Here is a 110,255-nt window from a genome sequence, read left to right on the forward strand (position 1 = left end):
TGGGAGAGTTTTTATATAGCTACTATTTGAAATGGAAAACGTGGTGTCTGATGGGAAAACAGGCAAATCTTCTGCCTGGCAACGATGGATGTCCTGGGTTTCAGTGCTGGAAACCACACAAACACCTTCCTGCTGTCCCTGTGAGTCTCATCTGTTACAGTAAGGAACTGGAGGTAATGTGGGAGCCAGAGTTGCTATCTCTCCAAAATACTTTATTATATAAGCTCAGATAACCATCAGAAGAGTGGAAACAAGCCTCTAATAGCATGGCATGTGTTCAAATTTTCATTTTTGCCCCTGACAACATGCATGGCTATTTTTAGCTCTGAAACTTTGGGTTCAACTATTTTTCAGAGTGAGGGCTCTTTATCTGTAGGCATTCATGAATGGATGGTGGTATGTTTATTATATCAGATGGAACCATAAAGCAACTTAAAAAATCAGAGAAACGATTTCAATACCAGTGGAGGTTGGCATGGACAATGTCATTATGTGCCACTGTTACCTAGTACAGTGCTCAAAAGCAAATGAAAAAAAAAGTGAAAAAATAGCTGGGCATATACAAAAACGTACCCTGCATCCAGAGTAAAAATAAACACTTTATTCATACTAATCATAAAGAAATTTCATCAGACTGCATTTCTTTAGGTTGCTGTATGGCTTAATAGGTAGCCAGTCTCCAAAGAGAGGCCAAGAGGTAAAAATGTGCATTAGAATACAGAGTCATAAGTGTTATGCTGAAAAACTTGAAGAGCCATGTTTATGTTTCTCAGAGAGGAAAACTCTTACTCCATGAGACCATGTATAGTGGCAGCCAGAAGGATTTCCAGGAAAATTGTTGTATATATGCCCATTTTTCAAGTCTTTTAAAAAAAATATCGAAAATACTCTTTTCAAAGCTTGTTTCTATGAAATTTAAATTTCAAGTAAAATGGCTTTGGGAACACTAAGTTTCTGCAGAATTACACAGGCAAGTTGGGAAACGGTCTAGGTAGCACTGTAGTTCAGATCTGTAGTGTGTATGTCAACATATGTGCAACCTCACCTACACACACGTAGGTATGTACGTATACATACGTATACATACGTATACATACGTATTATGCCCTTCAGTGCTGATCTGGAAATGCGAATCAATCAGAAAGCATCTTGGGACTGAGAAGTGGGGAGCTGGAACACACAGTGTTACAGTGGTGGCAAGTGGGCCAGTTGGTCAGCCAAGAAGGTGTAGAAAGGACATCAAGACTCAGGCTGCCCCAGAAAGACCCCACACAGATACCCTGGGGTCTTCCAACACTTAGAGAAAACTACTGAGAGATGTAGGAAGCAACAGCTACTTCCTAGCAGAGCTGAGCCACTGCCTTTTGATTATCTAATAGTGCTATTTCCATCAGATGATGTGCCATGCTTCAATAATACAGCCACCTCCAATACACACGATGAAGTGTTGTCATGAGCCCTTCTTAAGGCACAGATTTGGGGGGTGAGCATATGGACAGTGCGAGTACTTGCACACAGTACAAACAGTTCTCCTCAGAGCTGCTCCTAAAACAAAACCACAGCTCTAGATAATCTGTGTTTTGTCTGATAATCTCATTAGTATTTATGGGAATTGCTGTGTAAAGTTACACATGGTGTTCCTTGCCAAAGGATCAATTTAACGTTCTGCCCTTAAGGTGCATCAGTTGTCTGAATAGTTTCCTCTTTATAGATTTGGGCAATATGAAACTGCATTTTCAGATATTCCTGGCTGGGATCCAGTCCAAGATTCACAAATACATTGATTCAGAGAAGGAAATGAAGGAGATGTGGAGGAACAGGGGGAAGTACGAACCTGATCGTCTGTGTCAGATAGATTGAATCAGCCTTATGTTAGCTGCATTGGAGGGAATATATCAATCCAAGATATGCTTAAGAGATGGTTCTGAATCGCTGAGCTCTGTTTCTAAGTAACCAGGAAGCTTATGTTGCTGTGATGTTTATCAACCTTTTAAAATTCTTCTTTAGAAGTATGCTTATGATTGTGTCTACTACTCACCAGATTGGCACCTGTCAAAATGAATCTATCTTGGGTGTCGAAGAAGGCTCCATTCTTCTCCACATCTCATCATCTCCAAGCACCAGTTTCATTCCCTAATATTTCAGATGAATTAACATACTCAGTGACTCTTCCTCCGAATCCTGAGTGCCATTTTTCACAATTTCCCTACCTGAAGTGGAATCACATTTAAGAATGGTGCCCAGCTTACATGTCCCCACTGAAGCTAACTTAGCATCCTCAGTTTTCCCCTGTAAGTCTTTATCTCAGCTAAGGCAGGGAAAAGCCTGATATTCAGCATTATTTCCTTCACTTGCACAGTGCCCACAAAGGTAAAACAAGAACAAGAAAATTGACAAATTAACAAGAGAAGGAGAAACACTGACACCTGCAAGATATTTGCAGGCAAGGAAGACGGTCATGAGCCATTAGACTGTAACAAGTCCAGCTACATCTGCTCAGAAACAGATATGTTTTTGTCAGATTTGATGATTCTTTCAGATATAAATCTTTGCTGTAGATTATATGATTTCAGTGGAATTTGTAGATGAATTCTGCTAGAAACCTGTCTGTTTTCTGCTGTTCTTCTGCCCAGCTCTGGGGTCACCCTCCTTGTTGATGGACACTGGGAGAACGGAAATGCCTGTTTCTCAGCAACCCAAGATCCAGAGTGACCTTTATGTCCATGACTCTGGGGTTTTCTTTCATAAAAGAAGACACATCATTTCGTGAAGAGATATTGTTGATGTTCATCTCTGCACAGGATGATCCCAGATTTCACCATAACCCAGCTCCAGATCAGATGCAAAATTAATTATCTCGGCTCAGCTCTCCATTGTGTCTCATGTTTAGGTCTTCAAAATGGGCTTTAAAAGCAGAATTTGGTCCTTAACTGCTTAGAAAGTTGCAAGTGCACAGTCAACCCACTCAAGAACTTTGTATTAGTAAGGGAGTAAGAAAAAAAGATTTAAAAAGCCAGCTGTTGCTAAATGGTATGTGGAAAAATCAAATCTTTAAGATATGTTTGTGTGATACAACTGAGCTGTCTACAATATATACCACATGCTGCCTGACATGGTGCCAAGGTTTTAAAGAATCCTCTGAATACTAATCCTTTTCTTGCTCATATTTCATAGTGGATCAGGTAAAAAGGTTTTCTACCATCTTAATGAATATTAGTGGTGAAGGACTAATACAATGTCTTGTCCAAACACCTAACATGTTTGGTATTTATACTTGTAAAGGTAAATTGTATTCCAGATATTTTCTTTCTCCATAAGTATTTGCTCCCTTACATCTGTATTGATGTTGTCTCGCTAAAAAAAGCTATCTTGCAGATGAACACATGCGTCTTTGTCCTCTGACTAATTGTTGTTGCCACCAGAGCTGCATATCCACCCTCTGCTGGAAACTAAACCATTTCCACCTTCTGGAAACCAAACTGTAATTAGACTTAATCTTGTGGCACTTCATCCACACTGCGGCTCCTGGAAGGAAAGAAATTGCTGTGGGATGGAAAGGGCAGGACAATGATAAACAGAAATATTTAGAAGCTCAAGGTCTGTCTTCAGCCAGATGAGCTCTAAGTAGAAAATAACAGTGTTCTTCTAGAAAATACATTACAACATTGTCTCTCTGGTCACAAAATGGCATGAGCGCTGTTGTTAGATGTATCTGTAGTCAACTGGAATTAGCAGAATGGGAAGAGCTACTTAAATGCTGTGTACTGATTCCACAGCACTCCCGAACCCACTGGAAAAGCGGGTGGCGGGGGCCGAGGAGAGAAAAAGTGTGTGTGGGAAGGTGGCAAACCAGAAAGAGAACTAGAAAAGCTAATTTTTATCAAAAATGCTCTCGTCCATTGTTGGGGGTTACATTTCTGGCCTCTCGTTATTGACTTTCATGAATGTACATGTGTATTTTCACGTGTTGCTGGAGGAGTCTGTCCTGCCTGTCAGTCTGAAGGAACTTGCTGCTTTGATGACAATGGGTAGAGAGCAACCTCTCATGGAGATGACAATTGTATCTGTGGTAATTTCTCCATGTAGTAACAAGCTCAGCCCAAGACATTTGAAACCTCTCTCTAAAACTGACAAAAATTTAGTACTTCACTAAATTGGCCACATTACCAATGAGAGGTTCATCCTCTACAACATCTGAAAATGTTCTTAGGGTGAACAAGCACTCAGGTTGTCAATGTTGCCTTCAACTAGCAGCACTACTGCATGCAGAAATGCTTTCTGGGCTGTTTTCCTACTCCCAGCCATCTGTTACAAAGGCATCCAGGCAGCTCAGAAATTGATGTATATGTGCCAGTGCAATAATAATGATAATAATTAGAATAATGGTGATGATTATGATAATAACAATAATAATAATAGAAGAAGAAGAAGAAGTTGACATGGGCAGGCTATCATAATCCTGCAAGGGCCATTTTTCCTATTGGAAGTCTAAAGGAAAAGACTGCCAACCACCTGCCTTATTTCCCTGTAAGACACTTTCGTGCCATGGTGATAAATGCACAGAGAGGATCAAACATTGCTTTGCTATGAGATGAGAAATCAGAATCCTTTCAAGCAAGGGGAAAAAAAGGTCCATATCATTAAAACACTTTAAAAGTGCAAGCATGTCTTTTCATTGCACAGTCTGACTGTGAAGTCCATTTACTATTATTTCTTGTTTTATTTGCCAGGATAACTTCCATAAAACCTATAGCTGCATTAAAAAAAATAATAATCATTAAAATGCTGGTCTGCAATGGCAGCATATCAAGAACAATGGTCACAGGAAGAGCATTTAATAAAAGATCAGACAAATATCTTTGGTCTAGTCAGGCTTTTTAGCAGTTTCTCCAGGAAGACAGGCATCCTGGTGGAAGGAAAGATCTGTCTCTAATGAGATTTGCCTTTCAGCTCATATTAGTGCCCTCTGGCAGCAAATACAAGCCATCGGGAAAGAGAACCTTCGAGGACAGGAAGAAGAAGGGGTGGTAGTGGGTTTATTACTGGAAACAAACACCTGGGTTTGTGGCAGCTGAGAGCACAGTATGGCAACTTGCTTGCTAAGCACCAAAGTAGTGAAGGCTGGTGCCTAGGAAGGGTGCAAGAATGAGCCAGGAGGTGTGTAGGTATGCTGGTACCAGCAGTAGGGAAGAGTAGGAAGATAAGATCTAGTATAAGGTCTGGCTGTTAAGAATGAGACTAAAGCCCAAGACCTCTGTCCTGACTTTTCCTGAATGCTTCTAGTTTCCTGGGAAAGATCCCGGGGGCAGGTAGAGGTCTTGAGTGCCAGTGCGTGGGTAGAAAAGAGGGATTCACACCTGTTAAGACCAGGAGACACGAGTAACCTGTAAAGGATGGGTGGGCGATACCTTAACAGAAACAGATCTAGTTTGCTGGTGCAGGAAATCAGGACTGAGTGAGCTGATGGGCATGGAAAATTCTCTTTTTATAGCTGACACACTCCTCAGAAGGGACATGGTTAATGCTCATTAGGCCTCTGAAAAGGCCAGAAGGAAAATAAAAAGCATAATCACAATGAACACAATAAAATCAAGCTGCCTACAATGCCAATACTGAGAAACAGAGCAGGGCAGTACTCGCAAATGCACTTACATCAACACTAGAAGTCTAAAAATGGCAAGGGGAGCCAGAATGCTTGGCACCAAATGGCAATCCTGATCAAACTGGCACCTTGGGGATGTAGTGGGAGGAAGATGTTTAATGGAAGCTCTGCCACACTACTCACTGTACAGGAATGATAGGGTGGGACACAGGGGTGGGGGAGTAACACTGCACATGAAGGACTGTATGAGCTGTAATAGCAGAAATGCATCATAAGAAGAAGAGTCATTGTAGGATGCTCATGGATTAAAATACTGTGGTGGTACTAACACCATGATCAGGATGATGATTACATTTAGGAAATGCTATTTCAGATCAGAAAACCTGAGAATTTATGACAGGCAACTGTAAAAGTCTTAAGCTACCTCTATACAAAGTGAATAAATGCAACATCAGGATGAGACACTGAATAAATAGTTTCAGGAAACACTTTAAGAACTTTTTTCCTAGACTTCACCAGGGGTGTGCAACCTAGTTCATGACATATTAGTTAAACGATTGCTCTGCAATAGTACCCATAGTGCTACTAGGTTTAACACTACAGTGGGAAAGAACAAGCGAAATAGAGTCAAGCTGTAGCTATTCAATTGCAAATAAGAGAGCTATGTAAAAATAAGGGAATTCATCAAACCTATAAAGACCAATCTAAATTAGTCTGGAGACTGTCCAAAGATATTATACTATATCAGAAACCCAAGTAAATGGTATAGCACAAGTGAAAAAGAGAACAATAAATACCCTGGACAGAAGCAGAAAATAGAAGAAAATAGGAAATAGAAAATACTCAATAGAAGAGTCAGGTAGGTTACCATTGGAGAAGGGAAGTCAATACTTAAAAATGGAAATGCTCAAATAAGAATGGCCATAAAGCAAGTCAGGTCAAATGTAAACAGGAAATTAAGAGGGATAGAAAAGAACTTGAAAAGAACCTTGGAAAGGATGCTTATGCTGACAGCAAAAAAGTTATGTAGATAAGCAAAGGCAGGAAGCACTAGGAATTGTAAGATGTTTGTATGATCAAGGTGTAAAAAGGACATTCAGCAATGAAAAAGCCATGGCAGAGAAGTTCAGTTAATACTTTGCTTTTCTGTTTGCTGACGAAGATGTTGGGAAGATGCCCACTCCCAGCCTGCCTCTGTATAGCAGATAGGTGAGCGAACCTAGCTCGATATTAGGTAAACCAACAGTAAGCATTAGATGAAACGAGTGAGTTTATGTTAACAAGTCACCAGGACCAGTTGGTGCTCAACTGGGAGTTCAGACCCCACACCTTGGCCAGCAATGCTGAACTGGCATTGCATGTGGTCTGCCAGGGTAAGTCCCACCTACAAATACAGCCCGGAGGAGGTTCTGGGAACCAGGGACTTGTGAGGCTCCCCCTCACCCCTGCTAAGAGAGACCCTGCCTTAGAAAATAAGATCTCAGAGCACTGGATGAACACAACCAGCTGGGCAAGAGCCAGCATGGCTTCTGTAATGGGAAACCTCTGCACCAGCCTGCTAGGCCTCTGTGGGGGTGTCAATAAGCACGTGGACAAAGGAGAACCAGTCAGCCTCAAACTCTTGGATTTTCAAAAAGTCTTTTACAAGATGCCACATTGAAGCTGTTTAAAGATGCAGAGCTGCCTTGAAAGAAAGCTCCTTCTGTGGATTTAAAGGATAGAAAGCAAAAGTTTGGCACAATGGTGCCTTCTTAGGATGGGCTACTGAAGGGCTCACCTAAGAACCAGTGTTGGGATCAGTTCTTTTCAAAGTTTTCATCAGTTGTCTGGAAAAGGAACACTGAAATTTCCAAAATAATGAGAATGTTTCAAGTAGCTAAATGCCAGCCTGATGGTGAGGACCTTATAAATTGTGTGTGTGGGATGGGAGTGGGGACAGATGAGCTTCAGGGTAGATAAATATATGCTAAGGACCTAGGTTGGAAATAATCTAATCCACATGCACATGATGCTGAACTTGAAACGTGCAGTTACAACTTCAGGAAAATCCTGGAGTTACCACTGACAGTTCTCTGAAGCTGGCTTTCACTGGCTACTGCACATTTAGCCAACAATATGTGGGGAATCATCATGAAGGAGCAAGACACAAGGTCTACTTTTAGCCCTAAAAAAGATTTTGCACAACCACAACCATCTTAAGTACTGCATGCAATCTTGTTTGCTGCATCTCAAGAAAGGGCATAGTAGAGTTGGAGAAAGTTTCGTGAAAATGAAGGGAATAAGGACCTGCCTTTGTAAGAAGACATTAACAGAGGCTGAGCCTTCACTTTGGAGATGAGGAAGTCACTCACAGAGAACCTCTGAAATGCCCACAGGCAGTGGTTGGAGGCCCACTGTACCAGCAGGCCCAAAGACCAACTCATGGACCATGAAGAGATACTAAAGGGAATAAACAGCGATGGCTTTTCAACACTGCTACAAAAAAAAAGTATAACTGCTGAGGAAATATGAGGAGAATGGATCATTGAAATGACCAGGCCCATAGACTTTTGCTAAACAGTGTTGCCTATTGCCTCTGCTGGAGACAGTGTTTGGTTGGATGGGCCATTGGTCTGAGGAGACCTTCCACAACATTATGGCTGCTACTAGAAACAGGATACTAGACTAAATGGACTTTTGATCTCATCCAGTACAGATGTTTTTATGTTCCTAGAGAGCCCAAAAATTGAAAAAAAAAAAAACAAAACCAAAAACAAAAATACAAACAATAACCAAAACCCACACAACATGCAAAAGCCCTTGTCCAGGTAGGACAGATCTGAACAAACCAAACTATTTCTTACTGGGGACGACCAGAAAGAAGCTCTGTGACTTGCTGCTCTGAAGAGATGAGCAACTGAAGAAAAGCTCAGAAGAGGTGAAAGTGCCCTGCATTTGTGAGACTCTTGATCTACAGCCAACTTCCCTGAGCACGGCCAGGTCAGAGGGCTGAGCCAAAAAAACAGAGCAGCAGATGAAAACTATTGCCTCAGTGTCATGAAGGACCCTGAGAAGAGTCAGACTCAACTTCACCAGAGTCAGACAAGGGGACACCTGAGTCATTTGCTTATAAGACCCTCATCACTATTCAACTGCTTCTAAGACAGACATTGGACACTGATGTAAAGGACTAGGGAGGGAGAAACCAGACTTACGGGTCTCTGATCTGCATTACAAGATGTGAACAAAAAGACAGCCCTTGCCTTAATGAGCAGGAGTCTCAACCAGAAGACAACAGGGAACAATACAGATGTGAAGGAATATAAGAAAACAGTAATCTAAGACAAGAGTTGTCCTTAGAAACCTACACTTAGAAAACTTCAAACAATAGATCTGTTTTCGTGGCCTTACGTCATTGGAGATGGGAATTGAAAGTGCTTGTAGGACAGAGCCTATAGTTCTGGGATGGGGGAAGGGAAGCCTGTGGTGAGCAGGTTCAGGGGAACCCTCTTTCTTGAAAAGGTGGCAAGAAAAGCATATGAAGGAAATACACTAATACAATTAAGAAACTGAGGCCAAAGATGAATGGAGCCTAGTGATAGTCCAGGCATGCACGACATGAGGGTAGGAAGGCTGGCCAGAGTCTGGCAAGGTCAGCTTTAGCTGAATTGTCTATTCTCAGCCTCAGCTGGGAACAACAGAAAGGGAACCAAAACATTTATAGGAAGCTACATATATTTTAATACCTCTAACCTTTTCCCAATACAGGCATTTGACCACCATCTTCCCATCATCATGACAAGTATTGACAACATGAATAACAACGTGCAACTTGGTATGTTGAGTAGGCTTGGAAGAAGCTAAACTTACTGCCCCACTCAATCAACAGGGTACCTCCAGGATTTAACCTGTTTACTCAGCAGTTGTCAAATAGATTTGGAGGAAGAACTGATGTAAAGGAGAACTGTACAGCTGGTGCAGGAAAGGAAATTATCTTAAGTGCAATTGCAGCAGTAGAGTAGTTGTACAAGTTCAGAGGCAGGTGAGGAGCCTGTGTGAGATGCTCATTTTGGAACAGGGTAAGCACACAAGTAGGAGACCTAAGGAGGAAAAGAGAACCAAGGTTATATACAAAGCTTATGTGCTGCTTATACAAACTGTCCCTCAGGCTTTTTCCTGTACTCATGGAGCAGTGCTGCCAAAGTTTAAAGTCTTGAGGGTTTTAAAAGGTTTCCCATTAATTCTGTTCTGTCCTTCAGCGTCTTGTGGAGTCTGGCCTTGTCTCAGAGATGATTACCATTTCCAGTTATAAACTTGAGGACTTAGGAGGAAAGCTGGCAAATCAATGTTACAGATTTTTGGGGGGTGTAGGGAGGGAAAAGAATGGGGGTTCCTTCTGAAGATTCATGACTGCCTCAACTCCGGGGAGAGCCTCAGTGGCTTTGGGGTGGGGGGAGAGAGGGACAGTTTATAAAAGCTCTTGCTCCTTTCTTTCCAGAGAAGCTTGGAAATAATACAATCCATATGCGTCCTAGAGGTCCCTACCGGAGGAATGAGCGTCGGATTTGCCTCCTTTTGCTGCAGGGGAGGGTTTGGTATTCCAGACAGTGGAGAATGAGATGCATGATTCTTAAGAAAATCTGCTTCTGTGACACTGGGGCCTCCTTTGCTTTTCATGGCTTTTTTCAGTGCCATGTAAAAAGAAAGAAGTTAATCCAGCTTTGCATGGAAACATTTTTAAAGGGTTCTTGCAACTTTTCTGCCACATTTCCCTTTTGTCCCAATTTAAAAATTGAAAAAAAGGATTTAGAGAGTGGAGAAGGTGGTATAGAGCCGCTATTGCCACCATGCACCTAGAACCAACCACTGTGAAGAGAGGGAACAGCACCAGGTACATCACTGGTCTGTGAAATGTCAGCTTTTATTAGTCTCTACAGTAATCTGAGAAAGATGAAAGCAATCTTTTGTAGTCTATCTTCTGAAAGGACTGACCCTTTTCCAGTGCTACAGGTATGTATTTTAAAGAATATCAAGTTCAACGGGACAGATCAGTCCATTAAGACAAGAGCAGGGAGTTCGTCCCATTTAACAGGAAAACAATCAAAATCTGAAGTTTGGACTGATCACTCAAGCTTCAGTACCAATGCTCTTTAAGGTAGACTGTAGTGACAAAATTAGCATTCCCTTGCCTTGGCACTCCTTCAATTGTATATTAAGCCTATGGGCTTGCAAAGAACAGATTTTCCACATAAAAATACATCACATGTAATTCAGTATGTGAGGCCAATTCTTCTGATTAACATATTAACTTTAGTTCTGTTGCTCAATGATCACGTCTCTTGCTGTTCTGCATTATCTGTCACTTTCCCAGGGATGTTTTCTTGTCAAAATCATCCACCAGAAAGCAAAATGTTGCTAAAAGCTGCAAAATGTCTTGGGCTTTTGTTCTTGACTCCAGCCCAGATCTCAAAAGATAAGACCTCTCAGTGGGCTTGAGGGGATTTCCTGTAGATGCTAAGGATAACTAGGTCCCAGGCTGGATGGAGCCATTTCTCCAGTATTTCTTGGATTCCCCTCCCTGAAAGTCTTACACTTCTAGAAAAGATGCACAGGAAAAGCCAAGGTAGTGAACAAAGCTCTACTGCTGAGTATGGAGCCTGTTTATCTGCCCAGATGATGGAAGATGCTGTGAACAATTGTAAGTACAGCACATATGAAATGGCACTGGTAAAAGGGAACACCTAGTCACCAAGGCTACAACATTGTGCCTATTATGATAAAGTATTTACCACAATTCCCATTCACAAATAATGCATGCTGATCAGCTGCATCAGTGTCACTCTTGATGTTGTACATGCTGTTCGTCCTCTACTCAGTCATTAACTGCTTCAAGCTAGTTTAACCATGCTAATAATATGCAAAAAAAAGCTTTTAGTTACATGGTTATCGTCTTAATATGAACATTTTCAAGTTCATTATCACTTCCAGAATGTGGTTCCAAGTGAGATAAAAACTTCAGCTCATGAACATGGTTAATAAAGCTCTGTATGCTGATGAGCTGGGCTTCTGCATTTAGAAGCCAAATAAAAAGCAAGCCTAGGTGAATCAGCATATGCTGCACTACTGAGCTATCTAGATCTCATACAGTGACACTATTGACTCCTATTTAATCATCCAAGATGACAGTACTGAAAGGACATAAAAAGCAAAAAAGGGCATTTGTGAGCAGGCTACAAATCTAAAAGCTGCCGCAGTTGAGCTGGGAGGCTGGGGAAGGTGTGCTGGGCAGAGAGGCTATATCATTTCCTTTAAGATTACACAGGGTTTATGACTACTGGATTTGGACCGCCAACTCCAGTTGGTTATTTCTCCGATCTTGCACATGAGTCTGTTTGAAATGCAAAGACTAACCCTTGTTTTCTCTTGGCTGAAACTCCTAGGAGGCTGACATTTGGCCAAAGTCTAAATGTGGTTGTGGACAAGCCATAGGAGCAGAGTGGGGCAGATGGATACATGAAACCAGGATGAGATGGGAGGAGGCAGCAGCGGAGGGCGCAGCCACGCGGGTTCAGCCACGTTGCGGGACCCTTTGTCACAGGGGTGGGTGCCAGAGGCAGCGCATGAGCCACCGACTCACTGCGTTCCCCCGGCTCCCTGCAGGAAGCCTCAGCGCTTCCCACCCATATGGCGCCCGAGCTAACATTAGAAGCATTCGGCTCGCGGGAAGTGCCAGCTCAGGGAGACGGAACAAGCCTGCTCCTGACAAATGTGAAACTCTTCATCCACTTGCCCCCGCATGCCAGCTGCACAGTTCATCACCCATACGAGGCCAAGCTGGAAGTGGTGGTGAACAGCCCAGTGAGATCAGAGAGAGCAGAGGGGAGACTCTGTCCCCAAGGGTCCTGCTGGCATCATGACTGGTGTCAGTGTTTTCTGAAACACTTGTCTCAATACTATTTATTGAATATCAGCTTTCTGTCATGGTGGCAAACCATTTGGTCTGTCAGATGAGTGCTCCTATGTCCAGAGTAACATCAACATCTCAGCTGAAATGGGCAGTGTGACTGGCCACATCTCTTTGCTAGGCAGAAATGCAATCATGTGGGTCGAACTAAGGTGAGGTGATCTTTATCAGACCTGCTTTTTTCCCAGTCATGGGTCTTTCACATTTTGCCCCATTACCTCTTTTTACCTGCTTACCTCAGGGATCTCTGGGCAAATTCTCCCTTGTCAAAACATTTGCCCATAACTCAGTGTTGTTTTCAAGCACAGCTTCAGGAAAGTCAGATCTTTTACTTTCTGCTTTCAGCACTAAGAACTGAGACCCAAGACCCAAGATATCCAGCAGCAGGCAGTAGCCTCCCTGGATTCTGCCACCACGTGTGCAATGCAGGTGCCTGGGTTGGAAGCAGAGGTGGGATTTCCTATGCAAGCCCATTAACTTCAGAGAGTGCATCAGAGCATTTTCCCTCTCATGCAGACACTGCAGCATAACAGGCTGTGATGGAAGCTGTCAAGGTACAAGAAGGTAACAAGCACAGAAGCTCTGACACTCCCGGTAAGCCAGGCTGAGCTGCTTCCAGTCGGGTGGTTGTGGTTCACTTTGTGGTGGTTGACTTCTGGAGACAACTTATCCCTGCAACAGAAATGATTTTGCTTTCTAATAGCTGTAGTAGAGATCACTGTACCACAAAGAGTAATAGTCTGCCCTGTCCTCTTGTTCCTGTTGTGGGTTATATTTGACTCCAAGGCAGGCTGTGCGTTTGCTGTTGGTTGTGGACAGAAGCTGGTGTTTTCTGTGAGGTTGGTGAACTGTCTCTAAAGTTTTTCACCTCTGAGCAAAACTAACAAGTTTTTAGATGTAACAAAGCAGTTCTGTCTCCAGATGAGGCACTGTACTGAAATACATATGAAGCAAGCAATGGTTTGTCTCTCTTGAAGCCATTTTGGATGTACTGTGTCCTTGCAAAGATGAGTGTCTTCCGTAACTGAACAGACAGGCTACACTGCTAGAAGTAAGCTTAGAGATTGCTGGCCCAAGGGACTGATCTGACAACAGAATCAGCAGGGTTTCTCTTATTTTAAAGTCTTCAAATACAGGAGTTACGCAGACCACAGACAGTGGGAAGAAGAAAGCAATCAGGTGATAGCATGTCTCATGTTAACCAAAGGTACCAAGCAACTAAAATCCTGTTTGTAAATAATGCAAATTATGCTATGCCAGCCTCAAAGATCTGCTGGAGTTGGAGCCCTTCCAAAAAGCTAAGCTTTTGAGAAGAACCCTCCCAGTGTTGTGTGGCCCTCCAAGCTGTGGAAGAGACCTTGGTCCCTACTGCAGGATTTATTTTTCCTTCTCTCTGGATACATTTACATCTTTCTTGTTGTAACCTTGGATCTGTAGCTGCACTTCAGGTAGGACATGTCAGATGGGAAAATGAACAGGCATGCAAATGATGAAGCTTTTTGCAATATCATCAGCTTGTTCAAAGAGGAAGACAGCCTTTCAAAACCTGCTGGATACTTGTTCATAAATTGATGCTGTTGTACTAATGAAGGAATTCCAGTCCAGTCTTCAATGGCTCCATAAAACAGCTATGCGTAGCACAATATAAAGAAACCAAAAACCTTGTGTACGTGGTGACTAAGAAATAAGAGAAGCAAAGGAGTTAAAAAGGAACTAAATCAAATAAATTGCCTCTTCCTGAGAACCAGTCACCAATTCCATAGCCGGAAAATGCTGAAGTGACCACTGTTCCTATTTTTCTGAAGCATTTTAGTTTATAGGAATAGCTCACCTGCTTCTTCAACGGAGTTAACATTAAGCAACGACTCTGTAAATAGTATCCTCCAAAGATCCACTGGGACTCTTTTCCTGCAGGTTGCAAGCCTTTACACATTCAGCATACAGGGGGCTTGAACTGCACAAAATCTCTTCCTCTTACCATACTACTTTTTTCTTTTCCTCCAAACCTTTTAAGCTGCGCTGCAGATTTCTTTTTTGTTTGTTTTTCCTCTGATAACCTTGAGAGGTGCTGTTAGGCAACTAATGAATTAAAACAGGGAAGATAAAGACGTGTGTATTCCTGAAAATATTCTCAAGAGAGTCCCTTTGAGATAGTAGCCCAGAAGAATGAATGCCTTTGCCATGCAGACCTCAGGAGCATCCCGGATGTAACTGGTACACAATAAAACCCTGAGGAACAAGGATTTATTAAAGGGGCAAGGTCTTAGCAAGGATGGAATGCTAATGGGGGAGGAAAGCACATCAACTACTCTTGTAGTGTTGCTTTTAGACAAAAACACAGAATGAGATCTAATCAAATATATCAAGGGAACCATTGCTGGTTTATCTTATGATATTGTTTTGTGAGATGATTTGAAAAACCTATGGGAAAATGGTCCATGAGAGCTACTGACCATGTGGGCACGTGGGGCACAGTTGGGCTGCATGTTCCTGATGTGATCTAATGCATTTGTGTGATCCTCAGTCCTAGGCATGGCGACTTCTTGCACTTGCCCCTGGACATCAAGCAACCTAGCCCATCAAAATGGGATTATTTCCTCACAATCAATGAGCCAGTAAAATACCATACGGAATACCAGGGGATTTATTTATTCTCTCTCCTTGAATGATTTGGTGTTAACAGCTGCAGCTGTCACAAGTAGGAATATAAATGGCCTTGGAAGTTAAAAAGCCTGCATGCTGGAACACCTCACTAAAGTGGGCACGGGAAAAGGCGAGAGGTGATCCAGTCCTGCTGACACAAACTGCAGGAAAAAAAAAACATGTAAAAAAGTATTTTTCTATTAGATTTCCTCTGGTTGTCAACTGGAGTTATCAAAGGGCTTCTCTTACTTTACTTGGAGTTTGATCTCCTAACAGGGCTGGTGTCAGGGAACAAAGCACAGATTTGGGGCTATTCTACTGAGTTCTAGGAGCTTGATATGCCCTAGAAACGAGGTGACAAGGGCAGCAGCAAAGCAAGTGCACAGTGCAAGGGTATCTAACTGTCGGTAAGAACAGGTGGATTTCCACACTACTCAATGCTTGGTCTGCTTGGTGACCTCCTAAGTCCAGGTGATCTTGCCATTGAGCCATGATAAATGTTTTAGGTGGGCTGATTGCAGTTTCTGGCACTAATTTCCTGCGCACATGACCCTGAGTAACTTAGGTACGCACCTACAGCTTTGGCTGCAATCCCACCCAAAGTACCTCAGCTATTCTTAATGGCTGTGCTGGGATCACTTATTGGAGCTACGCCACAGTACAGAAAAAGACGGATGATTCATGGGGCCGAAAGATCGAGTCATTGAAAATAAACCCTCAAAGGCATCTGGCTGATTTCTATATTTAACTGCCTAGTAACAAAGAATTTGAACAACCAGCATATTAATTAAGAGATAGGTACCTTCCTGCAAGCACTTAAATGTTCAAATCAGTTCTGGTCAGTTATCTGAAAAGCACCTGCTCTCAGGAGAGGGCTTTGCTTTGGATTTCAGCTGAAGGCAGGTACCCAGACCCTCGGGCAAGGTGAGACATTGCATTAGATCCTGTTGATTAGTTCTTGGTAGCTCTTTGCTAGAGAATTGTATGGCCTCAGCTGAGCCACCTGATCTTCTCTTTGTGCTCTGTAAATGGCTACAGGACTAAGCCATGATTGTACTGCTCCTACCCCTGCTATAAAATGCTATTTTTCTGTCAGGAACTGTGTTGCAGAAAGAACCACAGTGACTCAGGTGTTGGCAAAGTTGGGGAGACACTTAAGCTCGAGATGCTCTCTCATGTAGCTATGGCAGGCATGGTTGAGCGAAGCAGAAAATAAGCAAACAAAAATAGACTACACAATGAACTGCAGGGCTTCTACCAACACCGGTTGGCCAATCTCTAAACCATTTGAGGATGATGGACAGACCTCTGCACCTTCCAGGTCACTCTTCCCTTCTCTGTGGGACAATGAACCTTCTGCTGGTGGGAAAGCAGATGCAGCTGGCAAATGTCTTAGATTAAAGATGAAGAAAGATGACACCACTCTACTAGGCACTTGGGTGCCACATCAACTTAACATATATCATAGTACGGGTTTATCCTTGGTCTGTGGCCAGTTTAAGGTATTGGTTAATGCTTAGTGGAAAAAAACCAAAAACTTCAAAATAATTCTTCATCTGTTGTATTTTGAAAGTATGCACTTCATCAGTATAGTTTTGTTAAAACACAGCAGCTTGTGTCACAGGATTTATTGAAATACCATGATTGTAAGGAATTAAGGAAGCTGGGTATCACTGCACCTACGAAAGATGCCAGAAAACATCAGCATTTTGAAGCACTTCAGTGAATATTTCATGAAGATTTTCAGTGCATGTCATAAGCAAACACATAGTTGCCCTACCTGTTAATGGTTGTTAATGTAGCAGAACTGTGCAAGACCAAAGGCAGAACTTGCCCAGGAAAGCCACACTGCTTTCATGTCTGCAAAGACTGGAAATTTAAGAATGGAAAGCCACCCAGACCAGAAAAAAAAAACAGAAAAAGCCAACATATCTACAGATGACTGTACAAACCTTGCCAAGCCATTAACAGGCATGGGAAGGGATAAGAAACATGAAATTTTGTGTGGTGGGATTTGGTTGAGGTGGAGAAACGTAGGACAAATCAGCCTTGAGGTTTACAAGCAAAACCTCTTTTCTACTTTAAAAGAACCACAAATAACAGAGGAAACCATGAGAAGAACACCGCATTTGGGCCTCAGCAGGTATTTAGGGCTGCACCTGCACGTGTTGCAGAGCCTGACTTTAGTGTGCTGCAGAGCCTGAGATGCCCCCAGAGCACTGCAGCCCACGTGCCACAGGGTGTGTGCTCAGGAAGGCTCCTTTTTCCTTCCCAGCTTGCTGGAAAATGTCCCCAGGGCTGAGTGCTGGCCTGTCCTGCAGCACTTACACAATGTTTGAGGTGCTTGGCTCATACATTTGTTGTAGAAATGCAACTTCTATTGGTCTGATGATTATTTACAAAACCAAGTGGCTCAATAAACTTCTAGCAGGATCTTCCAGACATACTTTAATTATTAATTAAAAAAAAGAAAGGTCTCCTTGAGCTGGAAGAATAAAGAAAGGAGCACTCCAATGATAAATGTATCTTGCTACAAATTTCATTTTGTAAAATATTAGGTTATTCTTTACATTTCTTACAAGCTCTAGAGACCATAAAGGTTTTCTTACCCCTCCTTAATGAAAGCATTTGCTGCTGCTAATTCAGGCTATTAAGTAATATTCAGACTACTTACTAATTCCCACCCAGACTTGTTTCCTGAGGATCCTTCAAGAAAGGAATTTTAAGGTATGAAGTCATCTGATTATGTGAATATGAACTTCTGGGTCCTGGTACATGCTCACTTTTGTTCCTCCTGCACAATGCAGGAGGAACAAACCTCTTACTTCCATACCCATGGTTCTTGAATTTACCACTGTAGATTCTCAGCAAAGATAAGGTTGAAAAAAAGAAAACAAACCTTTAAAGTTGGAAGCAAATAAGACTTCAACACAAGTGTAATGAACAATAGAAAATGTCTTAACATTAGACAACCCTTTTTCTTGCATCAGAGAACTCTACAAAGACATCATTGAAAAACCTCTTTAATGATCCCTTTTTGCTTTTGGGAAGAGTCACATAACTTTACACTGGGAAGCACTGATGACTTTTAGAGAAGCATGATTCTGACTTGCTTCCTGCCTCAACTAGCACTTATTACTCTGCTTTCAGTAACCAGCAGCATTCAAAGCTTTTAAGATATATTTTTAATTTTCAATCAGATGTGCCCTAAAGCTTATCTCTAACCTCTCACCTGTTACAGATCATGATACTGAGCAGATGAGGCCCACTAGCACAGGATGCCTCAGTTTTAACAGATCAAAAATAACTCTCAAAAATGGTAGCAAAGAACCTCATTCAGATGCTCCTCAAGCATCAGATATTACCTGAGCAATAGTCTGACTCCATCACATTTCAGGCCCTCTACCTTGTGGAAACTGATTAGGGATCAATAATACATTCCTAAAGGGAGCACTCATCTTTACTTGTTGACTTGGAAATCTGCCGTAATAAGCTGTTAAAATGTTTTATGTATCTGACTTTGCTCTGTGTCTCTGCTACTCTATGAGCTGTGTGCTTCTCTTTCTTTCCCAGCCCATCCCTTCCCAATAATGGGTCCAGGTTTTTCCCTCTAGTACCACTTGGGTTGCTTTTCAACAGCGTAAGTGCACAAAACAGAACTACTTCCAAAAGGGGATGGCAGATGTACTCTTATCAGCTTTGCCAATTCTTTCATTCTGCTGATTCATTCTGCAACGCCTGACGCAGCATCAGGACCATTTCAACATCCAGGTATTACTGGATTGATGGGCAGGCGGAACGCCACCCTTATCCAAAACGGGAGACCTTCTCTCTGCTTCTTCACAGCCTTTCCTACTATGGATGCAGCAGCTTGAGAAGGGATCAGCTCCTCCTCCAGGAAAAGCACATCCACTGAATTACAACCACACCAGGAAATTCTTGCCCCAGAGTACTCACTATATCCAGACACTGTCTCAAATCTACATGGTTCTCTCTAGACTTTACTTTCTTCTCATTCTGATTGTAAGAGGCAGAAAACACAAGGTCAGAGCAGGGCAACACAAGCACAAGCCTAGGTCATAGCTGGAAACACAGCTCCTTGATGGGAACCATCTTAATTTGGAATTCCTTTAGGAAATGAAAAACTGCCCTCAGCTATCCTTTGTACAGTCTTCAGGTTGAAGAGGAAAAGACTAAACTATAACACTATGAATCATGTTTAATAATGACACTCTCAGATGCTTTGACACAGCTGGAGTTAACTCCAAGCTGTGCAGACTGTAGCACTGTTGCTGAACACTCTAGAGACAACCTGCATATTTGTCCCAGCCACCCTTTGCTAGCACTGCTCTCCCCATACCTGCAGAAAGATATTAATAGCACTTCATCTCACAGAAGTCTAGTGTTAATCTTAACTCATATTAGTGGTGAGCTTTGTGTTCTCACCCTACCAGTATTCTGTATGAATGTATTCTTACTAGATTTCATTTATTCTCATAGTAAACATAATTCTGGGAAAAGCTTTCTTATGCCCTCTGCTGGTTTTCCAAGGCACTCAGTTTCAGCCTAGAGTTAAAACTTGTCCTTTAAAATAGTAGTAGGCTTCCATACCTCTCCATTTTCTTCTGGCTGAACTGCAGTAAGAAGTTCAGGACAGACTCATAGGTGCACACTACACAAATGGCCTCCTTCAGCTTCCTTGTGGCTCCCCAAGTAACTACCAATTTTCATTTTTTTTACTTGCATTTATTTCTGAATTAGACAGTCCAGGAAATTCAGGCAATCTCCATCTTTTCATAAGCAGCTGGCTTCTTTGAGTAAGTCTGCACAGGCAACAGTAATTTTCTTCAGTCACCCTTTGACGTTGAAGAGCACAGCAAACTCCATGCACCTTCAGCCTGAACCTTACAGACTCTAAGTTATTTGTCACTGGATCAATTATCTCTTTGTATTTCTGCCTTCACTGCCAAGACTAACCTACCTGCCTTAACACCTGCCTCTAAGACTTTGGCAACTATACCTGATTATGCCTAAGACTTTTCCAGGATAATTGTCTTGTCTTTAAGGTAAGTTTCAAACATTCCGTGACCATTTTCTCAAAGCTACAGGCTGAACATTGCTCTGATTCTCACTGCTAATACTGGTTTACAAAGCCAGTTCAACAGGCTTCAAGCTAATACTGTAGTTAAGAAGTCTAACTCTTCCACTTCTACATTTTGTGGCATTTCATTTTGCTCTGTGTGTAAAGACAATGTAAGTCGCCCACAAGTGGAAGACCCTTTTATAATAATCTCTAACTTAAAAGATATAAACAGTTCCCAAGGGCCACATGCTGAGGACTGACAAATACAAGCAGGCCATACCCTCAGTGCTAGGAATCCATACCGTAACTGCAACTTGGGCCAGGTTATGAGTGTAATAAAGGATATGATGTCTTAAGATTCACATAGCTTGAGTCATACAGCTGATAGGAGATCTCTTACTTCCAACTTTGAGAGTAAAGCCCAATAACCCAGAGCAAACCCTCCAGAACAAATTCACACATAGGCTAGATGCAGCTATGGATACACAAGAGCAGTAACTCTGCCCTGTCAGGAAAAAGGAGGTACTCATTCACCAACCCAACTTTAGTTTAAGATTTTGGATGTGAACACAGCCTTTTTTTTAAAAAAATTCTCTCTGCTTCAGTTTTCCCTTTGCTCAAATCTACCTTTTTAAGGTATTAGTCACCTCATTTAGAACACTGTGTCAAATCTATAGCCTGCATTACCGATCAAGTTCTGTCTTCTCAGTAAAAGTAGGAACAACAAAAAAACTTCCAAGGCAGAACTTACTAAAAAATAAAACCCACCAAACAGAAAAGCAAAACACCACAGACAATCCACACAAGAATACACAGCATGCACCTCCATTGTAAAATGATCACTTTCCTAGGAGTTCTATAAATATGTCACTCCTTTAGAAATGCTGATATGTCAACAGCACTACTTTTTCTGAACTTACATCTTAAGAGAGGCTTCAGCAGATTATTTTAAGCAGTCAAAACACAGCAATAATTGACAAACTTTCACTCCCAGTGACACTACGTACACACCATTCACAGGAGAGGAAGAAAACATTAAAATGGTGCCAATGAAAGCTACTACTAAGGAATCCAGAGTAATCCTAAAACACACAAGTGCAACTTGACTGCACCCAGCTGCAGTTGCCTTCACAAAGAACACACAGGGAGTGATTTTCCCATGGTGTACGCTCAGTGCTCAGCACAGTACAGCTCGGGGCTTCAAGAGCCAGCCCACACCTTTCTCTGGAACTGCTCACCTCCTTACATGAAGGTCAGAAGAACTGGTGAGGTCATGGAAGTGTTTAACATCTGCAATACCAGGACCAACACCAGAGCTGCTGCCTCAGCTCTTTAACAGGCAAGTTTTCTCTCCAACTGCCTGTAACATTTCACTCCACACATCTCCACTTCAGCCAACACATCTTGGGTCACTTTCCTTCAGCAAGATCAGATGAAACACCAGTACTCAATGGGAACAACAAAAGCTGACATCAACAGTAACTTCAGGGTTTTAATCACGAAATCTTTAACAGATCATCAGAAATTTGTATTGACATTTATCTAAAAGTTACGGTAATTTTGAACAGTTTTTAGATTATGAAAATTCATTAAATTCAACATAAAACAATTACACTGTAAGTTACTAATCCAGCCCTGAGCTGGAGCATAAAGCAAGCAGTCATCTTCTGAGGACAACATTAATCCCGGAATTACGTTTTCCATCAGTGTGTTTCTTCAAACAATTCCCACTTAACCTTCCCGGAATCTCTCATCCCACATTTTCACCTCAATAGTGCCAGCCAGAAGTCCTAAATACCCAGTGAACTTACATCTGGCACCACAAGTGAACACCTTCCGTACAATCCATCTCAGGCTCTCAGATCCAGCATCCCCTCTTGGCCTCAACCATTTTGCAGAACTGCCCCACAAAAACGGATTGCATAAAGATGGGCAGCAAGACTATGCATGCATCTTTGTTCATAGCCATGACTACTTTGCCACATATTCCATTTAAGATATTTAAGTTAAGTCAATCATCATTTCACTGGAAGAGACAAACTCCCTGCTCTTCTTCTCACAGACAGGAAGGCACACCAGCATACACATCCTCATTTGGTAGGTCCATTTTAATAACAGAACCCTTGACTCAGAAACCATTAAATCCCCCTTCCCAACACCAGTTGCATGCAGCAATCTTGGGAACTCAAAATCTGACTTGGGCCCGGAAATGCATCTGCTTTGTAGCATTGTTACTCATTCCTGTCTTGAGCATCCACTTTGACTTCATCCTCTGCAGGTATTGCATATCGCGCTTCTGAGCAAAGACCGCCCCTTCAAGGAGAGAGGAGGAAGAGAAAGAGGGATAAATGTCTGTAAGATAACTTACTGCTTAAATGAAAACCAGCTAAACTGTCCACTTAAATCAGCAGTTAGCTGTATGTTTTCCTTCCCATACCGCCACACTTCTTTTTGCTTTTCTCTTGGGAAAGGCCAGTTCCCTCTATAGACACCCACGACTGTGATCAAGGGAAAAGGTTGTTTTACATTACAGTGTGTGATTCTTTGATTTCGAAAGCAGGTATTAAGCACACCGCTGCTCCCCAACTGAAAAAGCATGATTTCTGTTACATTATTAAATAGCAAAAGCAGTGGTTTTGGCAGGCAGAGAAAGGATAATAACTCTAGAAACCAACAAGTCTCAGGAAGTCACCAAATATTACAAACATGAATGAACTGAAGGGCTGGCACAGAAGCTGCCGTGGATTTTAGACACAAACAGCTTCCTATAACTTATTCTGCTTGGCTCTCAGGAATGAAAGGGAACTGAAAGACAAACCGCTGCACAAAACCCCACAAATGTGAAACAAATTCAACCCATCTAATTGCAGTGATGACATTCTAGAACCTCCTCCTCTGCAAAAATCTCACATTGTCACTTACCTGTCTGACTTGTCCAGCCCAGAGCTCTGTACTGCTGCAACACCCGACCCACTGCTTTCTTATTTTTCGCAACAGCCACCGTTCTTGACAGACCAAAGCGTTGCTTGTAGTATCTCATTAAAGAACGATGACCCACTCTTGCACCTGTTCAGAGAAGGGGTTATCTATTATACATAACAAAGCAGTTTCTGAAATGCAGTAGTCAAGCATATTGTGAAAACGGCAGAAAATCCCTGTGCATAGACATACTATTAAAAGGCCCAGAACCTGAAAAACTTTAGGACTATTACAAACCCAATGTAATTCCTGTAAGAGGTACTGTGCTGCACTCTACCTTGCTTTTTTTCTTCAAAGAGTGCTGTTGCTCCAGGGAACCGCAGCTCAGATAACAAAGGGGCAGTTATCAGAAAAGTTTAATTAGAAGAACGAGCAGAGAGGCAATGTTGTTTCAAGTAACAAGGGTAACTTGCTGACATTCAGGAAATCTTCTGTAACCACACAGTTGGCAGCACTTTTCAGAATGAAAAGGTTGGAGTCCCCTCATGCAAAAACACCAAAACAAAAAATTGCAAGCAAGGGTGTCAAATGCTACATGGGGCAAGAGTAAAGTTGTTTAAATAAATTAATTTTACTGAACTAGTTTACTAAATTAGTTGCAAACTACCAATCTGAAAAAAAACTGCAGTAGATTACCCAAGTTATAGCCTCTTCAAGTTACATAAAAACAAGACATGGAAACTCTTGGAATATACCATGTGAGTCACAGGTTAAGAAAGATGTAAAGTGGGCAAAAGAATCCCCTGCCCCAGTCTACCTATACATTAATGCTGAAGAAGTTGAATTTAGAAAACAACAACGAGTTCCCAGATTGCCTAACTACTTAAGTGTTTTGTATAAAATGACAGACGGGTCTTCAGACTTGGTAGAGAAAATAATGGAAGGTGAGGACAAAACCCCAAAGACACTTAGATGTAAAATAACTTTCTCCCTTCCCAAACAAAAACACTTACCATGATACCCTGTGCTTCAGATAACAGCTGCAGCAACGAGAAATACAGAGTAAGTCCATTGTAACACAAACCCTACACCTACCCGAAGGAAGGATCAGCTCCATGGTGTCATCATCATAATCCAACTCTCTCTCTGCTGAGCGCTCTCCAGGTACCTCCACATCTTCCCCATCCTTGTGATCAGGGTAACTGCTCCTGTGGAAGAGTAGCAGGACGTGGTTTATACACAGCTACCCAGACCCACTGCACAAAAGAACTGCCATGCACAGCTACAGCAAGCCACAATCACTGTCATGTTTCACCTGCCTTGGTTTGAGAGTTCTTCCCAGTAGCAGCCTGCCCTGAACAGAGGCTGAAGATCACCCTTCCTCCACCCAGTTCTATAACCCACCACGGTTCTGCAGTGATTATGGTGAAAAGCCACCACCATGTAGCCCACCAGCTCTGCACAGCTACCAAACAAGCACTCTCAGAAGCTCCACTAAATCCAATTATCACCGTAACAGAATAGGATGTATTTCTGACCAAAACAAACACAATTTAGGATAAATTACAGGAAGTTCATCAAGTGGCCTCTAAATCACAGCAGTCCTTTTTAACTCCAGCTACTTTTAAAAAATCCACAGTAGGTATTAAGCCTACAATCTGCCTAAAAGGTAATGAAGAGATAGTTATGCCCTTTTATGATCTTTGCTGGTGCACTGAAATCTATACTTGGTAACAGCAAACATACCAAACAGATTTCAATACATTTTCATGTAGGACTGGTATGAGTGGCCACAGGAGAAGAAAACCAATCATGTTAGGTTTACCTAGAAAAGTGGTAAAACAGCTACACAAAATAAGCATCAGAACCAGAAACAGGACTAAATTTTAAGAATGAATAATAGTTTCTGATGTAATGTTCAACTGTCCTTTTTTTGTCTCCATCTGCGCTCCATTCAAAGGAAAGCATCCTCACCTGAAATCATAGAAGTCTGCAAATTCCAGAGCAGCATCTCCGTCTGTGAAGAGTTTGCAGTGGCTTTTGTCATTCATGTGAGCCTGTACTGCTTCTGTAGAGTAGAAGGATTTCCCTTTTTCATTGCACCAGATACAGATTTTCCCAACACCAACTTTCTCTCCTGCAGAAAACATTGACATTTACATTGGTTTGAACAGAGCCTCCCAGTCAATAATTAACAATTCTGTGATGTAGCCTTCCCAGCTTGAAGGCAGCGAGACCAAGGAAGAGCCTTGAGCCCCTCATTTCCAGAAAAGCCCTGCTGCTCCTATGCCTTGACCACATGGCTCTATCAGGGACAAGACTGTGCATTTAAAGATTGCATAGGACAAGGTATGGATCACTATGTATTCTCAAAAAATGTCATACTTATGACACAGTTTTCTGTCCAATACTCCAAAATTATTTAATTCCCATCATTAGTTGTACACTTCAAGGAAGTTACATTTTTTTCTAGCTTTTATCTCTCTCACAAGTACTGCAAACCAATGACACAAACACATGACTCATTAGTAGGATAAGACAGTTCATATGCACATATCAGTAACAGAGTTTTGTCCTAAATTTCATGTTAGCTGAACAACTTTCTCAAAATTAGAAAACTATGTGAAACCTACAGAGTCTATGCCCACATGTTTGCACAGTGGGTTTTCTCTCTCTCTCTTTCTCTCTCTGGAAAGCCTATGGTCATGTCCATGATCAAAATGCTGAACTAGACAGCAAACATATTTTACACACACACACAAACACGCCCCCAAAACCCAACAAAACACCAACACCTTTTAAGTCATATATAAGTGAAAACAAGCAGTAAGAGCATATAATTATCTTGATTTAAAAAAAAAAAAAAAAGAGAGAATAATTACAGGCATACCCAGGTATGCAATTAGTCCTCTGAGATCTACAAGGTACTCTATGTCTGGAATGAAGAAACTGTGAACTTTCGTCATATGGGCCACATTTTTTGTGAGAGATCTTGAATGGTGAAGACAGAACAAGCAGTCCGTGACTGGTATGGCCCCAACAGCAGGAGTGCTTTCAGCTTCTGCCTGCTCCTCCTCTTCTTCTCCCACACTTTCCATCTCTTCTTCAGAGCCCATGTCTTCATCAGAATCCATATCTTCCCAGTCTTTCAAAGGAGGTTTAAAAAAAAAAGAATTGTACAATTACTTTTCCCAAGCAAAACAAGTCCCAATTAAGTTAGAAATTTTCTATTCTCAGAGCTAAGTGCCACACAGTCATTTCCAGGTGCAAGAATATATCATTGCCAGTAAAACATGTTTCTTTGTATTATGCACAGCAAAGCTCAAGTCTGCTCATAAAAAAAGTTGGCAGATTCAATATCCGCCCCCCCTCCTCCATTTTTCTTAACTATTAACATTTTATTGCTGTCTTGAAGCCTTAAACTTAATTCACCACAGGAACAGTTACATGGCTCATTAAAAACAATTCAACTCTGTCAGAATCATGAAAATATTCATTTGCAGCAGTGAGGGAAAACACACTCCTGTTCACACATCCATCTTTAACAATAGAGGACAACAAAGCCAGCTGTCACAAATATACTATGTTATATGTTAGTATATACCAAGATATACTAACACTTTTACACATTTGCAAGATTACTGCAGAGCTCATTAATGGACCAGTAATCTGATTATACTGCTAGAGGGGTCCAGAAATCTTTTTTAAGGAGTTCAGATCTGGGCTGCGAGCATCTCCCAGTCCTCTACTCCTGCTGGTCCCCTTCCAACTGCAATGCCCACAGAGTGTGAGAGAACAGGGAACATGGTGCTCCCCAGTGCTGCAGGCTGCTCATTCAAGATCTTTGCTGTAGGATGTAGTTGAATAATTTTAACAGTCTGACACTGAACTAACAGAACACGTGCAAAACATTCCTGGGCAAACACTTAAAAGGAAAATTAACATTCAGAAACCTATCAAGATTTTGGCATTACAGTTTATGACTAACACATTAATACAAAACAGGTGCAAGCTTGTTCGTTCTTTAGATGTTAAGATGCATGTTCAGAGGTATATGTTTCTTCTACTGTAGAAGAGATTCCCTGCACTGCAACTGACATTTCTCTAGCATAAAACTGCTGTAACAGATGTAATAATGGTTTCAGTAATGAAGCTGGCACAGTAGGTCCCACTTCATCCACACCTGCCCCCTTGCTGCAGTTTAACTACCCTATTCAACTGCTTCAACAGATGCGTTTGAAGCTGCACTGTAAACTACAGAACTGAAAGCATCAAAGTTAAAAATAAGCCTTTTGCAGGAATTCTGAAGCTCTGGTCTTTTCAGAGGATTTGATACGTTATGTGTATAAAATATGTTGTTAATTTACTAATGTAACTCCAGTGCCAAGAAAGGCTGACCTCCAACAAGGACCTCCATGCACACGAGTGGTGAGGGTGAAGCAGCAGGAACGGGCAGTTGGGGTGGCAACTCTTAAGCCAATTTTACTATAGAGGCCAATATGATGAGAAGCTGTGCCACAGAGTGTCAGCCTATGGAGGAAACTTTCTCCTCTGCTCCTGATGGGCAGAAAAAAACAAAAACAAACCACTCCCACCTCCCATCAGAGCAGTAAAGTGATTCATGGGACAACAGCAAAAGATCATGATTGGATTTTTGTTCATCTATTTTTCAGAAGCAGTTTCAGCGTAACCTGTTATGTTGGCTTCCCTTAAAGGAAACTTCTCCTGGAATTTTATGTGGGAAATAGTGCTCATATTAGTAACTGTAGCGGCAACCTTCACATGCATTAGTATTTTGCACAGCTGGTAGTTCAGACACTAACACAGAGACCTTGACTGCAAGTTTAACTCCTTTGTTAAGCTGCAAATTTAATCAACAGGAAGACCTTTAATGATGGAAAATGCTGTACTACTACAGAAACAGAAGGAGGCTTTTAGATAAAACCAACTACTACATAGCTTGCCCCAAGCTGTCTCTTCTCAGTATGCTTACTGCCTTACCTTCTTCCATATCCTCTTCTTCCTCCGCCCGTTCTTTGGCCAACTTCTTTGCTTGCTGTTCAAACCACTGCAGCCGTGGAGGTTTTTCCCATCGTTCTCTACTCTGTGGTAAGCTGGCGCTTCCCATAGAAGCTGGAGAGCTACTTGCATCACTAGGAGGTAAAGGTGTCTTCTTTGGTGAGGAAGATGGCTGAGCTCTGATGGCTTGCTGAATAGCTGCATTCATTTCATCTTTGTTTACGCTCTCTGGGGCCAGCCCCTTTTCCAGGTTCTTTTCATTTAATATTTTCACCTTCTTGCTGACAGCTTGGACAGCTTTCTTCTCCAGCTCCAGGTGCTTCTTGGACTTCAAGTGATTCTCATAGGCATTGAAGGTGGAGAATCTCTTGCTGCAAACCGTGCAGTAAGTGGCAGTGACTTTGTTCTGCTCCTCTGCTACTGCTCTCTGCGCTAGGACTCTCTCTTGGAAATTCTCAGCAGTGACAGGAGGCATGTCAGCAACCTTACGCTTCAGGTTGTATCTATGCCAGTCAGTTTTGTAATGGGCACGCTGAATGTCAGCATCCTTGAAAGCCACACGGCAAGTAATACAAGTGTAGGTTGCCATTCCTAGAAAGCGGAAAAAAAAAAAAAAATCATGCTGACAAAGATAAGTAACAGCCACAAAAAAACTCCAAATACACCAACCTGACTGAAGCCACGTAAGGCAGCATAAGACATAGAGTTCTTGTACAGAATTAAGTTCAGTAAACACCAGCATTAGCAAACAGCACTAGAAGGAGCAAAATAAGAGAATATAAAAGACTTTGATTCTGTTATCAGAGATCACTCATACTACAGCAGCCTCTGAGCACCCTAGCTCTGGACCCAGCACCCACCGTGCTTGTCATGGCTCAGACACATGACAAGAGGGTTCCCAGCTGTAGCAGTGGTGCTTCCAAAGCTCAGCACTTTTTACTGAAGATCAGAAACTAAAAATTCTTATCAAACTCATGTTCTGCCAACTACAGGCTTTTGAAGAGACTAGTGATTGCTCCAAAATAAGGGTAAAAGGGAAATCGTGCTTTCACGCTTATTTTCCATTTTCCGCAGCCTTATCAGATGAGGAAAAAAAGTTACTGCATTTAAGAGTAAACCCCTCTCAGCTATTTTATAGAAGTGCATGTACTGTCAGCAACACTTTCTCTCACAGAACTGTTAGTCTGGAGATGCAGTCAGTCATGCCCAGAACTAGCACTTGAAGGCACTGTTGTCCCCAGTCTTCGTCCACTTCCCACCATCCAGCTGAGCTGTGTTACTGGGGCTGTCACAGGACAACTGGAGGGCAGTGACCTATCACTGATGCTGTCCTTTCCAAAGTCACACATTTCCTTTCTTTTCCGTGCTCAATGAAACTTAACTTTTTTTTAAACAAAGCTGACGGACTCTCTTGAACACTCCAAAAGCAAAGAGCAAAAAAGCATGTTCTAAACGGAGACCACTGAAGCCACCTCTGTCTTTTAACTAATTTAGAAAAAATACAGTTTAATCTGGAAAAAAATAAAGAAATAATACATGAGGAGGAGGCGGTCTGAAAGCAGGTAAACAGCAGCCTCTCCCAGAAGCTACCAATTGGGAGAAGCAGTGGTGAAAGACACAAATATATAGGCAAAGAGTTGAAAGGTCCTTTATGAAACACTCATTCCCTGGTAGAACCAGGCTCCTAAGTCCTGGTGCTATCTGTATCTCTATAGTGTCAAAAAATACATTAAGAGAAAATGATGGCCATACCATTTTATTTGAAATACTACAGGCAACCATTCAGTGTAAGAGATGCTTATTGTTTCAGAGCAAAATGTATTCTCTGCCCACTGAAAGATCTCAATTGATCTCTGAAGCGTTTCCCTCCCACCTGCAGATCTCCCTAACCCTCTTCTGGCTCAAACACGTATTTTACTGCCATAAACCAATTGATACAAAGTCCCATTTGTTGTAAGCCATTAAAACCTCACAGAAACCTCAGGACAGAACAGTTTGATCCAGCCTATTAGAGGTAGGCAGTAACTACACACTAGATTACCCTGGGGGTGATTAAAAAAGAAGGCCCAAAAAACAGATAAAAAGAGGTAGAAAACTGAGAGGATCAAAACCCATAAACCTTCATAGCTGACTAGTGAGTAGAGAAATAATATCTACAATTCAAGGTCCGCAAAGCCGAAGAAGCACCTGCAGAATCCCGCGTGGTGATGCCAACACCTCTCATTGCGCTTTCCCCCACCATTCGAACCCACAGCAAACCCCAGACACTCACGGGCCTTTGGCCCAAGACACGGCCGAGTCCTTCCAGAAAAACGTAGTTCTCCCCACAGGGTCTTGATTATGGTTGATTATACCTACTTGTATTTGAACTTAAATTGAGCCGATCCCCACGAGGCTGAGACAAGACAGAAAGGCCTCACTGAGAGGCAGGTGCTTATTACAGGGGCACCAGATGTGACAGCACAACTTAAATCCAGGAAACAACATAAAATAAAGCACAGGCCGTGGCGCAGGCGGAAGCCGCGAGCCCTCGGGCCTGTGACTCAGACCGGGCTCACAGAGAGACCAACGGGCACCCCGGGCCCCGCAGCCCACCCGCCGCGGCCTCGTCCTCCCGCCGCCCCCGGGGGAGCACAGCCGTGCCGTGCCGTCCCGCCCCGAGCAGCGCGCTGCCCGCCCCGCCGCCAGGCCCCGGCGGACACGCACCCACCGCCCGTGAGGCGAAGGTTCTCCCGGAACCGCTGCCGGCGAGGCCCGACCAGGAAGACGCCGCTCAGCACCAGGCGGGAAGGGAGCGGCCGCTTTTTCCGGCAAGGAGGGCCCGCCCCCTGGCGGCCCGGAGGCCCCGCGGAGCGCCCCGGGCGCCCCGCCCCCACCGTAAGGCGGCACCTCCCGCCGCTCCGCCGGGACTGGGGCGTCTGTTCGGTGCCAATTCACGTCGGGGTGAGAATGGGAGTCATAGAATCATAGAATAGTTTGGGTTGGAAGGGACCTTCAAAGGTCACCTAGTCCAACCTCCCTGCAATGAACAGGGACATCTTCAACTCGATCAGGTTGCTCAGAGCCCCGTCCAGCCTGGCCTGGAATGTCTGCAGGGATGGGGCATCTACCGCCTCTCTGGGCAACCTGGGACAGTGTTTCACCACCTGCATTGTAAAAATTTTCTTCCTCATATCCAGCCTGAATCTCCCCTCCTTTAGTTTAAAACCATTACCTCTTGTCCTATTGTAACAGGCCCTGATAAAAAGTCTGTGCCCATCTTTATTATGGGTCTCTTTTAAGCACTGAAAGGCCCCAATAAGGTCTCCCTGGAGCCTTCTCTTCTTCAGGCTGAACAACCCCAACTCTCTCAGCCTGTCCTCACAGCAGAGCTGTTCCAGCCCTCTGATCATTTTTGTAGCTTCCTCTGCCCCCTCTCCAACAGGTCCACGTCTTTCCTGTACCGAGGGCTCCAGAGCTGGACACAGGACTCCAGGTGGGGTCTCGCCAGAGCAGAGGGGCAGAGTCACCTCCCTTGACCTGCTGGCCACGCTCCTTTTGATGCAGCCCAAGACACGATTGGCCTCTGGGCTGCAAGTGCACATTGCTGGCTCATGTCCAATCTCTCATCGCCCAGCACCCCCAAGTCCTTCTCCTTCTCATCAATGAAGAGGGTTTTTTTGTTGTTGTGGGTTTATTTTTCCCTATTTTGGGAACAAATTACCATTAGATACGGTGAAAGGTAAAAACTAACACGTATTTATTAAATGGTTTTACAAACAATCAATATAATAATTCCATGTTTACAAAATAGTAATCAGGCTCGGTAAAGTGCTGCAAAATATTTTAAATAAAGACATTTTGTAATTTTCCAGTTTCTGGTTACCCGGACAGGTGGTGGTTACAGACTGTTACGCTGCTCGTGTGCTGAGAACAGACATGGAGACTACAGAGAGTTTGTTCAGAAGGCTGAAACAGTCTGGAAAAAGTGCAAAACGAACAAAAAAACAAGTAAAACAAGTATTTCTTCAAAACCTATTACTTTGGGTTAAAATTATTTCCCCTCCTCTGCATAGAATGTTTTGTTTTTTTCCACAAACAAACTGAAGAATGGCATGTAGATATGTGGTACATACACATGAAAAGCCCTGCGTGCTAAAAATGGGAGCTTTTACACTGGATTTGGCACACCTAAGGCCACTGATCAAACGGCCATCACTTCTGTCACTAAGAGAAGGGGCAATTTTCAGAGTGCAAAGGACAGAACTGCATCCCACAGGCCCTGTCCTACCACACGCTGCTTTCTTCCAGCGGGGGTGTGTGAAGCAGCCCCTGCGAGGCGTGGGATGGCGAGCGTTTCAACCGCGCTACTGCAAAAACACATGGCATCCTCCATTTCCTACCAGGTAAGAGCGCACGAGATAACGCCAGCAGCATTGATCCCATGGCAAGATCACACCCCGTGTTACCCCATGGGCACTTTCTCATGTGTCCACACTCCACTGACGCCCTCCACACTGTCCATACCGCCTTAGACTGGACACGGCATGCAAACAGGCTTTCCACGGAACAAATGCTCATTGCAAAGCTACGTGCTGCCTCATACTCGCTCTTCTTCTCTCTGCATATGCAGATTGGGAAGATGGGAAGGTGACAACAGTGCTTGGTAGGAAATACGCTGCGTTGTGACAGGAATTTTTAAGTAACTGTTCTTTTGTGGCTGCTGTTAAATACAGTGTAATGAAGATTTCTCGAGGGATTTCCAACTGAAGGCAGTGTGGGAGTGATCTCACAAAGGAGAGAAATGTTTTCTTTGTGTTTTGCTGTCAAACTGCTGGCAGTGGAATGTATGGTGTCCGAGCAAAGTGTTTCTTACATGCATTTGTCTGGGAGGGAAGAGGTAATTTCCTGAAGAGAACTAAGCATCTTTCCACTACCTGAGGAAGAATATTAAATGTTACAGAATTACCTTCTTCCCATGACACAGTATTTAAGGGCTTGAATGTAATCGACTACCATGAGAACAGAAAAATAAAATTCTAAAGACACTCAGATAAACCATTATGCCCCTAAACTTTAGTGATTTGCTTGTTCAAGTTTTGCTTTGTTTTTCTTGCTGGGAAAAAAAAAAAAAAATTGCTGGAGAAAAATCAATCAGTTTTTCTATCTCGAAACCAGAAAATGGATCATGTACAAAAAGTCAAAGAAACTCCTCCAGCTCCTTTTCTTGCTTGATCTAATCTATTATTCTAGAAGAGCTCCCCTGCGTTACGTACTCTTATAGCCACAAGTACTCTTCATAAAACAACAATAAAGTGCACGCTGTTATAATGCCACCACCGACAGCCAGCTCGTCTGTCCCATCAACCCGCTGCTGAGAAGCCCGTGAAGGATGGACGGCGCCCTCCCGCCTCTCCCCACCCCATAGCCCTGTTCCCCCCCTGGCACCAGTGCTCCTGTACAAGGGAGCACACAGGTGTTTGGGTGTCCTAACAAGTTTCATCAGCAACCTGGAAGTTGTTCTCTTCTAACTGTATAGATTGTCCTAAACACGCAGCAAGGAAACAAGGCTTTTCACTCATCAGAGAAATTTAAGTGCCCTTTAAACTTAATGATTTCCCAGCAAAAGCATCTTTTATATTTGTCCGTGGGTTTTGTGGTGGTTTTGGGTTTGGGTTTTTGGTTTTTGTTTGTTTGTTTGTTTTCCAAATGCAAAGGACAGGCTGGCAGAAGCTAAAAAGGAAACTTAGATACCAATGCTGTAGGAGTGATACGGCCATGTTTTTTTAATCATTTCCAGAAACTCGCTTTTAATGTTAAGATGTTGTAATTTCAAAAGCTGCATCTTGTGGGATCTATAACCATCATCCACTTACTTCGTAATGGATTTGATAATGAAGGCACAGGCTCACTTTTTTACCAGTAAAGGACAGCAAACACAGTCAATAATGCATTACTGACACAAAAGCACAAGCAACAATAAAGCTAGTGTTAAAAATTCTCCCCATCTTTTCTTTCGCTACATTGGTTTTGGCCATTTGCCTATTTTTTTCACCTCAAAAGCAAAAAAAAAAAAAAAGAGAGTTAACTTTAAACACAGATTTACCTACACATATATGTTGGTGAGAGATTTTTATAATCTGTTGCTGTATTTTGTGAGGGTCCTAGATGACAGTATTCACCTCTTCAAATGCCAGCAAATGGAAAATCACTTGAGTAGTAGTAGTAGCAGCTGACATGGTCCCTCAACTTTGCTAACGGTTTACATCACATTTAAAAAAACCCTAGCGTTACTTCTTCCTATTTCTTTGATTACTATTGCTTGGTATTGCAATTTGGTTTTGTGAGCAAAAAAGCCCTAGAAAAAATTAAATAAGTTACCTGACCCCAAGGCACAGACTCAGCACGTGTGGAGTTTAAACTGGCAAATAATTGAAACAAGCTCTTTTCTGTTTGTTTTAAATTACATGCCAAGAAGAAGATTCTGAGCGTCTTCTGTAGCATATGACCTCATCGAATACTTTAAAGTACCTTAAAATATTCAGCTTGCAACACAACTTTTGTTGCAAGTCATGGCAGCTGTCCTGGGGGAAAATAAAACAAAACCCACAGAATCTTGAATTAAGGAAGTGGCACCTAAAAAAGGCCTTTTTTTTACCTTTTTTTTTTTAAAAAACCTCTAACCTCTATTCCAAACAATAACTACCCTCCCCTGCTCCCAAAAAGATTGTTCGGTTTACATGATATTAACTCTTAAATATAAGAAATGTGTTGGCTGACTTCACATAGGCAATACTGCCCAGGACCAGACTCTATCGAGGACCGCAGCAGGTGGTCAGTCAAACAGCATGCCACTTTACAACTCTACAAGCCTAAAACAGCAAAAAAACTTGGAAATGCATCACCATATCCAAAACAATTCAAAGGTTTTAAGTATGAAATCAAGTCCTTCGATAGTGTTGCACACATTTTTAAACTAGATTTGTGCTGGTTAATGTGTTTCATATACAGTAGATGCACTACACATAATGCTAACTGCAGGGATTCATACTTCTCGGTATGATTGAAGGAGGTGAGATTTAGTTAATCTCATTGCAGTCCTCTCATAACTTGCTCTTGCCATGTGAATCGTTAATTGTATTACATGGTTGGCAACCAGGAGTAAATAAACTGCCGATGTTGAATATTTGGCTCAGGACCTCAAAATACATGGTTGGCAAAAAGATTAAAGAAACCCTCCCCTCATCTCTTTTGAACAAGTGACCTTCAACACTCATCTGCAACCAAACAGTGGATAGATAATTCATTTCCATGCTATTACACTGAGGTATAACTACCAGAAACATTAAGCTATCAGTATCAGCTGATATTTATCCAGTTAATTCACTCTGCATAAAGGAAATTATTACAACACATCTAAAGTGATAGTTAAAGCTTACAGCTCAGAATTTTCCTTTTTTTTTTTTTTTTTTTTTCCTTTTTTGCATTTGATTTTTTTGTGTGTGTTTTATTTCTTTTATGTTACCAGCTGCAATTTCCAGGTTAATGACTTCCAAGCAGATTTGAAAGGAAGCCTGAAGATTTCTTCTTTTCCTGGGATTCTGCCTCTTGGCCTTGTGAAAGTCCCAATTCTTTCTCAATCTGCTCAAGCTCAGACTGGTCAAGCAGTTCAAAATCATCAGCTTCCTCCGTGTCTGTCTCCTCGCTCAAACTAGGCGCTGCATGTGAGGGAGCTTGCTGTGCTGACTGCAACTGGTCTTTGATGGCCGCAGACACCGCAGCTGCGATGACATCCCCAGCAATCCCGCTCATTAAATTAAAGGTTTGGTCACTGGTCAAAGGCAAGGAGAGCCCTGCAGTGGACGGTCTCTCTTTGCTCTGTCTGGAAGGATGATCCACCTGGAAATACGGTTGTTCGTTTTTTCGCTTTTGCTGGATGGGCACACCAATGCTTGAGTCATCATCATCGTTTGTTCCGGCACCGTTTTCTAAAGAGGGAAATTCTGAAAGATCTCTAGCGAAAGCTTCTTCATGATCGCTAGGTCGGTCTAAATCTGTTGCAGGACGAACAGAAGGAAACAGCGTTAGCAAACACAAAACTCTTCCCCAATACAGCAGCCAAATGTAAAAATGCAATTAGTAGGCTTTTCTTCAAATACATTTACTAATCCAGAGTCTAGGAGGTCTTCCATAGTCTTAATGCAGAGGAGCTTTGTCTCACGTCTAAAATAAAATGGGTTTGAGGTCATGAACCTACTACCACAAGTCACCTACTATCACAACCTAACTCAGAAAATTATTTGAGGACAATGTCTTTTTAAAATGGTATCCAGCTGTGAATGAAACAGATGCAAATCTTCAGCACAGCCAGTTCTAAATATGCCAGCCACATGAAGTCATAAAATGTATAATGTCACAACAGGTCTTTAAACATTTTTCTTCACAATATATGTAAATTAAAAACATGTAAGTGTGTATAAAACTATAACAAGCTTTTACAACACTTGTAGAATAAAAAAATAATGTTTAAATAAAAATATAAAACCAAAGTAAAGACATAGTTGATAACTTTTTCCTTTCTTGGTCAATGTTTATTTTAAATAGGAAACAGAAAATGGAAATTCTACAGATGACTAGGACAGTTTCACATCTTCAGGAAGATAAAAAGCAGAATGTAAATGAATAAAAATTAGATTTTAATGACTGCATTAATGGCATGATATTTGTTATTATAAATGTGTAAAATATACTGACCATACTACATGACATGTGGAAGAGGCCTAAATGAGCCTAAGGAAATATTTTGATCTAGTATTTGAATGGGAAGGTAAAAAATCATCAGTTAGAACTTACTTCATATGAAAAAGAGCAATAGAAGCATTCATAAGGGACAAGGAAATGAATCCTAAAAATGTCTGGTACACCATTTTCACCATTTTCTTTAAGAAAAACAGGCTGGGGAGGTAAGGAGGTATGAGGAGGTTGTGCTGTATGCAGAGTGGTGGCTCAAATGGACAGAGCTTTGAGAGGAGATGAGCCAGTCCTTGGACGCATCCCATCTGGTGTTGCGCTTGTGTGTATGTCCCATTTGCCGAAATGCTCCGCAGGGGGAGAGGAGTGGATGTTGTTTACTTTTCACTTGGCAAGGCCTCTAAGGCAGTTTCCCACATCTCCCTTACAGCCAAGTCGGTGAGTGAATTGGGTAAGTGAACTGTAAGGTGAGTGGAAAATTGGCTGGACTGCCAGGGTCCAAGGGCTGTGGTCAGTGATACAAGGTCCAACTGGAGGCTGGTTATTAGTGGTGTCTCTCAAAGGTACTGAAGCCAAGACTGTTCAATGTTTTTATAAATGACTTGGATGACAGGATGGAGCGCATTCTCAGCAAGTTCAAGGGCAGAAGGGAACTGTTCTGGGGCAGGTATATTTGATATTCTGGAGGGCAGGGTGCCCTTGGAGAGACCAAAAGGCTGGAGAAGTGAACAGGCTGAAAAGGAACATTATGAAATTCAACAAAAGCAAATGTGAAGTCTTGCATCTGGGATGGAATAACCTGTGCAGCAGTACAGACTGGAGGCAGTGAGACAGAAAGCAGCTTTCAAGAAGAAGACCTGTGGACAGCAGGTCAATGGTATGCCCTTGCAGCAAAGGCGGCCAACCATATACTGAGCTGTACTAGCAAGAGCGAAGACAGAAAGTCAATGGAAGGGATTCTCCCCCTCTATTCAGCACCTAAAAGTGCACATACTTTATTCAGTTTTGACCTCTCCAGTACAAGAAAGATAATGAAAGACCGGAATGAGTTCCCTGGAGAGTCAGCATGGTTATTAGGAGTCTGGAGAACATGACATATGAGGAGATGCTGAGAGAATTGGTTTTGCTCAGCCTTAAGAGAAGGTGGCAAAGGGAGGAATCACATCGTTGTCTTTACCTAATGCAAAGGCATAGAGAAGATAGGGCCTCACTCTTCTTAAAGGTGCACAGTGGAGGGATAGGAGTAAATTGACACAAGCTGGAACATGGGAAATTTTGACTCACTGTAAGAAGAAACTTTTTTATCATGAGGGTGATCAAATATTGAAAAAGGCTGTCCAGGGAGCTTTCTGAATCTCTACCAGTGAAGAAGCTCAAAATTCAAGTGGTCACAGCCCTGAGCAACTTGAGCCAAGTTGAATATGCTTTGAATAGGAGGTTAGATTAGATGAATGACAATGGCTCATTCCAATTTACAATCCTGTGATTGTACAATGCTGTCTAGTTATAACTTGAAATATTAACCAAATAATTTAAGTCATTAATTTGGCCTGTATGATGTTATTAAGTAATATCACCCTAGTAGTCATTTACAGATAACTCTTCATAGAAGAGGAGAAATGCAAGATGACCAGAACAACAAATCCACAGCTGAGATTACACCACATTACTGTTGCCCTTAATCTTTCTCAGGTGAAGTGAAAGCTTGGTCTGTGAAAAGTAAGAAGTTAAAGATCTGGCCAAGATCAAGACAAGTGCTGGCGAATCTTTTCCTAGTCATAGTCTTCATGTCTCACTTAGGGCCACTGCTGGATGTCTTCATCAGCATTCTAGTAACCAAAACCTAATACTACTTTCTGTAGTTGGCTGTTTAGCAATTGAAAGTATTCACTTTGTCTTCCTCAACTTTTATTTGTATAGCTTACCCACAAAAGAACTGGTACTATCTTAAATGGTTTACTTGCTTTAAAGTTTTGGTGGAAGAGTGCGCTCAATCTGGCACTTACTGAATATGTTGGTTTTACCCACCATTATGTATTTATTTAGACACTTACTGATGTACTTTATTATTTCCAAGATGAGGACAGCCCTTACACAAGATGTATCCAAAATGATACAAAACACTGGAATTAATTTTGAATTCATTGTAAGGGTGGGGTGGGGGAAACATCCCAAAAAACTTATGTCCTCAAATGCTTTAATAATTTTCAGGTAGCTTACATGACTGCAATTCGTTGATGAAATAAGTGAGACCATTACATACCATCAGATGTGTCTGTCTGTGGAGAATACCCCTCGGATAAGTTAAAGGTCCCATTATCGGTCCAAGATACTTCTGATACATCTGTGTCAGACACTGACAGCTCTTTGGCAACAACTGCAGGACTAACCTAAATAGAAAAAAGTCCCATACATGGTATTCTTATGCTGAAAAAATTCACATGACAAGAAGCCGATGCTTATATACTGAGAAAGCAGCCTCTTACAGGTCACAGCAATATAAATCATCTCCTATTTAAGCTTTAATTCTAGAAATATGAAAATAGGCATATACAATACTTAGAAGGGAAGCATCACTCTTTGTAATAACTGAAAGCTGTATTATACTAAAGCAGCACAGAAAATTCTGATTTTTCATTCTGAAAATTATATCCTGCTGTAATGAAAGCAGAATGAGCCTGCAAACACAAAATATGCATAAATGTAAAGAAATGCATAAACTTGGATCAAAAAACCCTCACCCATTATCTATCAGACAGTCAAAAAATAGCTAAATAAAAATTCTGTTATTCTTAATGAATTTACACAACAATTTAAATTATGTCAGCTACAATTTTTTATTCCATGGGATATAATTTTTTTTTTCAGAACACAAAACCATTTTCAAAGCTATCACTGTCAAAGTCAGGCTTTATACACTGCTGATCAAATACTGCATAAGAATTCACCTAAAACTGATTTTTTTATATGAACTAGTGTTATTACTATAATGGAAAATTACTAAGAATATTAAGAGAGAAAGAAGGTACTAGAGTGTTCTCATACATGATTAGAAAGGTATTTACAGATAATATACTGATTTGCACTATCATTGAGAATGATCAGACAAGTGATTACAAAAGTATCTGACAAATTGTGTAGGTTTTCTATGAACGTTTCCCTTTTATATTTTAATTCGATACAGACTAACTGCAATCTCACAGTTGCAAATAAAACAGATGCCTTTGCTATTCAATTCTAGTTTAATCACTCCCGAGCCAATAAAAATAAACACATTCTTAGTTTAGTAGGTCAAAGAAAACATTACCTTGAAGGCCTGCAGTTGCAAATGCAGTATAAGTTAATTAGTATAACCCTAAAGATGGAGATTATGAATCACTTTTAAAGCACACTGCCTAGTTCAGGAACACAGCCTCCTGGGCAGATTGAAGTCTTCCACGGAAAACAGAGACAGTAGTCTAGATATTCTCTGTTATCTCTACAGATTTTAAAAGCAAGAGAGGGCCAACTGAAAAAAAGTCACCTTAGGACACAGGGCTGATATGTCTAATTCACTGTCATCTTCTGTGGGTTTTGTTTTTGCTGTTTCTGAAAGAAAAGAAAATATCTTTTATCCTGCTCATGACAACAGACTTTGAGGTTCAGTGTGCGCTCTCAGTCACGCAGCTTGTGTAATGCAGTGAACTCTCACCTGTTGACACCACACCGTGTACGTAATATGCTACTAAGGTGAAGGGAAAAGGCTGATTGAAAGGCAGATATTTATCAAAATATATTGTGCAGCAGCTAAAGCAGGAGAGGGATTATTGCTCTGGAAGATATTCCCACACATTTATTTGCTTAGTTTCAGAAGTCTCTGTTGCTCACCGTAATATAATGTTCCCTGGCAATACATATCTATCTTTTAAACTGCACTGCTGGTACAATGCACCGTTGTAACATACTCTTAAAGCAGGCAGCATAGCCATCCCAGCACTTTACTTTTACATGAAAACGTGCAGTTTTCTGGATAATTGCATGTAATCTTCATTCACAAAAGCTTTCTTCTTTGCACCCATTCCCTCTGCATTCACAACATTTCCGTGCCAATACGCATACAAAGCATCCTCTGAAGTCTGGTAGAACATTGCTTCTTACAGATGAACAGAGACACAAATTTTGCGTCCTCTCTCTGTCTGAGAAGAGCCTCGTGAATATTTTAAACCAACATAAGCTGAAAAACACAGTCATATTATTCTTGGTTGCCTATTTTTGCAACTTGCTATTTCCTCTCTTGTACCAGTATGAGGGTTTATGAACCATGTGGGGAACCCAAATGGCGAAGCAAGGTAGGGAACTTGTCTGAGTTACATTAAACTGGAGGGTCAGAGGCAGGAAAGAACAAATCTAACCTCAACCATCTTCCCAGTGCTGGTTTATGAAATGATCTCTCTGCCAGTTTCACTTAAAAGTAGAACGAGGTAGAATAATACTTGAAAGAAAATTTTCAATGCATTATTCCTGTTTTCAACAACATCATATGTAAGAGAAAGGGAAAATGCAGATGGTTCCTCTCATTGTGACTAGGAACGGAACATTGTATGATGGGCTTTTATAAGAAATGCATGTTTTAAAGCAGATATGAATCTTACTGATGTAATACTAAGTAAAAAGGGCAGGCTACCTGCAAATCATGTGGCTACACCACAAAGGTTTAATTACCAAAACTGTAGCACACACAAAAAGCAAACTAAGCGTATAAATATTTTTCTTGAAAAGCTTTATTACTGAAAATCTATAGTTTTCCAGTGCTATAAATATTTTCAGGTGAGATGGCAAAATTTTGTTCTAAACTGATTTCTCTCCTTTCTAACAAAAAACTTTGATTAATTTGTTGCTATAATCCTACTGCAGTTCTTAAATGCTTATTGAGTATTTGGGGAAGAAAAGAAATTATTGTTGCTGTTGGGAGTGAAAAGAAGGCGGATTTAGGTGCTGGAACAGAGCTCAGTCTCTTACTGAAAACTGTATTATGTACTCAATTTTTGTTCTTGAATGAGTCTCTCTCCTGGATAAGCTTGCCTTATCTAACAAGAGATAAGCAATGCATATTTTACAGTGAGTAGATTTTTCTGAAAACCTACAGGCAGTACATCTAATAAAGTATGAAGAGAACCATCAGTCTCACCTTGTCTTCCATGATTTTATTTTTTTTTTACCATACTCAGACATCTGACATACATTAGCACTCCTTATGAAGCTACGAAAGGCTCAAAGCAAGAAATACCTTTACACGGCTTCACAGGACAAACCAAACTGTCTGCAAGGTGAATAACATTTTCTCTGCATTCCGAAATTCATTACTTGGGACTACACTTAATTACTCACCAGATCTCTCTTTTTTCTTCTGGTTGATATATTCCACTATTCCAAAATCTAGTTTCATCAGAAGAGTCTTAATTTTGTTGCACAATTTCTGTCCAAATTCATTGCACTTAAGGAAGGGACATAAAAAGGCACACAATACTGTGATAAAAATGAAGACAGAGAGAGAAATCATATTGAAAAATTGCTTTATAAGAAGCTACTCAATAAAGACTAAACAATGCATTAGTGTAATATAACTATTAATTTTACATAATGCAATGACTTTTACATAAAAAAGCACTCTGAAATGCCCATGTCAGACAAACTGTTAATGTCAAATTCAGTTTCTAGGAGCCATTCCCACTTGTTTTGGAAAATACCACTCTATTAATATCAGCTGACACTTTTTTTACTTCCAGTAAGGCACAACTGATGATCACTATATCATCTATCATTGTCTTGATTTAGTCTGATTTTGATATCTCTACCTGAGAAACATGACTGTGCAACATTGTGACAGAATCAAGATGAAAAAACCTGTAAGCTGACTTCCATATGACACAAAACGCTTGTCAGAACCTATATATATAGAAGTGTATACATATGTGTGTGTCTATAAATAAAGAAATACTCTCTATACAGAAACCACATACATAAATCAAGATTGAAAAAGAGATTATACTTACGCAGGACATAGGAGAGGACAACTCCAGGAATGTAACTTCCCAAGACAGTGAAAAATGTACATACACTGCAAACTAGCAGGCAAAACTGGCAAAAACATCAAAATTGGCCATTAATACTTCCACTGTTTAAATATTTAGATCGTTTTGCAAAAGAAAAACGTCGCATGCTAAACGAAATCTAGAATGTAGTGGAAAACGGAAGTTGTTTTTGTTAAATTAGGAAATACTTTAACACATCTGGTGCAAATAAGCATCAAACAGTCCATTTTGGCTAATTAGGGCGTACACCCTCTTATATTATAAAGATATTCTACTTTTATGCATTTACTGTAAAGGTTTAACGAGCTCATGGTTATTGCTAGAAGTACTAGAAATTAATTCAACTTCATTACACAAAAAAAGGCTAAACAGTTGATATGCAGGAAAAAATGCAGATTACTAACTGAAATACTGCAATGCACACTTGATGCACGTTTGCAAAAGCAAAATATCCTTCTGAGTAACAGTTCCCTCCCCTGCTGTGTTGCTTCATGAAACCATTTTCTTTCACATGCTGGCAAGCATTCTCTTCACACTTGTAGGCTACTCCAGTATCCCCGTAACAAAAAGATTGAGCTGAATTTTCAATATAAAGCTTGAGATTTGTTCTTTGCTGTGACCGAGACATATAGTGCATCCTTCACAACTGCACAATGCTGAATACAGAACTGATCTGTTGAAAGTGTACAGAAAGAACGCATTTGCTTTTGAATTGCAATAAAATGGTTAATTCAAAGAAATTTCACACACAGCATTAGTGCCTAATTTGCTTGTAATCACAGCAGTAAAATAATGACATGGCTTAGAGAATGATATCGGGAAAAGAAAGGAAAATGTCCTCTCAAAATTAGCTTTTCTACATCAGTATTAGATATATAATATCTTAACACACAGTTAGTGTGTCACATTACTCCATGACAAAATTATGTGATTGTGTATACTGACACGGTATTTCCTTACCTCATTATACACCTACTTCTTTTAAATATAACTCTTAATATCCTAAACATGCAACTTATTTTTGTATAATTTATTCATCTTTGAAATGCATTTTGTCTAGATGCTCATCTGTATTTTCAGTCTAAACTAAAAATGAGTATGGTACTGAATACTTCCAATTTGCTAATTCTGAAGGTCCTCTTTGCATTGAAGATTTTGTAGAAAGTTAACTGAGATCAAGAGGGGAAAAAACCTCCCAATGTGTGTAATTAGCGATACACATATAGAAATTAAATCTACTATTGCCATGATATACTTCTGCATTATTTATATTTTTTATTTGGAAAAAAAAAGCTGCTTCACTTTCTGCGGGAACTACATAATAATCTTTTCCCTATTAGGAAAGCAGGAACATTACTCTTGCTTGCCTCTTCATGAACTGGGTTCTCCAGCTCAGTCTTTCCAGTAAAAAAAACCCGCAAACAACTGTATCTGTATAAAAGTAGCACAATAAAACACAAAGGATTCTCTTCTATCATTGAATACTTGTGCAGCTGTTTCTGAAAAGTACAATTACTTGGAAAAATGTGTATGTTTAAGAACTGTGTACTTTTCCATTTTTTTCAAGTTTGTATTGAATTGTGATGTTTTAAATTTCCTTTCCACAGAACGACTGGAGAGGTTCCAGCAGCTGTAGGGGGAGAAACTGTACTGATACAAACTTTACTGGGAGCAGCCTTGCTGCAGCCTTGAACCTGTGTTCTGCACACGAAAAAGCAGAAAGTCATGTCTGAATGTATCATAATATGTATTCTCTTTTTTTCCCCCTCTTAAAAAAAAAATAAATAAATAAAAAGAATCTATCTCACCTTTTTATTAAACAATATCAAACTGTTAAGCTTACTTGGGAGTGCTTACCTTGCCAGGGTTTTGTTCCTTGAAGTGGGACATTTCTTGAAGAAATACAAATAAATTCGTCAGTGCTTCTGAAATGCACTGATTTATTCTGGGTCTGTAGTCTTGCCTGGAACTGATGACTTTCCAGCTGAGTAAAACAAACAAAAATACCCAACAACTTTGGTTGTAGCTCATATGAAAGTTGAAACTGTTTGAAAACATCATGTTGTAAAGCTACAGCCTCCAGTGACCCAATGGCTGCTGTTATGCTACAGAAACCTATGTTTCCACATATTTTATATTGGGCTAATTTTATCTTTCTAATTAAAAAAAAAATAAAAATCATAGAATCATAGAATAGTTTGGGTCAGAAGGGACCTTCAAAGCTCATCTCATCCAGCCCCCTGCAATGAGCAGGGACATCTTCAACTAGATCAGGTTGTTCAGAGCCCCGTCCAGCCTGGCCTGGAATGTCTGCAGGGAGGGGGCATCTACCACCTCTCTGGACAACCTGGGCCAGTGTTTCCCCACATGCTCAGTAATAGCAATTCTCAGTCCATACAACCAATTACAAAATAAATTACTGCTTATTTACTCTGGCCATAAGAAAACACTGAGTTCAAGGCATGGCTGCCACATAAATTAAGCAAGCCTAAACTTGTTTCTTATTTTTTCCTAGAAATTACACCACAGTACTTTTCATTTCCACAGGATGGCCATACATATCTATACATTTAATTTCAGGCATATAATCCTTGCGCTTTTTCTTTTCTATTTTTTGTCTTGTTCTGCAAAGTCTGATGATCTGTAAGAGATTGTTATCCAGCTTAGAAAAAAAGAAATTACTTTTGCAGTCAATGTTAACATTTGTTTCCTTACTGAATTTTTATTTTTCTATTATATTGAAACGACTGTTCCTAAAGCTTAGCTTATGACAGTACCAAAGAATTTGCTGAAAAACATGAAAACACATATGTATCTAATTCGGGGCTGATCAGTTTAGACAAGATACTGTTTAAATGACCATATCATATACCTTTTGGGAGTAGACAAAACATGTACAACAAAGATGTTTTATGAAAAAAAACAAATTAAAGGAAAAACATACACATGCCAGTCAAAGTCAAATCAAACTGGTACAAAGTATGGATGTACCATGATGTAAATATTCAGAAGATGACTTTTACAGAGCTATCTTTCGCATAATTCAGTGCTAGGTACATACACTTTTGATCACAGTGAATGCAAGTAAGCCATAAACAATCTCATAGTCACTTGGATACATAATCCATTAAATGTCCAATACATCACTGCAATAATAGTAACATTTTGTCACAGTTGGATCAAATTAAATCAAAACCTACCCTATGATAAAAAGGGAATGTACAAGGGTCAGTGTACAGCAATAAGAATATAGACTGTCAGATCAAACTGCCAACTCATATTTCCAAATAATTACTCCTTTACTTATCTACTAAAACACCACAAGGCCCTATTAGCAGTTCTTTATATTCAGAATGCAAGTGCCCACTGATAGTTCCCTGAGACAACTTGAATTTTAGCAAATATCAGTGACTGATGAGATTTTTGCTGTTTAAACTTTACCCTGTATGAACTTAGTGTGCAAAGTAATACTGAAACATTTGCCATAATATTAAGAATAACTTTTTTTTTTTTGCAGTGAACAAAAGACAAAAAAAACAATATAATCACTTGTAAAAATACCTGTCGCAATTATAGCTTCCATGTTAATATTATCCTTGTTCAACAACTGATTGCCTAGTCATTTTAATCGGCACATATTGTAAAAGTTGAAAGCCATCACGAGCGCTGAGATTTCTCTCAGTTGAGAGCTGGTTAGTAGTTGCTTTTGTCTGTCTTCTCTACTGAGGACACACACATAACCTACCTTTGCTGTACTGTATTTTGTTAGCTATGACTTAATGTTCATTCTTACTAATAAGGCACCATTATGTTTTAGGGTATGAAGTTGTTTATGTCTCTTATGTCCTGATACAAGGAGAGCCATGAAGATCTTAAATTTTTGAATGTATGTTTGTATTTTTGTGAACCATTAGCAATACCGATGCACGCATACAACAGCCCTGACGTCCACAAGCTATCAAGACTCCTGGCTGAGGTGTTACTTTGGAGGCTTCTTCTCATGACAGACAAAATGGTGCACATTTAAAATAAGAGTACTGCTTTTAATTTCCTTAATACCTAACATTTTTCAAAACAAATGTGGATTCCTATACAGCAAATTTAATCCTGCCAAAACAGGCTTATTTTTCTTCACAAATATTTTGTAGATTCCTTTGAATTAGTTCACAAACTTTCAGGAACCCACAAACCAGAAGCTGTGTTTTTTTAAAAGTGCTTTTAAAAAAATTGCTTTCTCATGTTATTTTTTACTGATGTGTTTAAATGACCATGAGTTCACATTCCACTTGCAACAAGAATGGCAATGCAGATCTTTCTAACAGGAGCAACTGGTTTACTTACACAGCCCAAGGAGATAATGGTTGAAGGAAAATGGATTTGACTTCTGGAAATGATTTACACGTACATCTGCACTGGACTACAAGAGATACATTGATTTTTCCTAAAAAGATACACTTCTGACTTGCTTCTCTTTGCAGAGCTGGGGCTACATGCTGATACTGCACTCAAAGCGAACTGATCTCTCACATGGCAGCAAGCAAGATATAGTGACATAGCACTGGTGGGATGGTTATTAAAAGGGTCAAGTGGCTTAAATTAGGCAGAAGATTTGATCTCTGAATCATGACAGCAAGTAAAACAATGTAGTCTGCACTGCTTATTACATTATAGCATCAAATGAAAAGTTGGAGATCACATTATCACCTCAGATTTCTGGTCACATATTAATAACAAAACTAGGCAAATGATAGGTAACTATATATATTAATGTCTATTTAATTTTGTTTTCTAACTAAAAAAAAATCTCCATTTATAACTTTTCAGTTGTATAACCCAAAAGATATGTCACTTCTATTGTACAAATGATGATAAAAAGGGAAAGTGAACTCGGAATTTCAAATCCAATGTCTCAGGAAAAAGAACACTATACTTAAGTTTTCTTTAAAATCTTTACCTTGCATTTCAGCCAAACCTCTGACAGCATGTTTGACATACAATTCAGCAAGGTCTAAAGCCCCTTTTTCTTACAATTACAAATTCTTGCTCTGACAGGATAAGAGGATTTGAGGCTTATGCTGAATTGTAGACGTTGGTCCAAGTGCTGCCCACATTTAAATTTGTGAATTTTTACGTACTTACACCTAAGCCAGGAATAAGTCTTTTCCTCCCACATATGTTATCCATTTTCATTCTACAGGGGAATGTTACACACCATTTTCTTCTGTTGTACTGCAGACACATGGATTACTTGGAACCAGCTTTCCTAACATAATGGGGGTTAACCATCTCCTGTTTTCAGACATACAGTCTGAGCAGCTTCGCTTTTGTGAAAAAGTCGGGAATAATTTAGTCTAAAACGTCTAGTGAAACACACATGGAGAAACTTGATCTTTCTCTAGACCTATATTCAACTACTGTACGGCAACTTCACCACGAGGTGGTGACACAGCAACATCAGTATCAGAGCAAGGTCTGGGAGCCACATCGTACAGAACACAAAGAGCATACAGATGCATCGTGGAGCGCAGAACAGCACTTTAAAAACCCCTAGTATTTCACCCAGAGTGTAAAACTGCTTAAAGTTCAAAACTCAAATTATTGCCCTACTCCTGACTTTATTACAGTATTTAGAATACTGTAGTAGTGTCATTTCCTCTTACATTACAGCTTTTGTAAACCATTCTGCAGCGTTAATAATATGTATTTTAAGAACAGCTTCTTTATTCTAGGGTTGAAAACTACTATTATGACAGCATTCTGAATTACAACATCATTTTATAGACTGTACTCCCATTCTTTATTTAAAATTTTTGACAATCACTGTGGAATTTCGTGGAAGCACAAAGAGATAAAATGGATAGGCCTCAGGCCTACTATCAAAATAGAGCGTTGAAATACATAGGACAATTGTAGATATTTGGTTTACTAACTTCAAGTTAATTGCAAAAATGGAGGGGGAGGGAGCAGATGAAAGCATAAACTACAATAATAATGCAAACTATTTTCATATTGGTAACCACCAACAGAAAGACAATATGGCTTAAAGAGAAGGAGATACAATAAGGCACACCAGGATAACTATGAACAATTCAAAACAAGCATGCAAATTACACAGAAAAATTGCACAGTGGCAGGAAAAGTTCTCTGGAGTTGCTTATCTCGGTTGTTAATAATGCTTTCTTTTGCCAACTTTAAAATATGTTGAAAGTATGAGCTGCAGTGCAGATAAAATGTATTGTGAAATGCTTTGGTGCTGTGGTCCACATGTGGTGCATTGACAAACAGCCAAGCAAGAAGAGTGGATTGCAAGTTTGCTTCAGAACACTACAAACTCCCTATTGTTTGTTCTGCGAAAGAATACTTGGCAGTTTCTTGTAGGCCACAAGAAAACATGAGACACCTTTGTCACTTCTACTACAGCCACACTTTTCTATTTTACCAGGAACACCAGGGACTATTTTGAAATCTTATTCTGATATTGGATAACTAGTGGTGTAAGAAAGTCATCTTGCTGATCTTGCACACGCTGCCTCCTCTTGTTCACACCTCCCAACAATTGCTAGCCCCGGTAATATCTGTCCCTTGTCCCCAGAGCCACTCCGAGGCCAGAGAGTTGGAACTGGGGGACAGCAACAGAGACCCTGGTGAAGGGGGAGTGAGAATGAAAGGGAGTGCAATGTGTATTTGTACATATGCAAAGATAGAGAGGTTATGTTATGCCCTTGTAGAAACAGAGATAAACTTTAAGCTTGCATTAGATAAGAAGCTGACAGACACATAATGCACATTCCAGATGGATTTATTTTTCCATGATCACATTTAGAGACAAAAAGGGAAAAAAAAACAATACATGAAGTGATGCAGATGATGAACGTGGAGTGCATCATATCAGTTGACCAAGAAAATAAACTATTTCAGCATAATATTAGTGAAGTTACTTACAGTACCTTAATAAATTACTTAAATATGAACTCTATACTTCCTGCCAAAACAGCTTTTTGAACTCCTGTCCAGGTGCTTCTTTGATGATATAACAGCCAGCTCTCTCTGAACACCCTCAAAGGGTTTTATGCACAATTTAGAAAGAATAAAATTCTACGCTCCCATCACTTATACTGAGTTTGATGTAAAGTACTACACCTCTGTTCTAGAACTACTGTCAATAAGGCTGAAGGTGTTCAGAGAGAAAATTAATTATTCATATCCTTCTGACTACCTATAGCATCGTTTCTAAAACTGGCCAAATGTTAGTAGCTGAAAAAAAACCAAAACCAAAACCAAAAAAACCCCACACCCCAAAACAAAGAAAAAGCAAACAAGCCAAACAAAAACAAAACAAAACAAAAAACAAAACAAAACCCCCCCAAACCAGCAAACAGCAAACACAAACCAACTAACCACAACACCCTCCTGGCCCAGATGCTTCAACCCATCACAGTCACAAACTCTGGCCAGAAGAGTCAGTGGCATTACATTCTCTAAAAATGACTGATGGTGTCATGCTCTCATTTTGTATCTAGACATCTGTTCAAGCAAAGCCCCGTCACATTTCTCTCGTAAAGGTCAGTAGCTCTCATGTTACTGGTTTAAAGATCTCTTCGTGATGTGCTGGATTTTTTAAATAATGTGTACACAGTTTTATATGTATCTTCACGTAGATACGCTACTCAGAACTGCAGCAGTGACAAAGTACACCATGATGTGGTGGATTCTGAAGGATTGCACCTACATAAACAAAGAGTTAGTAATTACAGAGCTTCTAAACCTTCTCCATTTCCCAACTGCAACCACACACGCTTGAAACCTGTGCAGACTCTGTAATTTTAAGGGTAACTTAGAACTTATTAGTTAAGGTGGAAGAGCTGAAAGTTATACTCCCAAAGATATGTAAATCAAAATATAGGTAATGTGGCTATTTTGTAGTCTTTTTAAAAAGTAATATTTAGAGTTTATAGAATGATACAGCTGTACAAGGTATGGATATCTAAGGACAAACCTCATAGGCAACCAGGAAGTTAAGCATGAAACTTGACTAAATAAAATCAAGTGTGTAAACTGTTAGCAAAACCCAAACAGCAGAGATTTCACAGGTCTCTTCTGTGAGGAGAGCAATCACCACAGTGCAGAAGGGAGTGAATATAATGATTCAGTTACCATTCCTTGAAACAAATATTTTTTTATATCTGAAGACCTATGCAAAATATATATTTTTTAATTTGTCTTCTAAGTTATTCAGGTAGGGAGAGAACAGATACAAAATAGTATTTAGGAAAAAAAAGTTCATGAAAAACACTTTTTTTTTTCTTTTTACATTTAAATTTTAGGTGACCACACACTCAAAATGATAGTAACCATCCTTCTTTCTCTCCAAAATATAAAGTAGTATAAAAAGCACATTTTGCAGATAAGTATATTGAAGTCCCAATAGCAAAACCTCTAAAATCTATCACTGAACTGCGCAGTAGAAAACAACACAATATTGATTAGACTTATTGTAACACAATGTAACAAACTTGTGTATGTTATGTGCACTACGTGGAAAGATGCAATAGCAAGCACCACTGAACTCAGAGCATAGCATCTTAATGACCTTTGTGGCTAATTTAAAAGGTGATTATGTAGAATTGTGCTTTATCCTGTGCTACTTTTGGATGCTATGCAATCATTAAGTATACTAAAATAATTATATTTGTGTCATGTGGTTATGACCAAGTCAACAAGACTTGCAATTTAAATGAATCACTGGGGCACCATGTAAAATCCTGCTTGCTTCAGAGCCCCATGGGAGGATGCTGCATCATTGAAAGGACAAGGAACACAGGAAGCATCCACAAATACACTCTGTTCTCAAACTTGAGGGACAATCTTAATCTACAACCACTTTGCTACAAACTCTACAAAGCTTTTCTGATAGAAATCTCTCCAGCCTATAGACATCCATATGCAATTTATTTCCCTTTGCTAATCTGTAGGTGCTGCACAGGTTTATGCTTTCACCACCACATAATATTGTGGCAAACATTCTTTAACAAATCACATTTGACATGCCTTCAATGTCAAGCCTTGGGCACAACTGGAATCTCTAAGATTTACAAAGTTAGATAGATTTTATTTTTAAATTGTAGCTGGAGAATGTAGTTATCAACCTTAAAGAGTAACTTACAACATTTCCCAATCCAAACATGTCCTTTAATTATCATCTCTCCTGTAGTTCAAATACATCATTTCTAAGAACTAAATGAATTCTGTTAATACCATGCAACATTGCTTTTCAAGCTTTTAAAGTGTTTTCTTTCTTACCTCATCTATCTTCATCTGATACTTGAATTTTGTGCTTTTTATTAACAGTGAGTCATTCCAATTTGCTGTTACTGTTTCTTTCAGGGGAAGGTGTGCAATAAAAAGCTGGGAAATCAGATGTTTTTTTCAGCTTTTTATTGAACTCTAACCCTAACCCCAAATCCTAACTCCTAACCCTAACTGTGATGATTTAAACATATTACTTGTACAGTAATATTACTGAAAAATATTATTGGTCAAGAAATAAAAGGGGTATTTGATGAAGCTGGATGTGTTTTTTCCTCAGTGGATTGTACGGCAAACTGGTCGGGACACACAACTTCCAACAAAACATAATATGATCAACCTTTCATCCCTGAGTCTATACGCTTCTTGCACAGTGTGTTAAACTAAAGTCATAGTGGTATTTCCTTCTCTTCAACTCATATGGGAACATTTTACCACTGGTGTTTCTGCTAAACAATATCAATCCCATAAATGAAGGTATTTGTTTCTTGTATTACTAGTCAAGGATCAACTTCTGAAAATGAAAGCAACTCTGTTGTTATAAAAATACACTGCAGTGTTTTGCAAAGGGATAGCGGAACTCATCTGGTCCTATGGGTTGCTTAAAAAAGCCTGAACAAAAGAAACCAACCCATTAGTACCAGGATTTTATTTTGGAGGAATGTGTTCATTTCCTCTACTCAAATATAACATCAGTCATCTTATAAAGGCTTAATATGGAGCTGTATTGTCTTTCTTTAGCTCATCAGATACAAACTGGTTAACTCCCAACTTTTTGGAGATGATTCCAGTACAAAAGTTCCCCGACACAGCAGAACATTCTAAAGGTTGTTGCTTTTTGCTCAAAGTCCTGCTAAAATAAACAAAATATACTCCAACTAATTTTGAGGCATTTCATTGTCCAGCTCTTCCAGACAGACTCTTCTAAGCAAACTGACAGGGCAGCTCCCAGGGGAAACCCCTTCTCTGACCCGGCTGCTCTTGTCCAGCGCCCCTGAGGAGAACACCAGCTGCTGCTGTTCGAGGTCATTCAAAACGCGAAATGTGATCTGATAGTCAAGTGCTATTAGTCCAAAGTCATGACTTAGTCAATAAGCGTATGTTTCTTAAATGTCGCTTTGCATGAAAATTGAGTGTTTCAGCACCACATAAATACTATTACAGATTTGCTTTCTGTTTAGCAAAGACTATAATGCTATTACTATGTGCTGTTGTCTTTTTACCGAGACAGAACAAAAGGCCGGGATCTTCCAAGCCAGCTTCCCATTTGTAACAAAAACTTGTGATACAAAAGAGACATGTATATTACAATATTTTTGTTCAGAAAGATAAGGAAGTCCTGTTTCTACCAACAGGAGCATGAAGTTCTGTTTACAGAACTTTAAACAGCTCTGCCCAGCTGTTGGAAGCAATTCTTTCACATTTATTTTGCTCCTGCAAAGACAATACTTTTAACCCTTTCTCACAAACTGAATTAATTTTCCTCCTTCAGTCTCCCCATTCTTCAGCTGGGATACTCCTGGTTCAAGGCCTCTCAAAGTCAAACACCTGGGAAGCATGAGCTGAGCATTCCTGAGTCAGAGCAGCTGCACAGAAAAGGAAAATTGGATTTTCAAGTGCCAGACAACACTTTCAACCCACATAAACATGTAAATGACTTTTTGTGTAACAGTGTAAGGTGGCTTTAAATCTGTCTGTGCAAAACTCCATCCTGACTCTTTTCAATGGGTTTTAATGTATTTAGTATGGGCAGGGGATCACTTCCTTTGATGCATTACTGAGAGTTCCTGGCATGAGCTAACCACTCATCGCCTACATTTGTGCATTGAATTCAATCATAAAAGGAAATCAAATATGTTCCACTTTATTAACTAATACTGCTTGAAGAAACAAATATTTGTATATAATTACAAATCAATGTGCTTTGAGTAATTAAATAACACACAGATTTGACTTTAAACTGGATCTCCATTTTTCTAAGTCCAAGCACATACTGATGAAGGTCATGCAGTGCAAGACTGTATTTAAAAAAAACCTAGTTCAAAATAATGTAGCTTTCTCTACCATTTTTATTCAAGTCATAAAAGGTTCCTGCCTAACAGTTTAGTGCACCATCCTTTTCAATAATAAGCAGGTGACAACAATTAGAACAACATTGTTCTGATAGAGGAAGTTACACGTCGGTATCTCTTTGAAGCACCTACAGCCAGATGCTTCCACCACTTCGGGACCGATTATTCACAGTATCTTTTATACATTCTTGACCATCATTAGGTTCCTCATGAGCTGCCAATTTTTTAATTTTTTTTTTTTAATAAATGATACCATCTTACACCAAAACTATAGGGGACCTGATGATAAAGAATTACTAGGGGAAAATATTTTCCTTGTGCTAAACTGTTTTCAATCCTTGACCTTTGACCACATCTTTCCTCACTGTTCTTGATCTGCTACTGCTCAGGATCATATGACAAAACAAAACACAAGATATGAGCGGGTACCTAATCTTCACAACTCTTAGCTTTTTTACCCACCTTACTAAGAAGTATTTGTGCACCTGATCATTTACTTATCATATATTTAAATTCACAGAATGACTAACAGACTATTGACCAATGCCACAACTTTAACCATGATGTTATAAACTCCATGAAATACACTTGTGATGCAATATTACGTATTTTCTGAAGTAGGACATGAACTCAAGAAGGGAGAGGATCTAAGAGCTATTTGTTTGCATCTGAGAAGGAGCTATAAGAAGCACAGTGTGCTTTGACCAGTCAGTGAACAAATAAGAAGCACAGTGTGCTTAGACCAGGCAGTGAAGAAATGTCATTCTACAGCTTCTACAAAAATACCACTGCCCTGCTTTTTTATTATATATATAAACAGCTTTGACTCAGTGTACGCTCAAAATTGCCTCATTATCTGTGCATGCACATTACTATCTCTTCTTCTGCAATTCTAAAATGCATTGCTCCAGTACAGTTCCCATATTACTCCAGTATAGCTCACATAGCTTCCCCTTCTACTCACTCCTGTTTAACTTGGATGAAAACATTCTGATGCTTTTTCATTTATTACTATGCCTTTTCAGGCTACTGCTTTAGAAACATTGATCCTTTTTGTTTAAAAACCAAACAAATGACTTGGATTCATAAACAAGAGAGGGCTTGGAATTTTAGGCCTAGTTATTACTGCCAAAGCTCGCTACAAGCCTTTATAGAGGAAGAACTGTGAACAAAGGAACTTAGCTATCACAGATCTTGTATTTTTTGCATTCTTTTATACTGCTGCTTTTTTATTCCCCAAATCTGAATTTTGACCTTTTTTTTTTCCCCCAAATTATTTTTCTTCTCAGCTGGTAGAATTTTCTCCCATCTTGATTAAAAAAACAAAACAAAACTAAACAAACACATTTCCAAGGAAGGATATAACCTTTATAAAAGTGATTCAAAAGAAAGAAAAAGTCATTATGATCTTAAACCTTATGATCTTGATGGCTAGTAGTAATGAGTCAGCATTTCTTTAAAAGAAAAAATTTAAAAAAAGAAAAAATGCTACCTCCTAGTACTACTAATCTGTGTCACACATAGGGCACAACTTAGATCCCTGCAAAAGGAAATGCGTAGATGACCCCACCCTTGCAGAGACCCAATTATGCCACCTGGGGACCCACTCACCCACAGTCACTCCAACAAGGTGACCATACCTGAATATTCTGATCTACAATAGACAACCTGAAATGTCTTTGTATTTCATCTACCTTATACCACCACATTGACACGCATATTTGAAAAAATCCACATAAATGTTCAAATTTAAATCTAACTAGAAGAAAAACCAAATCCCAACCCATAATGAAATGCCCGCTTCTGATTCTTGTAATTTCTTAAATTTGCCTCTATATTCTGTCATCTTGTTAACTAACTTCAAAAAGAAGAAATTCTATTTCCACACACATGATTTTTTTCCATATCAAATATTTTATAATCAGCATTTTAGAGCCAACGTTTTGATTAGCATCAAGACAGTAAAAATCACAATTATGGAAAGACCATGTGGACTTGAGGAAATGTAAATTATAAACTCTGTCATAACCAAATATCAATAACATCTACTTTTAAGAAAAAAATCTGTCTAGTTATCTAAATTTAAATTAGTGCATTTATTTCACAAGAATGTGCTGGATCATATTTGAGAAAACAGTATTTCTTCAATTGTTATTTAGATCCAACTGCTTGCTTAGTGTGCTGACCATAGGTTTTGTAAGCTACTTAAGATAAAAGTTGAACTTCAGAAAGACAGGCATACCTCAAAGGGACACAGTGCCCTATCTCACAGTAATGAGTTATGGTTCTGTCAGTAACGTGGCTCCGACTAAACTATGTGTCTCTCTGACATTTTCAGGCTTGTAAGTTGTCCCACAGCCGGGAAAAGTGACCAGGTAGAAACCACCCAGTATTTTTTCCCCCTTCAGCTTTAGCTTAAGAAACACCTCAGAGATGTACTATTTAACCTCTATGCAGACATTAAGATTTAATACTTCTCTCCCAAGAAGCCTTAGGTTAACATTACAGGCAAACCCCTCAGGAATTAGATGATCTGTTATAACACAGAGCAAACTGATTTTAGGCTGAGAACTCAGGAGCACACACAGATTAATCACACAAAGCCTCAGTCCGTCCCGCGCTGCAGAAGCCCATCAGAATCAACGTACAGTACCTTTCATCTTGTCCCAGATCTTCACTGTCTGGCATTTCAGATGGAAAAGGGAATTTTCTTTCTCTCTCTACCAATCTGGATAATCCAGGCAACGATCTTCTATCTGTTTTGTGTTTTGGAAGCGACCACCTGGGTCACTGTCCTGTTCGCCGCAGAGAAGAGCGCTCCTTGCTCGGAGAGCAAATGTTTACAGGACATCCTAAGTGCCCGCTGGTCTTGAATGAAGTTCAGAGCGTTTGGCTTTGATTGGCCGAGGCTATAAATAAACAGGTCGTGACTCACCTCACACACTATGACAGGGTGTTTGGTAGCACAGCCAAAAGCAAAACAGTTCTGCGTTGGCTTGGTTTTTTTCCTCTAGTCATGTGAGGGAGATTCACCACCAGTTAGTACATTTTATTTTTCTGCTTCCACTGGCAGTCTTTCTCAATGTCTCCCATTTTCCTCAGGTCTAAGTGAGCAGCAGCCAAAATGATAGGAAGCCAAATGACACAAACTGTGAAGTAACACACTTAAAAATAAAAGAGCAAAGAGCTTACTGCAACTGTAAAAATATCCTTTTTTTACCTCCCCACAAAGTGTCAGTCACGAACTGTCAGAAAAGCAAAAGTCTTCACCATTGACTAAATTCAGACATAAAAACTTAGCAATTCTTTTCAAATAAGGAATAGGAAAACAAGTTTTCAATGAAGATTAATGCACTTTAAGTTCCAATTCCAAGCTTGCCTGCCACCAGCAGTCTCAGCTGTCATTGGGGTATCAGCAAATTCTACTGAAGCAGTCCTCAAAATGAAAGTATGCCAACAGCAGGAGGTTTTCTGCCAAAACTCTTCTAATGCCTCTGTGAACAACCTGAAGTGAATTGACAAATTCACTTTCCTCATACTGCTTTTTGCTGTGTGCATGACAAGGATTCTGTCACTCCAGCCACAGCAGCTACATCTCTATTAATTTTCAACACCCCAGCAACCTTATCTGTGCTGATGAAACTCTGTTGCACAGCCCAAGACTCCCAGGATGACACATGTAGGTTGCTCAGCACCGCTCCTTCATGTCGTTTCCTTCTTCCATTAAACAGCTTGACCTATTGTTCCTAATGTCTTTTCAAACTAATATTACATCCAGAGATCTTCACATAGTAATCTTTTTTTTTTTCTAAGAGAGAAACCAGCAAGATTTAGACGTGCCTCTCCTGAATGAGATAGTAGGAATTGTCCTGGGGATGTCACATCTTTAAAAAATAAATTAAAAATAATTTAAAAAAAAAGTAAATCTGGAACAAAAGGACAAAAGGTATGCCAGATTAGAAACCAAGCATCTCATACCTTTAATTTGGTAAGATGTATTTGGTGCATTGTGGGTAATGCATCATTCACTGGAAAGCTGCTTAACTTTCAAAACTACAAAGGATTCCATCTTCCTATTTTAATATAAAGTGCTTCAACATTACTAGTAAGATCTAGATAAAAATTGCATGATTTATATTTACTGTGCGAGTACCTGAATTAACAAAATGATCTCAGGAAATGGTGAGAAAACAAAACAAAACAAGAACGTTGGCTACCTGTGAATGGCTGGTTCCTTAACTCTTGTCCCAACATTCCAATTAGTTCCTTTTTCCTTTTCTTAAACTCATCTAATCTTCTGTATTCATTCAATTTCTCAATCTTTCACAAGATGTGAGGCAGTTTAACCATACTGGACTTTTAAAAGGAAGGAGGGAGAAGAAAAAAAGGAATAAAGTCCTACGTCTAAGTTATGCAAGGCAATATATATATTAATAAATGTCCTGCCCCACTCAAGAGGGACATTCCATGGTCACCTACACCTGCATATTCCAATAGCATCCTCGCTTCTTTCTTCTTTTCTTTCTCTACTTCTGATAGTTATAGCTGAAATAATTGGAGCTGAATTTCCATCAAGCTTACCCTAAAACAACAGCACTGTTAAATTCAAAATTCTTAATGAATAAAATGGTTTCGTGTGACAGCTTCATTTTCAGATTAAAATTCTGAAGTCTTTTGATAAGGAAAAGAATCCAAAGAAATATTGGAAAACTGCAAACACACAAAAGCATTAAATGTAGCATCAAAAATGAAAGCACACCAAACAAAACCCTTGTGCAACCTCAGTTGCTTTTGTTTGTACACATGCATTGCAATATAGTCTTACGTAGCTATGTGAATTTATTACGTAAAATGCCTTTTTAGAAAAAAAAAATACTCCTTTTTAATGCATTTGACGATCACACTCAGCAGCTGAAAAGCTTTCAGAACCGTGAACATTCCTGTATTTCAGTCTTGGAACTCTGTGTACTCCAAACTCTTCAAGTTATGACTTTGAACTGTTCATTTCTTTGTCTCTGTACATAGTTCTCACCTCTACAGTAGAAACTGGTTCATTGTTTAGTTTTACAATTCCTTAGAACTCTTCCCCAGGTGAGGTAAGGAGAATAATATCACCTTATTTACTTACTGATAAGCAATTCCTGGAAAGATTAGGTTCAAAAGTGTCTACTAAATGAGTACTTATCTGAAATGTCAAGGACCTGTTAACTCGGAAGTAGAGCATTTATAAAACACTTCAGTACTCAAAGACTAGTTTCTCGCTGGTATCCACTGCTCATCAGTTTTGCAAAACAGACTTCAGAACAGCATGAGCGCATAATTAGCACAACCGCAATCACACTAAAGCATTTTGCTTAGTATCACAAAGACAACTACCTAGAAAAATAATTGCAATTTTTTGAGCAGTCTGAATTCTCTGTACGTGAGAGAATTAGAGCTTGTGTTGGCCAACCGGGAGGTTTCCTGCAGGTCTGGCTGCAGACTATTTCATAGCTGCACAAGACGTAATGACCTTTTCGACTACATTGGGTGGAACAGCAGCAGGTGAGCAGAAGTACTGTACTGAACCAGGCCAAAGGGCTTCTGGCATCTCTTACTGTGTCCAAAAGCACAGCCTAGGGAAAAACGTACTGCTGACTTCTCCAAATAGGCTTCTACACTCCAACTTGTGGCTCAAGGGTTTCCCAAACCAGCAGTGATGTCTATATTTTTAGCTCTGAGTGGACTTCCATCCTGTAATAGCATCTGTAACATCTTGTTGCAAGGAGTTCTGCAGCTTAAAAAAAACACCAAAACAACCAAACACCCAATTTTTGTTTGCTCTGGTCCAGCCACTAAACTGGTCTCTAAGAAGCCTTATAATGGAACAGGCAGATAAGAGTTCTCTCTCTCCAGCTTTTCAAAGTTATCTAACATTTTTACAGTCCATTATCATATTCTTTTTGATGAGCCTGCAGAATTGAAAGGTGGACCTGCCTAGAAAAAAAGCTCACCGGGAATTAGAATTGCTAAAAATCAGTTTTAAACTTTTTCAACATGGAAAACTCAAAGCAACTAGAAATGACAGAACTGCAGAAGGAAAAGTTCATATACCCTACCCATGTATTTCTTCCGGGAAGTTCTCTCTTCCTTGCTTAGTTGCAGCTAATGTTACGTCTTTCTGAATGGCAATGGGCTTTGGTCAGTCCTCTATGGTCCTTGTATGTTCCCTTCTTGCCATCTCCAAGGCCTCACCTCATATAACTAATTCTGCTTTTCTCAGCAAACTCTTCGCTTGACCTGCCATCTCTCAGCCTTGCTGTATCTCTCTTACTTCTTGCATCCAGCACTTTCTGAAATTTTGCTTCTCCTTGGCTCCGTTGGTTCCGCAACACAAGGAACAACCCCTGGCCCCATTACTTCTGGAAGGAATGTAAAAACACTTGACTTTGTACTCAAAAGGAAGAAGTTACTATTGATCATGTTCTGCTCTTTGTCAGCTCATTGAGCTTTGAAAGTCCTATTTTGCTCACTTGTTTCACGCACATAAGCTGTTGCACACCCTGAAACATCCTTGCTGTTCTTTTTGAAGGTGGGCGAGACTAGAAATGTACACCATTATTTCTAGTGAGGGCTTACTATTGATTTAAACATTTTGACCCTTTTTGTGAATTGCTCCACATGCTGTGTTGGCCCTCATTACCATGGTTTTAAACATAGCTTTCCAGAGTACATGGTCTTTATTTTATTTAGGTAACTTTAAGAATCAATCCTTGTTACTTATGTTCATCTCCACTATGCTGTTCTTCAACTACAGAGACCTTTTCTAGACCTTTCCCAAAACTTCCTTGATAGCTGGTTAGTAACGGCTCTCTTTACTGTCAGGTATTCAGATACCCCAAAAGATGTGCCGGCACACAGATCAGATGCCTGACATTGCTTGATTGGGGAATCTTACCAGTTTTGCTCTTGCTGAGTAGAGATATGGACTGAGCATATATCATAATTATCAATTAAATGGCCTTTCCCCTAAACAGTATAGACATCTGTGTGAAATTTTCATTACACAGGCAGGTACCTAAGACCTCAGAGGAAGTCATCAGCAAGGGAAGAAAAATGAAAGCTACATTCTTTCCAGAGACGAGGATGTAGCCTTACGGAGTAGCTACCGAGATGATCAGAAATCGTGTTGGCTGCACTGTTTTACATACTCAGCAAAGATGCTCAAGAGCTTTAGCTGGCGGGTGAAAGGCAGTGTGCTGAACATGTGGAGTGCGAGGGGGATGGTCTGGCATTGTGTGGGAGACAGCGTCCCCCATCCAGTCTGCAAGCTTACAGAGATTTTAATTAGCCTGTGGTGTGCATTAGCTGGTCGACCAGCTCCAGAACTAGTCACAATCACTGCCACCTACATCTCTCCTCATCTAAAGGGAGAGTAAGATTCTGCTTTCAACATATGACTCTTTTCTAATTATTCAGCTACAAATGAGACTCACTTCTAATAAAGCAAATGGAAAATATAATAAACACCATAGTGTACACTTAAAGACATCCCAAAAAACCTCAACTGACTCATAGCAAAAAAACCCCACCATCGCACTCCAAATAGGAAGTCTAGTTTAGTTCATGCTTCCAGAAGGAATGGAAAGGCTAGCATTTTATTTTTTGTAGCTGGTTTATGCTGATATCATTTTCAGCAAAAGTATGTGTTTAAAAAATACCATCATTGTCACTGGCATGTTTAGGATTAAAACTAATTTGAAATGAATGTTTCTGCTACTGAAAAAAATCGTATTAGTAACATGCATGTAGTTCCCTGAAATGGAATACCCCCTCCTCCTCTTTTTCGATATAGAAAAGTGAATATACTGGTCACATTAGTGTGTGTGTGAAGGCATCTGTATGTTTATGTATTTATAAGCACACATACATGAAAGTATACATTTTAATGTATTTCATCAATTTCAAAAATGCACACCCAATTTTCCCATATTTTCAACATCCAAATTTGTTGAGTTACAGCTGTCCCAATTCTTTCTGATTTGAAACTGCAAATAGCTATTGTATTAACTTTGAGATCTCTCCATACACTATAACATATACACAGGAGGCTTGTTTTAGAATAGAGGAAGCCTTTTATACAAGTGTAAATGAAAAATCATCAAGATACACCTGCTGAACATGCTCAGTTCTTTGCTGGAGTATTACAGCAGGTATAACCTCAACCTGGTAGCAGTGTGCTGAAAAAAGCTTAAGACACCTATTACACATAAAACTTAGTTCTGTATTTATCTGTACCTAGGACTATGAATGGCAAAAAAATAAATTAATACCAAAAAAAAAAAAAAAAAAAAGAAACTTTCAACAGCTGAAGACCAGCAAAAGCAAACAAAATAAGTACTATGGAAAATTTTTCTTACTTCGTGGAATCCTGCATATTATGCAGGACTGTTCTCTGTACCTGGATGAAATAACTAATTGTTAAAATATGTTTAAATCACAAGGTGCATATTCAAGGAGAAAAACAAAATCAAACACAAACAAACACCCTCCCCCCCCAAATGCAGAATTCAGGTCTGACATTAAAAAAAGTTATGCAACATTCAAAAAGCTGAACTAGATATTACATTCAGCAGAACAAAACACAAGAATTTGTATTTTTAAAGAATCATAAAAAATTGAGTATGAAAGCAACAGGACTATCAACAGACACCAAAACATGATCTGTATCAGGTATGAACTGACACTGTGAGGTATTAAGTGTTTTATCATAAAGCACGTGTAATAATGTGCCACAGTGCATGGGAGTATTTCAAAGTTTTCAAGCAGGAGCAGAAAGAAGAGTTAAAAGAAGTAAGAGATACTTCAACTGCAGTTTAGAAAGCAAATGAGTACATTTTAGTCACATGAAGACAGCAAATCTTCCTCTGGTACAAATATGATGGATCATGCTGGATTTGTGCTACAAACGGAGAAGAGCTGGAGACAGAGCAGCAGGAGATCTTACTGCTAAAAGTAAAAATCTCAACTGCACTGAGACTTTTTGGCCATGGGAACTTGTTAAACAGCTATAAAAGAAAGAGATTTTGGAGGGGAGAAAATACATAATTCAACACCTAGTAATGATCTGAGCCATTTCAGTTATAACTGTGTTTTTTTCCAAATTTTTCAAGGGACTCTTTACATACCGTTTCATAAAATTACTATATACTATGTTATTTGCTATACTACATTTTCTGTTTACCCTAAGATCTACAAAGGTACCTATGTAGCCATTCATCTGTAATCATGATCTGTAAGTCAGTAAAGTCACATTAAAATGCATTTTTTTTTTTCTTCCTAAGCACACACGCTACTCAAGATTTGGAAACCTACCCTCTACTTGTCTCTTTTGCTTTGTAGCAATCTGAATCTGTTTCTTCAAAGGATTGGTTTCTTCCCCCATTGAAAAGAGATTAACTATATGCAAGGCAGACCAAATAGCAAAACCCCTATGCAGTAAAATCATATTGTATTGAACAAGTTGATAAAAAGATAAAAAAAAAAAATTTGAAAATATTTTTCAGAAGTGTTGATACAAAGAGTTAAAGTACAAACCTGACAATTTTGTTGTGTTTTATAAAATAAGTGTTAAACACAGCACAAAACAACACAAGAAAAACAGATTGCCAGCAAGCTACCAAGAAAAGGAGAATATTTAGAAGACAACTCTATGTATCATTCCATTAAGAACATTAGAAGTCACTCAGTTACATAGAATCTCTACGATTATTAGGACACTCAGAGCCAGGTACTGACAATTTCTATGTCTAAAAGATTTTGCTGGTATGCTCACAGTGTGCTAAGACAACCCACCACCTCTTAGATGCTGCTATCATCCTCTGAAGAGGAGGATATGAGCCAGTTTTCCATCAGTTTTCCATTTCTGCAATGTAAGAAAATCTCACCAGAGAATGGTCAGTGCAATTGCAAGTCACATCTAGATCAAAGTCCAGGTCACCAGTCCTGAATTAGGCCTTACAGGCTTTGGGATGAATAACTGCAGGACTTCAAATACATTAAAATGGAAGCACAGCACATAGTCATACATTATTAATAATCTTCATTGACATCAGCTCTATTCTTATGTCCCAGCTCAGAGAGTCAAAGTTCTTAATTAATATTCAGGATTGCTAGCCAAACATTCTCATACTAAACATAACTTCATCTTGCTTTCTTCAGGGCCACAGCCCTTTTCAATGCCTATATAATGAAAGTGAGACAGATTACCAAATTATACTGTCAACTTTTCTCATCAACTTACTCTCTAGTTGTTGGTTTACTGTGCGACAAGATAGAATGTTTCTAGTGTTTAGTATGTATGATGGTAAAATTTCAACAATATTCTGCTCCTTTTAAAAAGGGCTTTTTTTGTTAGAATTATTTTTATTCAATCTCATTGTAGTAGATTGCGCAACTGTGACATAAATATTAGATTGTCACTAATGCGACTCAGTTTCAAGGCCATATTTTTATCTGATGTAGCAATGGGTAACTTGTATGCTGTCACTACTTTGCAACTTCAACACATGTAACAGCATACTAGCAAATATTAGCAAATCTCATACATTATGATGAAAGCAATGAAATGTAAATTTATATAAGTAAAGTTTAAAGTGTTTACAAACTAAAAGAGATCAGGGAAAATAATGCCAGAGTGCATGCCATTTTATAAGGCACATACTTGTGTATGCAGATCAACCAGCTTGTTAAAAAAAAAAAAAGAGGGGGAGCAAAACTACAGGAATATCTCACCACAGTTCATGTTAGCATTTAATCTCATATTATACCTCTACCAGCTGTGAGGAGAAACCAGACATATAACCTTGTTAAATGCTAACATCAAAACTTAGAGAAAATACTCCTGCATAATATCACAGGCAACAACATACAAGGGTAAGATCAGCAATGAGAAAAAGGAGCACAAAATCCATTACGCAAAGCAATGGCATGCTTCATACAATAAACATTCACAGACATACACAATTGCAGCTGGAAGGTACAGTTTATTCTGAGATGCACTGATGAAAACAAAAACTTCATCCTGGAGTGTCCAATTTCTTATCAGAGTTTCTCCAAAGTAAATACTTATCAAACCGCAATCACTCTGCACTTTTAAAATCCATCCCTCTGTGAAATAACTGCAAATTTAAAGCTATGGAGGCCAATGGAACTCCACAGAGATCCACAGGAAAGCCAATGGGGTAGCCAAGACTGCAAAAAAAGAACTCAACTCTCTCCCGCAGTCACACCTACCCCCTAAAACCCTACAGCATTGAATGGCTCTTGGGCTAATACAGGTCAAGAAAGGTTCAGACAAGGAATGATGATCAATGAAGACCTGCAGCTTAACCTGTTTGTCATCAAGGGCACAGGAAGATTTGTGTTTTAGAGGAAACCCCTGAAGCAGCTGGGCAAGTGCTGCCAGAACACTCAGCCAGAAGTGCTGAGCACCCGATAACCTTCGCTCTGCCATGAGGAGATGATAATACACATGACATTTTGCTGAGAGGCTGACAGCGCGACTGGGAAGCTGAATTAACTTCAGTTCTCTAGACTTTTGCCTCAAAGTATAAAAGACATAAATTTTCCTTTCCCTTTACTAATAATCTGTATTTAAATTTCATGAGGTCATTTAGAACACATGTATAGAACATCTTGTTTTGCACAGCATAATAGCAGCTCCTGTCACTGTTGAAACTTTTTCTCTCATTTATTTTATGGATTTGTAAAGATTTTTCAATAAATCTTTTTGTTAAGCTGTAGAAAATACATTTCAATAGTACATTTTTGTGCCATAAGATTGAAAAATTAGGCTTCCAATTTAGAAGTTACTTATCTATACATGTATTCTATCTATATAAATCCGTAAAATGCATATTTTGTCCCAGCTTTTGCTGTTTCCTTCAGAATCTTGATCTCTGAGATACCTATTAGAAAGCATCCTTCACTTTGAACAAACCTTCTCAGCTCACATACAAATCATAAAATCGTAGAGTATCTCAAGTTGGAAGGGACTCATAAGAATAACTAAGTCCAGCTCCCTGGATGTTCCTACAGAGGATGGAAGGAGAAGGGTAAAAAAAATAACACTCTACTCAGACTTTTACTTTTGTTCAGTGAGGTGAGTTTTTATTAGAAAAAAATAAAAAAAAAAAAAAAGAAGGAAAAATAATTTATTTAGAAAATATTCAGTGCACTTTAAACACATAATCTTTCAACTGCTTTTCAAGTGTCCTGTATTTCTCTCCACTTCTTTTCAGTGACTGGCAAAGAAAGCCCCAGAAGACTAATTCCCATATGCTAAAGTTATACTTCTCAAAAAAAAAGCCTCTTCAGTATGTTTTTGATTACTGAATGATGAAGAAAATATTTTCCAAAGTACATCTGGAAGGGTTTTGAGCAAAGAGTTTGAAGGATTAACAAAAAATTCTGTTTATGTGTCCCTTTCAGAAACTTCTTTATATTTCATTTATCATCAGATTAAAGAGTTTTTAGCTGAATTGCCACATTTTGAGACTTTGATAATAACACAAAATATCTAATTTAGCTAACAAGTTAGGACAGAACTTGCGAAGCTGTGCATTCTAGAAGAATTGTCTGCTTATGGTGAACTCACAACAGGACCAGTTCTGTTCCTGTACAGCCCTTACACAAGGACTTCATACAGTAATTGCTCAAACACGTTTGGAGTCTTTGCTATTGATACGCAAGACAACAGTCTTACATGCTTTTGTCTGTTTGTCTTCTAAGAAAACATATACTTGCACTTGGCTAAAAGTTCTTTAAAAATTACTGTTCTGAATATTTTTAAGATCAGATGTGTAAACCTCAGATATTACTGCTCTGATTGATTTTATTACTCTGATGTCATTCCTAAGTGCATAAAAGCAAGTTCTGAAGGTACACATTGACCTTGCAACTTCCATGGAATGCGGTGGTAGCAACAGACAGTCTAAAATTGGGCAACAGCGATCTCATGTGACCTTGTGGGATGTCTCACACTTTAATATTTATATACAATTCATTGATAACATATACAAGTGCAGAAATAAATAGAAGTATTTATTTAAGTCTTACTATGTCACTTAACTGAATAAAAAGTCAATGCTTGTAACGCTTTTAACAAGAACAGCTATCCTGGGTTGGGCAAAGGCTCACTGAACCCTGTGCCCTGTCTTCAACAGTTGCCAAAACTGAATACCTGGGGACACCTAAGCAACTGAGCAGGAACACGTGAAAATATGTCATGATACCTCCCATAAAATACAATACAGCCTCCAAAAATCTGCAACTCTGGGACTTGCAAAGCCAGAGGTGGTGATTTTTTCAAATAACTGTCCTGTAACTTATATTTTTAATCCATATACAGTTCTAACGTCCACAACAATCCTGTGTCAAGGACTTCTAAAGCTTAATTACATATTTTTATTTTTCCTCAGCCTACTGCCTGCTGTTTTGATGCCTCCTCATTCCAATAGCATGAGACAGAAGGCATGTTCCTCATGGTATCTTAGAGACCTCTATTATATTTCCCCTTAATTACTCCTTTTCTCTTTTGAAATGTCCTACCACATTTACTTGATCTTTACACGAAAATAGTTTCAAATAATCGCTCTAGTTTGTTGCTTTACTCTGGATTTTTTTCTCCTGTATCTTTTTTTCTGGGAGGTAGCAGATCAGAACCACACACACTATTCAAGATGTAGACATACAAAAAGACTGTAAGAGTGGCATGTGGCTGTGCTTACTTTTCCCTGTATGTCTTTTTTTACTGACACATAACAGGAGATTTAGTCTGTTGATCAATGCTAGTTTTGTGAGACCACATCTTATTAATGAGTTGTTACAGTCACCTTTTAACATTACTATTTTATACGTGAATTTAGGACTGGTATTCCCGCGTAACTTTGTACAGTTACCTACACTGAATTTCATGTGCTATTTTACTGTGAAAGAATCCTGTAAGGATCTTCTGAAATTCTTCACAGTTGGTCCTTGTCTCCATTTCTTTGAATAATTTGGTACTGTCAACAGGCCTGGCCACTCCACTATTCACTGCCTTTTCAGGATCAGTTAGAACCATAGAATCATTTCAGTTGGAAGAGACCCTCAGGATCATCAAGTCCAACCTAACCTTACCTAACTCTAAGCACTAAACCATGTCCCTAAGAACCTCATCTAAAAGCCTTTTAAACACCTCCAGGGATGGTGACTCCACCACTTCCCTGGGCAGCCTGTTCCAATGCCCGAAAGCACTTTCCTTGAAGGATTTTTCGCTAATATCCAATCTGAACTTCCCCTGGCACAACTTGAGGCCATTTCCTCTTGTCCTATCACTTGCTATTTGGGAGAAGAGACCAACACCCTCCAATGCAGGTATGAGTACATTTCTCAGAACGGTTCCAGCACACACTGCTGCAGGACTCATTCTCCAACCTTCGATTAACAGGAAGGCTAGCGATTTATTCTCACCACTGTTCCCTATGTTCCATATGTTTTTTTTATTCATGGGTGGATCTTCTCTCATATTCCAGAATTACTTATTTGCTTTTAGCTAATGCCTTTTAGAAACTCAGCTGGGCTACATCAATCTCTACTCAGCATTCTGTCAGAGTCTTCTTGTCTGAAATGTTCAAGATATATATTTTTAAAGAATGCTAGTGTTTTACTTTTAAAGTATTTACAAATAGATTTCTATTATTTTCATACTGGGTATTCTCTTAAGCAATTCTCTTTAAGCATTACCTCATACTATGAACTGGCCTACAGTAACATCAATGGCCACTGCTATGTCAGTGATCTACTGATTGTACTACCAATCCAAGCACTTGGTAAAGAAATGCTGAACTTTTACAAAATAATTAAGTCATTAAGTATATTTCACAAAACATCTCTTCTGCCAGTAAGAAAAATTAAAAAGAAAAAAGAGGAGAGAGACTCATGAAATGAATAGTATATGTTTGTTTCAAAACAGTTGAGCTGTTTTACTCAACTCTGTGTCGAAACACCCAAAAGAATATAATATGTTATGCTGCTGATAGGCTCACATGCTTCAACAGAACTGTGTGCCAGGACATTCCTTACTAAATTAGTGACTAATCAGATGTTGCGCTGGGAAACACACCCTCACGTGTTACAACAACCCAGGCGTCTGCAACATGAAAAAAAAAAATAAAAGGGGAACTACGACTACAGGTTCTCATGCCTCCTGTAAATAATTTCCATCCTGCGTTTTGTAATCTAATACTTGTATTTGGCAAACCAGACGCAATTAAAGGTCAAAACCCGGGTACTATATAAACTCTACTTACTCTGATCTTCCTCCTGACTATCACCGTTCTAAAGATTCCAAGCAAAGACGTCCTCTTCCTTACACAGCAATAACTAGTTGTTGTTCTTGTTGAGATACGACAGTAAAAAATATTATTTAAATAATAACAGACAGCAATCAATGACCTGTGTCTCAGGTTCTGGAAACCTTGGTATTGTCTAAGGAATAACCCAAAAGCTGGTCTCATGATGCTGAAATCAATGCTAAGGGGCAACTGGCCCCAGAACCATTTCTGTACATTATGTATATATATTCTCACAACCAGATTCATGCTGATTTGTGTGGCAAGAAAAATTCTGTGACTGACAAGAACTGTGACAGGTGACCACCGAAATGGGGAGACCAATGCCTCTGATAAATATACCTATAAGAGGTTTGGGTATTTTATTCAGTACCCATTTTTGTGGGGCATGAAGCCTATTTTTCTCCCCAAAATAATAAAATAACAAAAGCAATTTTTTTCCAACAGGAAACGGACTATACAGACAAATATTAAGAGTGGGAAAAGCTATTTGTATTTGCCAACAGAAAAACATCTTTTAACTTCTTTGGTGTTTGGCATGAGCCATACCATTTGCTTTTCATGCAGTTTTTTGTGATAATATGAAAATAGGGAATATGGTTACACTTGCTACCTATTTTTATGGCTTTTTAATGGCTTTTTTCCTAAATATGAATTGACTTTTATTTTTAAAAAACAATTCCAAAAATGGAACAGTCCATTTTTTTCTTAATCTTAAAAGCAGTCTATTTAAAGTTACACTGGGGGCTCCCTGAATGCTATAGTTTATAAATACCCTTTAAGATGACAAGTCAAATGACTTCAGGATTGCAAGTTATCTCATCTCTCACAGTTGTTCAACTGTTAAAATGGAAAGTGGTAAGAATAGAATAAAAATATCCATGGTGAAAATGTTACATGTGCAATGGAATAAATATAGGGAACAGGACACATGAGCATTTTAACATTAATCTCCACTTAAATTTACTCTCTACCCTTTAAAAAAAGGTCAGTTTTGTGAACTTCTCTCCTGATGAGCACCTTGAGGTCTGTCATTTTGTTCAAAGCTCCACAGTGATCAGATGCTTTTTTCCACTACTCATGATCTGTTGGTACTTGTGGCAATGATATTCTGCTGCTTTAGGCATTAATAATAATTTGATGCAACTGCCCTAGTTATATAATGAAGAACACTTTAAAATACACAAAAAAGGCAAAAGAATACGAGCATTACATTTGGAAACAGAACAAATCTCTGATGCAGACAAAGATGCTGAACCCCTCTGTGGCAATCAGAGAGGCTGCTCCTGAACTAGGCAGTAGTTCAAATGTATTGTATGGTATAAGCCTACAATGAGTTATGAAAAGGATGTTTAGGCTGTATTTGAGATTTTGTCTTTTAACAGGGTTGGTACCTTGGTACTCAAAAAAACCCACCAAAACAACAAACAAAAAAATCACCAACCCAACTATTACTTGGTAACCAATTCAAAGGTGCAACGATATGCAACTAAGGTCCACCTGCCTAGAAAAATGACTGATCTGTTTTACTACAACTGCCTAAGTTCTTTGAAATCTTTTAAATAGAATAGAGACTTGCTAACTCTGAGAGCTGCCCTTAAAAAAGGATATTCTTTGGAAGGAACTAACTTTTTCAGTTTGCACTGTCTGCAAAGCCTTGGAACACAGCACCTCAACTTGAAAATAAGGAATCAGACTGCACTCTAAGCCGTAACTTAGCATTAGTTTTAGTGCACTGATATGCAGCTATGTCTACATAGTCACAGCTACAAATTGTGAGACATTTGGTGCCGGCTTCCATCACAAATTAGAAAATTTCAGAGTACTGAATAAGTTTTAAAAATGTTCATAACCGGAGTCTGAGCTCAACATGTGAGTTGAAGTACACCTGCCTAAGAAGGAACATTATTTTTTGGCAGACATTTTATTAGAGTATTTCCAAACCTCTTGGATCCTTCAGGCAGAAGGATCTTTATCTAGGATACAAGGGGTCTTTGGCACTTTCCCCCACATACGCTTCATTCCAAGTTTCACTTTCTTATTGAGGAAATACCTGTCAATCACATCCTCGGACAGGTTTTCTTATAATGCTATTTAGGCCAGCAGCCAAAATAAGAGTGTACCCTTCTACATCCTGCCTCCAAAGCATGCCATTTTTAATAAACGCTTTGTAAATATAAACATGTCAAAAAAAGAAACAAAGCAAGAGCTTTATACTGCAATTGCGTTAGTACTGTTAGGGAATAGACTGCCTTAAAACTTCCCTAAAAATATGCAAAATTGACAGCAATACATGAAGTGTGCTTGTCAGTAGCTGATCATTTCTGAGCAACTTTGAAAAACAAATAGGGAAATAATAACAGATGGTATGGTTAGCAAGCAGAATTCAGTATTTCTGAGAAAGCTGATCTTGCTCAAAAATCATCAGAGAACAACATTTTCTTAGATTCAGGAGGTACTCGGGTATTGTCCCTTTTCTTTTAGTTCATTTGATACTCCCTGTGGACGGTCTTGCGTCCCACAACAAGCAAAGATTAATTAATTGCTTCAAGAGGGATCCCTGCAGACAGACAGAAAAAGTGATCTGAGATGGGTGGTACCGGCACAATTCCTCTGCATTTTTTCAGATACAGTTTTACTACAGACATGCTCACAGGCTTACGAAATGAACCCACAAATATCAGACAGATGAATAATTTAAGACAAGCTTGTAGCTTTCATTGTATGTCCAAAGTGAGGCCCACAATTCAACACAGAAGAGAGTGTATTTTGTTTTCCCAGTAATTAATCTTTTAAAGCTTCATCTCTGCTGCTGAAAAATACTGGTGCCAATATTGCTGTATCAGTAAGAAACATGAAAATATTAAAAAGTGAAGGACACCTCCAAACTTCTCTGCTGAAAGCTGAGAGAACTTGGCAAATGGCAGGCAACTGCACTGTATAAATCAGCAAATTCACATGCAGCACCTGCCATACTTGCTCTTGTCTAAGACAGAAGAGTAGATCTAAGCACTTGTTATCGAGGTGGTGCAAAGCTGAGAAAGGGACAAGTGGCATGGGAGAGCTCCAGAGCAACACTCACCATTTTGGTTATTTTCTTTTCCTGCATCTCTGGTTTGTTTCTCCACCCACCTCCCCAATGCAATTTTCTGTATTTGCTTTATCACTTTCCTTTCAACTCCCATCATCTTCCAGGAGTTTTGTTTTCTTAGCGCTGGAAACAAGCTGAACTAAAAAAATGCCACACACCTGAAATTCTACATATCTTGTACTTAATGTTTAGTTAATACTGTGATGAAAAGAAACATTTTATCATTACAATAAACATAGCAATAAAAAAAAAGATGTGAGACAGCCTAGATGATGGTAGGCAGCAGTGGGGAGGTCACATTTTTTTCCCCAGTGATGATAATATAATACGGGTATTACATGACATGCCAGTGAGCATGAACACAGAGCTATCAGAACTGGGTCAGCTCAGAATTAGCAGTTCTTAATGTTGTCCACAATGAACAAATCCACCTGGCTGTGCTCACAGACACAGAACTGCATTTTTGACACAGCGGATCCAGAAGCAAAACTCTCATGAATAATTGAATGGTGGCTGCAGCTCCATACTTCAAACAATTAAACACGAAATAGAGCTGGCTTTACTATACTTTGAAAATTGCTGAAGAAAATTGCCTTATGTTTAAATAAAAAAAGATAAATACTGTGTTTCAGTTCTCCCACCATTACTGAGCTAGCATTTTTCAACTGAGTGTAACAGTTCATTTTTACCAGTGAGTAACAAAGGAAATGAATTACTGAGTCACTTTTGCACAGGATGCAGCACAGGCTGCAGTTTGCAAAGACTGCATTTATGTTGGGTAGTTATTTCACACATTTAATCATGGATGCAATGACTTCACTTGAATGAAAGCATTTCAAATCTAGTTTATTTAAGCATAGCAAAAATACATGTCTCATTGTGCTGGTGCCCGGATGACCTACTTTCCAACATGGAGGCAAAAGGGCAAAATGTTAGGATAAGGATTTTCAGAAACCTCCATATGAGGTTCCATGAAATTACTCCTTTTGACTTATTCAGCGAATAATATTTGTTTATGCCTGAGAAGATACACACAGAGTGCTAAAAAAAAAAAGCTTTCAAACAACATACTTAGAAATTATTACTGAAAGGTCCTGTCTGTGAGAGATTAGTTAGACCAAAAAACTACTGTCAAATCTGACTATGTAAGGTGCTCTTCTGCATGGTAAAATTTTAACTACAGATTTGTATAAAACCACTTCTGCTACCAGAAGAACAGAAGGAAAAAAAGTTCCCTAGAGGTAAACAAAAGCGATCTCCTGAATTATTCCCTAGTATCTCAGTGCTGAAGAACCAAAATATACTGTGACGTGTTGATCTTACAGAGCTCTCTAAATAGAATTAAAAGTTTAAAATAATCTTGATAATTTTGGCTACTAGCCAATGGGTTAAGGAAACATTATCAGAAGAAGGGAGAGGATTGTGGAACAAATGAAGAGAGTAACAAATTTCTAAAGGAATTAGGGTTTATAAAGTTAAAACTAGAAAAAATAGGGCTAGTCAAGCAACTTCAGATAACTGCTCTTGCTTGGATACTCAGAAAGATACTGACCGAATTAATAACAACTGAGAAGCTGTTTAAAGCAGTCAACAACGATTATTCAGCATCCAAACAAGTAAAAAAGAAGGCATACTTCTTCAAAAAAAGTACATAGCCTGTACTAAAGAAAAGATAGAAGCATACAGATCAACCGTTGCAACGCTTTTGAAAATTTCCTATATGACACTTAAAAGCAAACTGCAAAAACATGGCTTATATACAATCCCTATAAGAAAACTTCACATTTAATTGAAAAGGGTAGGTATTAGAAGTGTCTTGTTATATGAGATTGATGGGTCCTTAACATTTTCATTCGGTATCCACACTAATCCTTCAGATGAGTCAGTGGCAATACCCTGGGAGGAGTGGCAGACACTGTAGTGGACAGAATCAGTGTTCAAAGGGGAGCTTAACATGCAAAACTGCTTGAAAAAAAATTTATCAGCCAAAATCATGAGGAAAATACTGTATTTGACAAGCCAAATGCATGAACGCAACATGGAAAATTATTTACTGAACAAACAGCGTAGTAAAAAAGGAGAATGTACCCAACAGAACAGAAGCTACTTGAGTCATTTGTAATAGTCTTAGGAAAAAGAAAAATACATGCCTAGGATGCATTTACAAGACATATACAGTATACAGCAAAAGTCATCTCTCTTTTACTCGATACTGATAAAGCCTCAGTTTGGGCATCAAGCTAGGAGCAATACAGATGCTCAAACGTGAATGATGAAAGTTTCTGAAAACATAACTCGTGACTCAGCAAAGATTAAGTTGATACAATACATCCTTGTTAAAAAAAAGTTAAAGCAGCCCCAGTAAATTTCTGCTAGTCCTTTGCTTCTGCCCTTACTTGCTCAGAAGTTGCTCTTCTCTTGCAGCCATGAGAAAGTTTACCCTTTATTTTTAACTAATAGAGACAGAAGGAAATAAGGCTTACAGAAAAAGGAACACAATGTTTGTTTGGTAGTGGTAAGGAGGTCAGACAATTCTAATAATTTCTACTCATCTCTTCCATGCACTCTCTATAATGAAAGGTCAAGTTGATCTGGAGATGCAGAAGAAAATGCCTTGTGATGGCTAAGGCAGAGTCACATTACAGCGAAATTGCTGGAGAACTGTGGGAAGCGGGCCTGACTTCAAAAGTTTACAAACCATTCTCTGTGCAAGAAGAAACTGGTTGTATGCAGCGCACATTATTTCTGGCATATATAAGCAAAACCAACCAAACAAAAAAAACTCACAAGCCAAACAAACCAACTATTTCTACCAGGGAGATACATAATACCTACAAAGGCTGTGCCATCTCCTTCAAACAAAAAAAACCAAACCAACCAACCAACCAAGGACAGGTGTGTAGGAAAATGTATTAAACAGTCTTCAGACTTTAAGTGTGACTCTTTGGTCAAAGTTACAGCCTTTCTATTGAAGTATTACCGTTTTTTGTTCCCGCAAGAAAATGAACACACAAAATTTTACCAGAATGCCAATTTTATCATTTATCAAATAAAAAAAATAAACACTGAAGAACATACTAGTTGAGAAGTGAGCTAACAGTTTGGAAATAACTAGCAGGAATAATGTCACGCAATATATATTAAAAAAAATAATACAAATGTCAAAACGTTTTTGCAATGTAGACAAATCCTTCTGTAATCTGCAGGAAGTTTGAGCATTTATATATAATGTACCTTTATGATTTGGAAAAAAAAATCCCACCGTGTGTATTGCTAGTTATCTGAGTTGGGACAATGCATTATGTAAAACAAAGGATAATTACAATTTGATATTTGAACAGTACATTGGCTACTGAATACATAAAATATAAGTTTAAACTGCAAATAAAACTCAATTTCCATTTGCCAAGACTACAGTTCTATATGTATGTACCCAGTTTCTGCAGGATTGCAACCACTATTTTATATTAAGAACCCTTGGGAGAATCATATTTTTAAGAAGAACTATTTGCACAATGTTGTCTTGCTTTTATTCAGCCTTTTATATATATTCCAGCACAAATTCATATAAAAACATGAGCTAAAATGAACAGAACACTAGATGCCTTCAAATTACACTGAAAAAACTGAAGGAGGAAATATTTGCACTCTGAAGCCTATTTTTATCTATCAGACTATTTTCTGCCCTCTGCCTTCCTGTAGGTCAACAGGAAGGTTTATTTTTTCCAGTCTGTTACCAGATTCCATGCGGCTGTGTACAGCCATGTGAAGAATGGATCTCATCTGGATGACCAAACCAAGACTCAGGGACTGCGCAACAGAAACTGATGCCGACAGCCCCATGTTTCAGTGCTGACTGGGCTGCATGCCTGGCCTTGACTTACATGAGCTTTGCTCCCAGCTATAACATCAAGGAAATAGATGAACAAGCATAAAACAGAAACACTTCTGTTACAACCTTGATTCTGTTTAGATTTCCTCATGGAAAAAGACTCTATTTCCTAATCTACTCATCTGCAAAGAGATCTCTTCACAACAACCTGAAGGGCAGGCAGAAGACTTTTTTTTTGAGATATGATTAAGTAGCATATCCTTAAGGTCTCAAGTGTGATCTGAATACACAACCATAATGTGCCTGAGATTCATCTCAGAGAAACTGCTTGCATGCGCACAGTTACAGAGGCAAATCTAGTCCTCATGCTTGTTTGTCAAGCCCTGCGGTTGTTGCTGTTGTGGAACAGTATTCCAGAACATCAGCTTCTTACTGTAACCATGAGCACCAGTCACTGGCATCCTTGAGACAGACAGGCCTTCAGATCAATAAGGAATAATGACACAAGGGCTGTAGTAAATGCATTTACTCAACTCACTACCCTATGCTTATTGCATATATTCAAGGCAAACGAAAAGTCACCATTAAGGTACAATGTACCTGTCCAGCCTACAGGCATTTTATTTAGGACAAGATGAATCATGTTATGTATCTCAAAATACTTCACTTCTTTCTCCATTTATCACAAAATAAGACTGGGCAGACTAAATCAGAAATCTTTAGGCAATGACTAATTCCTGTCAGTAACATAGTAGGAAGAATTTTGCACAGCTGCATTACTGAGTTATTATTAGATTCAAAAGATATCTTCTTCTTGGAAAAAAAAACAAGAACCATGTATTATGTGGAGTCTGTCAAGCTCTGAACGGTGCTAGTACACAATATCGTTCTTCAGAGTACACTGACCATTGTAACATGCACAAATGTCTATGAGCTGGGCTGATGCAAGTTACAACCTGAATTTGAAGCTGATATGTCATGGCTGGGATTTAGCATCTGCTGGCCCAATAATGGATGCAGTTCCCTACCAAGCAGTAACACTCTTCCTGAGAAGCAAGCAGCAACTTTGACGGCTCTGGGAGTCCACAAGTATTGCCACAGTAAACTCAAATGAAAGGAATCACTGGAGGAGAGGCGTGGTGATAAACAGGAATGCCCTCGGTTTGGACAATAACCCCTATGTGTCACGCTTTCAACCTCCTGTCAGTGAAGGCTATTATCTTAGAAGTATCTCAGCTGGCTAACTACTGAGCTTCAAGACAGCTTCAATATTAACTAATGGTTTCCAGCATTAAGTCCTAAATTGCTCCAGCAAAGACAGTTGACAGTTAAAGCTGCAACCAAGAAGTGTCTTTTTTTCTTGTAATGTTCCTGTTTCTTCCTACAGAAGTTTAAGGCTTGATTGATCTGATCATGTGGGCAGCAGTGGGTAAGACATTCTACTCAGGGTGATACACTTTCTTATTGTTTCCACCTCTTGGGACCAGAAGAGAACATGCAAGTCTACCTGGAAAGAAAGCCCCCCTCTGGGAAGAAAGTCTTCCTTTCCAACTACAGGGCCAGGAGAACACTTTTAAGCCTTTTTTTTCATGGCCTAAAGAATTATAACCAAGGCATTCGATGTATAATAATGTAGTAAGTACTACATACATACTGCAGTCTGTGCAGCTATCAGTGCAATAGTGAGCTTGACACCATCTTTGGTCAGGCAAGTCTCTTCCTAGAAGTCAGTAGCTTTAACTTGTTTAAGAACATGATAAAGCATAGGGGAGCCTGAAAACTACCTATGCAGAGCTGCCAGGTTTTGTAACATTAACTCTTCACTCTTTGGCTTTTTCTCTTCAGTCACTCTCTGATAGCCATTTTAAAGGACTGTTGCTTAGTCTCTTCTCAGGCTGCAACTGATTTTTTTTAGGCTTGCTGCAAAAGGGTGATTTTGAATCAATATTAATTTGAACTCCTTAAGCTTGACCACTCAAGCAATGAGGGTGTGCCACAATTTCTATGCATATTCTAATACATCTACTAGCACTGACTAGGGAAGTATCAAGTTTCAAAGAAACCTCACCAGGATAGGAAGAAATAAAGCAGCTCTATAAGGTATAAGAAAGTAATTTAACAAGTGACCTTTTCCAGTGCTCTTTTAATAGTTGTTACCCATTTATTAAAAGGCAAGGTTTCAGTAGAAAAGTTCCTTAGAAAGAGAAGCAGATTCAGAAACAGAATGTGGTGCAGGAACCTGCTTCTCTGAGAAAGGTTCAGGATGAGTTCTCATGTTGCTTCAGGTTGAAAATTTTTTAACTTAAAATAGCACTAAATCACTCCATTAGAAATAGGTCAACATGTGTTTATGAAAGGCAGGTCCTGTTTGACCAACCTGATCTCCTCCTACGACAAGGTGACCCACCTAGTAGATGAGGGAAAGGCAGTGGATGTTATGTACTTAGACTTCAGTAAAGGCTTTGACAGCATATCCCACAGCATTCTGCAGGAGAAGCTGGCAGCTCATGGCCTGGATGGGTGTACTCGGCGATGGATAAAGAACTGGCTGGATGGCTGGGCCCAAAGAGTTGTGGTGAACAGAGCCAAATCAGGTTGGAGGCTGGTTACGAGTGGTGTTCCCCAGGGCTCAGTATTGGGGCCAGTTCTGTTTAATCTCTTTATCAATGTTCTGTATGAGGGGGTTGAGTGCACCCTTAGTAAGTTTGCAGATGACACCAAATTGGGTGGGAGTGTTGATCTGCTGGAGGGTAGGAAGGTCATACAAAGGGATCTGGACTGGCTGGATTGTCGGGTTGAGACCAGTTGTATGAGGTTCAACAAGGCCAAGTGCCAGGTCCTGCGCTTGGGTCATAACCACGCCAGGCAGCGCTACAGGCTCCGGGAAGAGTGGCTGGAAATCTGCCTGGCAGAGAGGGATATGGGGTGTTGATTGACAGCTGGCTGAATATGAGCCAGCAGTGTGCTCAGGTGGCCAAAAAGGCCAACAGCATCCTGGCTTGTATCAGGAATAGTGTGGCCAGCAGGACTAGAGAAGTGATTGTGCCACTGTACTCAGCACTGGTGAGGCCCCACCTTGAATCCTGTGTTCAGTTTTGGGCCCCTCATCATAAGAAGGACATTGAGGAACTAGAGAGAGTGCAGAGGAAGCGATCAAGCTGGTGAGGGGCCTGGAGGACAAGTCTGATGAGTAGCAGCTGAGGGAACTGGGGCTGTTTAGCCTGGAGAAAAGGAGGCTGAGGGGAGACCTTATCACTGTCTGCAACCATCTGAAAGGAGGCTGTAGCATGGAGGGTGTTGGTCTCCCAAGTAGCAAGTGACAAGACAAGAGGAAATGACCTCAAGTTGTGCCAGGGGAGGTTTAGATTGAATATTAGGAAAAAATTGCTCATGGAAAGGATTGTCAGGCACTGGAACAGGCTGGCCAGGGAAGTGGTGGAGTCCCCATCCCTGGAGGTGTTTAGATGAGGTTCTTAGGGACATGGTTTAGTGCTAGAGTTAGGTTATGGTTGGACTCGATGATCCTTAGGGTCTCTTCCAACTGAAATTATTCTGTGACTCTTAAAGAAAAGCACAGGCCTTCTCACATAGACATATTTTATATGGGAGACAGCCAGCTTTCACCGCTTGAGTTATCACAGAATCACAGAATGTTAGGGATTGGAAGGGACCTCCAAAGATCATCTGGTCCAATCCCCCTGACGGAGCAGGAACACGTAGATGAGGTTACACATGAAGGTGTCCAGGGGGATTTTGAATGTCTCCAGAGGAGACTCCACAAGCTCTCTGGGCAGCCTGTTCCAGTGATCTGTCACCATCACTGAGAAGAAGTTTCTTCTCATATTTAAATGGAACTTCCTATGTTCCAGTTTGCACCCATTGCCCCTTATCTTACCATTGGTTGTCACCAAGAAGAGCCTGGCTCCATCCTCATGACACTCACCCTTTACATATTTATAAACATGAATGAGGTCACCCCTCAGTCTCCTCCAAGCTAAAGAGCCCCAGCTCCCTCAGCCCCTCCTCATAAGGGAGATGCTCCACTCCCTTTGTTGCCCTGCGCTGGACTCTCTCCAGCAGTTCCCTGTCCTTCTGGAACTGAGGGGTCCAGAACTGGACACAATATGCCAGATGTGGTCAAAGCAGGGGCGAGTAGAGGGAGAGGAGAACCTCTCTTGACCTACTAACCACCCCCCTTCTAGAGTTATGTCAATGAAAAAGAAGACAGGCTACTCTTGCTTGAACTAGTCAGTGGTGCTCAACAAAGATCAAGGAAGACAAAAAAGCAAGGGCAACAAATAAACAGTATCTTTACTGAAGGACTCTGTCTCTGATGCTTTGAATGTATGTTCTGCACAAGGGATGCATAATGCACATGAATGTTGAAAAAATTAAATTTTTAAAAGAGTACTAAACAGTCATTCATCCTCCAACTACCACAAGCTTTAACTGCACAATAATAGTAGAAAGCATACCATCTCACTGCTAAAATCATCATGTGATAGCAAGTGATTGATATTAATTTTCAAAAGCAGAATTACAGAACACAAAGGTAAGGCAGGAAACAAGTCTGTTCAGATAATTTGTTACTTTCTGACTATATATTTTTTTTAATGAACTAAACAGCGTGTGGCAATGTTGTTGAGCACTAGAATTGGTCACTTACGCATTTAAACCATTAAAACAGGTCTTGGCACAGTTTTGGTACGTGCCAACTAGCACCTTCCCAAAGAACCCAAGGTAATTTCCAAGTTGGCGCAGACCAGGAATCCCTTCCAGCCTGCATACGGCCATTCCACATGGACCATAAGGCACATAAATGCTACAGACACACTTGTTTTGGGCCTCAATGCCAGAGAATGGTCATGAACACATTTAATTTATTAGAATATGCAGTGCCTCTCATTCAGAGTACCACAATCTATCTTTTTTTCCCTCTCTGTTTGTTATTTAAGAGCATGATATTCTCTCCTGAGTAGTGTTTTTTGTGAACAGAGAGTATGAGGATACACTTGACACAGCTTGATTATATAAGATAACATGAAAACAGTTTTTCATATCCAATCTTGAGTAAAATGAAAAGCAACCATGCACACAGATTCAATGTCTTATAGCAGTTCTTCTAATTTCAACCCAATTAACAGGCACATTTATATGTTAACATTCAGAAAAAAACAAAATGACCAAACAAAAACAAAAAACACAAATGCAAGCACACACACACACCAAAACGAAGAACAACAAAAAACAGAAAACAACCACCAAAACCCACAAATATCCACCACAGTGCTATCGTAAAGTCAAGTCTCTATGTGAACTTACAGAAGTTCAAAAGGAAAGCTAGGGTACAACAATTGAAATGCCATTTATGCTAAATAACCTCTCTTAAAGCCGCCTTAACACCAGAGGACTGTGAAGTGTCTAAAGCAACAGCTATTTTTAGAGAAGGTATGCAAACACCAGACAACTGCAAACCGGTAAAGACTCTGTTCTGTGCAAACTGTCAGGTAATTAACAAAGGACACACATGCCTGATCCACAGCTGTAAAGGACATCACATCAAACCTTCTGTGCTTTCAAGAAGAGACTGGTCAACACCCTCAGACACACGGTGTGAACTGTGGGGCTGTCATATGCAGGGACAGGAGTTGGACTCAAAGATTCTTGTGAGTTCCTTCCAATTAAGGACATTCTGTGATTTAAAGAGTCAATCAGCTTGTACATGAACACTTATAGCCATAAAAGTTCATGTGGATTTCTGAGACAAGTTTCAACAAGGTCTCTCACCAAATGCTCTTATGGAGACTAAGAAGTTATGGGATATGAGAGGAATTGTTCTGGCAAAGATGAAGACCAGCTGGAAGGAATTGTAGAATTTTAATCAAGTATCAAGGGATTTGTTTGCAAAAAAGCAGATGAAATGTGAACAGATTAATGTAGAAAATAATCTTAAAGTCACGTGGGCTTCAAGTTGACATTCACTACTCAAGAACACAACCTGGAGTGGATTTTCTTGGTTAAAAAGTGGTTTTCGTGGTTAAAAAAGCCAATCAAGAACTGGTATTTATCTTCAAAAGACGAGAGGGCATTCTTACAATAATGCATAGTCCTATGCCAATGTGTAGTCCAAGGTGCTCCTGAATGCCGAGCACTGTTTCCAATTCTGTCCTCCTGACAAAAGGGATAACAGAAATGGAAGAAAAGTGCAGAAAAGGACAATGAAGATATCAAAGCTACAGAAAAGTTTTATTTTAGGGAACAATTAAGTAGTCATGGACTGAACAGGACACGATAGAGGTTTAGCAAGTCACAGCTTGCTGGAGAATATTAATAGAGAGTGATTAGTCATTATCACTTCCAAAACATGCACACACACACACACACAAAAAAAAAAAAGTAGAAAGGGATTAAGAAACTATTATATAGCAGTAAACAAACGCAAGGCTTTGTTTACAAAACACACAGTTTAGCTGTGGATATCTACAATGAGACCAATTCATGGCACCTAAAACAGCTGGGGAGAGGGGAAAAAAAGAAAAAAAGACCACTTCTGGTATGTAGAAGTCCTTCAACTGGAAGCTGCAGGAGGCTGGGAAAGCACAGGAAGAGAAGTACCTGGCAAACTTGTCCTGCTTTTATCCGGTACCTGCAGCCATGTTTGTCCTGGCTGGCCACCTTCAGAGAGCAGGTACTGAGCTAGACAGACTTATGGAGTGACCTTGTGTTCTTACCATTGCAAATGATTTTACAGAGAGACATACAACACTTGTATTATATTACCCAGCAGCACAGGCTACAGTGAGCTCATCAAATTCTCTTTTCTGCTCTCCCTATAGGGCTTCCCACAGAACAGCGAGTCAAATACAAGAACAACACCTGAAAACATAAACCCAAGATATTTGTACTATTTATAGTCTTTTAATGAAGATCAACTCTTCTGGCTTTGGGATGTGATGAACTAGGGAGTGAGATTAAAAATTTGTCTTGGGCTGCAGAATTATTTTATTATGGAAACAAAGTGCAGTTAAAAACCTATTTTTCCTTCCATTCCAGGAGCAATCTGGTTTTTTTTGCTCTCCTCTTTAATGTAAACAGACAGATAAATTCAGATGCTAAAAACCAAAAATACAGTAAGCTTTATGTAAATTTCTCTTACAAACAATAGAATGAAAGAATGAACCACAAGTCACGCTAAAATCTTCAAAGCACCGCCGGTCTACAGAGATACACTAAGTAGCACTAGCTATGGTAAAAAACAAACAAACAAACAAACAACAAAACCCCATCCAACACCACCAAAACCAAACAAACAAAACACAGAAAAAACCACTGCTCAGTTCAGGAACTAACCTGTTACCAGTTCCATATGGTTCCACTTCAGGTGGAAAGCCTGAAGATAGTTCATACCTCTAGAAGTTTAGGAATGACTACACATCTGAAGTGCTTTCTGTAACTGCCATTATATCAGTATCTACGCTATGTAGAAACCACAAATCTGCATCTTCCCTTTTCACCCTTGGCAACTTTGCGTTACAGTTTCTTCAGTGTTAGGGTATAACGCAACAGTGGTACTAATGGATATTTCTAATGCAACAGTTTCTTTCAAATTACATCAGGTCCAGTACAATAATTCCCGGTGGTCTGTTTAAAAGAATAACGCTTTAAGGATACAAACCTTTATTCTGAAAATGGGTTGTCTGTAAACCATTTAGAGACATTGTTTATATTGCAAACAAATTAAGTCAATTATATACTCTACACTAACAACATTATGTAAACATTTGCCTGTGAACTGAGACAGCTCAACGGCAAGTCATCAGACTTCACAATTATTAATTTCTATGTATTTCAACTAATATTTATTTGAAATTACAATGATCACCTACCTGTGTTGGCTACTACAAAGATAAAGGGAAACCTCAGCAAGCTTACCTACTTCTAGACAGCACTGGCATAATAATGTTCTGGAAGTAAGCTACCTTCTTAACCAACACAGTGTTTTTCCCTAATAACCAACTTCAAAGAAAACAACAATTCCCCAAAAACACAAAACGTGACAATCTCACTGTAAGAAACAGCATTTCTAAAAGTATTTTGATATGTTACTGTATATTTGAATATAATTCAAATCAGAAAAAATACACTTTCTACAAAGTTATTAAAAATTATAACAGATGAACAAGTAGTAATAAACATAGAAAATACGCTAAGATAAAAATAATTCAGGTCTATGTTAATAAGAGGGAAAAGAGACAATTTAAGTTCCAGAGCAACTATAAAAAATATGATACAAAATAACCAATATATTAAAAATGATGTGCTTACTTTCCAGTGATGGTCCTCCAAAGCTGCGCACCTGAAATTGTAGGAATGTAAGATGAAAAACAATACACTAAAACAAAACCAATATTATTTTCTTCTTTATTCATAAGGACTGTTCAAATTAGGGACACAAAGAATTAGGAAGTCTCTGTAAGGGTTAAAACAGGAAGGGTATATTAACTTAGAATAACAGTTCTTTAATTGTTTTCTGTAAACGTAACACACCAGTTAAAAATATAAATGCAAAAAAATTGGTATTAGATATTGCTACATTTTCACATGTAAGGAGAAGACGACCAACAGAACTTCTGCTTTACATCCCCAAACTGACAACCACTTTCTATATTCCTTATGAATCTGTAATAGTCTTGCCATCTAGTGGCTGGCTGGAAGTGCAAAGTGGTGACACAGAAGTGCTACACTGGAAAGAATTTTTTATGCTTTTCAGAGTAGCACTTAATTGATTTCAAGTCACTATTACAAGTTTTCTACAGTATTACTTCAAGAACCTGATTGTTCTTGAACTCTGTGTACGATGCCATCAAACGCAATAGTAACATTTTTTAAAAAGTTAACTATACTAAAATAATCATCCTGTAAGCTGGGAAGCACAGGTCTTCCTAGCCTTCTCTCTATGGTGAAACAGGAGTGAAACAAATGAAAATGGGATGGTATTGCTACTCTCTTAGCTTGGTCAATATCTGTACTCTTGGATTTGGTCGATACAAAGATAGTAGTAATTACAGCTAAGAGAAAACTTAGGTAAAACACTACCTTCCAACTAGTGAGGTATAAACTTTAGTGGTGATTTATACAGCAAAGAGCCTAAACCCCTAATTCCATTAAGCTTTTCAGGTTGGCTTTTGAGCTTGCAACGCTCAAGCAGGAAACAGAACGGTAACAAAAACTCTGGAGAAGGCAATGACAATAAATCATCCTTCAAAAAAAGTTGCAGATAACTGCCCTAACTTAGTAGGGAACAAAAGGCTGTGGCAGTCAGAAATGATCATCAAAGAATATTATGCTTTTCCAACACCTATTTCCTGCTTTTGCACTACACACAGGTGATTTTTCAAACACTTTGCATGGAGATTCAGCAAACAAATGGCAAAATAGAGACACTTTAAAAAAAACAATCTTTGACTGATGATGAGCATTTTTCCAAAGAATTTTCAAGATGGTAAAGAAGCAATTAAAACAAACAAAACCCACCACACAACCAAAACCAAACAAATAAACCATAAAAAGGAAAACAAAACACACAAACAGCCCAGCCAATAAACTCAAAATCCTTTTCAAACTTAGTTGTATTCACATAAGACTTTATAGACACTGGAAACTAAACACTATTACATAAAGTAGAAAAAAAATACTGCTCACTTCTTATTTCAGTTGTGCTAAGATAGGTACTTTCTCAGTCTGCTTACAAAGTTGATCAATTTATATTGGGTCACCCAAACTTTCCAACAATTATGTGATTAATATCAGAAGCAGGAATGTTTATGAAAACTTTGTATTTAGAAATAATGTATTTCTAGATCTAGCAGTTAAGGAACAAGAATGACTGTTTACTGACACCAGTTATACTCATGTTAAAATAAATTTCCTAATGGCTTTTCTACAAAATACAGAAAAACTTCAGTGAAAATATTAATAGATCATCATAGACATAATATTTCTCTCTGAAATTAGCCAATACTTTTACTATAACCATAATGTCAAAGTGGATTCAGTAACAACATGCTCTGAATTGCAGGTGTTTCAGTGAGGAACTCTATCAGTATACTGCCTTACCTTTTATCCTCGAGAATACCAAATCCTTTAATATCTGAAGGATGAGTATTCCAAGTATTATGAGAGAAGTCAGATGATACACTCTCCAAGGGGTCAGTGCAACAAACCTAGAATGTCAAGAAGTCATAAATGTTGGATAGTTTTAAACTTATTGGAAGTATACATAAACTGATAGCTACTATTAGTATTGAAAATAAAAGAACAAAAATAGACTGATATTACAATAATTGAATTTACTTTCTTCCCACAACCTTTTCACAGGAAGCAAACACTGAGAGTTCCAAGCATGACAGTCTCATTTGAAGATGCAATTGTTAAACACACATTGAGTTTGTAGTAGATTTTTGTCCATACTTTTCTATACTTCCTCTGTGCTTAGATAAAACAAAATATTTTAATTATTGCATAAGACACATTAATTTTAAAATTAATTATGGCTTTATTAACATAAATTGTCTTGGCACAACAATTTTCTTTTTTGTTCATATACCAAAAAGGTTGGAAATTTTCTTGTGTTTCCTTTAGGACCTACGTTCACACAAGACTTTTATACAGATTACTCTCTCAAATGCAAAAATGAGGTAAGACTCACGGTATAATACTAAAACTTGTCTTCATAATGAGCTTTTGTGAATTTTGTTTTTCATTACATTAAAATTTTAGAACATACCTAGTCAAGTCAAACAGACCTAGACTCAGAATGTATGTTTTATAATCTCATGCACTGCTGACTTGGCTATTCAGGTTGTGTTTGGAGATCAGCTCTTCTATTTGGTTTATTGACAAATATCTTAACTCATAAAAAAGGATCCAAAGCAAGTACAAATTAAAATTCAACTAAACAAACAAAAAAAAAAGCTGAAGTAGTTTAATAGCTTGTTTCAAGCACATTAAGCCAGAGATCTGATTATAGCTAATGAGCACATTAGTATCTTTTCCAAGGTAAAATAAAAACCAACTAACTTAAAAAAAAGTTGATGGTAGCCAAAGCCACTAAGATGCCACAGTTCAAGGGACTGGATCAAATGAGAATACCAACAGAAACAAAATCATACAAAGCTGGGAGGTTTCCAAGAAACTTCAGATTTGAAAACAGGGAGATTGGCCACCCAACTATAGTTGCTGCTGCAGAATTTTTCTGCAGGAAAGAGGGAGGAGTGAAAGGGAGAAGCAGGCATGGCCTATGGAGGAAGCCAAGAGATACCCATAAAGCACACTTGGATTTTTAAAAATAAAATTGACTTCCAGGTGCTTCTAACAATTTCAGGATACAGTGCAGTTTTTTGAAAACTGCTCCAGTATTCCTTGCAAAAAACAGGATTGCATCAAATAAAATGTATGTGCCACTTATTTTCACATTTAACACAACCTCATAATGCCCAATCACCCTGAGCAGACCAGGATACAATTTCCAATACAAACAGATAAGCTCACTATGTGAGTTTTTCTGAATATGAAGGGTCTCTACATCTGTGCAGAGATTGAATTATAAGACTACTCTATCAAAAATGAAACAACACCAAAAAAACACCAAAAACCAAGTATGAAATCAGTACTTCCGAATTATTTCAGCCAGCTCAAGAAAAGCAATAGAGAAGTTTAGAGAAAAATTACTACGAGTTAAGCTCTTTCAAAGCTGCCCAAGCATAGCTCATTAAATCAAAACTCCTAACAGCTTACATCATGTCGTCCCACTGTTTTTTCTTGGTGATAATCTTTACCATTAAACAACTTTGATTCTGTTTAAGGATCAAGTTTAACTGCACTGAAGACTTTGTTTAACCTACTTTAACTTATTGATAATGGAGGAGAGGAGGTGTGACACTGTAGAGAAAAATCAAATAAAGAATTTTTCATACAACTTCTAGGCATCAGAAATTCATAACAAATGCATACCATTGAGTTATATGAGCTTAATGACATGCCTGTTCTATAGGTTCTTCATGGTGGCTTGTGCATTAATATTTTACAGAATCAAACAGTATGCCCCAACTTAGCAATTGCCATTGGCCTGTCCTCCATGGTTTAAGAAATACATCAATACTGAAATTTATGTATGTGTGCATGTGAGTGCATGTGCACACACACAGACACATTTTATCAGTTGTTAAAGGTAAGATCAGATGTTTACTAAGAAGGTTTAGCCTGTCTTTCCAAGAAACATGTTTGACCTAGTTTATGCTCACAGCTAACCCATACTCCTAGTTTCACAGCTGTCATCTGCTGTTAAAAGCAACCGCACTAATGCGGCCGAGGATTAGCAAACAAGGATTAACAAGGTAGCATCCTCTCTGAAAGATGTTTCCCAGTTTTGTCTACCTTCTCAATACTGAAGTCTTTCTGCTCCATAGCTTTTGGGGAAAAAAACCTGCAATCTAGTTGGAGCAGCTAATGCTGTAGTCAAACAAGGGCTCTCCACTTACTTGGAAAGTTTTGAATTGTTGTGACTGGACTTCCCATGCCTTAACATTATTGGCTGTCACACTCCTTCCTCCCCTACTCCAGTACCGTTTATTTACACTGTGCTGTTTGCAAGAAAGACCATCCCTTATAAATTCACTCTCAGCCATCATCTCGGCTCTCGGGTGCTCCAGCTATATGGATTAGCAAAACTGTTTGCAAGCCATGTCAGACAGATCTACACCCTTGAAGCCCTTACTGATTAAAAGCTGACAAGGTCCCCTTGCAGTTGTTTGTTTTTCATGTCTACCATAAACTTATAAAAAAAAAAAGCTGGGATCTGAAAACTACTTACTATGCTAACAGTGTAAGGATCCAAAATTCTTACAGGAATTATCAACATGATGCATAGCAACCAGGCTAACAAAAAGCTTCAGTGGTACTTTTGTTTATTATTAAGAGGTAAGGCTTTCCCACCCTCCTTATTCTTTGTGAGGAAGAGATTTTACTGAAGTATTTCCAGCACATACACATATCTGACAAAACTGAAAGGCTCCAGAACGACATGATCATATACTGCACAAAAATAATTCTGTTTAGTAGAAGAATTAATAGGTATACTTATTCAAGAATTTTTATGCTTTTTAAGCAATAAACTGAATTTTAAAGTGTTTAATTTCTTCTACAAGTAAAATGGAAGTAACAAACATCACTAGAGACGTAACAAGATTTGTCCTCCCACGAAATTCCGCAGTATTTTGAGATAGGTTTGTGGTTTTCAGAAAGCAAAGGTTAAAACTATGTATAGAATTATGTATTTTATGTAATGACTTCAGCAGTTAAGAGGCCAGTTTGCATTACAAGGTGGCAAGAATCTGTACTGCAGACAGCACGGGACTAAACAAAAATGGTCATGAGGTGCCACAGGGCTCAGTCCCCAGCACTGGCTGAAATAGGAATCCCCAGCACATGAGAGGCCTCCACTGGGACACAGCTCCAGAGGCAGGACACAGCCACCTGGTTTCTGGGCATGCAAGAAATGCCTCGAGCCTATTCCCTGGTTTGCTGGTACCAGTGGCCTCACCTGTGAAAGATGTGTGCTGGTTGACCTATGCAGCAGCCATGTGGAAGAGTTACTGGAGGCAGTAAGCAGGAGGCAGACCGCTATGGAGTATGATCTCCAAAATGTGACTGGGTAGGCGGCTAAGGAGCTGTCTGCACCTGCTCTGAGGAGGAGTTCAGATGAGCTGAGCTCCCAGTGTCCTTCAAACCTATATTCATTGGTGTAGGAAGAATGTAGATTTGATGGAGCCAAGCCTGCTATTGACCTCCACTATGAGAGACTGAGAAACCGTTATTGTAAAAAGAAACAGGAGAGACAACTATTGACTGTTAGGATAATTAAGCAGTGGTTGCCCATAGAGGTTGTGGAATTTTCATCCTTGAAATCTGTTAAGACAAAACCCTGAGGAACCTATTCTGAATTAGGTACTGATCATTTTTGAGCTGAAGGTTGTACTAGAGACCTTCCAAGACCCATACTGATCTCAGCTATATTTTCACTCTATGAAAGTGACTGGCAAATCCTTTTCTGTAAGATGCTGAACTTTAAGGCATAACCATTTCTATTTCTTGGTCTGGTTGCACTGCAGCTAGACCAAAATCATTCTAAAGAGCAAAGTTAAGAGTCAAAACTTGAATACTTCCACAACTAAAAGTCAAAATCCTTCAACTGTGTAGTGGTAAAATATTTCTATTGCAATTTTAAAATAGTACCCATATACAATACTACATACGAGTGTGAGATTCACTGAAAAAAAAAAAAAAAGAGCAATTCACTGAAAAAAAATACACCATTCTGAAATTCCACTGAGAGTTACCTTACCTGCTCTTCAGCATTTCAGTTACCTTTGTTTTTTCCTACCTACATACAGTTACAGAGTACAAAAAAAATTGCCCTAATCCCATAATGCAACTTCTCTTAGCAAGTCATTCTTCTTTATTTTTAGTGTCACATCAATAAGCACGTGCTGCCATTAATCTCTATTGCCTATTCAGAGGCTGCTAAATTTAAATGTAACCTTTTCAGTATTTTGGCAACTTCCACATTTTGCTAAAATGTTACATTTAAGTTCAAGAATGATGCTCTGACTAAAAATAAAAATAATTAAAAAATAATACCATTTTGACAAGGTTCCCATAGCCATGAAGGTCAGGTGGAAAGAAGAGACAACAAATGCAACTGAAATCCCAGTGGCAAAAGCAAGACTGTATGTAGTAAAAGAGCAACACATTAAAAACAAAGATTAGGCCTAATCTGGTTACGGAACCCCTTTACTTGCTCCTGGATGTGGTATTACCTAACACTGCATCACTTAAAGACAGAAAACTACCCAAAGGTACCTTGTCCTTCTTGTCTTTTCTCCAACGCTTTATAATATGGGATGGCCATATGTCAATACTGATATGTTAAATAACACAACAAATCATCCCTTGGAACTGTTATATCAAGAAGTAGCCACCCCCCAGTGCAGAGTTCCTGGGACAATTAGCTGCACAAACCTGACCATACAGAGTTATCCAAGTGGCGCAAGTCAGCTAGGAAATTTCAAGAGGCAAACATCGTCACACAACACTGTAGTCTGTAAACAAAATGAACTCAACATGGCAACAGCTATTTTTAATTGTACTAGTGAGATACAGGGAAGGCACAGACCCCCTAAATTACTTCACAAGTCAAATATATCGATTTGAGGATATAAGCCTCGTTTCAGCTGTGAAGGTATATTTTTTACAACATATTCTAGAATTATTAATGACTTGCACTTTGTGAACACAAACCATAAGAAAAGATTTCTTCAGAAATTAAACAATATAGATTATCGGTCAGAGCTAGTTATTTCTGGAAAGCCTCAGTAGGTGCACTTTTACTACTCATGCCTCCTTAGATGAATTCCAGAAATAACCACATAAATACATCAAGTTTGTGTATAACATAGACATGAACATGAAGCTTTGCTTCACCATCAGCTATTACAACACATTTACTGGCTGCATGAGCGATTTGCAGACTTGAGTTCAGTGTTCAAACAGTACCTATTTACATCTTAAAACCAGAACTAAAACTTTTCAGAGTATTTTTGTGGTGTTTTAAATATCATAGGCTGGTATTGAGTTGTTTCCTCATTAAACACTAAGGTAAAAATCTACTAAACACCTTCCAGCCATAGTTTTCCATCTAACCAGCCTTGTTCCATAAGGCGCAGCTACAATGCACCACCCAGCAAAAATGAGAACTGCCCACAGCTTCACATGAGGTACCTGTGTGCAACCATGGGCTATGAGACAAACCAGCTATAGAATGGCTCTAACCTGTACAGATCATGTATTCCTAGGGCATTTTGAGAACACTCAACTGCCAGCAAGGGAAATTCTGCTTTTTTTATCTGCTAATTTTACAGGTATGTCTACATCTGCTCTTACAGGGAGTTCCCAAACACTGTTTCAGATGTCTGCAGTGATGGCATGTAGATAATGAAAAAATGTGGTCATATCTGTTTCCTGGTGGTAACCGTTTCCCGATCGGAGCTGAATGTAGACCATTCTTCCATGCTTACTCCTGGAGTGGTCAGTTCCAGTCTGGTTGCAACAAATTCTGATGCTTGTCTCAAGCAAGAAACCTGGAGAAGGGGAGGAGGGTTTGCTTTCTTCTAAATACAGCATGAAATAGAATTCCTGAAGAACCCTACCGAAATACACTACAAAGGCAACATCAGGAAGCTCATGCTCTTACTCATCACCAGCTCAATAATTTTATTTGCCTTCTTGTGAATCAAGAAGCAATAATAAATATTAAATTCAACTATATTTTATTTAAAGGTAATTTAACACTTTGACTCACATAATTGAAAAAACATCCCAAAGCAGGTTTGCAAAACCTGTTTTTTACATCTATTAAACACGTGAATTTATAATTTCTATGTGCATTGCTCTTAGATATAAATGATTTTCATATTAAGCCTCTGTAAATATCAAAATGCAGTATCTATAAATATTAAAATCCAAATGCTCAGGTATTCAATACCTTTGAAATCAAAAACTCAATAATCCAGTATTTGGCCTGCTGTTCCTTTAGTACCTCTTGGTCTGAGCCAAAGTATTTAGATACTTGTTCAAGAATTACAGTGCAAAAATCCTTTCCACATGCCTGCACAAAACCTGCAAATACTCACTGAAGGCAGAACAAGTTATGCACGGTTTTATGGTAGAAACTGTTTATAGACTAGAATTTGGTAGAATCTTATTATATTTATATGGTATTTAGCTGTCTATCCACATGTCTGAAAGATGATACACAAACACTGTGATATAGCAGATCCCCAATTGCAGAGAGGGAAACACATTGCATGTAAGAAAATAAATACATCTGCTGTCAAAAATTTTAGAATTAACAAAGACTATCATATTTGTTCAGCCAGAAAGCACAGATCAATTCAAACCTGGACAGCTGTTTTTTTTAGAAAACTTTCTAGAAATTATTAGGAATAACAAATAAACCTTTTGTCATAAGAAACAGACTTCCACAAACTTGAACTACTATTACTTTGACAGCCACCTGTGGAAGCTATAATCCTCTCAGAGGTCTGTGCACGGTTGCAGGACAAGAGGCAAAGACTGCAGGGCAATTCTAACTAAAGTTAGTAACACATACGATAGGAATTCAAATTGCACATACTCTCTATCCCAGCTAAAAGAAATGACATCTTAAACTTATTTATAAGTCTAAATAAAAATTAAAATAGTACAATTCTCTAAGCAAAAAACATTACAAAAATCTCTAAAATGCTTTGCATTTAATCACTGAAGAGAAATTTGCTTATAAGGTGGTAAACTTGGAAGTACATTAGTGGTCAGGGAAATATGATCAAGTCAATAATAAAGTGTCACATTGCAAAATTATGTCCCACTGTTTGCAAGGAAACCTCTTGGAGAACGCTGTGATGATCAAATAATTTTTCAACATTTGTGGCTTATGGGCCAGATTTACTGTAACACTGCATTCAAAGAGGAATATCAAATAAAAAATTGAGAAGGAGGAAGTTTAAATGACTTAGCTAAAAGACATACCTTCTGAGTTTACTATAACATCAAATGCTACTGTTACATCAGTGACAACAGGGGATGGTATTTCCATTTTTTTTTAATTAAATACATCAAATAACCTGGCTTCCTTTATTTTTGCACAAGTATGCCCAGATGACCTTAATTAACCTGTACTCTGGCAAAGTACAGAAGAAATCTTAATCCCATTTTCTCATACAGTAGCAGCAGTTTGATGTTAAACAATCCACCTCTACCATGTTGCCCTAAATCTCCTTTTCTTTAATGCTCTCATTAGTCCTGTGGCATCTACCACTGAGCACAGCATATCCCCCTAGAACTTCCACTGTTTCCCTAATTCTACTTACTGTTTGAAAGGTCTCATTATTTTGAGTTAATAAGAGATAAATGATAGTTTCTTAATGTAAGACAACTGATTAGACACAATTTCTAAGTTTTAGCAAGACAGAATAAGCCCAAGCCATGTTGCAATTCATCTGTTCTCCTTCGTTTTGGATTTCCACCTTCCACAAAGTCCTCATCCTGGATTTGGTCCTAAATTGTTCAGTAATGCTCACTTTCCCTCAGTTCCTCAATTATCCCATTTGATTTCTTTCCTGATTGATCCTGTTTTCATCTTACTGGTTGAAAAATGTTGTAAACTGTCCAGATTTTTATGTAACAGTGTCTGGCTCTTAAACAATGTCAACTTTCATTCCCATAAACCAATTTCTCAGCCCAAACTATGCAAACTGTCACTAAAAAGCTGTTGAGGTAATGGCTTTAATTTTTTTTTTTTTTGCTCATTTAACTTTGTTCCACTTTTCTACCTCCAAAGACCTCAAAAGTTTTAATAATTTGTATTGGAAGAGTGAACATAAACATAAAACCACCTGAGTGAAAACAACTAGACCCTAAAATCATATCACAACTTGTGTTGCCATCAAAATTTTAGCTTTACCTGAGAAAGCGTATTCTGGAATATCACCTTCTTAGGGAGGAAAAAACCCCAAAAACCCACAAACATTTTTTTAAGCTTGCAGAACAAACAGTAAATTACTGTACTGTAGTTGGGTATAAGAAAATAATCACAATACCAATAAATTACAAAAACTTGGTAAAGGGCAGCAAATTGAGAAAGTTAAGACCATTGGACAAGAAGAAATAAACTAGAACTCCTGTAAGAAAACCCATTCATGTGGATGTACAGTGAATTTCAAAACTGCATTATAATTGCAAATGAAATATGTCAACACATAACTTACTCTACCACTCTTATTTAAGGGATAAGAGAGAGAAAATCTTATTAGAGTTTGAGGCAACCTATATTAAATTATCCACTTTTGTGTTATCCTGAAACTTTAGATTTTGGGAAGGTAACCCCAAAATGACTAAAAAGCTAGCTCTAGGATCTACTGTAACAAAGAGAGCTAAAGACTGAAATTTCCCAAATTCAAAACCCCATTTAGCATCTAGTTGCTATAAGAAGAAAAACATTTTGTCATGTACTCTCCCGAGTTGGAAGATATTACGAATTTAAGATAGTGATGTGAAGGCCAACATACTACAAAGCGGCCTTAAAATGTCAATACTCCTTAATCCAACCCACTTAATTTTCATGCATTTTTCTTTCTCACTGAATTTAGTTTGTTAATCTCCCTCCTGTCCAGCACCACTGATGAATCTCCTACATATATTCTAAATGAAAGCAAGTATTTTGGACCAAGTAGTTTTTTTGTTAGGATTTAAATTTGGGCAGAATTCCTTCTGTGTTAATTTTGCTTCATATGTTTGCAGATTGGAGTGTAGTTTTTGGCAAGCTTAAGTCTGAGAGGTGAAAAAAAAAGGATTCTGAATTACTGTGTAATCTGAATTAAAGCTACGGGAGGCAAAATACATGTTGTAATTTGCAAATTCAATAACTTGACTCATCAAAAATCTAGAGCTGTTTAAGTAAAATTATAAGCTGTGTTTAGATAGCCAGTACAATCTATACAGAGTCCCTGTGAATTTCTTAGTAATGACATCTGTTGGCATGTTGGTAAGGAGGAGTGGCTTGTATGGATAAAAGCCACATGATTGCTACAAGGATCAAGTGAGTCATCCTTAAAGAAGGGACCACACAAACTGCTGAGGGAAAACAACCACCAACCTCAAAACCCCCAGGCAGTACTGCTACAGTGACTGAAAAACACGGATGATCACCACACCAGCCTTCTAGGAGTAATATCACTAGCATAAGAAGACCACAATACAGACAACATCAAGAAGAAAGTAACATTTTGTGAGTGTCTTGGTTTAATCCCAGCTGGCAACTAAGTACCAAGGAATTCATTCACTGTTTCCCCTGGGCAGACAGGTGTTCAGCCATCTCCAGGAAAGCTGGGCTCCATCATGGTTAATGGCTACTGGGAAGACAAATGCTGTGACTCCAAAAATCACACCCCTTCCTTCTTCTTCCCCCAGCTCTATTTATTGAGCATGAAACCATATGGCACAGAATATCCTTTTGGTCAGTTGGGGTCAGCTGTCCCAACCATGTCCCCTCCCAGTTTCTTGTGCACCTGCAGCCGCCTTGCTGAAAATTCCTTGACTTGGTAGAAACATTGCTTAGCAACAACCAAAACATCAGTGTAATATAAATACTCTTCTCATACTAAATCCAGGAAGAAAATCAACTCCATCCCAGCCAAAACCAGGACAGTAAGCATTGGACCTCCTAAAATTCAGGATGCCAAGTTCACCAAGATGTCCTGTTTGACTGAGCAGTTCCCTGAGGACTGCATTTCCAGTGGTACCATGGTCAATGTTGACTACAGGCAGAAATGTAGAGTTCCCCTTTCTCAAACACTTGAAATGGAACATAATGACACAGCCATACCAAACACGTATAGAGTTATGAACAGCTATACAAACGTGCGTGCTGCATCTCCAATAGGTCAGCTTCTTTTCTGTAACAAAGAATAAAATCCAGATGCTGGCATCTGAACTTGTATATGTGTACACACTGTGCTCTGTGTATACTGTGTACAGACTGTGTTTACACACTGCTCTGAATGTGCAGAAACTCTGCTCTATAAGCAAGCTATTCATCAAGACGTAGCAGTGGCAGCATTTACAATTTGTGTGCAAACACTTCAAATAAATGCTTAGCCCAGTACTATTTTCTTATGGTGAAAGAATAAATTAGTGAAAAGCACTCTGAGATCTCTCCATGGTAAGCATTATCATTGCTAAGCAGAGATTTCAAGTAAGAAACATTTCAATAACAAATCTTAAAGTAAATTGGACATTTAAAACAAAGCACACCAAACCTCTGAATGTGGTTTTGTTATTAACATTTAAATACCAATTAGGTTTTATATCTGGAATAACCTGCAATGCACATGGCCAGTTCAGATGTAAGAAATATTGTTTCCTCCCTTGATGAATTAATTCTCCCATACAATAAAATACTCATTAGGTCTCAAACCAAACAACAATAAAAAAATCCAAGTACAGATGATGATGAAAGACACTATTTTTAATAGTAAATTTGACCACCATACCTGTCTAAATCAAGGAATGATACTTGTTCTTTACACAGTTGTTCAGTTCATTTGTTCATTCAATACAATAACATCCTACAATGTCATTAATAACAGACTGCAGCAAACGTGTATATTTGCAATGAGAATAGCAGAGTAATGCAATAAATTCTTTCCACAAGAGAAAGAAACAGAAAAAAACGTTTATTACATTTGAGTCTTTCTACTGCTTCTCTTCCCAAGAAACCCCATGGAAATCAGTGATTGGGCAACTAGTGCAGCTAAGGATGAACTTGCAGAAACACAAGATGTATCTGCAAACTACCAAAGACCTTTAACAGTACAGAATTACTAAAAATAAAGTTGTCCCTCTGACCACATAGAAATATTTAAAATGACAGATTGGGAAAATAAAAACGAGAAGCTGCCACTATCCCTCCTACCCCATAGACATATACAAAGTAATAATTAGGCTAGAATACTAGCTTAAAATCTAAGATTGACTATCAATATTTGTCTAAGATTTAACCTAAGACTGAAGGTTATCAGTCAGCAGCCTAACACTTTGAATACCTGGACTAAACTGGCATCAGCATAGAATTTCTCTGCTCTTGGGCAAATCACTTATTTTCAGTACTATGTGTGTAAAATAGGGAAAAAAAAAAAATCTTCTCATGTGGTATTTTGACTTCAGTTTATAAACTACGTACAACAGAAAAGTAGAATTCATATCACATTTCAGATGATTAAGTGCTAAATAATATGTATTTGAAACTTATTCATTGTAAAGATTTTTCAATTAGGGTCATTTGGGACAGTGGGCTTAAACCTACTCATACTGAAGAAATAATGGGAGTGATAAGTGGCAAATGTTTTTTTCAATAACCAGATTTCTTTCTACTCCAACTGCCAGCCTTGTTTCATTCATTTTAAAAAAAGTTTTATGAAATGTTGGTTCACTTAATATACCAGTATATCTAAAATTTAAATTGTATTACAAATAATATTTGATATATTTATTCAAAATATTGAAGTAAAGCATATCACGTTAGCTTTTTCAGGGTCTGAAGTTAGCGCAGCGTTCATGTTACAAATCCAAGGAAACTGAAAAATGGTACAGTACTGCCTAGTCTAAGAAGGTCCTGAAGTCACAATCAAGAAGTAGTTGATTTAAGCATTGTTGAAGAATCCATGATGATTTGTTAGAAATATTTAAAAAATGAAGGAAAACAGATGAAATTAAATTTATTGTACCTACAAGAAAATGATTTCAGTAGTAAGCATCAAAAATGCATTTATATAGTGTCATGGTTAAAAGATCTTTAATGGGAAAGAGGTTATAATCAAATATAAACAAACAAATAAAGTATTTTGTGACATCAGATAAATAGTTGACACTCAGCAGCTCCTATTGCAACAGTTTACACACAAAGTGTTTTGAATGGCATACAAGAACTAAACTAACTGTGATGGAAAAACACTATCCCACCAAAATTCAAGGGATAGGAGGAAAGAACTACAACTGCTTTCCCAACATTTAGAAATAAAATTAAACTTCACCTTCCCTTCCTCTCACTTTCATCAATGCTATTGCTGATATAGTAAAAGAGGTCTCCCGTTCAGCCATACAGACTTCTCAGCTTTGAGAAATACTGCGATTAGAGGCCTGACACACTGGGAGTGCAAGTACCTCTGCAGGGTGACGGGGATATCTCCAGGTACACAACAAAAGTTGAGGAACATGAAACAGTAACTGGGAAATGCTCCTTCAGCCAAGGCTCTCTGTTAGGAGACACTTCAGAGGCAGCAGAGGAGAACTTTTATTCCCAGTCCTGAATCAGTAGTGCCTGGCTGAGTCATCACAAACCAGGCTGACCAGTTGGATCTCAAACAAGAAAAGGAGAAGCAGCAAACACACTGTGCTGCAAACATAATGCCAACACCAAATCAAGGAAGTGAGAAGCTGGATTTAAACAACTGTTTCACTTTTGAAGTGTCAGGTAACAAGATCTTTCCTGAAGATCTTCAGTCTCAAACCACAGAAGTTTACTGGCCATCCTACCTGTCTCTACATATTTCCTAGTTTGTCTCCACCTCTGAAATTTCCCCAGCACTATGTTAGCGAGCTTCCTGCTGAGGTACAATACCACCAAAATGAAAGCAATCCTTGCCCTGACTTTTGCCATACTGACTCATCTTGATAGTAAGAAAGTGAACTACAAATTTTGATAAAATAACAACGTACGCATCACATAACAAGTTGCTAGTAAGGCTATCAAAGGAGATTTCCTCTAGGCATTACATAAGCAAGGTATATAGTGTATACGTTATTATGATCCAACTTGGGCAAAAGATCAACAAACAGGCTGCTCAGCAGCTACTATTCCTTGAGAGAAAAAACGTATTCTGTCAGATGCTATCCTTAAAAATTTTATCCGAGCCATGTCACAAAGAAACATAAAGCATTATCACTCTTCTAAATCACTGAAAGAACAGAAGATCTCTGAGGTAAGCAGAGAATGAGAGCAAAACCATATAACTTCCTCAATGAAAGGATTGACCATGGATATTTAAGAGCAAGACAGATAGTAAAAGTCAACCTAAATTAGACATCACACACACTTCTCCTGGGATTAAAGATGAAATGATTTTGAAAATACTTGTACAGTGACATTTTCTTGTGCAAAGCAAAGCTTCAGAAAGTTATCTTTCTATGAATTAGATCTCATGTTTAACCATCACACTGTTAGGGTTATAGAGAACTAAGTGGAGTTTGCAACTAATCCATCTCTTCGCTTGTTTGCTTTTCATTTGCTTAAGAGGAAAGGAGGCAATTCTAGCCACAGGAGAGGAAACACAACTTGGTTTTAGAGTCTTAACAGTATTATTAGACAGAACCCTAACACATAAATTGCTTTACATGGGCAAGTAGGCATACAGCAACATTTTAGGAGATCGGAAAATGAAAAACATTGGCATTGGCAGAACATAAGATCAAGGGAAAGTCCTGAAGAAGTTTTGCATAGAAAGACAAGTTTTTCCTACAGAAACAAACAGAAGGGTTGTTATAACAATGAACACGTCCCTTTGTTCATGTCTAGGTTTTACTCGACAAAACGGTATCTGACTAAAACAATCTTAATCAAAAAAGGCGAACTGCTGCACTGCAGTTACATTCCAGCTGTCCCCACTCCACAAAGCCTCCACTAAATAGGCCACCAATTTGGAAAAGCACGCACACCCAAGATGAACTCTGAAGTAATGGACCAGCATCAACAGCGCAGCTCTAACTCCCGGCTTGAGGCCTCGTTTCAGGAGGGTTCAAAACTCTGCACCGAAACGCAGGCCCAGCACCCTTCTCTGCTGCAAGAAATAGAGCTGCTCAGCAGGGCGTGCCGCAGCCGCCCGGGTCAGCCCTGGTCCGAGGCTCCTCGCTGGTGTATGATATAGGGGGCGAAGGGAGGGGAGAAAGCGGACACAGAGGGCGAAAGGACCCGGCGAAGCAGATGCACACAGCGCCAGGGCCATACCCTGCCCGGGAGCGGCTGCCGGGGCAGGATGAGGGATGGCGCAGGTGAAGAGCAAAGCAACACCTTCCCTGGGGACAACCAGAGGGCCGGGTCAGCGCCCCTCAAAAGGGGGCGGGGGGACGGGTTGGGGAAGCGGGGCGCAATCCAAACGCTCCTCTCGGCAGACGAGCGGAGCGAGGGGTGGGGTATGAGGCGCCCGTGGCCGGGGCTTTCCTCTTCGGGGGGGCAGTCCCGACCCCGGCCCCCACCCGGCCAGGCTCGCTCACCAGAAAAGCAGGTTGGCGCAGACGAAGCCGCCCAGGCTGTGGAGGGGCCGCTCCCAGCTCAGCGCCGCCGCGATGCAGCAGCCCACCGCCAGCCCCGTCTCCCCCAGCAGCGCCGCGGCCGCCCCGCCTGACACCTCCGCTGGCTCCGCATCCCCTGCCGCGCCCCGCTCCTCGAGGGTCTCCGGCCGCTCCCGCCCGCCGCCGGGCTCGCCGCCTGCCGCCGGCTCGCGGGGCTGCGCGGGCGCCGTGCTCGCCATGGCTCGGTGGCGGCCGCCGGGCTGCCGCTGGGGCAGGCGGGGCTGGCCCGGGCCGGGCTGGCGGGAGGCGGGGCAGGGGCGCGGCCCAGCCGGGCGGCACCGGGGGGCGGGGTCCGGAGCGCAGCCGTTACCCCCTGCACTCCACCCACCCACCGGCGCCTGTGACGTCACCGCGAGCCGCGCACCAGACGCGGGCGGCGGGGAACCGCCCTGCAGGCAGGTGTCACGAGGGGCTGCGCCTGCGCGCGGCAGGTGCCGAGGGGCGGGGCCGAGGGGGCAGGGCGAGCGGCGGCGTTTGGCAGTTGGTGCTGTTGACAGTTGGTGCTGCTGACAGTCGGTGGTGTGGCGGCCCCGCGCCTGGCCGTTGGTGTCCGGCTGTGCGGTCCTGCCGGCTGCCGCCGTCCCTCCGCAGCTACGGCCTCCCGCGCTGTCCCGTCTGTTCAGGCCCGGAAATGGTGGGACGTGGGGTTACGGTGGGAGTAGATGCTCCAAGCTGCCCCTGTCTTCTGTGGAGGGGTCATAGGTGTTCACCCAGGTTGCAGAAGCAAGCAGGTAGGGGTGGTGAGGATTTTGGTTCCCAGCTGGGGAAAGCTGGAGAACCCGTTGCCTTCTTGATTCAGGGAATGGTGTGGTGAACTGTGCTTTGTTTAAATGAGACCAAGAATTAGAATTGCTTTGTGGTGAACTGTGCTTTGTTCATGAGACCAAGATTCTCGAAGTGTGAAGAAATGTGGTACACACAGAACTGGAAGCAGTTGAGAATGGGAAGAGGACATTTACTGTGTAAGTACCCAAACTGCAGCCCCAGCTGCTGCCAGGGCGTGCTGCAAACTGGTCTGTACAGCTCAGGCTGCAGGAGGGCAGGGGATGTGTCCGTGTGCTCTAGTGAGGGACGGTAGCAAACAGGTCATTTCACTTGAGGGTAAAAGGTAGAAATTGCTGGTGGCAATCTGTGGGGAGAACAGCTGGGTGTGATATTTGGTTTAGTGAACTGACAAGCTCCTAGTGAGGAGTGGGCTCAGGTAATGTCTACCAAGAGAAAACTGAATTGTGGGCACTGAAATGGCAGGGCTTGGGGTTATGGTGGGAGTCGATGCTCCAAGCTGCTCGTGTCTTCTGTGGAGTGCTCATAGGTATTCACCCAGGTTGCAGAAGTGAGCAGGTAGAGGCAGTGAGGATTTTCGTTCCCAGCTGGGGAAAGCTGGAGAACCCGTTGCCTTCTTGATTCAGGGAATGGTGTGGCTATGACTCTGTGAAACCTACCGGAAGATGTTACTGCTGATGCTCCTTCTTCATCTCTTGCTCATGTATATCCCCCCAGCCACACAAAGATCTCCAAAATCCTCAGAAAATTAGAAGTAAATTATTGTCACACTGCTAGGAACTTCTCTCGAACAGTGCAGGAGGCTACAGGAGTTTGATGGCTCCCATCTGCACCTTAAGTATCTGTCACAGTTTACTGCAAGGCGACAATAAACCATGGCAGGTGCTTTCTGTTATCCCCCTGCCCTCCTCACCAAGGAAAGGCAATAGGAGGAAAATGAAGAGAGACTTGCAAGTTGGAAAAGTTTGAAATGTTTTACGTATGCTACTAATAAATAGAGAAAATAATACAAAATATACAAAATCAACCTTGAATTTCCCAAGGCAGTGCAGTGTTGCCCAGGGCAGAGCTGGCGCTGCCACAGTGGCTGCAGGGCAGGTACCTGAAAGTCCTGGGCTGGACTCTGCAGCAAACCGGAACTGGATTCAGGGATGCAGGGTCTGGAACCAGGCCTTGGATCGCAGGGACGACAGGAAGGGTCCTCTTCAGGCCATGGTTGAAGAGAGAGAGACCCTCGTGATCTCGCACTTTTATATGGTGTTATGACATGGATGGGATGGAATACTCAGCTGGTCAATTTTAGTCACCTGTTTTGTCCTCCTCTCCTTGCAAATACACCCCTCTCACTTATGGGATATGCAAATTTTATCAGTATCCTTGGCTGTCATAGCAATAAGTATAAACCTGGGCCTCTTCTGCCTACTATTGCTACCAGTATCAGTTCCAGAGCGCAGTGTCTGAAAAACATACAGACAAATTCAGAAAAGTACAGTTACTTAGAAGAACTTAGTTGAAAGTAAAATTCACTAAAAGAGGAACTGGTCTTGTTCTTAACAAAACCAGGACAGTATCCAAGAAACATACTTGAAAATCTATACTATGTTGTCCTGTCATCTGCACTACTAAATATCTGGCCAGCCTCAGGCTCACGACAGAAGCTTGACACTATCTTTAAGGTGATGATGTGTGTAATAGCGGATGTGATTATTGGGGAGCTGAATTCTGGAGAGTGTGCCTGGTGAGAAACAGCACTCCTGCTGAACAGGGACAGCCAAAAATTGGAACCAAAGAACGTGTCTCACAGTGTAAACTCAATGAAATTAAATAACTTCTATTGCAAGAGCAAAGTAGCAAAAATAGAAGAATTTAGAATCGGGAATTAACATCTGTTTCTACCTTAATTAAATGCATCCTGTTAGCTTGATTTTTTTTTTAAAGGAAAAGGAGTCATACTTGAAGGTCACCATGCCTTTTCATCTCTGAGGTAAAAGAAGACAAAATAAGACCGCAAAATCAAGTTTCAGTGTTAACTGTGGGTGGCAAATCTGCTGTATGTTTTGACCAGATGACCTTGGGAAGGAGTTATGTTACTTCTCTAATTCCACATGGTCTATGTAACATGGATTGTACCCAAGAGGAAACATACAGACCATTATTCTACATAAGCAATTTTTTTCTAAGGGACATTTTAGTTTTATGCTAATCTGTTGTATTACTATACTCTTGCCTCTGAGAACCAGGAGCCAGGCAGACCTGCCTGACTAAAAAGCCCAGCTAAGAACTGATTGATGAAGTGTTGTCTAGGAAGGTCTGAGAGAGCAAAAGGAAAGAGATGGGCTCCCCTAGCAACCCAAAACACATGGATGGAAAAGAAAGGCTCTGGGAAGTAGTTGCGGTAAGGCTGGAGAAACACTTACCTGACTTGCTTCAGTCTCGTGCTGACAGAGAAAACTTTGCCCTAAAAAGGCTTGGTCAAAACAGTAAGTTCCATGGCTGAGTGTGTGTTGAAGAGAAAAAGGGGGCAAACCCGTGTATGTGCAGAGAGAGCCTCCAGGAGCCAGCAGATCACATGAGCAGGGCTGACACAGAGGGGGCATTGCCAGGTGCAACCATGGGAGATTTAAATGGCCCCTAGGGAGTAAGGTGATCAGGAGCATGGCGAGCATGGCAAACAGGGTGTGGCAGTTAGTGTGGCAGTTTGTGCAGCATTTCACCCAGGGAGGATGAGCAAGAAGGGCCCTGCCACTTCAAGCCAAGGCTGCAACCCACTAACAAGGAACTAAGTACAGCAGGAGGCATGGCGTGGTATCCACCCAGCAAAGAACTGTGCCTTCGGCATCCCTCACAGCCCCTCCAGCTGTAAGAACTGATGCAGCCACCCAACCAGACCTTGGAAGGGAACATATAGTTGCTGAGGTCCCAGGCTGCAGGGTGTGCCCAAGTTTCTGCTCAGTCTCTGATGGCAGCAGTGAGCTCACCTGTGGGCGATGGGCCCAAGTGAAGGCACTTAGCCTGGTGGCAGAGCTTCAGGAGGCGCTGTCCAGGCTGAAGGGAGTCAGAGAAAGAGATTGACTGGTGGAATCACACTCTACCACCTACTAAGAGCACAGGAGCAGGCAATTTCAAAATGTTGAAAGTCAAGCAGGAAAGGCAAAAGGCTGTCTTGGCTGAGCAGGAGTCTTCTAGAACTACATCATAAAAAGAAAGTATGTGCTCGGTGGAAGCATGGTCAGGTATCATGGGAAGACTACAGAGATGCTACTTGCCACTGTAGCTGGTGGCAGTCTCCTTCCCCTTGCTGGTGTTCACTTACTTCAGTAAGCTGTTGTATTGAGCATTGAAGTCTAGCTAACTTCGGTTACTAGATAGGTCTGGAAAGAACTCAGCTGGTCTGTATGCACTTTTAAAGTGACCATGGGATAGTTAGCCCCAAAAAGCACACTAGGGTTAAAATGTTTAGATTTGGGTTTAACCAATATCAGGTCTTGATTTGTACTGAGTTTGTGAAATGCGGATAATGGCAATGTAATCCTATGGCCCTGTCACGGAGGGACCCCGAAGTTAGGTTTAGGCAGACAACCAGGTCCAAAACAGGCTGTTATTTTGTCCAGGGAAGTCCAGGAAAATAACCAATTAGAAACGAGGTTTATACAATCAGTTACTCCAGTAACATAAAATACAGGTTCGCATATCAACTTTGAGGAAATTATTCGGGTGCAGCAAATAATAAAAATGGAAATCCACAGTGTGCATACAGATGGCTCACCATAAACAATGCCAGAGCCGTCCCTGACTCCAAGAAACAAATACACATGCTCATATTTAGGCACAGAATAGCCTCACTTTGCCTAAGTGAGGGGAAAAAAAAAAGAAACACCCGCAAATTCTGCGAGGAAATATTAAATAGTTTATCACTCACCCACATGGTTCAGCGAGGCAATCCCAGTCCCAGGAGATTACTTTAGCGATCCTGCCTAAGGGGAGGGCTCTCGGCAGCAGCATTTGGCCCGTCCTCTGAGGGGACATGCCAAGCACATGCCTTGACGAGGCTCCCATTTATATACTCGAGTCAGATCTGGCTGTGGGCATTCCAGAAGCTTCTCTGCACCCCCACTCTGGCTGTGGGGTGCTCTGAAACTTTTTGGCTCTTTGGCGCCTCTGTGCCCCCTCCTGCTCTCTCTTAACGACCCTGGCCAACGGGCTTTGGGGTCAAATAAAAGAAGTTGTTACCCCCATTGCAGAAGAGCGAGGAGTGGGGGAGGATGTGTTGAGGGAGAGGGGCATATGCCTGCACCTTCCATATGAAGGAAGGTGGGGTGGGATAAGGGGGAAGAAAGGGGAGGTGTGCAGCTGCCACAGGCCCTAAGGATTAAAACCATGGCAGATTTTAGGTGATCTGCTCTTACCACTTTATTTTACAAAACATTTGAGTATGATTGTATGGCCCCACCCTCCCATAATTTATACTCTATACTACATTTCCTTCAGGCACAGTCACAGGAGTTCCAGAAACCCCACTCTCTTCAGAAAAGGGAATGGAAGGGAATGGAATCTGAGAGAGAAGGATGAGGCAGAGTTTCCCTGAGCAGGATAGACTAGAGATGTGGGAACTCTTTCAGATTTTGATTAAACTTGCATCTATTCTAGATTATTGACCTCTGCTTTCCTGGCCTCTACCATTAAAGGATATGAACAGAAATTAGTGAAAAGTTCTTCCAGCATAGGTTTTGTAATTTAGCTAATGGAAAAAATGTTTCAAGTATTGGCAGATACCAGCTCTTCTTTTCACTGTTGATCATTATTTAGCTAGGTTTATATGAATGAGATAGCTGAAAGTACTCTGGTATAAACATCAGGGTGAGATAGAGCTGGATCAGTCATTCCCAGCCATTGAAAGTTTACGTGTCTTTTTCAGAAAAATAGTAGTAAATAAGTTGTCTGACTTTGCTCTTTCTGTATTCTGATGTTTTGCCTGCCAGGGTTTAAAAGGTTTATGCGCAGTTTGTGAGTTTGTGCTGGTAAAGCCTAGGACTAGCACCCAGTACACAATTACATGTATGAACTGTAATGCACAGAATTAAGTTAGGGACAGCAGTTCTGGCATCAGGGACTACAATGTAAGTGATGGATGAAAACTGAGGAGAAAGCTTTCTAAATGGTTGTATCAAATGAGCTTATGATTATGAAAGCATTCTAATGCTTCTGAAATATGGTTGAAAATTCTGATGTCAGCATAGAGTAACATCATTGAATTCAATTGAGTATTGCAACTCAAAAACGGTATCTATTTTTTTAAAAAAAACCCCTTGTTTTCCTTTTGCTTAATTTCATCACAAAATCACAGAATAAGTTAGTTTGGAAGGAACATCTGGAAGACATTTGGTCTGCTCTTTCTCTCCACATACACAGTCACTCAAAGCACCTTGGTAGTTAGTTATGACAGGTTGCTCTATGTCCTGACTGGCTTAGTTCTGAACATCTCTGGAGAGTGGAGATTCTACAGCACACTCTGGGCAACCTGTTCCAATGTTTCACTGTGTTCATTGTGAAGAATATTTTCTTATTTTCTATTAAAAGTTTCTTCTTGTTCTGCAAGTTTTAACCGTGTCCTCTAAAGTTGTGTGGTCTGCACCTCATAGGGGAGGACTCTGGCCCCATCTGCTCTGTAACCACACATCGGGTACTTGGCAAGTAGAGCCCCATTAACCTTCCATCCTTCAGATTAAGTGAACGCAACTCTTTCAGCCTTTCCTTCTACATCATGTGCTGTATGCCACTGACCTTACAGGGGCCATCTGAACTCCTTCCAGCATGTCAGCATGTGTCTTGTATTGCGTTGCCCAAAACCAGATGAAGTATTCCACATCATAGAATACCAGGTTGGAAAAGACCTCAAGGATCATCTGGTCCAACCTTTCTTGGCAAAAGCACAGTCTAGACAAGCTGGCCCAGCACCCTGTCCAGCTGAATATTAAAAGCATCCAATGTTGGGGAATCCACTACTTCTTTGGGGAGATTATTCTAATGACTGATTGTTTTCATTGTGAAAAATTTCCCTCTAATGTGATGTCAGAATCTCACCAGGAGTAACTTGTGCCCATTACCTGTCATATTTTGCACGTGACTCCTTGTAAAAAGGGAGTCTCCATCTTCTTTGTAGCCACCCTTTAAATAGTGGAACATAGTGATGAGGTCCCCCTTGAGCCTTCTTATCTCAAGGCTGAACAAACAGAGTTCTCTCAGCCTTTCCTCACATGTCAGGCTTCCACATCCTTTGATCATCTCTGTGGCCTTTCTCTGGACCACCTTCAGCCTGTCCACATATTTTTTGTATAGGGAGGACTAAAATATGTGCTGTCACAAATGACAGGAGGGGAAGAATCACTTCCCTTGTCCTACTAGTAACCCATAGTTAATGCATGATTATTGACTCTGTACCCAGTTATCTCCACACCACTTCCTAACTTGTCTCTGCTTTGAAGAACTGCATCTTAGTCATTCTTCATATGGTAGCAATTCCATGACTTTGATCACCCTTTTTTTCCCCTCCCTGAATCTTTTCCAGTTCTAAGATAACCTTGTGCAGTTCTAGTCATGTCATTACTGCATTCAAAGTGGGAGCAGGTTCTGAATTTAAGTAGTTTCATAACAATGCTCTGTGGTTTGCTTTGTGCCTTTTGTAATAATTTCTAATGTCTGATTTCAATGTTTTTTTCCCTTTTCTTTCAAACTGCTGCAAAACATCAAGTGGATGTTTTCCTGGAACTATTAAAGCTTCACAATTTTGTCCATTAGTGATAATGATCAGTTCAGAGCTGCTCATACAGCTGAATCTGGGATTTGGCTTCCCTCCGCCACACACCTCACCTGTCTCACTTTATCTACTTGGAATTTATTCTAGCGTTTTGTCTTAAAGTCACAAAGTTCTTTAGTGTGCCCTTGTCCTCACTTTCCTGAATAACTTGATGTCATCACTAAAATTTGAGCTTGCTGATCATCATTTTTGCAATTCAGTGTTGAACAGGTTGAAAAGCACAGAGTTGAGAATGGACCATTTGCTCTTATTGTCTGTTCGGCGTGTTCTAGCCAGTTATTTGGCCACATGAGGACTTGCCTTCTTTTTTGGCTATATAGCTTCTTCAAAAGCCTTAGGTGATGAATTTTGCCAAAAGTGTTTTGGAAATTTAGGTGAACTAGATTTCCCACATTCACAGGTCTGTCAAAGACCTTCAGCAAATTTCTAGGCTAGAGGTTTATTTTACAGAGCCTATGTTGCCTCTCCACAGCAGATTGTATTTCTCCAGATGTCCACTAATTATATTCTGTATTATAATATTTACTAATTAACATTAAAAGTTGCCTAGATCCCTCAAACTCTTTAAAGAATGATATGACATGTAACATACATACCATATACCTTTCATTAATTCTATTTTCTGCCTGAAGCTTCATGCGTGCTTTTGTGAACTTTCTCAAGGGTCTCTTCTCCAAACTCTGATATCTTTTATAGGCACTGTTCAAGTGTAGAATAACTTTGCAATTAATAATGGGCAAACAGTTTTCTCTTTTAATGCGTATTCTCTTAGCCTTTCAGTATCCAAAAGGTTTTTAATGTGGAGCATTGTTGAAACTACATCCCAAGCTGTTTATTTTTATTTAACTATAATATATCATAAACTATGAGCAGGAACAATTTAAGTGTTGTCTTATGTTATATAAAATGTTATTAGGACTGGGACACATAATTTTGGCTATTTTACATACAAGTTT

The 110,255-nt window shown here is 39.7% G+C and overlaps 2 protein-coding genes across 7 annotated transcripts; both read right to left on the reverse strand.

Annotated features, from left to right (window-relative positions):
* Window positions 1-22,364: 22,364 nt before the first annotated feature.
* Window positions 22,365-30,969, reverse strand: ZNF622 (zinc finger protein 622). 5 transcript variants are annotated; one of them, XM_080340086.1, is made up of 7 exons: window positions 30,916-30,969; window positions 28,192-28,800; window positions 26,081-26,335; window positions 25,165-25,327; window positions 24,286-24,398; window positions 23,194-23,337; window positions 22,365-22,584 (listed from the first exon to the last, which is right to left on the reverse strand). In XM_080340086.1, the coding sequence occupies exons 2-7, from the start codon at window positions 28,796-28,798 to the stop codon at window positions 22,457-22,459; spliced, it is 1,410 nt and encodes a 469-aa protein (XP_080196212.1). In that variant the 5' UTR covers window positions 28,799-28,800; window positions 30,916-30,969; the 3' UTR covers window positions 22,365-22,456. The 5 variants fall into 5 exon arrangements, 4 of the variants coding, with proteins under 4 accessions (XP_080196212.1, XP_080196213.1, XP_080196211.1 ...); XM_080340087.1 differs by having other exon boundaries at window positions 30,920-30,951; XR_013921864.1 differs by lacking the exon at window positions 30,916-30,969 and having other exon boundaries at window positions 24,204-24,398; window positions 28,192-29,065.
* A 4,444-nt stretch (window positions 30,970-35,413) lies between these two features.
* Window positions 35,414-101,881, reverse strand: RETREG1 (reticulophagy regulator 1; the record flags this gene model as incomplete). Of its 2 annotated transcripts, XM_080339356.1 has the most annotated exons (9): window positions 35,414-36,242; window positions 39,203-39,329; window positions 40,463-40,527; window positions 42,307-42,444; window positions 42,972-43,056; window positions 44,868-44,994; window positions 85,011-85,041; window positions 86,802-86,908; window positions 101,625-101,881. In XM_080339356.1, 9 exons carry the CDS (start codon window positions 101,879-101,881, stop codon window positions 35,731-35,733), a joined length of 1,449 nt encoding a protein of 482 aa, XP_080195482.1. In that variant the 3' UTR covers window positions 35,414-35,730. The 2 variants fall into 2 exon arrangements, with proteins under 2 accessions (XP_080195482.1, XP_080195483.1); XM_080339357.1 differs by lacking the exons at window positions 85,011-85,041; window positions 86,802-86,908; window positions 101,625-101,881 and adding an exon at window positions 57,042-57,076.
* Between the last annotated feature and the right edge of the window lie 8,374 nt (window positions 101,882-110,255).

This window comes from Nesoenas mayeri, assembly GCF_963082525.1.
Source record: "Nesoenas mayeri genome assembly, chromosome: 2".
Lineage (NCBI taxonomy): Eukaryota > Metazoa > Chordata > Aves > Columbiformes > Columbidae > Nesoenas > Nesoenas mayeri.

Coding starts and splice junctions, on each gene's coding strand:
- ZNF622 (XM_080340084.1), bottom strand. CDS start 28,951: ATGCTGGTGTTTACTGAACTTAATTCTGTACAAGAACTCTATGTCTTA. Junction 26,336..28,191: donor AGAAGAGGATATGGAAGAAG/GTAAGGCAGTAA, acceptor CTCCTTTGAAAG/ACTGGGAAGATATGGATTCT. Junction 23,338..24,285: donor GGAGCTGATCCTTCCTTCGG/GTAGGTGTAGGG, acceptor TTCTCTGAACAG/GTGCAAGAGTGGGTCATCGT.